This window comes from Myxine glutinosa, chromosome 3 (assembly GCF_964187855.1).
Source record: "Myxine glutinosa chromosome 3, kmMyxGlut1.1, whole genome shotgun sequence".
NCBI lineage: Eukaryota > Metazoa > Chordata > Myxini > Myxiniformes > Myxinidae > Myxine > Myxine glutinosa.
In genome coordinates, this window is record NC_136263.1 from 142,960,624 (window position 1) to 143,104,802 (window position 144,179).

At 45.1% G+C, this 144,179-nt stretch overlaps 2 protein-coding genes across 2 annotated transcripts; one reads left to right on the forward strand and one right to left on the reverse strand.

The window, feature by feature from the left end:
• Positions 1-5,680: 5,680 nt before the first annotated feature.
• LOC137423150 (carboxy-terminal kinesin 2) lies at positions 5,681-96,720 on the reverse strand. Its single transcript, XM_068109987.2, has 18 exons — positions 96,622-96,720; positions 84,142-84,280; positions 78,202-78,394; positions 77,946-78,068; positions 55,500-55,580; positions 55,212-55,332; positions 48,842-48,965; positions 48,603-48,728; positions 47,213-47,380; positions 27,646-27,756; positions 20,926-21,042; positions 16,901-17,086; positions 16,637-16,807; positions 16,394-16,541; positions 10,716-10,855; positions 10,563-10,636; positions 9,285-9,360; positions 5,681-5,862 (listed from the first exon to the last, which is right to left on the reverse strand). The coding sequence occupies exons 2-18, from the start codon at positions 84,274-84,276 to the stop codon at positions 5,818-5,820; spliced, it is 2,139 nt and encodes a 712-aa protein (XP_067966088.2). The 5' UTR covers positions 84,277-84,280; positions 96,622-96,720; the 3' UTR covers positions 5,681-5,817.
• LOC144891363 (uncharacterized) lies at positions 87,266-94,688 on the forward strand. The gene is made up of 2 exons (XM_078774659.1): positions 87,266-87,402; positions 92,128-94,688. The coding sequence occupies exon 2, from the start codon at positions 92,901-92,903 to the stop codon at positions 94,494-94,496; it is 1,596 nt and encodes a 531-aa protein (XP_078630785.1). The 5' UTR covers positions 87,266-87,402; positions 92,128-92,900; the 3' UTR covers positions 94,497-94,688.
• Positions 96,721-144,179: the final 47,459 nt, after the last annotated feature.

Genomic DNA, 144,179 nt, shown 5'->3' on the forward strand with positions numbered 1-144,179 from the left:
ACCACAGAACCCCCCCCCCCCCCCTCTATTTACATGAATGGTTTGGTCCATTCGCAACGACCACAGAACCCCCCCCCTCTATTTACATGCAATGGTTTGGTCCATTCGCAACGCCAAAGCGAACGGCGAACGGCTAAATCGCCATAGCTCGGTAAGTACTTGTCCGATTAATTTCAAACCTTGAAAAGGCACATCCTCGGGTCCCCAGCAATATACCTGGCAAGTTGCAAGTATATCGGACCCGTGGTTGTCGAGAAACAGCGGTCACAGACAAACAAACGTACAAACGTACAAACGTACAAACGTACAAACAAACACACAGAGATTACTGGAATTATAGATAGATAAAGTTATGTTAAAATTTTTATGACAAAACTCAAACTCTTACGATGTCTCCCCGAAAAGACCGACTGGACAACCCTCCCATCCACTTTCTGAATAATCCTCTCCAAGAAGTTCTGTCACTCAAGCTTTTGGGTCTCACTATCTGCCATGATCTTTCCTGGGAAAACCACATTTCAAATCTGGCCTCCAAAGCCAGTCGCCGACTGGGCATCCTCCGTCGTGCGAAGTCCTTCCTTGGCACACCTGAGCTCCTCACCACATACAAGGCTTTCATCCGCAGCTCAATGGAATACTGCTCTCCCCTCTGGGCTGGTGCTCCTGCCTCACACCTAGCTCGTCTTCACGCTGTTGAAACCAAAGCGTTCAGAATCATTGGAATCTCCCGCGATGAAGCTAACTCCAAGGGCCTTTCACTCACTCACCGCAGGCAGGTTTGTGGTCTTTCCGTCTTCCACCGACTCCTCTCTGGCCTTGCCCCTAGTTAGGTCCAAAACTTCAATTCCGTGACCATTTTCTGGCTAGTAAGGTTTGACGATTGATTTGACTTCTATTGACATTTTATAACAAAAATAGCTTCTATGTCCCTCCCAAAAATCCCGGCATTTTTCGCCAGAGGCCCGAATCCAAGATGACCGCCGGCACTATCTTGAAAAATTAAGTTTTGAACTAGAACACCTAGAATCACGTACAAAGACACTTTTTTGGGTAATTTGACCACGAGGATTCCGAATTTGATATTAGTTTGACGTTATGACATTACTTTGACCCAGAAATCCAAGATGACCACCAACCAGTAGAGCAAAAATGCAACTTTTGTACTTAAACATGTTAAAGAAACTACCTCCATAAGGATATCTTGCAGTAAAGTAATTGATGATTGCATGACAAGTAAACTCATTACACTTCAAAATAAGCTATTTTTAATAGCTGTGACCTGAACAGTTTTCAAATGAAGTAATTAATCAATATGACCTTTAATTATATGATTAGTCCGAATCAGAGCATTCTGCTTCACTAGAATCTGAATCATCAGATTCCGATGAATCTCCCCGCCTTTGTACATCATCATCTCGCTCCTCATTCCCCTCCTGGCTCTCATCTTCCTCACTCTCTTCAGCTGGCCCTGGTGCAGGTAGATGTGTCGGGAGAGCAGGTTGCGTGTGGCGGACAGGGCGACAGCGACCACCCACCAGCTCCCAGCCATGTCCGAGTGGCGAGGGGTGGTGTTTCTTGGAGGGATGACGCACAAGATATGCCAAGTAGTTTGCTCGGAGGCAGTGTTGGCGTAGGCTGTCTGCATCTGGAGGGAGACGGATAAATGATTTGTTTTTCAGTGTCTTCCACTTTGCTGCACGGGCCTCAGCCATGGTGCTACTCTTTTCGTCGCCATAGATGACATGTCGTGTGAACTGGAAGAGCTCCTCTAGCACCTCCTCCTCAAGGTCAAGGCTATCTCCACACAGCGAGAGCTGCCGTCGAGCCACAGGGCTCTTCGCCACCCGGTCATACACCAACTTCTTACCCTTGCCATAGAAGCCTGAGTTGGCATCACAGCCTGTCATACAGTGCAGCTGCACAATACAGTCTGCCATCTCGTCATTAACCAGGCCATGACATAAGATAGTCTCCTTCTTCCTCTTGATACAGAGATTTCCGGGCAGCTGCTGCGAGATGACTGCTGCCGTGACATAGGCATCGGTATCAGCGGTATCAATGACAACAGGGCCACTGTAGCCCGATTCACGCAGAACTGCGTAAGCAGAAAAGAGGACAGTATCAGCCTCAGACTGGTCAAAGCTGTAGTTCTCCATTGGTTGCTGGGTTGACAAATTGGTGCAGTGGGAGCCAACAGAGTAGACAATCTCTGCATCAACACTCTCTGCAAGGTCTGTCAGGTAGGTGCATATCAGCTTTTGCATCCGCCCCTTGTTGCTGACGCTACATAGAAGTGTTTTGAATGCTTGGGCAGAAGGGAAGGGGTCATTCAATTTCATGTAGGTGTTGGGTATATGTGCCTTACCCTGTACCCGCAGGTCTCGCTCGTCATCTTTAGTAGAGTATGGTGTGTCATATGGGTCATTCACACAGAAGATACGTTCAGCATCACCATGGCGGGCAAGGATGATGGAAGACACCTTGTGGACATAGTCTGACCACTTGTATGGGGTGCCATGTTGCGTCTGTCGATCGTGTCATAGACTAGGTCGCTCTGGTTTCTCTGAGGGCGGGAGTGGAAGCCGATCTTGCCCTCAAACTCCCGGGTCAGGATATCTTTGATAAAGGATGACTTGATGCTGGATGTTGAGAAGCCATACCGAGATATGATAGAGCTGTAGTCTTTGAGGAGGCTCTGTAGTGACCTTAGCTCACGTTCCTCAAAGATAACTGTTCTGATGTGGTCAAAGAAGATAGTCTGAGCCTCACGGAGATTGACATTGTGCATGCGTGGGAGTTTGTCATCTTCACTCATTTTCTGGTAACTACGCACATATTTCAACCAGCATTTGTTGTGATATCTGATCTCAATCGCATATGGGTCATCAGCTGCATAATCGATCACACAGTTGATTCTGTCTCGCATGCTCTGATCTTCGAGGACCACCGTGTGACTCTTGAACGTTGCCCATGCATTATCATACGAAATCAGGGACAGCTTTGATTCTGGGTGCTTTGCCGACTCCGGTTTACAGCACCAGACACATTTTGTTTTTTCATGTATCAGCCCTTCTACACTTGATCGCAGCCGCTTGGCAGGTGGAGAAGCAGCCGGGGGGAAAGCCTCAGACATGGACGAAGACTGAGATTGGCATTCCTTGACTTCTCGTTTTTTCTGTCTTGTCTTGGCCTGCTACAGTTTATTAGCATTCCATAAGGTCAGCCTACATGATTTATGGACACATTGTCTGCCGGGACCATTATCCCAATTGACTGTTGCATAAACGTCTCCGAACTTGTCAAGCCCGCTCCATAACAGGGCTTTTTTTCTTGAGATTTTCCCAACTCTCAACGGAGGTAACGACATCAGTGGCTTCATTGCAAAGCCCGCCACACTGGAGGACACACGGAACGGTGGACATTCTCTTGACAGCTATCTTCTGAATACTGTGCTTCTCAGTGCCGTCTCATTCGCTCGTATACTCCCTGGAAAGACAGAAATAAGTATATGACATTACACACACAGACAAATAAAAAACAAGAAAATAGCAATTCACTAATCAGGACCTCAATTCCTTGGCCAGTATAGATTTACCCAAAATAATGTGTTAATTCATGATCATATGTTCTCCCATTTAAAAGTTGCATTTTCGCTCAACTGGATGGTGGCCATCTTGGATTTCTGGGTCAAAATAATGTCATAACGTCAAACTAATGTCAGATTCGGAATCCTCGTGGTCAAATTACCCAAAAAAGTGTCTTTGTACGTGATTGTAGGTGTTCTGGTTCAAAACTTAATTTTTCAAGATAGTGCCGGCGGTCATCTTGGATTCGGGCCTCTGGCGAAAAATGCCGGGATTTTTGGGAGGGACATAGAGGCTATTTTTGTTATAAAATGTCAATAGAAGTCAAATCGATCGTCAAACCTTACTAGCCAGAAAATGGTCACGGAATTGAAGTTTTGGACCTAACTACCCCCCAGCTCTCTATGGGCTCTGTCCCCCAAATATTCCTACAGGTCGCACAAGATCTGCCTGCAACCCTCTTATGGTTAAACTGCCAAAATCAAGACTCTGCTCACCTTCACTCCTCTTTTCTCCCACCTCTGGAACAAACTCCCTCACTCTCTTCAATCCCACTCCTCCCTCCAGGTCTTTAAAACAGCTGTTGACCACCATCTCTCATCTTCCCCCATCCAAAACCTTGATCTTTTCTACCCCCCGCTAATTTCACCCCAAATCCACTTTTTTGAAATACCAACTTCTTTCCTGGAAGTCCATGCAGTGTCCTTGTTTTTACTTCTCCCCCCCCCCCCCCCCTCCCTTCCCACACCTCCTTCCCCCAAGCTCTCTCCCTCCCACAGATCTTCCGATGTCCCTGCTCTCAAATGTTGTGTTTGTGTGCTTCCCCTTCTCTCCCCATCTTCTCTCCTTTGTTTGTCCGTTTGATTTGTTTGTGTGATAAATGTTAGCTCTTTCACGAGCCTAGATTCTGTAAACAAAAAAAAACAAAACAAAAAAACAGGCACATCCATCGAATTAGAAAGGCAAGACTATTGATATTAAAATATGAATCGTGTCCTTTGATTTTGAGAACAACAACAACAAAAAAGTATATCAAGTGGTCCGCCGAGACTCAGCAATTTTCAAGTCTTCCGCAAAAAAAAGTTGAGAACTACAGTTCTCGGCTATCTAGAGGGCAATATCATTCCAAATAGACAAACTTTAGTGGAGTTATGGTGAAAGATGTTAAAATGTCTACAACTGAATGTCAAAAAAAAAACCATGCATACTCTATTCTTTTTTTATGTTGGACTATATAGCTCCAGTCACAGACTAGATAGCCCTCATCAACAACAACAACACACAACAACATGCATTTTAAGGCCATTTTCCCTGCTAGAGCGGGGGTTAGCCTTGCGGTCCCCATGGCAATCTTCTCCATTTTGCCCTATTTTCTGCATCTCTCCTTGTTAACCCCCTTGCCCACATTTTTTCTTCCACCATCTTTAGCCAAGTCTTTCTCGGTCTTCCCCGTCCTTTACTTCCTTCTACATTCATTTCCATCACTATTCTCAACCAGTCACTTTCATCCTTCCTCAACACATGACCAAACCATCTCAACCTGTTCCCTCATCGAGGCCGATAAATAAAAGAGAAGAAAAGTCGATGATGAAAAGTGTGTGGTGTTTGTTTTTTTGAGAAAGAGGTTGAAGCCAGCCTGGTAGCTCTAGTTTGAATGAGACAAAAGAAAGACCAGCAATCCTGATATGGAGAGTGTAAGATGGTTCCGGGCACCACTTTAACGCTCCCAAGTCAGGACGGTAGTACCACCCAGGGTGTTTGCTGTCTACAACCTACTACCAAAAGATGTAGTACCACCTTCAGATAATTCACATTATTGATGCAAAATTTCATTCCAAAAAGTCCCAGCTGGCTCCGAGATCCAGTTCGGAAATTGATAACTTGGGAATTGGGAGTGTACGAAGATAAATTTTCCTAAATGGTGGTTTTGTACTTGTATGGATCTGATAAACTCTGAGGTACCATTATAATTGGGGGAGCTAATTGTATAAACAAGCTTCTACAACAGCGATAAGATAAGCCTTTCCCTATCCTCCAGGGGGTGGCTGAATTAATACAGAACAGCTAAATGCCACAACATACTTAAAATTCATGAGTCTAAGGTGGTCTATTGCAGACCTCTGTCCTTTATTACAATAAGGTCTAAATGATTAAAAAATCAGGACTAACTGAAAAAAGTCCAAGCAAATGAAAAGAACCAAAGCAGTAAACAGATGAGCGGGAAAAAAAAAAATCATTTCCTGTTTGCCTGTGCCGTTCCAATAACACAGTTATTCACCTGCAGACGACAAGAACAATAATAATAAATCAATAAGGTGAAAACAAGTGCATATGTAACAGGATTGATATTTTCTTGGTACTTAAAGTTACAAAAAGTAACTCAAGGACCCTGAAATCGAGTCATTTCATAACAAGCAATAATTGCGAGAGGAATAACAGCGCTTCAGTTTTCAAAAACAACAAAATAGAAAACATAAAAACAGGAAATTGAGGAAATCGTGAAAGCTCAAGACAAGAAACTATAAAATCTGCATGTTTAACAGGTCAAGTTATTTGGATGTATACTAAAGGATGATGGGACAAAGGGGTTCACATCTTCTCAGCACAATAATCAAGTCTTAAATTGATGGGAATATTTTGACAACGTGCAATTTCATTTCTGAACAGACCAAAATCAAATGAATGGATTAGGTACATGAAAGTTGGTAATTTTTTAAGCCAATCGTTTTTCAGGGCTCATTTTTGCATTTTGGTATCCTAAATTAGTTAGTAATTATAGTTTTCAATAGGTACTGCACTAAGTGTGTGTGGGTGTGTGTGTGGGTATGTGTGTGAATGAGAGACAGCAAGAGCAAACGGGAACAAGAGAGACAGCGAAAGCAAACGGGAACAAGAGAGACAGCGAGAGCAAACGGAAACAAGAGAGACAGCGAGGGCAAACGGGAACAAGAGAGACAGCGAGAGCAAACGGGAACAAGAGAGACAGCGAGAGCAAACGGGAACAAGAGAGACAGCGAGAGCAAACGGGAACAAGAGAGACAGAGAGAGCAAACGGGAACAAGAGACAGCGAGAGCAAACCGGAACAAGAGAGACAGCGAAAGCAAACGGGAACAAGAGAGACAGCGAGAGCAAACGGGAACAAGAGAGACAGCGAGAGCAAACGGGAACAAGAGAGACAGCGAGAGCAAACGGGAACAAGAGAGACAGCGAAAGCAAACGGGAACAAGAGAGACAGCGAAAGCAAACGGGAACAAGAGACAGCGAGAGCAAACAGGAACAAGAGAGACAGCGAGAGCAAACGGGAACAAGAGAGACAGCGAGAGCAAACGGGAACAAGAGAGACAGCGAGAGCAAACGGGAACAAGAGAGACAGCGAGAGCAAACGGGAACAAGAGAGACAGCGAGAGCAAACGGGAACAAGAGAGACAGCGAGAGCAAACGGGAACAAGAGAGACAGCGAGAGCAAACGGGAACAAGAGAGACAGCGAGAGCAAACGGGAACAAGAGACAGCGAGAGCAAACGGGAACAAGAGAGCGAGAGCAAACGGGAACAAGAGAGTGAGAGCAAACGGGAACAAGAGAGACAGCGAGAGCAAACAGGAACAAGAGAGACAGCGAGAGCAAACGGGAACAAGAGAGACAGCGAGAGCAAACGGGAACAAGAGAGACAGCGAGAGCAAACGGGAACAAGAGAGACAGCGAGAGCAAACAGGAACAAGAGAGACAGCGAGAGCAAACGGTAACAAGATAGACAGCGAGAGCAAACGGGAACAAGATAGACAGCGAGAGCAAACGGGAACAAGATAGACAGCGAGAGCAAACGGGAACAAGAGAGACAGCGTGAGCAAACGGGAACAAGAGAGACAGCGAGAGCAAGCGGGAACAAGAGACAGCGAGAGCAAACGGGAACCAGAGAGACAGCGAGAGCAAACGGGAACCAGAGAGACAGCGAGAGCAAACGGGAACCAGAGAGACAGCGAGAGCCTGAGAGCAGAATTGCTGATCTCTGCAAGGCTGAAAAATTGCCTTCAAATTAACTTTAAGCCACCCTCAAATTGACTCCTCCAGTAATTTACAGCCCCTCAACAGATGTGTATTTAGCAGTCATGGTGTGGGCGATGAAACGCGGCAATATTTTAAAGTATATCATTATCTATACGATATGAGAGCTGTTGGTCTGTCTGTCTGTGTCGGTGTGTCACCATCTTTCTCAGAGATGGCTGAACGGATCTTCGTCAAACTTTAAGAGGTACATCAGTGAGTGCCAGGAAGTGTTTTAGGCAAAAAACCCCACCCCCCCCAAAAAAAACTCTGCAGTGCCTCAGCCTTTTTGATTAATGACAGTTATAATTATATACAAGTACACATTCCCATAAATAAATACAAAACAATTCGCAAACATTTCAACACAAATAAATCAAACAATTCCGGAAGTGTGCGAAGTTGGATGTAAGGCTTCTTCTTCTTCCTGAACATCATCATTCTTAACTCAGAAACGTGATGAATGGCACAGTCACCAGCATATATTCAACCAGGGAACCTGAACTCAACTGGTCTCTATCAATATGGTTAGAATATGCATCATAGAACCACAAAATATATAGTATATATGTGCTAAAAATATGACAAAAATTGATTTTCAATATGGCCGCCCTGCCACGCCCATTTTTGGGCGTGCAACACCCAAATGCAATCCCAAACTAGTTTATGTCTTAAAGATGCTACATAACAAGTTTCATCAAATTTTATCAATATTTGTGACTTTCAGAGCGCAGACGTCGAATTGTTTACAGACAGACGAGAGACGGACCATGGACACTGGGTATCGACAAAATCTCAGCTGGACATAGTCCAGTTGAGTTAAAAAGGTAAAATGATGATTTGACATTTGTGATCGATTCTGATTTGGATGAAATTGATTTTCCATTATATTTTCCCTCATTGCAAATATGTTAATGTTTCTTTTTCGCTTGATCAATGACGGGTACTCCAGATATAAATGCTGATATACTTTACTCGGCGTACAAATACAAATACAACTTTGTCTGGGGTGACATCGGCTATGTGGGCGCAGCCTCATGCGGGGGCGTGGGGGCCGGGGGAGGGGTGTAAGTTATCTGTGTAAATGTGTACCAACACCTGGTGTTGGTGGCAGAGGATATTGCAATTTTCTTTTTTACCTGGGCAAACACTGAGGTTGAAGCACTCTTTGCACGGGTAATTTTTTCTCCTTCTCATTCCCCTCCCCCAAAAGGGAGGGGCCTGTCAAAGCCACACCACCCCCCCCCCCCCCCACAAAAGATGTATATGTAGTATATCTTTTCCCTCCCTCCCCTCACCTCTCGCACCCTCCCCCCACTCCCTTCCTCGCCCCTCCCTCTCCTCCCTCCCCTTCCCCCTCCCCCTCCCCAGCAACACCGGGTACTCCTGCTCGTAGTTGATAAAAGAAAATGCCATGCAACAATGACGGATGTTTGCATCAGGATTGATATTCTGGCCAAAGCTATTCTGTGAACAAAGTCGAAAAAAAAAAAAATCCTCCATCTTAAACAAACTGTGCTGCAAAATGTTATGTTGCACTATCATCAGCAGCAAGCACAAAGTTAGCAATACAAGACAATCAAACCTTAAAATAAATCATTTTACTATTCTCCTATAACAAAATCCAAGTGTAAATTTTCATTCAAAAAATGACCCACCGTGGCGGCAAACCGTAGAGAATTCAGCGTTTCGTTTAGGTTATTGTAGGAGGGATTCAAGTTGACAAACATCAACCTAAAATGCAAATAAAGGAAAGTGAGAAACTACATCCTCAACAAAACAGCAGAAAAATGATTTGATGTGCAAAATAAATAAAAGCCTCCATGAAAAACACAAACATAGGGGCAATACCCCTGGCACTCACCTGGTAGAGTAAACAGTATACTGCACTGACTAAAGGTATTTTAAACCAATTTCAATGGTTGCGAGAAGACAGGGCAGCATGAAGAATCATACCAACATAATCATAAGACTTTAAACAAACATAAAAAAAACAAATTTTGGGGGCCAATCCCTACTCCCTCCCCACCCCCCTCCCCCCCCGTTTCCCTCCTCAGACCCCAATGTTTCTGATGCCTTGAACAAACATTGGTACATCATGGGTGGTGAAGGTTGTGGTGAAGTTTCATCGAAATAGTGTGTGTAGTTACAGCGGAATAATCAAATGCCTATTTTGGGTGGTCAAGCCTGGATCCACTTTGACCCCGCAAAACCCCCTTAAACCCCGATTTTTTTTTTTATGCCATGAACAAACTTTAGTCACAACACAGCAAATATCATTTGTGCCAAGTTTGGTCACAATCAATTCAGTGGTTTCAGAGAGGAAGTTGCAAGTGTTTACGGAAGGACAGACTGACGGACGACGCGCCATCGCATAAGCCCCCCAGAACTTCGTTCCAGACGAGCCAAAATTATACAAAACATCACAATCGTCTGCCATTTCCTGAATGATAATTATAAATTAAAAGCATTTTCTGATTCGTTTTCCGAATCAGGTCTGCTCAGCATGTTGTGAAAGAATTGGGGTAATCTGCAGCAGAACCGACGATAAGTTGGGGGTAGTAGACTTTCCTTTCAAATGCAGCAAATGGCTGCGGGTAACAAGTTTGCTGGGGGCGTGGGAGTGCCACTGATGCAATATCCCCTAGTAGGTTAGACCAGGAATTTGTAATTTGTTCACGGTACAGGCGATGGCTCACCTACACTTCGAGGACACTGTGGGATATTTAACATCCACCAACTCATGCTGGCAGTGGGATGCCCAGTTTAACACACATCTGAGGGGTGGTGCACACATTGATGCATCATGCTGTTTGTAACAAACAGTTTACAGTTGGGTCAGGATTATAACCCAGGCGTCGTAGTGGTAGTAGTGTTATTGACAAGAGTCAGCAACAGATGCATTAAAAGGCAAGAAGGATTTTTTTTCAACTCACGTCTTTGAGTTCCCAGCGAGGCAGTCCTGTAAGAGATAGGTGAGCTTCGAGTTCCTGAATGGAACATGTTGGTCCTGGAAAGGACAAAAGTTATTCAGTATTTTTTCTGCACATCTTATGAACAACCATGACAATTGCACAACATGAACATACCTTATGTCCGAGTGCTGTGATAACCTGAGCCAGACAACTCAGGCTGAGGTTAATTGCCTGTGCTTCTTTGAGGCGTTCACCACACGACTGGGATTTGTTTAGACGCTCACTTCCTGCCAGGTCCACCAGGGTGAGCATTGCTAGAGATAAAATAAAATGCACATTACGCACACACCAATAAAAAGAAAGATTTGCGCTCGAGAACACCCACTCAGGATCAAACAAAGAAAAAGTACGAGTTGGAGTTGAAATTTAGAAGTGCGAGCTAACTCCGGGTGGGGATGAGGATGGGGGAGGGCATGGGAGGAGAGGAGGGGGGTACTTATCCAACCAAGATGTTCTACTTGTGCATTTTTAATTTTCTGGAATTCGTAGGATTTGTCACTTCAAAGTTGTGGTTTACGATGTGTAAATAAAGGTGGAAAAAGCCTGATATAATGCAATTTTATTCCAGGCTTCAAGGCAACAAAATGTGAAAATTTTGAAAGGAGGTGTAGACTTTCTGTAGGCACTGTAAGTATTGAACCGCCTGAGTCAATACTTTGAAGAAGCTCCTTTGGCAGTGATTACAGCTTCAAATCTTCTTGGGCATTTATGTATCAGCTTTGCACATCTGGATTTGGGGAGTTTCTCCCATTATTCCTTGCAGATTTGCTCAAGCTCCGTCAAGTTGGATGGAGAGTGTCGGTGAACAGCAATCGTCAAATCTTTCCACAGATTCTCAATGGGATTCAAGTCTGGGCTTTGATTGGGCCACTCAAGGACTTTCATGTTCTCGTTCTGAAGCCATTCCAGTGTTTCTTTGGCTGTATGCTTGGGGTCATTGTTCTGTTGGAATGTAAATCAGCACCACAGTCTAAGGTGTTTTGCACTCTGAAGCAGATACTCCACAAGGATTTGGCTCCAGTCATTGTTTCGTCTATTCATCCTTAAAAGTCTCCCAGTCCCCGCCACTGAAAAGGATCCCCATAGCATGATGCTGCCACCACCATGCTTCACGGTAGGGATGGTGTTACATGGGTGATGAGCTGTGCTCTGTTTCCGCCAGACGTGGCACTTTGCATTCAAGGGAAAATTTTAATTTTCAAGAATCTTTTGCCTCATGCTCTGTCTTTCCCGTACCGTTTTGCAAACTTCAAATTTGAAGTCATGTGCCTTTTTCTCAGTATTGGCTTCCCTCTTGCCAATATTCCATAAAGCCAAGATTTGTGAAGGGCTGCATCTGAGACTCGTGTCCTTCTGTCAGGTTCTCCCATCTCAGCCAAGGAACTCTATAGTTGTCAGAGTTGTCTTTGGGTTCTTAGTCACCTCCCTGACAGAGATCCTTCTTGCCCAGTTGCTCAGTTTGGTTGGACGACCAGCTCCAGGAAGAGTCTGAGTTGTTCCATGTTCTTTCCATTACCTAATTATGGAGCTCAGTGTGCTTTGTCAACACAAGACATCGTTTTGTACCCTTCCCCAGATCTCTGCCTCACAATTATATCTCAGAGTTATACGGACAGTCTCAGAGTTATAGTGACAGTCTCAGAGTTATACTTTGGACTTCATGGTGGAGTTTCTGTTCTGACATGCATTGTCTACTGTGCGACCTTATATAGAAAGGTGTTTCTTTCTAAATAATGTCCAATCAATTGAATTGGCCACAGGTGGACTCTAATCAAGTTGTAGAGACATCGCACGGATGATGAGGAAATTGGATGCACCCGAGCTCATTTGGTCACAGCAAAGGGGTTGAATACTTATTGACTCGACATTTCAGCTTTTCATTTCTAATGATTTTGTAAAATTTCGAAAATAAAAATTCCACTTCGACATTATGGGGTATTATGTGTGGATTAGTGTCCCGGTGTGTACCCTGGATAAGAATAGGTACACCGTATCCCTGCGTGTCGTAAGAGACGACTAAGAGGGTTGGCGTCAGGAAGGGCATCCGGCCATAAAAACATTGCCTCAAAAAGAGAACCATGACAATTACAACTACATATGGGCAGGGTACAGCCCGAAGTGGAGATCGGTTTCTGAGGTTTGGGACATGGAATGTAGGGACAATGACAGGGAGATCAGGAGAAGTGGTGGAAGTATTGGTCAGAAGAAGAGTGGACATATGTTGTGTGCAAGAGACGAGATGGAAGGGAAGTGGTGTGAGAATGGTGAAGGGTAGGCAGGGACAGAAATACAAGTTTGTGTGGCAAGGCTGCCCGGAGGGCGTGAATGGTGTTGGTGTCCTGTTTTCTGAGGAGTTTGTAGACAGTGTGGTGAGTGTGACTAGAGTGAGTGATAGGTTGATGATGGTGAAAATGATGATTGGAAAGCTCTTGGTGAACGTCATCTCGGGATATGCTCCGCAGGTTGGTCGAAGCGATGAAGAAAAGGACAAGTTCTGGTGTGCGATAGAGAAGCTGATGGAAAACGTGAAAGATGAGGAAGTTGTTGTGGTAGGAGGAGACCTAAATGGACATGTGGGAAGGAGTATGGATGGTTTTGACGGAGTTCATGGGGGTTACGGATATGGTGTGAGAAATGGAGAAGGTGAAAGGATTTTGGAGTTTGCTGATGGTGCTGATTTGTAATACTCAGTTCCAGAAAGAGGATAATAAGCTTGTTACATACACGTCAGGTGGGTCGACGACAACCGTTGACTACCTGATGGTGCGTAGGCGAGATAGGGGGCACCTCCGGGACACAAAGGTGATCCCGGGGGAGGAGGCTGTTTCACAGCACCACTTGGTTGTCTGCGACGTAAGGGTGAAAGGTGCGAGGAGAGCTCGGCGGGTGAAGTACCAACCGAGAATGAAGGTGTGGAGGTTGAAAGAGGTGACAGTAAGGGAGGCATTAAAAGAGAGGCTGAGTAGGGTCGAGGATGATGTGGTTGAGCTTGAAAGTGGTTGGATGTCAATGAAAGCTTGTCTGTTGGGAGCCGTTGGTGAGGTATGTGGATGGACAAAAGGACCACCGAGGCACTCGGAAACATGGTGGTGGGATGATGAAGTTGGAAAGAGGATTGACGAGAAGAGGAAGAAGTTCAAGGAGTGGCAGAAGGCGAAGGGTACGGGAGCAGAAACAGCAGAGCATGAAAGTTATAAGGCAGCCAGGAAGGCTGCAAAGAAAGAGGTAGCAAAGGCGCAGGAGGCATGTAGGAAAATGTTCGGAGAACGCTTGGATTCGGAAGAGGGTCAGAAAGCAGTATTCAGGATTGCAAAGCAGATAGCGAAAGAGAGGTGTGATGTGATGGGGGTGAGTTCCTTGAAGGATGAAGTGGGACAAATCGTTGTCGACCCAGATGGAATTAAAGGAAGATGGAAAAGATATATGGAAATGCTGTTGAATACAGAGAATGAATGGGATGGCAACATAGAGAGTAACCCTGTTTTAGGACCGGCAGAGAAGATAACTGAGAAGGAAGTTGAGGAAGCGATAAAAGCAATGAAGGGTAGAAAAGCGGGAGGGCCGACGGGAGTTGTGGGAGATATGTTGAAGGCAGCAGGAAGTTGGGGTGTGAAGAGAATGACAGAGAACTGTAATCTGGTGGTGAAAGAAGGTCGCATTCCAGTGGATTGGGAACTGAGTACCCTCATCCCTCTATACAAGGGGAAAGGTGACCCTCTGGAGTGTGGCTCGTACCGAGCGATAAAGTTATTGGAGCATGGAATGAAGGTATTGGAAAGGGTGTTGGAGAGGAGGATAAGGAAGAAAGTGAAGATCGACGAAATGCAGTTTGGATTCATGCCAGGAAGAGGAACGACAGACGCGCTTTTCATTGTGAGGCAGTTGCAGGAGAAGTACATGGAGAAGAGGAAGAAGTTGTTTCTTGGGTTTGTTGATCTGGAAAAAGCATTCGATAGGGTACCACGCAAAGTATTGACATGGGCATTGAGGAAGTTAGGAGTGGAGGAATGGTTGATCAGAGTAGTGATGGCAATGTACAAAAGAGCGTGCACAGCTGTACGGACGAAGGACGGGAACAGTGGTGAGTTTGAGGTGAAGGTGGGAGTGCATCAGGGGTCGGTACTAAGTCCATTACTATTTGTAGCTGTGATGGAGGTGCTGGCTCAGAACGTAAAGGAGGGTTTACCGTGGGAGTTGTTGTATACAGATGATCTGGTGTTGATTGCGGAAAGTATGGATGGACTGAAGGAAAAGATGAACACGTGGAAGGAATGTATGGAGACAAAAGGTCTGAAGGTGAATATCGGAAAGACGAAGGTGATGGCAAGTGGTAAAGCATGTGGTGAGGTGGAAAGAACTGGGAAGTGGCCCTGTGCTGTGTGTAGGAAGGGTGTCGGAGTGAACTCCATTCAATGTACAATGTGCGCTGAGTGGGTTCATCAAAAATGTAGTGGTCTGAGAGGGTCATTAACCAGTGTGGCAGCTACATTCAAATGTAAGGTGTGCACAGAGGGAGCTGCAGATGGAGGAAATGTTGAGTTGGATCTTGGAGATGGCGTGAAGCTGGAAGGTGTGAAAACATTTTGCTACCTCGGAGACATGCTGAATGGAGAAGGTGGATCAGACTCGGCAACGGTTGCTCGAGTGAGATGTGCATGGAAGAAGTTTCGGGAACTGGGTGGCGTGCTGATGATGAGGGGAGTGTCGTTGAAGCTGAAGGGAAAGGTGTATGCTGCATGTGTGAGAAGTGTTATGATTTATGGGAGCGAGACATGGGTAATAAACGTAGAGCAGCAACGAAGGTTGGAAAGGGTGGAAATGCGAATGGTTCGGTGGATGTGTGGAGTATCGTTGAGAGAGAGGAAGACAAATGATGAATTGCGAAAGATGATGGGAATAGAGCCTGTGATTGATGCTGTGAAGAGGAACAGGTTGAGATGGTTTGGTCATGTGTTGAGGAAGGATGAAAGTGACTGGTTGAGAAGAGTGATGGAAATGAATGTAGAAGGAAGCAGAGGACGGGGTAGACTGAAAAAGACTTGGCTAAAGATGGTGGAAGAAGAAATGCGGGCAAGGGGGTTAACAAGGAGAGATGCAGAAAATAGGGCAAAATGGAGAAGATTGTCATGGGGACCGCAAGGCTAACCCCCGCTCTAGCAGGGAAAATGGCCTTTAAAATGCATGTTGTGTGTTGTTGTTGTATGTGTGGATTAGTGACAAAAAATCTCAATGAATTAAATTTTAATAAATTTTATTCATTTAATGATTAAAATTAGAAAAAATTAAATTCAGGTTGAAACTCAACAAAATGTGAAAAAACATCGAGGAGTACGAATACTTTCTGAAGGCACTGTATTTACTGGACACACCAGTAAATTATGATAATATACGTACAACTGTACTGTCACCTGAATATTTTGCTTAAACCGCGACAAGGTGGATGCCAGAACCTTCAGGGTGACACTCAAATGCCCATAGCGATACACATTGGCATTCCGAAATCCAAACTGTTTACACCACCATACTACAGAATAGAGTCTTTCAACCATCAAGACGTGGCCAAATGATCAAATCGCCTGCCAACCAAGTCGAGGAATTCCATCATCTTACTATGATCATTAGTTCGGCAAAGACAAGTCAATAATCTAAGAAAAATAGTGCCTTGGCCACATGGCCAATTGTACACCAGTGCAGCAACCATGACATATGAACTCAGTACACAGACATTCCCTCTCTCCTTCACATACAGATAATTAACTACAACAACCACAACCACCCAAACTGCAACCCACTTAATATACCAAAACAGGCCTGTCCTGTGCATTCATTTGACCCTTCAATGTGGAGTTGAAAGATGCTGTGACTGCGAGACGATCGGTCATTCACTGCCGTTGCTGCCACAGATCGATTTTCACTGGCCTTGCGAAGCAACATCTCCACCTGTCAAGTCGTGGAGCATAATGTCAACGACATGATTACTACACCATAAAGCATTTGGTTGGATAGCAAAAGCATTCTGCTCTTGGTCTGCTTACCTCCTCCTCAGAAATCACAGGCTCATATTTTAAGTTCGTAACATAGAATTCGTGGGATCTGGACGATTTGGGTTTGCGCTTTATCTCGTAATCATGTCGGGATGCACCAGATACAAGCAAGTCTTGGATCGTATCGTTGTATATTTCCAGGAAGCTCGCCACAAAGGAGTACTGAACACACCAAGATTTGTGTTAATACACTAATGAACGAGCAGGGATTCATCAAGCAATATTGTGTGGATAAGGAAGCAACCACATTCCTACCTTCCAGCCTTGAACCTGAAGTTGCTCTGCCGTCGAGAAGACCTGGCTCACAGCACGAGGAATTATGCCTCGTGACTCCGGCTTCCTAGCTGCAGGGCCTTTTGTTGGCCCTTCCATGGTATATGTCTTTCCACCTCCGGTCTGACCATATGCAAAAATGGTCACGTTGTAGCCATCTAATGCCGACTATCAACAGAGGGAAGAAAACAGGTCAATAAAGGTTAAATTTGAAACAACATCTCAGACAAAATCATTGCTGCTGGTGTTGTGGCGTCGTTGAAGTTTCCAGTCTCAGGCATAGAATTTGCTCATCAAGATAAAATCAAAGCACATATAAAATTGGATGATAGAGGCTCCAGAAAAAAATAAAATTAATCGAAAAGACATCCTGATCATGAAGCCTAAGAGGGTGAGAAAGGGGGTGGGTGGGGAAGGCAGGGGAGGAGAGGGAGGGAGTAAAGAGAGGGGAGCACAAGGTTTTACAGACCAATCAGCCTTCTCCCAATTATCAGCAAAGTTATGGAATCCATCATTGCTTCGGATATCAAATCTTTCCTCTGCTCCAATGGCTTGATCTCCGATCATCAATTTGGTTTCAGACAAGGCCACTCTACTCTGGACATGCTGCTTCTGCTGTCTCAACAATGGATGGAGGTCCTCAATGCCAAACAGGAAATTAGAGCTGTCACCCTTGACATATCACGTGCCTTCGATACGGTCTGGCACCCCGCTCTGCTCACTAAACTCTCCTACTATGGTATCCATGGAAATCTCCACGCATGGCTTATGGACTTCCTCTCTAGTCGGAGTCAACGTGTGGCCCTGAATGGGTTACTCTCATCTCCTCTTCCTGTTCAGGCTGGAGTTTCCCAAGGCAATGTTCTGGGCCCTGTGCTTTTTCTGGTCTTCATCAATGATCTCTCTGACTCTCTGGAAAATCCTCTCTATCTCTTTGCTGATGGCTCCACTCTATGCCGCTCCATTCCTCATCCCTCAGATCGGCAGTCTGCAGCCTCCTCACTCTCTGCAGACCTGGACAAAATCACAGATTGGTCAAACAAGTGGAACACATCTTTCAATCCTGACAAATCTCACACTCTTACTATGTTTCTCCGAAAGGACCGACTGGACAACCCTCCCATCGACTTTCTGAACAATCCTCTCCAAGAAGTTCTGTCACTGAAGCTTTTGGGTCTCACTATCTGCCATGATCTTTCTGGGAAAACCACATTTCAAATCTGGCCTCCAAAGCCAGTCGCCGACTGGGCATCCTCTGTCGTGCAAAGTCCTTCCTTGGCACACCTGAGCTCCTCACCACATACAAGGCTTTCATCCGCAGCTCAATGGAACACTGTTCTGCCCTCTGGGCTGGTGCTCCTGCCTCACACCGAGCTCGTCTTCACGCTGTTGAAATCAAAGCTTTCAGAATCATCGGAATCTTCCGCGATGAAGCCAACTCCGAGGGCCTTTCACTCACTCACCGCAGGCAGGTAGGTGGTCCTTCTGTCTTCTTCCGACTCCTATCTGGCCGAGCTCCCTCAGCTCTATCTGTACTCTGTCCCACAAATATTCCTCCAGGTCACACAAGATCTGCCAGTAACCCTCTTCTGGTGACATTGCCAAAATCAAGACTCTCTGCTCACCTTCACTCTTTCATTCCTCTTTACTCCCACCTCTGGAACAAACTCTCTCTCACTCTCCTCAATCCCACTCCTTCCTCCAGGTCTTTAAAACAGCTGTTCACCACCAGCTCTTGTCTGCCCCCATCCAAAACCTTGATCTCTTCTTCCCCCATTAATTCAACCCAGATCCACTTTTTTTGAAATCCAGACTTCTTTCTTTCCTGGAAGTTCTGCAGTGTCCATGTGTTTTGTACCATTATTACACCCCCCTCCCCCACACCTTCCCATGCCTTCCCCCCCCCCCCCAAGCCCTCTCCTCCCATGGATCTACTGTCCCTGTTCTCTGCTGTTGTACTTGTGTGCTTCCTTCTCTCCCCCATCTCGTCTCCCACTCCCTTTATTGTATGTTTTGTGTGTCCGTTTTTTTTTTTTTGTGATTGATGTTGGCCCTTACACGAGCCTCGATCTTGTATACAAAAAAAAATTAAAAAAGGGGGAGGAGGGAGGAGAAAGTGTGAAGGGGGAAGGAGAAGGAGAGTGTCAAAGGGGTAAGTGGGAGGTGGGGGGGGGAAATAATAAATATAGGGGCAATACCCTCACCTGGTAGAACAAACAGCATACTAAAAGTATTGTTGAGGTTTTAGAACCCACACTTTTGTAAATAAATAACTCTTGTAAATATGACAGTAAAGGTTAAAGGTAGCACCCTTAGTCAGTCCACAAGCAACACGTAGGCCACCATAGGAACTCAGTTATTTCATTATTATGTGTTTTAGATAAGGCCGTGTTTCCAATAGTTGAATCTGCGTTGCGTCAATCAAATAAGGAGTAGGCCCTTTCGTCCATTTTGCGACCTCCCTCTCCAAGCGTCGCCATTACGCGCCTTGCCAGCAGCGTTCGCTGACTTAGCGCTCGTTCAAACGACACCATTAGCCATGCGGTCGGCCCGAGGAAAAAGGGGGCAGAACGCCAAGAACAAGGTGTGGCCTGTCAACTAGCCGTCAAAGGCGTGGCCGGTAAGCCTTCACCAGCCAACCAAGGCTGAGGAAAGATCACCGACGGGCGTGGCTCTTTGGCTGGCGGAGTGATCTGGGCTCACGTAATATAAGCGCGAACGAAAAGCCCTTTCACAGGACTTATTCAGCGGCGCTCATTTAAGAGGACTGCGCGGAGACGTCCGATTGTAACGGACGTGCACGGACTTCTTCCTTTGGTGGACTTGATGAAAAAGCGCCGAGTGCATTGCGAAAGCCTAAACGGAGCGCACATTGGCAAAGGAGGACTCACTCGCTGGCGCTGAATAGAGACCTAGAGAGAGAGAGAGCGTTTGAAAAGACCATACGTTTATTACGTACAAAGGACACGAGTCTCCCCACCCCGCCATATGTAAGGTCCGGTCGCGTTCCAACTACGCGCGGAGCTGCCTGCCGGGTTTCGCCCGCGGGACCGGAGCCTGGACCCCATCGCCTGGACCATCTACATGGACCTTCCACCCTACCAGCTACAATCCCCGTGTGAGTGTGTCTGTTTGTCTGGGGTCGTAGAATAAGACTGTCATAAGACTGCCGTGTCCTGCTTCTTCTTCTTCTTCTTCTTCTTGTACATTCTTTCCTTTCCTCTTCGTTTTGGTTTGTAAATAAATTACCTTCTTTCTTGGTTTTCCCTAATCCGATCGCCTCCGTCCCTTCTATCAATTGAGTACTTGTGGCACGATTAGGAACCGCTCAGAATCGGGTTTAGTCTTTGTTAATAGTTCGGATCGCGGATTGCAAACCGCTCGGCATTATCCATCATATCCGTGGTTCGAGTGGGAGTTATTCCCTCGTTTCCGGCGGGCGTCAGTACTTAGGTAGCAGCGAACCCCGAGGCCTAGCAAACCCTACCTAACGCCGCGCCGGGAAGGACGTTATATAACTTCCAGGACTCGGGACGGCCAACTAAAAAGACAACGGGATTAACCCCCCCCCCCCCCTTAATAAGGGGAGAGCCGACCACCGAGATCCGCAACAATATTTTAAACCTATTTCAATGGTTGCTGGAAGACAGGGCAGCATGTAGAATCATACCAATATCATCACAAGACTAAACAAAAAAAATGCACACAACCCATGCCCACAGCCTTCTGCTATAATCGGCATGAAAGTGCATTCCAAGTATTTCCAAACAAAGATGGTACCCTCAGGTTCCTGATATACATCACAATAACCAAATCCATGCTGCAAAGAAAAACATTTTGTTTTGGATGATCAGTCTGAAATTTGCAAAACATTCACAAGCTGAAATTTTTCCTCAACAATTCAAGTTCTGAATGCCAAGTTTGTCAATGCTCATGGACAATACTTTGCTTTGCATATTGTACAAAAGACAAGGCAAAGACAACACCGAATTATCCTCAGCAGTTACCTGCACCAAATGCGATATCTCCTCAAAGACAGTGCTCTGTTTAGCCGACGGAGAGAAGACTTGGTCAAATGTAAAGCTGAAACGAGTTGCCTCTTTCTTGTCACGTCCAGTTCGAGACTACAAGGGAGGGGTTGAAGGAAATAAATAAGCTAACAATTTCATCTTGTAACCTATATTTCCACGACCCCTGGGTGCTCGTAGAATAAAGCAGTATACTACACAGAGGTATAAAGCAGTATACTACACAGAGGTATAAAGCAGTATACTACACAGAGGCCTGGTGTTGGCTTAGCGGTTAGGGTGCCGGCTTGGGATCCTAGGATCCTGGGTTCGAATCCCGGTCGATCGCTGAATTAATGCCAGGGGGGTTGACTCAGCCTGTCATCCTTCCGAGGTCGGCAAATTGAGTACCAGCTTGCTGGGATGAATGATCCCGGTGTGTACCCCGGTTTAGAATAGGTACACGGTATCCCTGCGCATCTTAAGAGCGTGACCAAGGGTTGGTGTCAGGAAGGGCATCCGGCCATAAAAACATTGCCTCAAACAGGGAACCATGATTGTCATGGGGCCCGCAAGGCTAACCCCCGCTCTAGCGGGGAAAATGGCCTCAAAACGATCATTCATTCATTCACGACACAGACTAAAGGTATTTAAATAGCATCACGGTATTTTAAACTAATTTCAATGGTTGCTCGGAGACAAGGCAGCACGGAGAATCATACCAAAATAATCACAAGACTACAACAACAACAACAGCAACAACAACAGGCATTTTAAGGCCATTTTCCCTGCAAAAGCGGGGGTTAGCCTTGCGGTTCCCTTGACAATGTTCTCCATTTTGCCCTATTTTCTGCATCTCCCCTTAACACCCTTGCCCGCATTTCTTCTTCGACCATCTTTAGCCAAGTCTTTCTCGGTCTTCCCCGCCCTCTACTTCCTTCTACATTCATTTCCATCACTCTTCTCAACCAGTCACTTTCATCCTTCCTCAACACATGACCAAACCATCTCAACATGTTCCTCTTCACAGCATCAATCACAGGCTCCATTCCCATCATCTTTCGCAATTCATTATTTGTCTTCCTCTCTCTCAACGATACTCCACACATCCACCGAACCATTCGCACTTTCACCCTTTCCAGCCTTCGTTGTTGCTCTACGTTCATTACCCATGTCTCGCTCCCATAAATCATAACACTTCTCACACGTGCAGCATACACCTTTCCCTTCAGTTTCAACGACACTCCCCTCCTCGTCAGCACGCCACTCAGTTCCCAAAACTTCTTCAATGCACATCTCACTCGAGCAACCGTTGCCGAGTCTGATCCACCTTCTCCATTCAGCATGTCTCCTAGGTAACAAAATGTTTTCACACCTTCCAGCTTCACGCCGTCTCCAAGATCCAACTCAACATTTCCTCCATCTGCAGCTCCCTCTGTGCACACCTTATACTTGAATGTAGCTGCCACACTGGTTAATGACCCTCAAACCACTACATTTTTTATGAACCCACTAAGCGCACATTGGACATTGAATGGAATTCACTCCGACACCCTTCCTGCACACAGCACACGGCCACTTCGCAGTTCTTTACACCTCACCACATGCTTTACCACTTGCCATCACCTTCGTTTTTCCGATATTCACCTTCAGACCTTTTGTCTCCATACATTCCTTCCACTTATTCATCTTCTCCTTCAGTCCATCCATACTTTCTGCAATCAACACCAGATCATCTGCATACAACAACTCCCACGGTAAACCCTCCTTTACGTTCTGAGCCAGCACCTCCATGACAGCTACAAATAGTAGTGGACTTAGTACCGACCCCTGATGCACTCCCACCTTCACCTCAAATTCACCACTGCTCCCGTCCTTCGTCCTTACAGCTGTGCGCGCTCTTTTGTACATTGCCATTACGACTCTGATCAACCATTCCTCCACTCCTAACTTCCTCAATGCCCATGTCACTACTTCACGTGAAACCCTATCGAATGCTTTCTCCAGATCAACAAACCCAAGAAACAACTTCTTCCTCTTCTCCATATACTTCTCCTGCAACTGTCTCACAATAAAAAGCACGTCTGTCGTTCCTCTTCCTGGCATAAATCCAAACTGCATTTCGTCAATCTTCACTTTCTTCCTTATCCTCCTCTCCAACACCCTTTCCAATACCTTCATTCCATGCTTCGATAACTTTATCGCTCGATACGAGCCACAGTCCAGAGGGTCACCTTTCCCCTTGTATAGAGGGACGAGGGCACTCAGTTCCCAATCCACTGGAATGCGGCCTTCTTTCACCACCAGATTGCAGATCTCTGTCATTCTCTTCACACCCTAATTTCCCGCTACCTTCAACATATCTCCCACAACTCCCGTTGGCCCTCCCGCTTTTCCACTCTTCATTGCTTTTATCGCTTCCTCAACTTCCTTCTCGGTTATCTTCTCTGCCGGTCCTAAAACTGGGTTACTCTCCATGTTGCCATCCCATTCATTCTCTGCATTCAACAGTATTTCCATATATCTTTTCCATCTTCCTTTAATTCCATCTGGGTCCACAACGATTTGTCCCACTTCATCCTTCAAGCAACTCACCCCATTCACATCACACCTCTCTTTCGCTATCTGCTTTGCAATCCTGAATACCGCTCTCTGACCCTCTTCCAAATACAAGCGTTCTCCGAACTTTTTCCTACATGCCTCCTGCGCCTTTGCTTCCTCTTTCGTTGCAGCCTTCTTGGCTGCCTTATAACTTTCATGCTCTGCCTTTTCTGCCCCCATACCCTTCGCCTTCTGCCACTCCTTGAACTTCTTCCTCTTCTCATCAATCTTCATCATCCCGCCACCATGTTTCCGAGTGCCTCGATGGTCCTTTTATCCATCCACATACCTCATACCAACGGCTCCCAACAGACTATCTTTCATTGACAACCAACCACTTTCAAGCTCAACCACATCATGCTCTACCATATTCAGCCTCTGAATATATGACAATATATGGAATATATAATGGCCTCTAAAGGTGGTTTTATATGGAATATATCTGAAAATAATCACAAGACTAAACAAAAAATATACCTATTTTGGGTGCAACCCCTCCCTTCATTCCCCTGATAGACCTACTTAGACCTCAATTTTTTTTTAATGCAGTGCACATTGTGCACAATATAAATGGTGGAAGTATTGGTCAGAATAAGAGTGGATATATGTTGTGTGCAGGAGACGAGATGGAAGGGAAGTGGTGTGAGAATGGTGACGGGTGGGCAAGGACAGAAATACAAGTTTGTGTGGCAAGGGTGCCCAGAAGGCATGCATGGTTTTGGTGTCCTGTTTTCTGAGGAGATTGTAGTGTGGTGAGTGGGACGAGAGTGAGTGAAAGGTTGATGGTGAAAATGATGATTGGAAAGCTCTTGGTGAACGTCATCTCAGGATATGCTCCGCAGTGATGAAGCGATGAAGAGAAGTACAAGTTCTGGTGTGTGATGGAGAAGCTGATGGAAAACGTGAAAGATGAGGAAGTTGTTGTGGTAGGAAGAGACCGAAATAGCCATGTGGGAAGGAGAATGGACAGTTTTGAGGGAGTTCATGGGGGTTATGGATATGATGTGAGAAATGGAGATGGTGAAAGGATTTTGGAGTTTGCTGATGGAGCCGATTTGTAGATTTGTAATACTCAGTTCCAGAAAGAGGATAATAAGCTTGTTACATAAATGTCAGGTGGGTCGACAACCGTTGACGACCTTATGGTGCGTAGGCGAGATATGAGGCACCTCCGGGACACAAAGGTGATCCCGTGGGAGGAGGTTGTTTTACAGCACCACTTGGTTGTCTGCGACATAAGGGTGAAAGGTGCGAGGAGAGCTCGGCGGTGAAGTACCAACCGAGAATGAAGGTGTGGAGGTTGAAAGAGGTGACAGTGAGGGGGGCATTAAAAGAGAGGCTGAGTATGGCAGAGGATGATGTGGTTGAGCTTGAAAATGGTTGGATATCAATGAAAGATAGTCTGATGGGATCCGTTGGTGACGTATGTGGATGGACAAAAGGACCACCGAGGCACTCGGAAACATGGTGGTGGGATGATTAAGTTGGAAAGATGATTGACAAGAAGAGGAAGAAGTTCAAGGAGTGGCAGAAGGCGAAGGGTACGGAGGCAGAAAAGGCAGAGCATGAAAGTTATAAGGCAGCCAAGAAGGCTGCAAAGAAAGAGGTAGCAAAGGCGCAGGAGGCATCGAGGAAAATGTTCGGATAACGCTTGGATTCCGAAGAGGGTCAGTGTGGTATTCAGGATTGCAAAGCAGACAGCGAAAGAGAGGTGTGATGTGATGGGGGGTGAGTTGCTTGAAGGATGAAGTGGGACAAATCGTTGTGGACCCAGATGGAATTAAAGGAAGATGGAAGAGATATATGGAAATGGTGTTGAATGCAGAGAATGAATGGGACGGCAACAAAGAGAGCAACCCAGTTTTACGACCAGCAAATAAGTTAAATGAGAAGGAAGTTGAGGAAGCAATAAAAGCAATGAAGAGTAGAAAAGCGGGAGAGCCAACGGGAGTTGTGCGAGATATGTTGAAGGCAGCAGGAAGTTGGGGTGTGGAGAAAATGACAGAGATCTGTAATCTGGTGGTGAAAGAAGGCCGCATTCCAGTGGATTGGGAAGTGAGTACCCTCGTCCCTCCATACAAGGGGAAAGATGACCCTCTGGACTGTCACTCGTATCGAGCGATAAAGTTATTGGAGCATGGAATGAAGGTATTGGAAAGGGTGTTGGAGAGGAGGATAAGGAAGAAAGTGAAGATTGACGAAATGCAGTTTGGATTTATGCCAGGAAGAGGAACGACACGCTCTTTATTGAAAGGCAGTTGCAGGAGAAGTACATGGAGAAGAGGACGAAGTTGTTTCTTGGGTTTGTTGATATGGAGAAAGTATTCGATAGGGTTCCACGTGAAGTAGTGACATGGACATTGAGGAAGTTGGGAGTGGAGGAATGGTTGATCAGAGTAGTGATGGCAATGTACGAAAGAGCGCACAGCTGTAAGGACGAAGGACGAGAACAGTGGTGAGTTTGGGGTGAAGGTGGGAGTGCAACAGGGGTCGGTACTAAGTCCACTACTATTTGTAGCTGTGATGGAGGTGCTGGCTCGGAACGTAAAGGCGGGTTTGCCGTGGGAGTTGTTGTATGCAGATTATCTGGTGTTGATTGCAGAAAGTATGGATGGACTGTAGGAGAAGATGAACAAGTGGAAGGAATGTATGGAGACAAAAGGTCTGAAGGTGAATATCGGAAAGCGAAGGTGATGGCTAGTGGTAAAGCATGTGGTGAGGTGGAAAGAACTGGAAAGTGGCCGTGTGCTGTGTGCAGGAAGGGTGTCGGAGTGAACTCCATTCAATGAACAATGTGCACTGAGTGGGTTCCTCAAAAATGTAGTGGTTTGAGAGGGTCATTAACCAGTCTGGCAGCTACATTCAAGTGTAAGGTGTGCACAGAGGGAGCTGCAGATGGAGGAAATGTTGAGTTGGATATTGGAGACGGCGTGAAGCTGAAGGCTGAATGGAGAAGGTGGATCAGACTCGGCAACGGTTGCTGGAGAGATGTGCAAGGAAGAAGTTTTGGGAACTGAGTGGCATGCTCACGAGGAGGGGAGTGTCGTTGAAGCTGAAGGGAAAGGTGTATGCTGCATGTGTGAGAAGTGTTATGATTTTCGGAGCGAGACACGGGTAATGAACGTAGAGCAACAACGAAGGCTGGAAAGGGTGGAAATGCGAATGGTTCGGTGGATGTGTGGAGTATCGTTGAGAGAGAGGAAGACAAATGATGAATTGCGAAAGATGATGGGAATAGAGCCTGTGATGGATAATGTGAAGAGAAACAGGTTGAGATGGTTTGTCATGTGTTGAGGAAGGATGAAAGTGACTGGTTGAGAAGAGTGATGGAAATGAATGGAGAAGGAAGTAGAGGACGGGGAAGACCGAGAAAGACTTGGCTGAAGATGGTGGAAGAAGAAATGCGGGCAAGGGGGTTAACAAGGGGAGATGCAGAAAATAGGGCAAAATGGAGAAGATTGTCATGGGGACCACAAGGTTTACCCCCGCTCTAGCAGGGAAAATGGCCTTAAAATGCCTGTTGTTGTTGTTGTAGTGCACAAACCTTCGTACGTCATGGGTGATGAACGGAACGTTGTGGTCAAGTTTCATCACAATTGTGTGTGTAGTTTCTGAGAAGAAAGCAAATACCTACTTTGGGTGGCTCAAACACCCTGTACACCTTCTTCGGGCTCGATTTTTCCAATGCCATGAACAAACATGGGTACATCAGGGTGATAAAGGTTGTGTTCAAGTTTCATCGAAATCGTGTGTGTATTTAGAGGAAAAAGCAAATTCCTATTGGGGGGGGTCAGATCTGGATCCACTGAGACCTCGATTTTCAATGCCGTGAACAAACCCGAGTCGCAACATCACAAATATAATTTTTTGCCAAATTTGGTCACAATCCCATTTGCAGTTTTGGAGAAGTTGCATGTATTTACAGGAGCACACTAGAATTACGTTCCAGGTGAGCAAAAAGGGACTTCAAGAAACATTAAAAAGTTGAACTTGGGTAACTTGAACTACAGAATTTGCAGTTTGGTGGTTTCAACAATTTAAATCCCCATCACCACCCCCCCCTCCCCCCTCCCCAACCAACGATACTTTATCGACTCAGCATTAGGGTGCAACATTTACCTCTGTGGTCTTTTCCAGGGTAATACTGTTTGCTGTGAGCTCAATGTGCTCAAAAGAATTTTCTTCACTTCTCATGAAGGGTCGCACACGGCAAAATACTCTGATATTCCCCTGCAGAAGATGCACAGAAAGTTTCCATCATAATCACACCAACGTGTCATATAAAAGAAAAGATTTCAATGCAAGGCAATGCTTAAACCAATGTGATAAGCAAGAGATGGTTAAGCTTTTAGCAAACACTACAAAATAAAATACTTTCACAAAACTGTATATTTTTCTTGCATCAGTTTATCCTATCAGGTCATTATCTGACCCAACCTCCAGGGCCAGTGTTTCCCAAACTTTTTTGACCACCACCCAACATTGTAAATCCCATTCGCCTCGAGAACCAAATGGTACTGGTACCTACGATAAAGATTGTCAGAGGAAACACTTGCGACGTGACAGCCCCCTCAAAAAGTTTTTTTTCATAAAAAAATGTTTTTTGCTTGGAAATCAGCCAATCTGTACCGCTTTACAGAAGAAAGGGGCAAAACCAGATCCTTGCAACTACAGACCAATTAGACTGCTCCCAATAATCAAAGGTAATGGGATCGATCATCGCTTCTGACATCAAATCCTTCCTCTTCTCCAATGGCTTGATCTCGGATTACCAATTTGGATTCAGCCCAGGTCATTCCACTCAGGACATGCTGCTGCTGATGTTGTCTCAACAATGGATGGAGGACCTCAATGCCAAACAGAAAATCAGAGCTGTCTCCCTTGACATATCTTGTGCCTTCGATATGGGCTGGGACCCCGCCCTGCTCACCAAACTCTCCTCGTATGGTATACATGGAAACCTCCACACATGGCTTGCAGACTTCCTTTCTGGTCACAGTCAATGTGTGGCCCTGAATAGAATACTGTCTTCTCCCATTCCTGTTCAGGCTGGAGTTCCTCAAGGCAGTGTTCTGGGCCCTGTGCTTTTTCTGGTCTTCATCAATGATCTCGAGCTCTCTGGAAAATCCTCCATCTCTTTGTTGATGACAACTCTCTGCCGCTCCATATCCCAACCCTCAGATAGGCAGGCAGCAGCCGTCTCCACTCTCTGCAGACCTGGACAATATCACAAGCTGGTCAAAAAGTGGAACATTTTCCTCAATCCTGATAAATCTCACACTCTCACTTTGTCTCTCCGAAAAGACTGTCTGGACAACCCTCCCATCTACTTTCTGAACAATCCTCTTGAAGAAGTTCTGTCACTCAAGCTTTTGGGTCTCAATATCTGCCATGATCTTTCCTGGGAAAACCCCATTTCCAGGCTGGCCTCCAAAGCCAGTCGCCGACTGGGCATCCTCCGTCATGCGAAGTACTTTCTGGGCTCCTCACCACGTACAAAGCTTTCATCCGCAGCACAATGGAATACTGTTCTCCCCTCTCGGCTGGTGCTCCTGCCTCACCTAGCTCGGCTTCACGCGGTTGAAACCAAAGCGTTCAGAATCATTGGAATCTCCCGCGATGAAGCCTATTCTGAGGGCCTCTCTCACCTCAGGCAGGTAGGTGGTCTTTCTGTCTTCTACCAACTCCTCTCCGGCCTTGCTCCCCCACCTCTGTCTGTGCTCTGTCCCCCAAATATTCCTGCAGGACACACAAGATCTGCCAGCAACCCTCTTCTGGTGGAACTCCCAAAATCAAGACTCTGCTCACCTTCACTCCTTCATTCCTCTTTTCTCCCACCTCTGGAACAAACTCCCTCACTCTCTTCAATCCCACTCCTCCCTCCAGGTCTTTAAAACAGCTGTTCACCACCATCTCTTATCTTCCCCCATCCAAAACCTTGATCTTTTCTACCCCCATTAAAACGCCCCAAATCCACCTCTTTGAATCCCCAGCTTCTTTCCTGGAGTTCCTAGAAGTGTTCATTCGCTTTGTACCGTGTACCCCTCCTGCCTCCTCCAGCCCTCCCCCTTCCACAGATCTACCGGCATCCCGGTTCTCTTCTGTTGTTGTGCTTGTGTGCTTGTGTGCTTCCCTCTCCCCCCTCGTCGCCCGCTCACTTCATTGCATGTTTTGTTTGTCTGTGCATGTTTTTCATGTCCAATGTGTTAGCTGTTACACGAGCCTCGATTCTGTATACCAATTTATAAACACAAAAAAAAAAAAAAAAAAGATTTCAAAAAAGGGGTTTTCAAGTTCGGGTTACGACCCTGGGTTTGGGAAATCCTGGTCTCGGCCTCAGTACACAGGATTAAATGAGGAGGTGGTCGTCATCAAATAACCCTTGTCAATATAAAAAGCAAACTCAATGGTGACCTTGGGTCACTCCATCAGGCTTAAAACATGTATGTATCCACCCTGAGCCAACCTAAATGTCATTTTGCAAATCTCAAGGCTAAACTCTCCAACCAGTCTCCTTCCTCCATTATAGTGATGCCTTGTCAAGTCCATCTTTGGCGAAAGCTTCCCCTCCACCCTCTGGTCCCTATCACCCAGGAAGGTCGAGAAAGTTCTGTCGTTACCAGGCATTCCATCAATAATGCTCCGAGACAAAAACGAGTACGGTTGCACTCCATAAATATGGAGTCACTGAGCATGACTGCAAAGAGAAAAGTGAGGTCACAAGATGGCGTCGGCAGCACCCAGAGTGCTGCATTTGTCTGATGTTTAAAGTCAAGTGCAGTGTTGTCCAAAGTCTATCTGAATGCAAGATTTGTGCAAGAGGTCCTCAATGAGCCTTAATCGATGTATAATAGGTAAGAAAAATAAAGTATGCACAGAAATAAATAAGTAAATAGTAAACAACAATAAATGAAATCAGTTACGAGTTCAAAGCAAAACTTGTTCGTCCCATTCATTCGTTTTGAGGTAAACATTGCAGCCTACTTTTGGAGGTGTTATTTGACCTTGCTGAAGTAATGAAAGTAGTCAACAGAATATTGCACATCATGAGAATAGTAAGGACATGAATGGGGGGTTGGGAGGAGTGATAGGAGGGATCCAATAAAGGATGGAGGCGGCAGTATTGAAGGTGTGGGAAGGATATTTCAAAGAGCTGTTGAACCGGGAAGGAAGAAACAGGGAGCTGGAGCTACCGAGGTATGTGGAGGGGAAAGTGGAGCTGATGGAGATCACAGGAGGAGGTGTGGACAGCATTGAATAGGATGAAGAAGGCAAAAGCACCAATAATTGATGGTGTGTACAGAAATAATAATTGCAGTGGGAGAAGATGAAGTCCGTTGGACGAAGAGGCTGTTAAATGTAGGATTGAGATCCCCTTAACTACAGGCCGATCAGCATAATTCCCATCATCAGTAAGATCATAAAATCCACATTCACAGGTGATACGAAATCCTTCCTTTTCTACAACTGCCTCATCTCAGATCACCAATTTGGATTTAGATCGGATCACCGCACCATGGGGCATGCTGCTCCTACTCTTCCAACAATGGATGGAGGAGGCCCCTCAATGTCAGAGATGAGAGAAGGGATGTCTCTCAAGACATATTTCAAGCTCTCAATGCACTCTGGCATCCCACCTTGCTGTCCAAACTCCCTGTGGCATCCAAAGTCGACGATACATTTGGGTTACTGACTTCCTCGAGTCTCGTGGCCATGTGGTTCTCAAAAACACAATCCATCACTCCAAACATGGCACACGCATACACAAACACAAACACAATCTCATTAATCTCTCTCAATGTACCTTCCACCCTTCCTTTCAAACTCTGAAGCACCCCACACACCACTCTATCCATCATCTCCAATACCTGGCCATTTCATTTTCCTCACATCCTTTCACTGCTGAAGAACCCCCTCCCCCCACCACCCCCCCGCTCCCTCCCAAGGACATACACAACACTGTGGTTTGCTGCTTCTCCCAGTCATCTTACGTAGCACCTTGCCAAAGGCACTGCGTTGTTGGAAATCCTTATCATCACACACCTTATGCACACAGCCCATCAGTCTCTGATTATGCAACCGTCTGACTCAAACTCTTGCATCCACACCCACACTTCTCTCAAATCTGACATACTGTACACTGCACAACATGACCAAGAGTATGCAGACACCGCTTCTAATTAGTGGATTCGGCCATTTCAGCCACACCCATTTCTGAAAGGTATACAGTCACGTGAAAAAGTAAGTACACCCCATGTAAAGTTTTGACTTTTTCAACATATTTCAACATACAGCTATTTGATCTTCATTTCAACAATATTGACAGATAAAGGTGATATAATACAACAAATATCATGAAACATTTACATTTTGAAGTCCATTGTATAATTTAAATAAACATGAATGCAAATTTCACATGTGGAAAAAGTAAGTACACCCCGACATTTATCACTACTTCAAATACCTAAATTTAGAATCAGGTGCACCAGCTCAGGTGCAAATGATTAGAACATCGTCAGAGAGGATCTTGGAGGAACCTGTCTTATTTAAACCTCAGACATTTAGTTTGGTTTGCTCTTTGTTGTTGAAGTGTGCGGCGTCACCATGCCTAGATCAAAAGAGCTCTCTGAGGCCTTCAGAAAGAAGGTTATAGATGCCTACGAGTCTGGGAAGGGATTTAAAAAGATCTCCAAACAATTTGAAATCAATCATTCGACTGTCCGGAAGATCATCTACAAGTGGAGAAGATTCCAAACAACTGCCAACTTGTTCAGGCCAGGCCGCCCCAGCAAGTTCAGCCCGAGAGCAGACCGCAAGATGCTGAGAGAAGTCTCGAAGAACCCCAGAATGTCATCACGGGACCTACAGGTAGCTATTGCCACTGTTGATGTCAAAGTGCAAGAGTCTACCATTAGAAAAAGGCTGCACAAATTTTATCTGCATGGGAGGTGTGCCAGGAGGAAACCTTTGCTGTCCAGAAAGAACATCAGGGCAGGACTAAAGTTTGGCAATGAACACCTAGGCAAAGACCAGCACTTATGGAACAATGTGCTCTGGACAGATGAGTCAAAGGTAGAACTATTTGGCCACAGTACCAGAAGACATGTTCAGCGAAAACCAAAGACAGCATTTGACCACAAGAACCTGATACCAACTGTAAAGCATGGTGGTGGAAATATTATGGTTTGGGGCAGCTTTGCTGCATCAGGGCCTGGGCAGCTCACCATCAAAGAATCCACTATGAATTCTTCATTGTACCAGAGGGTGCTTGAGGATAATGTGAGGCCAACTGTTGGAAAGTCACCTCCGCTTCCGGTCTTGCCGGCGAGGTTTCGTTTATTCGCAGCTGTCCACGCTATCCATCAAAATCGAAGTTAAGTAATTGTTCCCATTTGTATTTTCGTTATAACTGTATTTATTTTATGGTGTGTGTACGTATATAGTGTGTCCGAAGGAAGATTCTCGGTGAAAATCTTTCATACCTGTATAGAAAATCGTGTTAATTTGTGTCGTGTCTTTTGAGGTCTTGTACAGTGTCCAACCTTGAGGCTTTGTTTTTCTCTCAGCGGTCCGTCGTTTGTGCTCCAATAACTTTCGTTCTCTGTTTTTCCCAGTCTTTTCACCCCATAGCCTACTTCCTTGTTTAAAATCTCAACTCAAAAAAAAAACAAAAAACATTTCCTTCTCTGTTCTTATTCGTTGATCTTATTCGTTTATTCGTTCGTTCGTTCTTCAACCACGTCTTTCTCCCCCATTTCCCCAGATAGTTTTCACTGTTAAACTTTAAAATGTTTAAACCTTCCCCTCAAGTTCTGTATTCTGTCATATATTACAACACCTATTTTTTTCTTCTTCTTTAAAAGGTTGCTTTCGACTTGCTCACCCAAATCTATTCATCCCCCCAAAAAATTCCATCTCTTACAGTGCCTCTTTTCGACATTCCCTAAACTCTCCTGCACTCCATCCTCCCTCCAGCGTCCTTAAACGTATTTTTGACTCGAAGGTCACAAGTAACTCATTTTGCAACAAATGTTCGTTTCCCATTAATCGTACACTTTCTAAAATCCAATCTCACCCCTCCCCTCCAAATCCTCCCCATCACCCCTCCCCTCCAAATCTTCCCCATCACCCATCCCTTTCAAATCTTCCCCCTTGCCCCTCCCCTCCAAATCCTCCCCATCACCCATCCCTTTCAAATCTCCCCCCTTGCCCCTTCCCTCCTAAACTCCCCCCACACCCCTCCCCTCCAAGACTCCACATCGCCCCTCCCCTCCTAGACTCCCCCCGCACCCCTCCCCTCCAAATCTCCCCCATATCCCATCCCTTTCAAATCCCTCCCCTTGTCCCTTCCCTCCTAAACTCCCCCCGAACCCATCCCCACATAAACTCCCCCCTCGCCCCTCCCATTCAAATCTCCCCACCCTCATTTCTTCTCCATTTCCCCCCTCTCACCCCTCCTCCTCAAAGCGTCCTCCCAGCTTCTTCCCCCTTCCAACTCTCACCTCCATCTCCCCCAACCTTCTGCCTCGCTCTTCCCCCTCCTCAAATAACACCTCATTGTGCCTCACCCAATCACCATCAAACCTTTTGTCCGCCCCATCCTTCCCTTTCTCCGAGCTATTCTGAAATCTCTGACACACCTTCAACAGCTCTCCCTACCTCTTCCACCTCTTACCCTACCCCACCTCCCCCCTGTTCTGTATCCGATGCTCCCCCTTCCTCTTCATTCACGGTATGGAACTCAAACATCCGGGGCCTTTGTTCAAACTTAACTGATCTCTCCATACAGGTTGCTTCTGACCAACCAGACGTGATCTGCTTAACAGACACTTTCCTCCTTCATGATGTCTCCGATTCCTGAGTATCTCTCCCGGGTTACTCCCTCCTCCGGTATGATAGACCTGAGCCTCGTCCTGGAGGTGGGGTTGCTATCTTTATCAAAAACTCTCTTCCTCACTCGCCCTGCACTGCACTCTCTCCACCTCACCCCCAGGAATACCTCTGGCTACGGCTTCCCCTTCGCTCCCACCTCTTGTTCATATGTGTTTTGTTCCGTCCACCAAACAGTGATGACTCCATCTACATCTCGCTGTCTGATGATATGGACCAACTTCTATCTACTCATCCCAACTCTCTCTTCCTCATATGTGGTGAATTCAATTGTCACCATGCCAGTTGGCTGGGTGTGGGTACCTCTCTCACCAGCCATGGCTCCTCAGCAAAGGACTTCTGTGACTCACTGGGACTGACGCAATCTGTCAATTTCCCGACCCGGATCTCAGTCAACGGAGCATCTTCTCTTCTGGACTTGGTTATGACTAACCTCCCTGAAAATGTCTGCTGCTCTTCTTCTGCTCCAATCGGCTCCTCTGATCATGTGCTTATTAAAGTGGACATCTCTCTTACCATTCTCAGGGAGCCTGCTCAGCGTCGACGAGTCTGGCATTTCACTCAGGCCAACTGGCACGGTCTTCAAGCAGCCATCAATCATCAGGACTGGTCTCCCATCTCTACCACCTCTGACATCAACTCATCCTGGGAATTCTTCCAAAGTAAATTGCTCTCTCTCATGCACAGATTATCCCATCTCGTCTTCAGTTGTCATACCCTTCCTCCCATCCATGGCACACGGAATCTTGTGATGAGGCTGTTGCCCAGAAACAACTTGCCTTCGTCTCCTGGAAAGCAAATCCAACGGAAGGAAATCTCATTTCCTTTCACAAAGCCCTAAACACGTGTGTCCACCCTCAGGAGAGCCAGGAAACAATATCTCTCCGTTCTCAAGACCGAACTCTCATATCTGTCTCCCTCTTCCAAATCCTGGTGGCGTCTGGTCAAATCTGTTTCTGGTGTTTGTTCCCCCTCCATCCCCTCCCTTACCTCAAATGGCGACACAGCTGACTCCGCACGTGAAAAAGCTGAATGCCTCAACTCTGTGTTTGCCTCTAAATCTTGTGTCCCAAACCCATCCCTCTCTGTACCCACCATACCCAGGCGTAACCAGCTGCTCCTGGACTCTGTGTCCTTTCCTCCTGACAAGGTGGAAAAGTTTCTGTCAACCCTCGACTCTGATTCTGCAACTGAACCTGCGGCATCAGCCCACGGGTCCTAAAATCCTGTTCTTCCGCTCTTTCACTCCCTCTCTCTGTTCTCTTCACCCTCTCTTTTGCTCAAGGTCAACTGCCATCTGCTAGGTAATCAGCCAACATCATCGCTTTACACAAAAAGGTGCAAAAACAGATCCTAGAAACTACAGACCAATCAGCCTTCTCCCAATTATCAGCAAAGTCATGGAATCCATCATTGCTTCGGATATGAAATATTTCCTCTTCTCCAATGGCTTGATCTCTGATCATCAATTTGGTTTCAGACCAGGTCACTCTACTCTGGACATGCTGCTTCTGCTGTCTAAACAATGGATGGAGGTACTCAATGCCAAACAGGAAATTAGAGACGTCTCCCTCGACATATCATGTGCCTTCGATGCGGTCTGGCACCCCGCTCTGCTCACCAAACTCTCCTCCTTTGGTATCCATGGAAATCTCCACGCATGGCTGGCGGACTTCCTCTCTCGTCGTTGTCAACATGTGGCCCTGAATGGGTTTCTCTCATCTCCTCTTCCTGTTCAGGCTGGAGTTCGCCAAGGCAGTGTTCTGGTCCCTGTGCTTTTTCTGGTCTTCATCAATGATCTCTCTGACTCTCTCGAAAATCCTCTCTATCTCTTTGCTGATGACTCCACTCTCTGCAGCTCCATTCCTCATCCCTCAGATCGGCAGTCTGCAGCCTCCTCACTCTCTGCAGACCTGGACAAAATCACAGACTGGGCAAACAAGTGGAACATGTCTTTCAATCCTGACAAATCTCACACTCTTACGATGTCTCTCCGAAAAGACTGACTGGACAACCCTCCCATCTACTTTCTGAATAATCCTCTCCAAGAAGTTCTGTCACTCAAGCTTTTGGGTCTCTATCTGCCATGATCTTTCCTGGGAAAACCACATTTCCAAGCTGGCCTCCAAAGCCAGTCGCCGACTGGGCATCCTCCGTCGTGCGAAGTCCTTCCTTGGCACACCTGAGCTCCTCAGCACATACAAAGCTTTCATCCGCAGCTCAATGGAGTACTCCTCTCCCCTCTGGGCTGGTGCTCCTGCCTCACACCTAGCTCGTCTTCACGCTGTTGAAACCAAAGCGTTCAGAATCATTGGAATCTCCCGCGATGACGCTATCTGCGAGGGCCTTTCACTTACTCACCGCAGGCAGGTTGGTGGTCTTACCGTCTTCTACCGACTCCTCTCCGGCCTAGCCCGCCCAGCCCTGTCTGTGCTCTGTCCCGCAAATATTCCTACAGGTCGCACAAGGTCTGCCTGCAACCCTCTTATGGTTAAACTGCCAAAGTCAAGACTCTGCTCACCTTCACTCCTTTCTCCCACCTCTGGAACAAACTCCCTCACTCTCTTCAATCACACTCCTCCCTCCAGGTCTTTAAAACAGCTGTTCAACACCATCTCTTGTCTTCCCCAATCCAAAACCTTGATCTTTTCTACCCCTGCTAATTTCACCCCAAATCCACTTTTTTGAAATACCAACTGCTTTCCTGGAAGTCCTTGGTGTCCTTGCGTTTTATACCTGTCCTGCCTCCCCCCAAGCCCTCTCCCTCCCACACATCTCCCGATGTCCCTGCTCTCAAATGTTGTGTTTGTGTGCTTCCTCCCCCTTCTCTCCCCATCTTGTCTGCCGCTCCCCTTTTTATATACTTTGTTTGCTTGTTTGTTTGATTTGTTTGTTTGATAAATGTTAGCTCTTTCACGAGCCTCGATTCTGTATACAAAAAAAAAAGAAAAAAAAAGTTGAAGCTCAACCGAGGGTGGACCTTGCAACATGACAATGACCCTAAACATACCAGGAAATCCACCAAGGAATGGCTGAAAAGAAAGAAATGGAGGGTTCTGGAATGGCCAAGTCAAAGCCCGGATCTAAATCCCATCGAGATGTTGTGGGGGGATTTGAAACGAGCTGTGCATGCAAGAAACCCCTCAAACATCACACAGCTGAAATAATTCTGCTTGGAGGAGTGGGCAAAAATTTCTCCCAGTCGATGTCAGAGACTGGTAGACAGTTATAAGAAACACCTACTTGAGGTTGTTTCTGCCAAAGGGGGCAATACCACCTATTGGAGCCAAGGGTGTACTTACTTTTTCCACATGCGAAATTTGCATTTATGTTTATTTAAATTATACAATGGACTACAAAATGTAAATGTTACATGATATTTGTTGTATTATATCACCTTTATCTATCAATATTGTTGAAATGAAGATCAAATACCTGTATGTTGAAATATGTTGAAAAAGTCAAAACTTTACATGGGGTGTACTTACTTTTTCACGTGACTGTATGTAATCAAGCACACAGCCATGCATTCTCCATAGACAAACATTGGCAGTAGAATGGGCCGTACTGAAGAGCTCAGTGACTTTCAATGTGGCACAGTCATCGGATGCTACCTTTCCAACAAGTCAGTTCGTCAAATTTCTGCCCTGCTAGAGTTGCCCCGATCCACTGTAAGTGCTGTTGTTGTGAAGTGGAAACGTATAGGAGCAACAACAGCTCAGCCGTTAAGTGGTAGGCCACACAAGCTCACAGAACGGGAGCACAGAGTGCTGAAGCACATAGCATGTAAAAATAGTATGTCCTCGGTTGCAACACACTACCGAGTTCCAAACTGCCTCTGGAAGCAACGTCAGCACAATAACTGTTAGACGGGAGCTTCATGAAATGGGTTTCCATGGCCGAGCAGCCGCACACAAGCCTCAGATCACCATGCGCAATGCCAAGCGTCAAGTGGAGTGGTGTAAAGTTCACCAGCATTGGACAAACAGTGGAAACGCGATCTCTATCATACTTCACCATCTGGCAGTGGAACGGACGAATCTGGGCTTGGCAGATGCAAGGAGAACGCTACCTGCCCAAATGCATCGTGCCAACTGTAAAGTTTGGTGGAGGAGGAATAATGGTCTGGGGCTGTTTTTCATGGTTCGGGCTAGGCCCCTTAGTTCCAGTGAAGGGAAATCTTAATGCCACAGCATACAATGACATTCTCGATGATTGTGTGCTTCCAACTTTGTGGCAACAGTTTGGGGAAGGCCCTTTCCCGTTTCAGCATGACAATGCCCTGTGCACAAAGCGAGGTCCATATAGAAATGGTTTGTCGAGATCGGTATGGAAGAACTTGACTGGCCTGCACAGAGCTCGGACCTCAACTCCATTGGGATGAATCGGAACGCCGACTGCGAGCCAGGCCTGATCCATACATACATAGAGTGCTTCAAAAAATGTTAACACTTCTGAGATATATAGTCCCATGCAAGTGTTAACATTTTTTGAAGCACCGTGTGTGTGTGTGTGTGTGTATATATATATATATATATATATATATATATATATATATATATATATATATATATATATATATATATATATATATATATATATATATATATATATATATATACATATACACGAGGTGTGTTCAAAAAGTATCCGACCTTTGTTCATAAAAAATACTCGTATCCAGATACAACAAACTTACACTAATCTCCTTCAAAGTAGTCCCCTTGGGCTGCCACACACTTCTCCCAACGGTTCTGCCACTGTCGGAAGCAGTGCTGGAACGCCTCTTTTGGGATGACGCGCAGCTGGTCCGAAACATTCCGCATGATGTCTTCTCTGGACTGAAATCTGGTCCCTTTCAGGGGCATTTTCAGTTTGGAGAAAAGCCAGAAGTCACACGGAGCCATGTCAGGAGAGTAGGGAGCCTGACGAAGCACAGGTGTGTTGTGTTTGGCCAAGAAACTCTATCAAATGTGAAGAATGGGCGGGTGCGTTATCATGATGGAGCTGCCAATTGCCCGCTGCCCACAGGTCCGGCCGTTTGCGTCGCACAGCGTCACGAAGGCGACGCAGAACCTCTTGGTAATACTCCTTGGTGATGGTTGTGCCGTGTGGTGCGTACTCGTGATGAACCACGCCACTGGAGTCGAAGAAGACGGTCAGCATGACTGACATTGCTGCGGACCTGCCTTGCTTTTTTTGGCATCGGGGATGTTGGATGCTTCCATTGTGATGACTGCAACTTGGTTTCTGGGTCGTACCCATAAACCCAGGACTCATCGCCAGTGATCACTGTGTTGAGGAAGCTGGGATCGCTGTTCACAGTCTCCAGCATGTCCTGTGCGATCTCCAAACGGAGTTGCTTCTGCTCAATCGTTAGCAGCTTTGGTACGAACTTCGCTGAGATTCTCCTGAAGCCCAAATCCTCCTTCATAATGGAATTAACGGATCCAATGCTGACGCCCACCTCGTCTGCAAGTTCTCTGATCGTGATTCGACGATCCTGCATCACCAGGGTCCTCAGTTGGTCAATGACGATCTCATTTCGGGATGTTGAGGGCCTACCCGAACGTGCTTCACTCTCCACTGATGTGCGGCCATCTTTGAAGCGGTTGTACCACTCCTTTATCTGTGTGGTGCTCATTGCTTCGTCCCCGAAGGCCTGTTGAATCTTGCGGATCGTTTCCACTTGGGAATCGCCAAGCTTTACACAAAATTTGATGCAGTAGCGTTGTTCAAGTTTTTCCGTCATTTTGTCAAAAACGAAAATCCAACGGCGCTCACTTACACTTCCTCACTCATCGGCGGTCTGCCGTCGAATGACAGCTTCTGCAGGTGGGAAAAAATTCACGCGTGCGCATTAGGATCGCCTACATACGTGCACCAATCAACGCCTCCCTCGCTTCATTTGTTTACGCACGACAAATTAAGGTCGCATACTTTTTGAACACACCTCGTATATGCGGTTTTGAGAACCCACACGGATAACATCATTAAAGGTTAAAGGTTGCACCCCATAGATAGGCCACAAGAAACACGTAGGTCACCATAGGACGTCAGTTATTTCTTAGTATGTGTTTAGATAAGGCCATTCCCAATAATTGCATCTGCGTTGCGTCAATCAAATAAGAGTAGGCCCTTCCGTTCATTTTGGCAGGCTCCCTTCCAAGTGACGCCATTAAGCGCTCCCCAGTCTGTGCCCCATGGCCCTTCCCAATTTGTTACGTGCCTTGCCAGCAGCGTTCGCAACCTCGCTGGGCTTCCGCCCAAACCAGCCCAGAAACCCACGAGGTAAGGCCCTAAAAGGGGGCAGAGCGCCAGGAAGAAGGTGCGGCCACGTCACCCAGCCATCAAGGAGGGGCCGGTAAGCCATAACCAGCCAACCAGGGCTGGAGTGAGATCGCCTGACAGGCGTGGCTTTGGGCTTCGAGAGCGTTCGCTGGCTTGGTTATAAAAGCGCGCACGCAAAGCCCTCGAAAGGACTGATGCGATTACGAAGGACTGACGCAACTGCACCCGTGGAAGGAGGTTGACCTTCAGGTCTGAGCGGCGAGGGAGAGGCGCTTGACCTGGGACGTGTGCGTTACAACAGAACTGAAGCCAAAGAATGGCACTGTAAGGAAGTGCGCTTTACGAGAGGGCTGACCGGGCGAGCGCGCGGCACGCATTGCTAAGAACTGCAGCGTGCAGGACATTGGGGAGGGGGCGCTTGGGGCGAGTAAGACCGGTAGCGCCAGTACAAAAGTGCCGGTACACAAAATATGTATGCCAATAAATAGCCCAAGCTTACCTTCCCCCCGTCATTATAATTGTCCGCTCGCGTTACACTACGAGGAGAGCTGCCTGCCGGGTTTCGTCTGCTGGACCGGAGCCGGACTGGAGCCTGGACACCATCGCCGGACCTTCCACCCTACCATCTGCATCCCCGTGTGAGTCTGGAGTCTGAGACCGAATCAGAGAGCGATCGGGCCCGTGTCCAGGGAATAGAGCAAGCCTGTCGAAGACTGCCCTGTGTACTTTTCCTTCCTCTTTCTTTCTTGTACATTCTTTCGTTTCCTCTTCTTCTTTGTACATAATTAATAAACCAATCTGTTCTTCCTATTTTCCTGGTTTCCTCTCAATCCGATCGTCCTAGTCTTTTCTCCATTGGGTAAACGAGGCACGATTCGGGACCGCTATAATCGGGTTAGTCATTGTTAACAGCTCAGATCGCGGATCGCTATCCGCTCGGCGTTTCCACCTGATATCCGTGATTCGGGCGGGAGTTATTCCCTTGCTTTACGGTCGGTGGTAGTAATTAGGTAAGAGGACTAAAATTCGACCAACAACCCTATTTACCACCGACCGGAAGGAACGTTAGAACTTCCAGGGTCGCGTCGGCCAGATAAGAGGACAAGGGGATTAACCCCCTCTTGATAAGGGGAGAGCCGACATCGGAGATCCGTCACTATATATATATATATATATATATATATATATATATATATATATATATATATATATACAGTGAAACCTTGACTTACGAGTTTAATTCGTTCTGTGACCGAGCTCATAACTCAATTTGCTCGTTTCTCAAATTAAATTTCCCCATTAAAATGCATTGAAATGCTATTAATCCGTTCCAGCCCACCAAAAACCACACCAATTTTTTTTTAAATATACAGTATATATAAAAATATCTCGCGCTTTATATTTCACCTGTATGCAGCATACAAGTTGGCAGGATGGCCTGGACTGGAGGTACGCACACTTGACTCTAAACTGTCCAGCCTGGGTTTGAATCCCGACCCAGCTATAACCTGTCATGGGTGAATCACAGGCAGGGTGATTCATCAATGTGTGTACCGCTAAACTGGGCGCCCCGTTTGCGTCCCATTAGTTGTTGGATGTTAAGGATCTCACCGTGTTTTCCACAAAGAGAAGGCGAGCTATCGCCGGCACTCTGAACAAGTTGTGGCCTGGCATGCTCTTCTCCTCTGCCGTTATATACGTCCTCCTCGGCATCTTTTTCCAGAAGAGCCCTGTCTCGTCACAGTTGAAGATTTGCTGGGGGATGTATCGCTCGGCTTCTATCAGTTCGGCAAAAGTTATAATAAAATCTTCAGCTGCCTTCACATCCGCCTCACCAAGTCGACAACACGCACACCTCGCTCATGTTTTTCGACGATTGCGTGTTTTATATCCAAGCACATCATCCTCTTCTTCTTCTCAGTACTGCCCTTGGCACTCAATTTCTTAGGACCCATGGTTAAAACTAAGAAATTTTCCAAAATAACCAAAATGCGAAAACAAAGCAGCAGCGATATACGGCAGAGATGCTTGCACGGCAAGATAACCACGTGACCGGAACCCACCTGGTGGCGGGTGGCGTAAGCTCGTAACTCAGATCTCGGCTCGCATCTCAAAGCAATAAACCGCCCGAGCGACGGCTCGTATCTCGGAAAACTCGTAAGTTGGTGCACTCGTAAGTCAAGGTTTCACTATATATATATATATATATATATATATATATATATATATATATATATATATATATATATATATATATATATATATAGTCATCCCTCGCTATATCGCGGTTCACTTTTCGCGGCTTCGGTACATCGCGGGTTTTTCTCGCTAGTATATGTAAAATTATATCGCGGATTTTTCGCTATATCGCGGGATTTTGCGGTATAAATGTATTTTTATATACTATTATTTTAAATATTTTTGTGGTAAAATAAGCATTTTCTTGTCTAAAAAATTAAAAAACGTAAAAAAAATAAGAAAAATACAGTGATTAAAACATATTACAAGAAATAAAATACTGTACATAGTGTACAGTAGAAGGGTAGACAAAGCGACAAAGAGTCGTGCGTATGGAAAACGCAGATGCGGCAGCTTCCACTTGCGCTAGTTACCCACGTAATGGGTAACTGTAATGCTCTTTCTGGCTGTGCAGTACATTCATCATCGTCATCACCTTCATCGTCATCAGTACTGCACAGCTAATTCATCATCATCTTCATCACGCAAGTTGTAGTATTGAAGAGCCGGGGCTCTTGCTTGATACGGACGAAATGACGGGCAAGACACAAACTCGTCCGAGAAGATATTTATTCTCAAAACCAACTCGGGAACACTAAAGCCCGTTTATCGGGCTGCATTATAAAGCACAACCAGAAACCGAAAGCCACGCCACGCTTCGGTGGTCACGTGATCAACAGGTGTAGCTGATTATACCCGCACGCGCGCCACACGCTTTGGCGGTCACGTGACCAGCCACTCTGGCGCCGGGATCCCCGCCGGTGACGTCACCGGCTGGAGCAAGGAGATTCTAATGCTGGTCTTGCTTGGGGAACCCATGGGTCGCTACAGTATCTTCAATGGTGAGTACCCATTAGAATTTTATATGTTGTTAAAATTACGTATGTTTAAGAGTGTAAAAAGTGTTTAAGAGTATAGGAAGTGTTTATAAGAGTATGGGAAAGGTTAATAAGAGTATGGGAAAGGTTAATAAGAGTGTGGGAAAGGTTAATAAGAGTGTGGGGAGGGTCATAAAGCTTTAAAATATATATAAATAATAAAAGAAAAATATGGTCGCTACTTCGCGGATTTTCGTCTATCGCGGGGGGTTCTGGAACGTAACCCCCGCGATAAACGAGGGATCACTGTATATATATATATATATATATATATATATATATATATATATATATATATATATATATATATATATATATATATATATATATATATATATATATATATATATATATATATATATATGTATATATATGTATATATATATATATATATATGTATATATATATATGTATATATATATATATATATATATATGTATATATATATATATATATATATATATATATATATATATATATATATATATATATATATATATATATATATATATATATATATATACATATACATAACTGTAAGAAATAGTAGAAACTCCAAAGTACGAGCAGGGCGTCTCATTTGTATTGAATAAATAATCGTTAGATTAAATAAGACGCGGACGTAGCTTCAGGACGTCGATCTTTAATTGTCGACAAGCTTTCGACCAACAAAGGTCTTCTTCTGAGTCTACAAAAACAGCAGGCATGTATATCAGTCAAGTATGTATAGTGATATGTGTGTGAGATGTGTGATGTGTGTAGAAAATGCATACAGAAGGAAGAGCCACGCCAAAGTTCACTCACCGGCCCAAAGTTCAACGGAAGTGACCGTTTGCGTTACAGGTAGGGTGCACGTGCATATACAAATATAGAGATATACATACATAAACACACAAGCATATATTCATATCCCATTTATATTCATATAATATATTTATATAAATGACATATAAAGGTAGAATGAATGAATGAATGAATGATGAATGAATGAATGAATGAATGAATGGGTTACGGTTAACAATTTGATTGGGTTGATGTAGGAACATGCTTTAGTCATCAAAATTTATGCCATGAGGGACTTTTGTCCGAAGTTTGTGTATCCAAAAGGACTCACGTTTCAGAATCGTGGTGTGTGATCGATTTGTGATTGATTCAATGGCAGAGATTTGAATGTCATTTATAGAGTGATCCGGTTGATTAAAGTGTATCGTGTAAGGTAGAGATTTGCCCTGACTGGTGTGGAAGTTAATGATTTCTGACCGGGTGTTATTAAATCGTGTGTAGAGTGTATTTTCAGTTTTTCCAACATATTGTTTGTTGCACTTTTGGCAAGTGATTAGGTATATGACCCATGTAGATTTGCAGTTCATATAGGAGGTGATGGGGAATTTTTGTCCAGTGCTAGAACTACAAAATTTGTTTCCTTCTAGTAAATGCTTGTGAATAATGCATTTGTTTGCTGTGCATTTATAGAAGCCAGGGATCCTAGTTTCTTTGTTGTGGGGCTGTGGGTGCTTTGCTTTTACCAAGAGGTCCCTGAGTCGTGGTCGGACACTCAGGGACCTCTTGGTAAAAGCAAAGCACCCACAGCCCCACAACAAAGAAACTAGGATCCCTGGCTTCTATAAAAGCACAGCAAACAAATGCATTATTCACAAGCATTTACTAGAAGGAAACAAATTCTGTAGTTCTAGCACTGGACAAAAATTCCCCATCACCTCCTATATGAACTGCAAATCTACATGGGTCATATACCTAATCACTTGCCAAAAGTGCAACAAACAATATGTTGGAAAAACTGAAAATACACTCTACACACGATTTAATAACACCCGGTCAGAAATCAATAACTTCCACACCAGTCAGGGCAAATCTCTACCTTACACGATACACTTTAATCAACCGGATCACTCTATAAATGACATTCAAATCTCTGCCATTGAATCAATCACAAATCGATCACACACCACGATTCTGAAACGTGAGTCCTTTTGGATACACAAACTTCGGACAAAAGTCCCTCATGGCATAAATTTTGATGACTAAAGCATGTTCCTACATCAACCCAATCAAATTGTAAACCGTAACCCATTCATTCATTCATTCATTCATCATTCATTCTACCTTTATATGTCATTTATATAAATATATAAATATATTATATGAATATAAATGGGATATGAATATATGCTTGTGTGTTTATGTATGTATATCTCTATATTTGTATATGCACGTGCACCCTAACTGTAACGCAAACGGTCACTTCCGTTGAACTTGGGGCCGGTGAGTGAACTTTGGCGTGGCTCTTCCTTCTGTATGCATTTTCTACACACATCACACATCTCACACACATACCACGATACATACTTGACTGATATACATGCCTGCTGTTTTTGTAGACTCAGAAGAAGACCTTTGTTGGTCGAAAGCTTGTCGACAATTAAAGATCGACGTCCTGAAGCTACGTCCGCGTCTTATTTAATCTAACGATTATTTATTCAATACAAATGAGACGCCCTGCTCGTACTTTGGAGTTTCTACTATTTCTTACAGTTATTTATATATATATATATATATATATATATATATATATATATATATATATATATATATATATATATATATATATATATATATATAGTTTTTGGTTCTATCTCTCGATGGTGAAGATTCACGATAAATTATGGTATCGGCATCTGGATCCAGAACCGGATCTTCACCAAGAGCGAATCAATTAGTTCTTGTCATACACCCTGACCACCAAATTTCATCAGAATCCATCGACAAGTTTTTGAGATATCCTGACAAACAGACAGGGGTGAAAACAACCTTCGTCCACCTCTGGTGGAGGAGGTAATAAAACAGCAAATCATAATGTAACTGGTCTGGGAAAATGAACTTTGATGAACTGGAAGGACGAACTGCCAATCAGATGTCCACGCACAGCAAACCCCAAGAAGTCTTCCCTTCCATCCTCCCATATTCCGCTCATTTGCCCATTTCTGCCTCTCTTCTCCCACCTCCCCCCTCCGACCATCGCACCATTTTATATTTCAGGTCTAAACATCAATACAGCTGTCCCCACATCGGCACATTGCACCCTCATTATACTGCTTTGTGTTTCTGTTCACCCTTTCATCAAACAAGGTACGCTCAGGATCGTTCTGCTTTCCTTTCAAATACACTATGCTTGCTATATTGTTGGTGAAAAGTCATAAAACAAAAGTACACCACAAATGTTAAGAATCTCAAGGGGAAGACTTTGTGGCTTAAGCAAAACATGTTAGAAGCATGGCCTACGATACTAGTGATGGGACAATGCTGCCCTGTTCTACAGTGTGCCCAACACTTTAGGCACACCAACACAAAATGACTTGGACAAGGGTAACCTTTAGTTCTTCAACAATGTTATGCAAACGTCTCCTCTCCATTTCTTGGGACTGGATCTTCTCTGCTTGTGCTGCAACTTCTTTTTTTAATTTGTCAACCAGTTCCTCAAGCTGGATATTTTTCAGGCTGCACTGGAGAAACTCATCCTTCTGCTGATGGAGTTGCACCTGCATCAGGAAGAAATAGACAATAGTTTTATGCCTCCGTCCCCGAAAGTTGTCGGAGGCATTATGTTTTCAGGTGGTCCGCCCGTACGGGCTAAACCTCATTTTTCTCAGCAACTACATGTCCGTTTGATACAAACTTTCAGGGTAGGAGCGACACCCATGTAGAATGTTTCTATGATACTCGTGACATCATAGATCACAAAGTAATGGCAGCCCCCTTATATTAACACAAATAATTAAAAATATATTTCTCAGAAACCTCTGAATGGAAAAATTGTAAACTCAGCACATTGTTGAGTATGCCCAATGGGAAACAAAAGCATGACAATGATGACATCATCAGTGATGAAGTGGTATATCGGTGAAAGTGGCCATAAATGTTTTAATAGAGTGCCTTGTCCTTAAAATCTGAAATTGCATGCACATGATCTTTGACCCATTTGTATTGAATATTAAATTTATGACATCATAAGTCACATGGTTTGACATCCATATTGGATTAAACCTAAAACCTTAAAAAAATAAAAATAATAATAATCTTCTCCCAAACGACCAAAGCGATAGACTCAAAAGTTTACAAGTGTCATCGACTTGGCATGGCGATTAAAAGTTGATCACGAAAACGGCATTCGTGACATGGTGTGGCAGCAGTCATATTGGATTGAAGGAAAATATTAAATAATTTTATCGCAGAAACCGCTTACCGCTTACCCTATCGATGTGAAACTTTACAAATGTCATCTAAAACCATTGCTGCATATAGTTTGAAAATGATGACATCATAAGTCACGTGCTTTGGCAGCCATCTTGGATAGAAAAACGAACCTTATACGATCAACACGAAACTTCACAAACCTGATCCTCTACCCATACATATGCAGAGTGTACATTTTTGATGTCATAAGCCACATGGTTTGGCAGCCATATTAGCTTGAAAACCCAAAAAAACAAACAAACAAAAAAAAACTCCGATCGATGCGAAACCTGTCATATCTGGTAAAAATGTGATACTCGAGAACAGCTGAAGGGATTTAAATCAAACTCGTTTATTTTTAGGACGGTTAACGAGGGCATCCACCTGCTGTCACGGGCAGGGACGACCGCAGAGGCATATTGGTGACGCAGTCACATTGCTCCAGCTTAAATAAATTGTACTGCGTTTATCTACACCTGCAGATTCGCCTTTCAGCTGATCAAGCCGGCCTGAACAATCGAGCTTAACTGTAAGAGAAGATTTGGATTCTGCTTGTTCTGCATTTTCTTTTTTAAATTTGTCAACCACTTCCTCAAGCTGGATGTTTTTCAGGCTGCACTGGAGACACTCATCCTTCTGCAGCTGGAGTTGTATCTGCATCAGGAAGAAACGGACAAGATTTTTAAAATAAATTATATTGTATTTAACGACACCAACAGCTTAGCCCCTCAGCTGATCAAACCAGCATGAGAATAATCGAGCTTAACTGTAAGAGAAGATTTTGCAGCTGCCAGTTCTGCCACTGAATGTTGAAGTTCACCACATTCAACCTCGAAGGGCTGCAGACGCAGCAGTTCATTCTGTTGCAATAGTCGCTCATTATCAGCCTCGCTGTGACAACAGAGGAAAGGTTTAAGCAGATTAAAAAGGATGCACTTGAATGCAGAGATTAATGAACAAGTTACCTCGTGTTGTGCAATTAGGTTCCCCTTTCCCAGTCAGAAGATAACTAAACAGTGAATATTACTTAAATGGTTGTGTGGAAGCGCAAAATTTATGAAGCAAGTAATTTCTATCAGCTACAACCTGCTCACCTCGCGTGCAAGTGTTTTTTGTGATTTCCATGCAGAAGTTGAGATTTCCTTCAGTAGGCGAATTATCTCCGACACTGACCAAATTCGTTTGCTCGAGAAAAGTAAATTCTTAGTAGAGGCAATGGTAGACCACATATTGTCATGGTAAAATCATTTTTATGACTGAGGGTAATATGATTACACATAGGGTGTTTTTTGGAAATAATGTAATATTAGATCGAGTATATCTGGCTGAAGTTCAATAAGCAAATTGTGAGCAAAGATATTGTTTTCTTGGTAAATAATACAAACTAGCAGCTGGTAACAAATCGTCCAACTAGGCTGTCTGAAGTAATTAGCATTCACTGAATTGCTTTACAAATCCCATTGTGTTTGGTAAAACTAATCATTGCCCGGTAAACTTGTTTTCATTGTGACTATGCTGGTCGACTCAGTGCGAAGTCTAAGCTAACATTGTATTGACTAGGGCATGCCCGTACTATATATATATCTAAAATTATATCCCCCCCCCCTCTATTTACATGAAATGGTTTGGTCCAAAGCGAACGGCTTGCGAGTGGTGACAATCCCCCCCCTCTATTTACATGAAATGGTTTGGTCCAAAGCGAACGGCTTGCGAGTACGGTGTTTTTTATCAGACCCGTGGAATTATAGATAGTAGTTTTAATTAGTTTTAAAACATAGTTTAACGGCAACATAGTTTTCCAACGTGAAATAAATGAATACGCTCTCAAATGTGCCGTCCGAGGCAGAGTGTGTTCGCCACGTTCGGCACACGCGATAGCTCGCTGCTCTCTGATTGGTTGAATCGTTTTTTGGACATAGCTCGGTAAGTAATTGTCCGATTAATATGAAACCTTGAAAAGGCACATCCTCGGGTCCCCAGCAATATACCTGGCAAGTTTAAAGTATATCGGACCCGTGGTTGTCGAGAAACAGCGGTCACAGACAAACAAACAAACAAACAAACAAACACACATACAGAGATTAGTGGAATTATAGATAGATAAGTGAATGCAAAATACTTGGTAATTATTTTGCAGAGTTGAACAAAGAGTTCCCGTTGGACAATGGAAGGTGGATGATTTGCGGGGGTTGGGTCCATGCACCTTTCTTTATATCCAAGTTGAGATTGCGTGCAGTATTGAGTTTTAAAACAAAACTACTTTCTCAGTAAATCTTTTGTTATATATTGTTGCGGATCCGGGGGACGGCACTCCCGTTAGCAAGGGGAGGGGTTAATCCCCTTTTCCTGTTAAGGTGGCCGTCCGACCGGTCCTGGGGGTATGACGTCACGCCCGGTCAGCGCTGAATAGAGTAGTAGGCCAATCCTTCCTATGACCTAAGTACAAGCGCCTTCTGGTACGCGAGGAAATACTCCCGCCCGAGCCGCAGCGTAATAGATGAATTGCGCCGAGCTAAGCGAGCTGCAATGCGGGCCGTCAACAGAAGACTAAACCCGATTGTAAGCGGTTCGGCCGAAATCGCGCCACAGGTACTCAATGGGGAAATCACTAAAGCGATCGGACGAGAAAGAAGCCAAAGAATAAGAAGGAACAGGGAATTATTAATTATATTTACACAAAAACCAAAACCAAGAAGGGAACGAAAGTAATTTACAGGGCGAAGAAGAAGATACACAGGGCAATTCTTAAACAGGCTTACTTATACCCAGGGACAAGACAAACAGAACAAACTCACGTACACTAATGGGGTTTTCAGTCAGGAATGGCGGGAAGGATGAGAAGGGCAGACGGTCCACAGGACTGGTGGGCAGGGAGGTTCGGGAATCGCGGCACTCCGTTGGTGTCCCGTGTGCACGCACTCGCTCTTGGTTCAGCAAAAACCCGGTCGTCAGCGCGTCTCTCTTCGCGTCTCTCCAGTGCTCCTTTCTCATGCGTCTTTCAGTGCTCCTCGCTCATCTGCTTCCCGCCGACTCTCTTGAACCTCCTCACGCGTCTCTGGTGGGGGCCTCGCACCAAGGGTTTTATTACCACGCCCTTGGAACCCTCTCAAACTCTCCAGACGTTTCTTGCCACGCCCTATCAAGCCATGCCCACCGAGCCCTGTTTGGTTAAGGGCTCTCTGGCTCCACCTTTGATGACGAGGTGGTGCCACGCCCGTGCTCTGGCGGCTCCTCCCCCCTTCTCGGTCTCGTGCGTAATGGAGTTTGGCGCCAGGCAGCGAATGCTGCTGGGCTAGCAGAGGCGGTGTGATGCCCACGAAAACAGCCCAACTGTTACTGGCACTTTGCAGAGATGATTGGGGAACTGAAAGGGACCTATCTTATTTGATTGATTCAACGTAGAGTCAACAATTGGAAACACAGCCTTACCTGAAACACATACTAATGACATAACTATTGAGATCCGAAAGTGTCCTACGTGTTGTATATGGACTAACTAAGGTGCAATCTTTAATTAACAGCCAATTAAGGGGACATGCACACAGGGGTCATTTATAAGGGAATTTACTACTAAATTTACATGTGAAGGTTCGAAAAACCGTAATATATTATATATATATATATATATATATATATATATATATATATATATATATATATATATATATATATATATATATATATATATATATATATATATATATATATATATATATATATATATATATATATATATATATATATATATACTGAAACGCAAAAGAAACTTACCACCTTTGAAACCTTTAAATATCAACAATAACACTGCGTGTAGTAAATGTGTGAACTTATTTGTGGACAATAGTGTCCTCACTGTCAGACAAAACGGTCACGGATGGTCACTTGAACCTTCAATGGTCACTTCAGCACAGCTGTTGAACAGCGGTTTTGACTGTCAGTGATTAGCCAAGGGGTACAGGATGATTTTAATGAGCTGCACATGATGTCTTGATATTGGCTTTAAAAAGGCCAGTGCAAAATGGGCATTTTGACCGAAAATTTTGACCATTTTGACCAACTTCAAAAAGACCAAAAACACAAAAGAAACTTACCACCTTTGAAACCTTTAAATATCAACAATAACACTGCGTATAGTAAATGTGTGAACTTATTTGTGGACAATAGTGTCCTCACTGTCAGACAAAACGGTCACGGATAGTCACTTGAACATTCAATGGTCACTTCATAGCACAGCTGTTGAACAGCCGTTTTGACTGTCAGTGATTAGCCAAGGGGTACGGGATGATTTTAATGAGCTGCACGTGATGTCTTGATATTGGCTTTAAAAAGGCCAGTGCAAAATGGGCATTTTGACCGAAAAATTTGACCATTTTGACCATTTTGACCAACTTCAAAAAGACCGAAAACGCAAAAGAAATTTACCACTTGTTTGAAATGTAATAAAATTGTAACAGTTCAAAATAAAACAAACCAACAATTGCTAATTGAAACATTGGCATTTTATTGATGACATGTCAAGTTTTTGACCAAGATACACCATCTCATCAGTTTGTTCTACAGTACAGAACAGCACAGGGTGCAATGTCAGTCCCCTTTCAATAGCGTGTATGGCCACCATTGTTTTGGATACAGGCAGTGCATCATCGGCGTATACTGCCTACCAGTCTTTGGATGGATTGCTGCTGGATTCTGTCCCACTCAGTCCTCAATGTCTGAAGCAGCTCTGCCCGTGTCCTGGCCCTGCCAACTACGCGTCTCCCAAGCTCATCCCACAGGTGCTCTATGGGATTCAGGTCAGGAGAGAGCGCAGGCCACTGCATGGTGTTGATGTTCTCGCCTTGGAGAAATGCAGTGGTAAAGCGAGCAGCATAGGGACGAGCGTTGTCATGCTGAAAGGTTCTCAGTTCTGGGTGGTCTAGCAGGAATGGCAGCAGATGAGGTCGCAGGATGTTATCCACATACCGCTGGGCATTAAGATTCCCATCCACAACCACCAGTGGCGTCCTGTACCGGCCTGATATGGCTGCCCACACCATCACACTTGGGCCACCCCACCTGTTGGCTTGACGCACGCAACAATCGGCATATCGCTCGCCAGTTCTTCTCCAGACACACTCACGCCCATCAGGACTGTCCACACAGAACCTTGACTCATCGCTGAAAGCGACCTCGTTCCACTGCGCCAAGGTCCACCGCTGATGCTGCTGGCACCATCTCTGACGGTTGCGGCAATGGGCAACCGTCATCACGGGGCCTCTGTATGGTCTTCTGGCAGTCAGACCATAGTCATGCAGTCGTCTTCGTGCAGTATCATTGGAGATCCGTGGGTTTGCACGCCCCGGAGTTTCTGCCGCAGTGCGGGATGCTGGACGGAATCGATCCCGTAGGTGACTTCAGACCATCTGCCTGTCCTGCCTTGCAGTGGTGACTCTTGGCCTCCCTGATTGAGGTCTGTCATCTGCAGAGTTGTGGAGGGTGTCTCTGTCCACCAGGGCCGATATCGTCTGCTGTGAACAGCCAAGGCGACGTGCCACCTCACGGTAGCTCAGTCCACCTTGCAGCATGCCCAGGGCAGGCTGCCGTTGATCCCTTGACAATCGTGGCATGTTGATTGAAATGCCCATTTTGCACTGGCCTTTGTAAAGCCAATATCAAGACATCACGTGCAGCTCATTAAAATCATCCCATACCCCTCGGCTAATCACTGACAGTCAAAACGGCTGTTCAACAGCTGTGCTATGAAGTGACCATTGAAGGTTCAAGTGACCATCCGTGACCGTTTTGTCTGACAGTGAGGACACTATTGTCCACAAATAAGTTCACACATTTACTATACGCAGTGTTATTGTTGATATTTAAAGGTTTCAAAGGTGGTAAGTTTCTTTTGTGTTTTCGGTCTTTTTGAAGTTGGTCAAAATGGTCAAATTTTTCGGTCAAAATGCCCATTTTGCACTGGCCTTTTTAAAGCCAATATCAAGACATCACGTGCAGCTCATTAAAATCATCCCGTACCTCTTGGCTAATCACTGGCAGTCAAAACGACTGTTCAACAGCTGTGCTATGAAGTGACCATTGAAGGTTCAAGTGACCATCCGTGACCGTTTTGTCTGACAGTGAGGACACTATTGTCCACAAATAAGTTCACACATTTACTACACGCAGTGTTATTGTTGATATTTAAAGGTTTCAAAGGTGGTAAGTTTCTTTTGCGTTTCAGTATATATATATATAGGTTTTGTAATGTAATGTAATGTTATATTATATTCGACTTAATGTTAAAATGAGTTTTGCGGTTGACAAAGATGAATTTGATATGCTTGTTTCTAAGATGATATTTAAAAGTTTGAATTAGTAAATATATATAAAGTTTTTGTAGTTACATTCTTTACATGCAATTGGGAGAATCTTGGCGTTGCAGAGTCTCGAAGAACATATCTTCCTCATTAAGGAGATTTTAATATGCATTCCTGAATCAGCGGGATATCCCTCTGCTCAATATTTCACTCGACCAATCACATTGTATCCCTCGATCCTTGCTCCCTCCCACCTGCACTTTGCCTAACCAATCCTACTGCTCTCCTCCCCCTCCACTTGCTCCTCCCATTCTCAACTTGTATAAAGATCAGGACTGGTGCCCAAATATTTAGGATTATCACTGGGTTTGTAAAATGTTTGTTTGTTGTACTTAGGATTTTCACTAGGTTTGTAATGTTGTAAATGTTGTACTTAGGATACTTCACTTGGCTGATCGATACTGTATGTTTACACTGCATGTTGACTGTATACTGTGCATGCTACTGCATCCTTATGATGTTTCCTTTGATGTACATCTCTACTGTACCAGGATTTTTCACTTGGGACTTTCTGTGAATCTTGCAATGTGCTTTTGTGAATTGTAGTATGCTCTTCTTGGTTGATAAAGGTTATTGTTCCTTGCTGTGTATTCCCTTGTAAACAAAAGTGTTGACCTCCTCAGGAATTAAAATTTGTGATTCGTCTTCTGACAAAAGTTATGGACATTGAATTTCTTGATTCATCTATTACATACTACTGTAGGAAAATATCCCTATCAGTTGACTGAATTCCTCCAACTCTTTTCCTTGAGAAGAGGAAAATGTAGATTTACGTTGAACATACCGTTCAAGGTGACATTTCTGGTCCTCAAGAAAAGCAATCCGACCCTCACAATTCCTCAACGCTTTGTCCTGGTCTTCAAGTTTCCCACGAAGATCCCAGCCAGGACGTCGAGTACCTCTTGCTGCAGTGTCAGAGAGCAAAAAATCAAAACTGAACAAAACAAATGCATTTATATCGACAGGCAAGAGAATGAATGCCTTTTAAAAATCCTCAACCTTTTGACGAAATATGACTCCTTATGCACCTGGTTTTGGTATCGTAGAATGGAACAACATATAGTGTATGCACCTGATGTATGTGTTGTACGAGTTGAGACAAGGCTACGTGCAGAAGTCCCTGGCTGCAAGCCTTCACTGGTATGAAAAGGATCTGAAATATTTCAGATAAAGAGCAGAGTTTAAAAAAAATAATCGACAATAATAGTACCAAGATGTCAAAGCTTTACTATAATAGTTGAAAGCTCATGGAGGAGCGAGGCAATGACAGCAGGTTTACAAACTACTCGAGCATGAACTAAGGGAGATTTTCATCTTGTATCTGAGGCCATTATGTTTGATGGCATTTTCGGATAGGGCTATCAATGGAATTTATAGAAAGCAATTTATTATGGCGATCACCATCTCAGCAGGAGATCCACAACACGGGGTCATCATTCATGTCTGGCACACGTTTAACAAAACCACCATCTTGTGGGATTGGTAAGTATTTGAAATACTTATTACATGTACTTATTGCCATGCCCTCTGCTAACGAAGGTGGGCGGTTATGTTTTCACCCATCTGTCTTGCGAGCAGGATATCTCAAAAAGATGTGTACGGATTCAAATGAAATTTGGTGAACAGGTTGGGCATGTGACGAGGACGAATTTCAGATTATAAAGATATTATTTACCATAATTATTTAAGTGATTCTTCACCATTTAGAGGTGGTGCCAAAAACGATATAGAGCACAATGTCCCAAAAACGTTACGTACAGATTCAGATAAAACTTGGTGAACAGGTTGTGTGTCTTCCAAGGATGAATTGCTTCAATTTTGGTGAAGATGTGGTTGCAGATACGAGCATTTTTAAATTGTTACTTGTCTGGGCTCCACATGGACAAAATGGCTTTATTTTAGGATGGACCAGACACCTCTTCCTATACTTTGCAGGCCTAAATTTTATTTTCATTTAATACCTGTAGATTCAGAACAAACATTCGTCGAATGTTGCATCGCATTTCTATGGCAGTCAATGAATGAATGAGCCACCATCAAGCATACAACACATTTTTGTTTGGTGCAGGCATCTGTTCCTCATCATATATACCAAATTGCATCAACAAGTGAAGGCTTGTTTGCATCTCAAAGGAATCCTTTTAGAACAGATTTTAGAACAGAACAGAACAGGCTGCAGAGCTAAAATTTGAATGTTTCTTCAACATTTACAACAACATTGGCTGCAAGAGTTAACGCTGAAAGATCAACTGGCAATTCACATTTCACATGGATAGACTTGATAACATTTTTCAAAAAACTTGTGGCTCATTGAGACTACCAGATTCTTCTTCTTGAATGTGCAATCCAGAACATTTCTCCCCACCATGGTTTAATAATGTTACCCACTTCCTTTGCGATATGAGTAGCAACAAGCTGTAACACCATGGGAATGATACACAGTACTTTTTTTTTTTTTTTTGTATACAAGATCGAGGCTCGTGTAAGCGGGACACAAACACAAAACACACAAAACGAGCGGGAGACAAGATGGGGAGAGAGAGAGGGAAGCACACGTACAACATTTGAGAGCAGAGCGATCAGGAGATCTGTGGGAGGGAGAGGGCCTGGGGGGAGGAGGCATGGTAAGTGGGGGACGTGGGGGAGGAGGGTGGGGTTTGTGAGAGGTATAAAACACATGGACACTGTTAAGACTTCAGGAAAGAAGTCGGTATTTCAAACTAGAGCTTCCAGGGAAGCAGAACTCAACTGAACTGACTGGACAACTTTAAAGTAGGTCAGTTGTCTGTACTAGATTTGACTTAAATGAAAAACCAACAACCTTGTGTAATAATTTAATCCATAAATATTTGTGGACGTTAAAGTCTTAACGTCGTTTCCGAGCTGCAAACAATATGGCGGCCTATGGCGGCCATTTTGTGACGGATCGGGTTGGAATGCAATAGTAACCTACCTTGTGTGGTAAGGGTTAAACATTCTAAGTTTGATCAAAATCTGTTAATATTTATGGATGCTAGTGTTGACGTCGTTTTCATGACCAAAAACAAAATGGTCGCCTAAGTCCACCATTTTTCAACAGATCGGGCTGAAATGAAATACAAACCTGTTCCTTGGGGTAAGGATGCTGCATGTCAAGTTTGATCAGAATCGGTTCATATTTGTGGACGCTGGAGTGTTAATGTCAAAAAGTTAGACGACAACGACGGACGCCTCATTATGTGATGAACTCAACTGGACAGTTGTCCATTTGAGTTTTTTTTTTTTTTTTTTTTTTTGTATACAAGATCGAGGCTCGTGAAAGAGCGAACATTAATCACACAGAAAGACAAACCGACACATAAAACATATAACATCGGGAGCGGTAGACAAGATGGGGAGAGAGGGGGAAGGACACAAACACAACATTTGAGAGCAGGGACCGAGAGACATGGAGACATCGAGAGATCTGAGTGAGGGCGAGGGCTTTGGGGGGGGGGGGGGGGCATGGGAAGGGGGCGGTGGGAGAGGTATAAAACATATGGACACTGCCAGGACTTCCAGGAAAGAAGTTGGAATTTCAAACAAGGTGGATCTGGGGTGAATTAGCGGGGGTAGAAAAGATCAAGGTTTTGGATGGGGGAAGATAAGAGATGGTGGTGAACAGCTGTTTTAAAGACCTGGAGGGAGGAGTGGGATTGAAGGGAGTGAGGGAGTTTGTTCCAGAGGCGGGAGAAAATAGGAATGAAAGAGTGAAGGTGAGCAGAGAGCCGAGATTTCGGCAGTTTAACCATCAGAGGGTTGCTGGCAGATCTTGTGCGACCTGTAGGAATATTTGGGGGACAGAGCACAGAGAGAGCTGGGGGTGCAAGGCCGGAGAGGAGTCGGTAGAAGACAGAAAGACCACCTACCTGCCTGCGGTGAGTGAGTGAAAGGCCCTCAGAGATAGCTTCATCGCGGGAGATTCCAATAATTCTGAAAGCTTTGGTTTCAACAGCGTGAAGCCGAGCTAGGTGTGAGGCAGGAGCACCGGCCCATAGGGGAGAACAGTATTCCATTGAGCTGCGGATGAAAGCCTTGTATGTGGTGAGGAGCTCAGGTGTGCCGAGGAAGGACTTCGCACGACAGAGGATGCCCAGTCGGCGACTGGCTTTGGAGGCCAGCTTGGAAATGTGGTTTTCCCAAGAAAGATCCTGGCAGATAGTGAGACCCAAAATCTTGAGCGACAGAACTTCTTGGAGAGGATTGTTGAGAAAGTAGATGGGAGGGTTGTCCAGTCGATCTTTTCGGAGAGACATAGTAAGAGTGTGAGATTTGTCAGGATTGAAAGACATGTTCCACTTGTTTGACCAGTCTGTGATTTTGTCCAGGTCTTCAGAGAGTGAGGAGGCAGCAGACTGCCGATCTGAGGGAAGAGGAATGGAGCGGCAGAGAGTGGAGTCATCAGCAAAGAGATAGAGAGGATTTTCGAGAGAGTCAGAGAGATCATTGATGAAGACCAGAAAAAGCACGGGGCCCAGAACACTGCCTTGGGGAACTCCAGCCTGAACAGGAAGAGGAGATGAGAGAAACCCATTCAGGGCCACACGTTGGCGACGACTAGAGAGGAAGTCCGCCAGCCATGCGTGGAGATTTCCATGGATACCAAAGGAGGAGAGTTTGGTGAGCAGAGCTGGGTGCCAGACCGTGTCGAAGGCACGTGATATGTCGAGGGAGACAGCTCTAATTTCCTGTTTGGCATTGAGGACCTCCATCCATTGTTGAGACAGCAGAAGCAGCATGTCCAGAGTAGAGTGACCTGGTCTGAAACCAAATTGATGATCAGAGATCAAGCCATTGAAGAAGAGGAAAGATTTCATATCCGAAGCAATGATGGATTCCATGACTTTGCTGATAATTGGGAGAAGGCTGATTGGTCTGTAGTTGCTAGGATCTGTTTTTGCACCTTTTTTGTGCAAAGCGGTGATGTTGGCTGATTTCCAAGCAGATGGCAGTTGACCTTGAGCAAAAGAGAGGGTGAAGAGAACAGAGAGAGGGTGAGATAGAGCAGCAGAGCAGGATTTTAGGACCCGTGGGCTGATGCCGTCGGGTCCAGTTGCAGAATCAGAGTCGAGGGTTGACAGAAACTTTTCCACCTTGTCAGGAGGAAAGGACACGGAGTCCAGGAGCAGCAGGGTACGACTGGGTATGGTGGGTACAGAGAGGGATGGGTTTGGGACACAAGATTTAGAGGCAAACACAGAGTTGAGGCATTCAGCTTTTTCACGTGCGGAGTCAGCTGTGTAGCCGTTTGAGGTAAGGGAGGGGATGGAGGGGGAACAAACACCAGAAACGGATTTGACCAGACGCCACCAGGATTTGGAAGAGGGAGACAGATAAGAGAGTTCGGTCTTGAGAACGGAGAGATATTGTTTCCTGGCTCTCCTGAGGGTGGACACACACTTGTTTCGGGCTTTGTGAAAGGAAATGAGATTTCCTTCCGTTGGATTTGCTTTCCAGGAGACGAAGGCAAGTTGTTTCTGGGCAACAGCCTCACCACAAGATTCCGTGTACCATGGACGGGAGGAAGGGTATGACAACTGAAGACGAGATGGGATAAATCTGTGCATGAGAGAGAGCAATTTACTTTGGAAGAATTCCCAGGATGAGTTGATGTCAGAGGTGGTAGAGATGGGAGACCAGTCCAGATGATTGATGGCTGCTTGAAGACCGTGCCAGTTGGCCTGAGTGAAATGCCAGACTCGTCGACGCTGAGCAGGCTCCCTGAGGATGGTCAGAGAGATGTCCACTTTAACAAGGACATGATCAGATGATCCGATCGGAGCAGAAGAAGAGCAGCAGACATTTTCAGGGAAGTTAGTCATAACCAAGTCCAGAAGAGAAGATGTTCCGTTGACTGAGATCCGGGTCGGGAAATTGACAGATTGTGTCAGTCCCAGTGAGTCACAGAAGTCCTTTGCTGAGGAGCCATGGCTGGTGAGAGAGGTACCCACACCCAGCCAACTGGCATGATGACAGTTGAAATCACCACATATGAGGAAGAGAGTTGGGATGAGTAGATAGAAGTTGGTCCATATCATCAGACAGCGAGATGTAGATGGAGTCATCACTGTTTGGTGGACGGTACAACACACATATGAACAAGAGGTGGGAGCGAAGGGGAAGCCGTAGCCAGAGGTATTCCTGGGGGTGAGGTGGAGAGAGTGCAGTGCAGGGCGAGTGAGGAAGAGAGTTTTTGATAAAGATAGCAACCCCGCCTCCAGGACGAGGCTCAGGTCTATCATACCGGAGGAGGGAGTAGCCCGGGAGAGATACTATGGAATCAGAGACATCATAAAGGAGGAAAGTTTCTGTTAAGCAGATCACGTCTGGTTTGACAGAAGCAACCTGTATGGAGAGATCAGTTAAGTTTGAACAAAGGCCCCGGATGTTTGAGGTCCATACCGTTAATGAAGAGGAAGGGGGAGCATCAGATACAGAACAGGGGGGAGGAGGGGTAGGGTAAGATGTGGAAGAGGTGGAAGAGGTAGGGAGAGCTGTTGAAGGTGTGTCAGAGATTTCAGAATAGCTCGGAGAAAGGGAAGGATGGGGCGGACAAAAGGTTTGATGGTGATTGGGTGAGCCACAATGAGGTGTTATTTGAGGAGGGGGAAGAGCGAGGCAGAAGGTTGGGGGAGATGGAGGTGAGAGTTTGAAGGGGGAAGAAGCGGGGAGGACGCTTTGAGGAGGGGGAGTGAGAGGGGGGAAATTGAGAAGCAATGAGGGTGGGGAGATTTGAAGGGGAGGGGTGAGGGGGGAGTTTGGGAGGGAAGGGACAAGGGGAGGGATTTGAAAGGGATGGGATATGGGGGAGATTTGGAGGGGAGGGGTGAGGCAGGAGTCTAGGAGGGGAGGGGCGAGGGGGCGTCTTGGCGGGGAGGGGTGAGGGGGTAGTTTAGGAGGGAGGGGGCAAGGGGGAAGATTTGGAGGGGAGGGGTTATGGGGAGGATTTGGAGGGGAGGGGTGAGATTGGATTTTTGAAAGTGTAAGATTTATGGGAAACGAACATTTATTGCAAAATGAGTTTCTTGTGACCTTCGAGTTAAAAATACGTTTAAGGACGCTGGATGGAGGATGGAGTGCAGGAGAGTTTAGGGAATGTAGAAAAAAGGCACTATAGGAGATGGATATTTTTTTTGGGATGAATTGATTTGGTGAGCAAGTCGAAAGCAGCCTTTTAAAGAAGAACAAGAAAAAGGTGTTATAAAATATGACGGAATACATAACTTGAGGGGAAAGTGTAAACATTGAAGGTTAATGAGTGAAAACTATCTGGGGAAATGGGGGAGAAACACATGGTCGAAGAACGAACGAACGAATAAGAATGAATAAACGAATGAGAACAGAGAAGGAAATGTTTTTTTTTTTTTTTTTTTTTTTTTTTGAGTTGAGATTTACACAAGGAAGTAGGCTATGGGTGAAAAGACTGGGAATACAGAGAACGAAAGTTATTGGATCACAAATGACGGACCGCTGAGAGAAAAACAAAGCCTCAAGGTTGTACAGTGCACACTGTACAAGGCCTCAAGACACGACACGAATTAACACGATTTTCAATACAGGTATGAAAGATTTGCACCGAAAAATCTTCGTCGGGACACAATATACGTACAACACCATAAATAAATACAGTTTTAACGAAAATACAAATGGGAACAATCACTTAACTTCGATTTCAAATCGTTCGCGACGCGGCAAAGGCCTTGCTCGCGACACGGCAAACAGACGATCAATTTATGAAAGATAAACACCGAGAAACAACCAAAGTTGCACACAATAACTTCACACACCGAAAGATAAATACAGTTTCGACAAAATACAATTGTGAACAGACTTAACTTCGAAAAACGTGGAGACCGTGTGGAGCTTCGAAAATCCCTCCCACCGTCTCTGAGATCTCGCGAGACTCCCGAGTTGATAAGTGGATCTGGGGTGAATTAACGGGGGTAGAAAAGATCTAGGTTTTGGATAGGGGAAGATAAGAGATTGTGGTGAACTGCTGTTTTAAAGACCTGGAGGGAGGAGTTGAATTGGAGAGTGAGGGAGTTTGTTCCAGAGGCGGGAGAAAAGCGGATTGAAAGAGTGAAGGTGAATAGAGAGTCTTTAGTTTGGCAGTTTAACCATCAGAGGGTTGCAGGCAGATGTTGGGTGACCTGTAGGAATATTTGGGGGACAGAGCACAGACAGAGCTGGGGGAGGTAGGCCGGAGAGGAGTCTGTAGAAGACCACCAACCTGCCTGCGGTGAGAGAGTGAAAGGCTCTCAGAATTAGCTTCATCACGGGAGATTCCAACGATTCTGAAAGCTTTGGTTTCAACAGTGTGAAGCCGAGCAAGATGTGCGGCAGGAGCACCAGCCCAGAGGGGAGAACAGTGTTCCATTGAGCTGTGGATGAAAGCCTTGTATGTGGTGAGGAGCTCACGCGTGCCAACGAAGGACTTCGCACGACGGAGAATGCCCAGTCGGCGACTGGCTTTGGAGGCCAGCTTGGAAATGTGGTTTTCCCAGGAATCATGGCAGATAGTGAGACCCAAAAGCTTGAGTGACAGAAATTCTTGGAGTGGATTGTTCAGAAAGTAGATGGGAGGGTTGTCCAGGTGGTCTTTTCAGAGAGACAGCGAGTGTGAATTTTGTCAGGATTGAAAGACGTGTTCCAATTGTTTGACGAGTTTCTGATTTGGTCCAGGTCGGCAAAAATTTCTGCTGCGTTGAAGGTTCCCAAGACCAGCTCACTGGTAATTCCCTGTGTGTCGCAAGAGGCGACCAACAGGGTTGGCGGCAGGAAGAGCATCCGGCCATAAAACATTGCTTCAAAAAGGGGACCACGGTGCCCAAAACAGGCCAACCACTGCTCTGTGGGGAAAAATGGCCTCCAAAGGTGGCTCATTGAAGGTTCACAAGAGCACAGTGGCCTCCATAATTCTTAAATGGAAGAAGTTTGGAACAACCAGGACTCTTCCTAGAGCTGGCCGCCCGGCCAAACTGAGCAATCGGGGGAGAAGGGCCTTGGTAAATAGAGGTGACCAATAACCCGATGGTCACTCTGGCTGAGCTCCAGAGATCCTCTGTGGAGATGGGAGAAACTTCCAGAAGGACAACCATCATAGCAACTCAACGGTCATGGGCTTTATGGCAGAGTGGCAAGGCAGAAGCCTCTCCTCAGTGAAAGACACATGAAAGCCCACTTGGAGTTTGCAAAAAAGCATGGAAAGGACTCGACTGTGAGAAACAAGATCAGAAATTTTTTTGTAGGCTTCCCCAGATCTGTGCCTTGACAAAATCCTGTCTCTGAGCTCTGCAAGCAGTTCCTTCGTCCTCATGGCTTGGTTTTTGCTATTATATGCATCGTCAGCTGTGAGACCTTATATAGACAGGTGTGTGCCTTTCCAAATCATGTCCAATCAATTGAATTTACCACAGGTTGACTCCAATCAAGGTGTAGAAACATCTCAAAGATGATCAAGAGAAATGGGAGGCACCTGAGCTAAATTTCAAGTGTCATAGCAAAGGGTCTGAATACTTATGTCAATGTGATATTTCAGTTTTTTCTTTTTAATAAATTTGCAAAACTTTCTAAAATACTGTTTTCTCTTTGTCATTATGGGGTATTGAGTGTCAATTGATGAGGGAAAAAATGAATTTAAACGATTTCAGCATAAGGCTGCAACATAACAAAATGTGAAAAAAGTGAAGGGGTCTGAATACTTTCTGAATGCACTGCACCAAACCTCTCCGCCAAATTTCGTCCACAACTTTTTGAGATGGCTTGTTCACAAACAGACAGGGGTGAAAACATAACCTCCATCCACCATAGGTGGTGGAGATAAAAACAGCAGCATTTATTTTGGATCGATTGTAGATGAAGATCAGTTCCATGGCCGTTCTGCTGCGATAAATTGGCAGAACAGACCAACCATTTCCATGGGCTGCAGTCATAAACATGCAGCTTTTTGTTTCTTCAGAACTTTTTGGTGAACACCATCAAGCAGATCGTCTGAACAGACCATCTGCAGAAATTATACTGGCCATACAAGTTTGTCATACAGTTGGAATGTATTCTGGAGGTCCACCAAAATATCAGCATGTGATTCTTTGTTCCGTTTCATCTCGGAAATGTCATTATGGATTGCTGCTTGACTGACATCTTCATCCAGCAATAATATATACAATGCATTCAAAATTTTGTGTGCTCACATTCAAATCACGATAATGCAATATTTATTGAGCTATATTGGGAGAAGATAAGGCACTGTGCTGCCATCTTGGATGATGTCAATTAACAGTTTTTCTACATTTACATTTTTACGGTGCATCCCATAGGCAAAAGCTGTCTAGAACAGTGTTTGTCCGTCTGTATGGATGTCCCCTCGAACGTATACCAATCAGAACTGAGGATCTGGTCACATGACAGGATGATGTGATTACGTCTGATGTCATTACGACGGCTGACTCCACACACCGCCATTTTGATTTATATGCCATTCATGCTGAACATATCGTCAAACCTATAATACTACTGGGGTCACCCGTGGGAATCCCACGGGCATGGACGTGTGACATTTCGACATATTGAGTTAGATGCTGCACCTGTTTCACAATAACACACACACACACACACACACACACACACACACACACACACACACACACACACACACACACACACACACACACACACACACACACACATATATACATACAGACACACATATATACACATACAGACACACACATTAGGGTGCATCAAACGCCCTTAGGTTCTTGGATTTTAATGTCTATTCTCTCAAATGTTACACTTGTTGGTAGAAGTATGTATGCAAAAAATAAATGAAATCAGAGGTGGTCCTGGGTGGCCACCGGCCACTTTTATATATTTAGGGCCATTTTCGGGGCCGCACTATGTAAAAATGTTTGATTTTGTTATTTTACACCCAAACCTAGTCATGTTTGGTATCAAATTGAAGGTCTTGATGAGAGGAATACAAATATAACAATTTTATGCAAAAAACGATGGTTTGATAATTAGTTTGTATTTTTACATGAATGAAATCGGAGGTCTAATCGTGGGTCCCATACTAGTAGTCTAATAATATCCTTTATTTTCTTTCAGATGGCAGATAAGAAGACCAGATTAGCAAGTGCCATTTTTGGTCTTGGCAATGCTTTTACAGAAGCGGATGGTACATTGACAGGAGTCCGCCTCCCAACTTGCCGGCAGGTTCTTCGATGCGTGATGTGGTACATCCAGAAAGAAATATGTGAAGGCAAACAAACTCAGCCACTGAAATGGAAATCTGCCAGCATCGTCCTTATCCAGCTGAAAAAATTCTACACTAAAGCAAATATTCCTATGCTTTCAGACCATCAATGCTGCAAACTAATACTTGACCTTCTTAATGACAATAACAAATTGCGTCAAATACCTGTTTCTCGCGGAGAATCTCCAAGCACTTTGGCTAAGTTGCAAACCATGAATGAACGTCTTGATAAGACCTTTGGTGTATGGACAAAAGATGCAATGACAAACATTAAGAATGAGGAAGATAGAGTATTTTTAGAGTCAATGAAATCTGACAGAGTAGCCTCATTTGGTGGTGTTGACAAGAAGAAAGTTGATAAAGATCATAGAAAAGAAAAACGCCTCTTAGCGGAAGCTTCAAGACGAGAACGTCATGAATCATCCAGTGTACAAGAGATGACAATTAGTTCTGTATGCTCTGATGATAGTGACTCTGCAGATAGCTTGGAAGAAACTGAAGAAGAGGCGATTCCAGAGTTTCAAAGGAAGCGTAGTCACCACAGATCAACATATGCAGGTACATCTGCCTTTATTCCTCATGATATTCTGAAAAGACATTCAGTTGTGTCTGTTGCTACTCGACTAAACATAACTCCTGTTCAACAGGTTGCGCTCACCAAAGCTGTAATTCAAGAGGCAGGAGGTGATCCACGTCGTGTGGCCAAGTCGTACTCAACTGCTGATAAGGCTCGACGATCAATAACAAGTGCTATCGCCAAAGATATTCAAGAAAATTGGATCGCCCCAACAGCTGCAACACTTCACTGGGATGGCAAGCAGATACCAACGCTCACAAACAAGAATGTCAAGGAAGAAAGATTGCCAGTGTTGGTTGGGAATGCCACTGATGTAAAGCTACTGGGGGTGGCTAGATATCCTCCTGGAAGTGATAGGTCATCAGGTGACATCATTGCCGAGCACACTTACACGTATCTACATTCATGGAAGTGCAAACAATCAGTTGTCAACTTATGTTTTGACACAACAGCATCAAACACTGGACACGTTACAGCTGCCTGTGTTACCATTCAATCAAAACTGGACCGTGCTCTTCTGTGGTGTGCATGTCGCCATCATGTTGGAGAGGTAATCCTGGATCATGTGTTTGACGTTCTCAAAATTGAGGCATCAAAGTCTCCAGAAGTATCTTTGTTCCAAAAATTCCAGAAGAATTGGGAACGCATATCGCATGCAAAGAATGAAAGTTTAACCAAAATTGACATTTCCATGTACAATGACTATGCACAACAGCTGCTTTTATCCTGCAAAAACAAGGTTTTAAGCACAATCCGCACAAGCGCTTCATACTGTAGGGAAGACTACAAGGAAATGGCACAACTCTGCCAGGTAGTCCTCGATGATGATGTCACAAAACAAGGAACACTCCACAGACCAGGGGCCATGCATAAAGCAAGGTGGATGTCAAAGATTCTTTATTCCATCAAAATATGCCTACTTGAAGAGCAAATTTCTCTACTACCTCGAGGAACTGTAACAACACAACATCAACAGAAAAAACTGAAGGAGTTTGTTGTTTTTGTTGTTTATATTTATTGTGATTGGTGGCTCATATGTCAGTCTGCTTCAAATGCCCCATGGTTTGATTTGTGCTTTTACAAGACTCTGCTCAACTATAAAGCTGTCAACTCAACCATTTCAGTCAGCGCTGTGAAAGCCTTTGATAGACATTTGTGGTATTTAACCCCAGAACTGGTTGTTTTGGCACTGTTCAGCAATGCAATTCCTCAAAAGGATCGTCGTGCCCTTGCAGATGTGTTACTGGCCATACAACCAGATGAAATGCCAAGCACTCCAAAACACCGCTACGGTTCTGGATATGGCAAACCGTCATTTCCAAAAATTACAGAAGCGACAACCCTGGCTGATCTTGTGAACGAGGACTCGTGGTTTACAGTAAACCTTCTTCACCTAGATATGACCTTCCTAACAGAGGATGTTGACACTTGGCAGAACAATGAGCACTTCAAGGCAGCCAAGTCCATTGTGGATGGGCTTAATGTTGTGAATGACCCTGCGGAGAGAGCAGTAAAGCTCGCAACTGATTTTGTCTCAACTGCAAGAAGAGAAGACCACTTCCAAAATCTTCTTCAAGTGGTTGAATGTGACCGCAAAGCGAGGCCAAATTTGCGGAAACGAGCAAAGTTGGAGTAGTGACATTGGCGTTGTGCTTAATACATTTTCAAACTTTTAATCAATGAAAGTACAATACTACAACACTGTACTACAACTTTGTAATATGAAGAACGATTTTGGTTAATTTTACATTGACATGTAAGGTTGTTTTAACTGTTTGATATTAGGCATTTAGTAAAAGTAGGACTTTACTTTTGTATATAGGTATAATGGTTAATTTTACATTATCTTGTAGTTAATTTTACATTATCTTGTAAAGTAGTTTAGCTGTGGCCCTAAATGGCCCTAAATATATAAAAGTGGCCGGTGGCCACCCAGGACCACCTCTGATTTCATCTATTTTTTGCATACATACTTCTACCAACAAGTGTAACATTTGAGGGAATAGACATTAAAATACAACAACTTTTTGAAAATCATGGGGCGTTTGATGCACCCTAACACACATATATACACATACACACATATATATATATATACACACACATACACACCCGTACACACACATGTACACCGACACACATGCACACCCATATATACACACACACACACACACACACACACACACACACACACACACACACACACACACACACACACACACACACACACACACACACACACACACACACACGTATATATCCCACATCCCACATGTATATACATGTTTAAAGTGTACGTGCCCTTCTCCCCTCCCCCGCCAGGCAACGCTGAGTACTTCTGCTAGTAACTAATGCAATAAAAACGAAGAAATATCTCTGGGTAATTTCCTGAAACTCAGTGAAATTCGCTGAAATTCGCTCGGTGTATCGGTGAAATATTTTATTTGGGCAGTGGAGAATTGCTTCGAACGAAATATCTCTAAGCAATTTCCCGTCTGTGTTTCATGTCCATGCACACGTGAAATGGAGTTTGTTTTTGCACACATGAAATGAACATGTGAACCTTTACTTCCGGATAATAATGTTGAATGAAATAAAAACGAAGAAATATAGTGGGGTCACCCGTGGGACATTTCGACATATTGAGTTAGATGCTGCACATTCATCTATCTATAATTCCAGCAATCTCTGTGTGTGTGTGTGTGTGTGTGTGTGTGTGTGTGTGTGTGTGTGTGTGTGTGTCTGTGTGTGTGTTTGTTTGTCTGTAACCGCTGTTTCTCGACAACCACGGGTCCGATATACTTGCAACTTGCCAGGTATATTGCTGGGGACCCGAGGATGTGCCTTTTCAAGGTTTGAAATTAATCGGACAAGTAGTTACCGAGCTATGTCCAAAAAACGATTCAACCAATCAGAGAGCAGCGAGCTATCACGTGTGCCGAACGTGGCGAACAGACTCTGCCTCGGACGGCACATTTGAGAGCGTATTCATTTATTTCACAACTATGTTGGCGCTATGTTGGCGTTAAACTATGTTTTAAAACTAATAAAAACTAATTTGCGATTCTTTCGCTTTCCTGCGCGTTTGTGCACGCTATGGCGATTTCTTTACCAAACTCCGCAAGCCGTTCGCTTTGGACCAAACCATTTCATGTAAATAGAGGGGGGGGATTGTCACCGTACTCGCAAGCCGTTCGCTTTGGACCAAACCATTTCATGTAAATAGAGGGGGGGGATATAATTTTAGATATAGATATAGTACGGGCATGCCCTAGTTTTTACAAAATGGTTACTGGCAAGTCATCAAATCCAGAAATGGTGTAATGAACACAATTTATTTATTTCACATATGTGACCCCTCACTCCTCTCCACCTGACACTCTCCTCCTTCCACCTGACACTCTCCTCTCTCCACCTAGCACTCCTCTCCTCTCCAATCCCTCACACTCCTCTCCTCTCCAATCCAATCCCTCACACTCCTCTCCTCTCCAATCCAATCCCTCACACTCCTCTCCTCTCCAATCCAATCCCTCACACTCCTCTCCTCTCCAATCCAATCCCTCACACTCCTCTCCTCTCCAATCCAATCCCTCACACTCCTCTCCTCTCCAATCCCTCACACTCCTCTCCTCTCCAATCCAATCCCTCACACTCCTCTCCTCTCCAATCCAATCCCTCACACTCCTCTCCTCTCCAATCCAATCCCTCACACTCCTCTCCTCTCCAATCCAATCCCTCACACTCCTCTCCTCTCCAATCCAATCCCTCACACTCCTCTCCTCTCCAATCCAATCCCTCACACTCCTCTCCTCTCCAATCCCTCACACTCCTCTCCTCTCCAATCCCTCACACTCCTCTCCTCTCCAATCCCTCACACTCCTCTCCTCTCCAATCCCTCACACTCCTCTCCTCTCCAATCCCTCACACTCCTCTCCAATCCCTCACACTCCTCTCCAATCCCTCACACTCCTCTCCAATCCCTCACACTCCTCTCCAATCCCTCACACTCCTCTCCAATCCCTCACACTCCTCTCCAATCCCTCACACTCCTCTCCTCTCCAATCCCTCACACTCCTCTCCTCTCCAATCCCTCACACTCCTCTCCAATCCCTCACACTCCTCTCCTCTCCAATCCCTCACACTCCTCTCCTCTCCAATCCCTCACACTCCTCTCCTCTCCAATCCCTCACACTCCTCTCCTCTCCAATCCCTCACACTCCTCTCCTCTCCAATCCCTAACACTTCTCTCCTCTCCAATCCATCACACTCCTCGCCTCTCCAATCCATCACACTCCTCGCCTCTCCAATCCCTCACTCGCCTCGCCTCTCCAATCCCTCACTCGCCTCGCCTCTCCAATCGCTCCTCACTCGCCTCTCCAATCGCTCCTCACTCGCCTCTCCAATCGCTCCTCACTCGCCTCTCCAATCGCTCCTCACTCGCCTCTCCAATCGCTCCTCACTCGCCTCTCCAATCGCTCCTCACTCGCCTCTCCAATCGCTCCTCACTCGCCTCTCCAATCGCTCCTCACTCGCCTCTCCAATCGCTCCTCACTCGCCTCTCCAATCGCTCCTCACTCGCCTCTCCAATCGCTCCTCACTCGCCTCTCCAATCGCTCCTCACTCGCCTCTCCAATCGCTCCTCACTCGCCTCTCCAATCGCTCCTCACTCGCCTCTCCAATCGCTCCTCACTCGCCTCTCCAATCGCTCCTCACTCGCCTCTCCAATCGCTCCTCACTCACAATCGCTCCTCACTCTCCAATCGCTCCTCACTCAATCGCTCCTCACTCACTTCCGTTTCCGGTCTTGCTGGCGACGGTTCGTTTTTTCGCAGGTCTCCACGCTCTCCATCGAAATCGAAGTTAAGTCATTGTTCCAATTTGTATTTTCGTTATAACTGTATTTCTTTTATGGTGTATGTACGTTTATTGTCCCGTCAAAGATTTTCGGTGCAAATCTTTCATACCTGTATTGAAAATCGCGTTAATTCGTGTCGTCTCGAGGTCTTGTACAGTGTACACTGTACAACCTTGAGGCTTTGTTTTTCTCTCAGCGCCTGTCGTTTGTGATCCAATAACTTTCGTTCTCTGTTTTCGCAGTCTTTCCACCCCAAAGCCTACTTCCTTATGTAAATCTCAAATCAAAAAAAAGAAAAAAAAAAGACTACCTTCTCTGTGCTCATTCGTTTATTCATTCTTATTCGTTCGTTCGTTCTTCGACCACGTGTTTCTCCCCCATTTCCCCAGATAGATTGTCAAATTTCAATTCGTTATTTTATCGTCCATGTGATATTGTTTGATTATAGTTAGTTTTGGTTTGAATTTCCTGTAACTCGTAATTAATTAATCGTTTTCTGCCCTTGTGTGTGGCCTTGTAGTTGTACCCCCGTCGGTGTTTTGTTAACTTAAGTGTGTTTTGCTTGGCTCTTGGTTTTTTCCCTTCTACCCCGAACATAATACTGTCTAACGTTCTAATTCCCCACCCCCCCCCCCCCCCAAAAAAAAAACAAAAAAAAACAAAAACATTTATTTTATTTTCTCCACGTGTACTGTTGTCTCATCCTGTATTTTCTGTCCAGGTGTGCTGTTCGCCCCACCCCCATTATCTCCTTGCCATCCACCGTTTGCCCTGTTCACGTGACTCGTGGTGGTCCCTCTCGGCTCTCCCCCCGTTGGTATTTTTGTGCATATAAGATTGTTCATAGTTCTGTTTAAATATTTTTAAATATGTTTAACCTTTCCCCTTCTGTTTTTTATTCAGTGGTATATTACAACACGCTGTTTTTCTTCCTATTTAAAAGGCTTTTCTCAATTTCCTCTCCAACTCATTCCACTTCAAAAAAAAGAAATTCAATATCTTATACGTCTCCCTCACTACATGGTCTAAATTCACATTCATTCCATCCCTCCTCCATCATCCTGAACCGGATTGCTAACTTGAAAATCACAACAAACCCAATTTGTTATCAATGTTCGTCTTTCATTAATCATCCACTTTCTAAACTCCCCTCTTGCCCCTCCCATCCAAATCCCCCCCCTTGCACCTACACTCCGAAACTTCCCCCTTGCCCCTCCACTCTTAAACTCCCCCCTTGCCCCTCCACTCCTGAACTCCCCCCTTGCCCTTCCCCTCCTAAACTTCCCCTTTGCCCCTCCCCTCCTAATCCCCCCCCTTGCCCCTCCACTCCTGATCTCCCCCCTTTCCCCTTCCCTCCAAAACTCCCCCCTTGCCCCTCCCCTCCTAAACTCCCCCCTCACTCCTCCCCTTCAAAACTCCCCCCCCAATCCCTCCCATTCAATTCTCCCCCCATACCATTCCTCTCCAATTCTCTCTCCTCCCCCCTCCTCCTCCAAGCTGCCTCCTCCCCACTTCGTCTCCCTTCTATCTCATACCTCCACCCCCCCAAACCTTCTACTTTCCTCTGCCCCCCCTCAAACAACCCCTCACTGTGCCGCATCCCTTCACCAGCAAACCTTTCATCCTCCTCATCCTTCCCTTTCTTGGAACTCTTCTGCAACATCTGAAACACTATCAACTGCTCTCCCGACCTCCCCCTCTCATCCTTCATCTTACCCTACTCCTCCCCTCCCCTGTCCTGTACCCGATGCTCCCCCTCTCTCTTCATTAACGGTATGGACCTCAAACATCCGGGGCCTTCGCTCAAACCTGACTGATCTCTCCATACAGGTTGCTTCTGACAATCCAGACTTGATCTGCTTAACAGAGACTTTCCTCCTTCAAGATGTCTCTGATTCCTTAATAACTCTTCCTGGTTACTCCCTCCTCCGGTATGATAGACCTGAGCCTCGGCCTGGTGGTGGGGTGGCTATCTTTGTCAAAAACTCTCTTCCTCACTCTCCTTGCACTGCTCTCTTTCCTCCTCACCCGCAGGAGTACCTCTGGTTACGGCTTCCTCTCCGCTCCCACCTTTTGTTCATATGTGTTCTGTACCGTCCCCCAAACAGTGATGACTCCATCTACATTTCAATGTCTGACAACATGGACCAACTTCTATCCACTCATCCCAACTCTCTCTTCCTCATATGTGGTGACTTCAACTGTCATCATGCCACCTGGTTGGGTGTGGGTTCCTCTCTCACTAGTCATGGCACCTCAGCAAAGGACTTCTGTGACTCACTGGGATTGACACAATCTGTCAATTTCCCGACCCGGATCTCAGCCAATGGAGTATCTTCTCTTCTAGACTTGGTTATGACAAACTTCCCTGCTAATGTCTGCTGCTCTTCTTCTGCTCCAATCGGTTCTTCTGATCATGTGCTTGTCAAAGTGGACATCTCTCTGGCCATTCTCAGAGAGCCTCCTCAGCGTCGACGAGTCTGGCATTTCACTCAGGCCGACTGGGACGGTCTTCAAGCAGCCATCAATCGTCTGGATTGGTCTCCCATCTCCACTGCCTCTGACATCAATTCTTCCTGGGAATTCTTCCAAAGCAAACTGATCTCTCTCATGCACAGATTTATCCCATCTCGCCTTCAATTGTCTTACCCTTCCTCCCGTCCATGGTACACTGAATCTTGTGGTGAGGCAGTTGCCCTGAAACAACTTGCCTTTGCCTCTTGGAAGGCTAATCCAACTGAAGGAAATCTCAGTTCCTTCCACCAAGCTCGGAACAAGTGTGTGTCTACCCTCAGGAGTGCCAGGAAGCACTATCTCTCCTCACTCAAGAATGAACTCTCAAACCTGTCTCCTTCCTCCAAATCCTGGTGGCGTCTGGTCAAATCCGTTTCTGGTGTTTGTTCCCCCTCCATCCCCTCCCTTACCTCAAATGGCCACACAGTTGACATCGCACGTGACAAAGCCGAATGCCTCAACTCTGTGTTCGCCTCGAAATCCTTAGTCCCAAACCCATCTCTCTCTGTTCCCACCTTTCCCAGTCGAACCCAAATGCTCCTGGACTCTGTGTCCTTCTCTCCTGACAAGGTGGAGGAGTTTTTGTCAAACCTCGACTCTGATTCTGCAACTGGACCAGACGGCATCAGCCCACGGGTCCTAAAATCCTGCTCTGCCGCTCTATCTCACCCTCTCTCTGTTCTTTTCACCCTATATTTTGCTCAAGGTCATCTGCCAGCATCCTGGAAATCAGCTAACATTACCGCTTTACACAAAAAAGGTGCAAAAACAGATCCTTGCAACTACAGACCAATCAGCCTGCTCCCAATTATCAGCAAAGTCATGGAATCCATCATTGCTTCGGATATGAAATCTTTCCTCTTCTCCAATGGCTTGATCTCTGATCATCAATTTGGTTTCAGACCAGGTTACTCTACTCTGGACATGCTGCTTCTGCTGTCTCAACAATGGATGGAGGTCCTGAATGCCAAACAGGAAATCAGAGCTGTCTCCCTTGACATATCAAGGGCCTTTGATACGGTCTGGCACCCAGCTCTGCTCACCAAACTCTCCTCCTATGGTATCCATGGAAATCTCCATGCATGGCTTGCGGACTTCCTCTCTGGTCGTAGTCAACGTGTGGCCCTGAATGGATTTCTCTCATCTCCCCTTCCTGTTCAGGCTGGAGTTCCCCAAGGAAGTGTGCTGGGCCCTGTGCTTTTTCTGGTCTTTATCAATGATCTCTCTGACTCTCTGGAAAATCCTCTCTATCTCTTTGCTGATGACTCCACTCTCTGCCGCTCCATTCCTCTTCCCTCAGATAGGCAGTCTGCAGCCTCCTCACTCTCTGAAGACCTGGACAAAATCACAGACTGGTCAAACAAGTGGAACATGTCTTTCAATCCTGCCAAATCTCACTCTCTTACTATGTCTCTCCGAAAAGATCGACTGGACAACCCTCCCATCTACTTTCTCAACAATCCTCTCCAAGAAGTTCTGTCACTCAAGCTTTTGGGTCTCACTATCTGCCATGATCTTTCTTGGGAATACCACATTTCCAAGCTGGCCTCCAAAGCCAGTCGCCGACTGGGCATCCTCCGTCGTGCGAAGTCCTTCCTCGGCACACCTGAGCTCCTCACCACATACAAGGCTTTCATCCGCAGCTCAATGGAATACTGTTCTCCCCTATGGGCTGGTGCTCCTGCCTCACACCTGGCTCGGCTTCACGCTGTTGAATCCAAAGCTTTCAAAATCATTGGAATCTCCCGCGATGAAGCTATCTCTGAGGGCCTTTCACTCACTCACCGCAGGCAGGTAGGTGGTCTTTCTGTCTTCTACCGACTCCTCTCCGGCCTTGCTCCCCCAGCTCTCTCCGTGCTCTGTCCCCCAAATATTCCTGCAGGTCGCACAAGATCTGCCAGCAACCCTCTGATGGTTAAACTGCCGAAATCTCGGCTCTCTGCTCACCTTCACTCTTTCATTCCTCTTTTCTCCCGCCTGTGGAACAAACTCCCACACTCCCTTCAATCCCTCTCCTCCCTCCAGGTCTTTAAAACAGCTGTTCACCACCATCTCTTATCTTCCCCCATCCATAACCTTGATCTTTTCTACCCCCACTAATTCACCCCAGATCCACCTTGTTTGAAATTCCAACTTATTTCCTGGAAATCCTGGCAGTGTCCATATGTTTATACCTCTCCCACCCCCCCCCCCCTTCACATGCCTCCCCCCCTTCACATGCCTCCCCCCCAAAGCCCTCTCCCTCCCACAGATCTCTCGATGTCTCCATGTCTCTCGGTCCCTGCTCTCAAATGTTGTGTTTGTGTCCTTCCCCCTCTCTCCCCATCTTGTCTACCGCTCCCGATGTTATTTGTTTTATGTGTCTGTTTGTCTTTCTGTGCGATTAATTTTCGCTCTTTCACGAGCCTCGATCTTGTATACAAAAAAAAAAAAAAAAAAAAAAAAAAAAAAACTCGCCTCTCCAGTCGGCTTTCCCCGTCTCGTTTCTCTCGTTTTTCTCCCGTCTCGTTCTTTTTCTTGCTCCAAATCGGCCCGTCTCGCCCGTCGGAATCGGAAATCGGGCCGTCTTGCTTTCTTGCTTGCGCGTAAATAAAGTGTTCATTACACCATTTCTGGATCTGATGACTTGCCAGTAACCATTTTGTAAAAATGAATGTGCAGCATCTAACTCAATATGTCGAAATGTCACACACATCCATGCCCGTGGGATTCCCACGGGTGACCCCGCAAGTTTGCATTGACGTTCGTCGATGGACTTGTTCGCCCGTCTCATTCGCTTTCTTGCTTCATCCTGTTCAAGTCTGCGTTCTTCATCGATCGTCTCATTCATTTTGGAAATAGAAGTTTCCACGCAGCGCATGAATTGTCGTGATCCTCGAGAGGAATTTGTCTCGTAATCATCAAATGATAAATGGCAAGTAAATTATATTGTGGAAAATTAAAGATTTCAAATAAACCTATTTAAAGTGTATGCGCACATAAATAATAATAAAAACGAAGAAATATCTCTCGGTAATTTCCTGAAACATATTTTACTTCCGGCTAATAATGTTGAATGAAATAAAAACGAAGAAATATATGTCGGCATCATTGTTGACGTTTTTGTGACGACTGTCATCAAACGAAAAAGTAATATATCTTAACGGAAAAGCAAAAGCGAATTTTTTATATATATCGACACGTTGCCGTCGGTGTCATGTTGGGCGGTGTATAATACACCATGACGCGATTTTTAAAAATATATCTGCATTTTCCCGCGTGTGTGGAATGTTCTCAATTATTGCTGACACCGAGTCCAAAACCATCGATAAAAATGAAATCATATGGTGAGTTAGATTGGAGATAAAGGCGTGAGAGAGACTCAATGGCCTTGAGGTTACAGGCGTTTGAGAATTAATTTCGTTCTATAAACGGCAACTTTCATTGGATTTTCTTCCCGTTTTTTTTTCAACCGAGTCTAAAACTATGTTAGCGACTGTGAAAAATGAAATGATATATCGAATTTGATTTGAAATAAAACTGGGAGAGAGAGCAAGACACCACGGGCCTACAAAACGGGCCTCAAAGCTATGCGAGTTAATAAAATGATGGATATTTGTTTATAATTATATGCAGCCACTCCCAGAATGGGTGGAGCTATGGGTGGAGCTACTCTGCAAACCGAGTAAGCCACACCCCGGACAGACGCCCAACAGACAGACAGAATCATCTACGGCTATTATAATATAGATATCACAATCGCCATGCTCTACCTTTACGTTTTTCATTCAGTGTGAAACAAAAACAAACCGATTGTTAAAATGACCATCAAATATCGAAAGCATCGGCATAACGTCTCTCAAAAAAACCAACCAACCCTTGTGGGGTATAATCTAGATTACAGTAGATCTTCCCTCAGTTCTGCAAGTAAAACCTTTCCTCATGGATGTCTGGATTCCTCCAAATTTATTTGTTTAATGTTATGAACAGCATTAGCAACTGTTTAAAAAGCTAATCATGTGTGTTTGTGGTTTATAATATTTTACAAGCCTGGCTACACCGCAGTTAGACTTTCGGTCTTGTTTATATATAACTTGGGAGGGGTTTCGTGGTAATTTGCAACAAATCCAGTTTATTTTGCAATTTGTTCTCGGCTTGGCATTTATTTTCACAAGACTGACTGGACAAATTGAGCTGGTAGCAGGAAGGGTGCAAAAGGTGTTGGAGGAGAATAAAAGACAAGAGAACGAGACAAAGAATTGTGTTGTAGAAGACAAGGCAGACAGTGGGTGAGAGCTACATCCAAGATCATTATATTTACCAGAGGTGCTTGTTCCAGGTGTAACAAAGCCTTTGACCAAACCTCTTATAGGTGGGCGAGCACTGGGTGGACGACGAGAATTACCAGTAGTAGCAGAAAAAACAGACCGTGATGTCCCCATGCCTTGAAACAGCAGCAAAAGGAAGGGTGGGGGAGAGATCCAATCAAATCCTGTTATACCTAAACATTCTTTCTGCCATCGTGGAAACTCAGATGTTCACATGTCCTGTGGTACGCACATTGAATCACTACCCACCATGACGGCCAGGCGCAGCACTTGATCTTAATGGTGAAACCGTCACCATCGGCTTCCTCACTACGGAAGATGCACTTTTGGCTGAGACATGGAAGATGGGCTTTGTTACAGCAACTCCTCTTGACTTCACACCAACCGGCTTCTCCGATATTCCAGAAGCATCTGGATTCTCCGACCTTGACCGTTTTGTGTTCTGCATTGAGGAAATAAAAGGAAAGCTCTTAGTGAACGATTGGTGCGTGATAGATGAGCTGATGGAAAACGTGAAAGATGAGGAAGTTGTTGTGGTAGGAGGAGACTTAAATGGACATGTGGGAAGGAGTACAGACGGTTTTGAGGGAGTCCATGGGAGTTACGGATATGGTGTGAGGAATGGAGAAGGTGAAAGGATTTTGGAGTTTGCTGATTTGTAATACTCAGTTCCAGAAAGCAGAGAATTAGCTCTTTACATACACGTCAGGTGGGTCGACGACAACCTTTGACAACCTGATGGTGCGTACGCGAGAATGGGGGCACTCCCGGGACACAAAGGTGATCCTGGGGGAGGAGGCTGCTTCACAGCACCACTTGGTTGTCTGTGACATAGGGGTGAAAGGTGAGAGGAGAACTGCACGGGTGAAGTCACAACCGAGAATGAAGGTGTGGAGGTTGAAAGAGGTGACAGTGAGGGGGGCATTGAAAGAGGCTGAGTATGATGTGGTTGAGCTTGAAAATGGTTGGATGTCAATGAAAAATAGTCTGTTGGGAGCCGTTGGTGAGGTATGTTGGTGGAGTAAAGGACCACCGAGGCACTCAGAAACATGGTGGTGGGATGATGAAGTTGGAAAGAGGATTGAAGAGAAGAGGAAGAAGTTCAAGGAGTGGCAGAAGGTGAAGGGTACAGAGGCAGAAAAGGCAGAGCATGAAAGTTATAAGGCAGCCAAGAAAGAGGCAGCAAAGACGCAGGAGGCATATCGGAAAATGTTCGGAGAATGCTTTGATTCGGAATAGGATCAGAGAGCGGTATTCAGGATTTCAAAGCAGACTGCGAAAGAGAGGTGTGATGTGATGGGGGTGAGTTGCTTGAAGGATGAAGTGGGACAAATCGTTGTGGACCCAGATGGAATTAAAGGAAGATGGAAGAGAAATATGGAAATGCTGTTGAATGCAGAGAATGAATGGGATGGCAACAAAAAGTAACCCAGTTTAAGGAGCAGCAGAGAAGATAACTGAGAAGGAAGTTGAGGAAGCGATAAAAGCAATAATAATAATTTAAAAAACACCTTTAGAGGCCATTTTTCCCCGCAAAGCGGGGTTGGCCTTTTTCGGGCACCGTGGTTGTTGTTGTTTTTTTGGTCCCCTTTTTGAAGCAATGTTTTACGGCCGGATGCCCTTCCTGCCGCCAACCCTGTTTGTCGCCTTTTACGACAAACAGGGAATTACCAGTGAACTGGTACTCAATTTGCCGACCTCGGAAGGATGACAGGCTGAGTCAACTCCCCTGGCGTTAATTCAGCGATCGACCGGGATTCGAACCCAGGATCCTAGGATCCTAGGATCCTAAGCCGGTACCCTGACCGCTAAGCTAACACCAGGCTAAGCGATAAGCTAAGCAATAAAAGCAATGAAGAATAGAAAAGCGTGAGGGCCAACGGGAGTTGTGTGAGATATGTTGAAGGCAGCGGGAAGTTGGGGTGTGAAGAGATTGACAGAGATCTGTAATCTGATGTTGAAAGAAGGCCGCATTCCAGTAGATTGGGAACCGAGTACCCTCATCCCTCCATATAAGGGGAAGGGTGTCGCTCTGGACTGTGGCTCATATGGAGCGATAAAGTTATTAGAGCATGGAATTAAGGTATTGGAAAGGGTTTGGAGAAGAGGATGAGGAAGAAAGTGAAGATGAACGAAATTCAGTTTGGATTTATGCCAGGAAGTGGAACGACAGACACGCTTTTTATTTTAAGGCAGTTGCAGAAGTACATGGAGAAGAAGAAGAAGTTGTTTTTGGGGTTTGTTGATCTGGAGAAAGCATTCGATAGGGTTCCACGCGAAGTAGTGACATGGGCATTGAGGAAGTTGGGAGTGGAGGAATGGTTGATCAGAGTAGTGATGGCAATGTACAAAAGAGCGCGCACAGCTGTAAGGACGAAGGATGGGAACAGTGGTGAGTTTGAGGTGAAGGTGGGAGTGCATCAGGGGTCGGTACTAAGTCCACTACTATTTGTAGCTGTGATGGAGGTTCTGGCTCGGAAGGTAAAGGAGGGTTTACCGTGGGAGTTGTTGTATGCAGATAATCTGGTGTTGATTGCGGAGAGTATGGATGCACTGAAGGAGAAGATGAACAAGTGGAAGGAATGTATGGAGGCAAAAGGTCTGAAGGTGAATGTCGGAAAGACGAAGGTGATGGCAAGTGGTAAAGCATGTGGTGAGGTGGACAGAACTGGGAAGTGGCCATGTGCTGTGTGCAGGAAGGGTGTCGGAGTGAACTCCATTCAAGGTACAATGTGCGCTGAGTGGGTTCATCAAAAATGTAGTGGTCTGAGAGGGTCATTAGCCAGTCTGGCTCTACGTTCATAGCCTAACCGTGTGAACCTAGGATACATGCTGAATAGAGAAGGCGGGTCACACTCGGCAACGGCTCGAGTGAGATGTGCATCGAAGAAGTTTCGGGAACTGAGTGGCGTGCTAATGAGAAGGGGAGTGTCGTTGAGCTGAAGGGAAGGGTGTATGCTACATGTGTGAGAAGTGTTACGATTTATGGGAGCGAGACATGGGTAATGAACGGAGAGCAGCAACGAAGGCTGGAAATGCGAATGGTTCGATGGATGTGTGGAGTATCGTTGAGAGAGAGGAAGACAAATGATGAATTGTGAAAGATGATGGGAATAGAGCCTGTGATGGATGCTGTGAAGAGAAACAGGTTGAGATGGTTTGGTCATGTGTTGAGGAAGGATGAGTGACTGGTTGAGAAGAGCGATGGAAATGAATGTAGAAGGACGTAGAGGACGGGGAAGACCAAGAAGGACTTGGCTAAAGGTGGTGGAAGAAGAAATGCGGGCAAGGGGGTTAAGAAGGGGAGATGCAGAAAATAGGGCAAAATGGAGATGATCATCATGGGGCCCGCAAGGCTAACCCCCGCTCTAGCAGGGAAAATGGCCTCAAAATGCCTGTTGTTGTTCGTATCGAGGAAACAGCCTTTCATGCACCGAAGGTAGCAAATCAATCAATCATGCAAAAGGTAGGACGACATTTTAAAGGTTGCATTGGACTGAGGGGAAATCATCTGGTTATCACTTCAAAGATAAATGTTTTGGCTAATATAGTGATGGAGGCTCAAATAAGGTTCCTTATATTAATGGTATAAAGACGACTTGGTCAAGTGGACATTGCACCAGAATCAAAAGTTTCAGACTAAAATTAAATTCAACAGACGAAATTACGACATTGATAGAGTTATGCCAACTACTGTGGGAACAAAGTCCTTGACATTTTTGGCGTTAACCCTTCGTCAGTGAAAGAGAATGTCAGAGTATTAACCCTTCAAAGTCAACTTCAGTGACGGAGATAATCTATGTACATTGTACATGTTTTTATTTTATTTTTATGGATTATCGCCCCAGACAAGGCAGACAGCCACTCTAGGTAAGGGGCATAGAGAAAGTTAGAAAAATACAAGGATAAATCAAAACAAAATAAAAATAAATAAATAAATAAATAATAAATAAGAAAACATCCAAGACACCGGAAGTAGCAGAGGTCAGGTAAAATGCGATTAAACCTCAAAGATGTAGTAAGTATGAATTGACATTCCTCTTAAAGCAGAGTAAATCGTAGGATCATGTGAAGCATGTTACAGGTAGTGAATTCCAGAGTGAGACAGCACGAGGGATAAAACTATCTGCATAGTCTTTCATTCTGCACTTTGGATCAGCAATAGTGCATGGGTGAGTGGAGATGGCAAACCGAGCCTTGCGTCAAAACACTCATATGGGAGGAACCAAGATAGAAAGTCCAACAGAACATTTGCCATGAAAATATTTGTAGAACAAACCAAGAGTTGCAATCGACCTATGGCGAGATAGTAGTTAAAGAGTTGAACCCATCTCCACACCAACCAGGTTGACGAGGCGTTTCTGGAGCCCATTAAGTTAAGATAAGTGGCAGGCTGGTGCTCCAGCCCAAATATGAACAGTACTCCATGAGGGGACGTATAGTTGCCTTATGCAGGTACAAAATGGCCTCAGGAGGTAATTACCTATGCACTCGATAAAGACAACCAATTCGCTTGGAAAAATCACTCGTGTGTGTGTGTGTGTGTGTGTGTGTGTGTGTGTGTGTGTGTGTGTGTGTGTGTGTGTGTGTGTGTGTGTGTGTGTGTGTGTGTGTGTGTGTGTGTGTGTGTGGTGTGTTTCAGATTTACAGGCTCAAAATTGCCATGAAAACTGTTCAACACCAACGCCCCACCTCTCCCCTCCCCCCCTCCCCTCCCTCCCAGTGTGGTTTTTGCACTATAAACTTCCACCCCAACCTCTGAACCCCACCATGTGTTTCCATCCTTTTGCCAGGTACACCCAAACCTCCACCCCAGCCTCCCAACCGTCCCACCCCCAACCATGTGTTTCCTTCCTTATACCGGGTACACCCTTTCACACCTGGGCCTCCCTCGCACTAAACATCTAAAACACATCCAAGTTCATCCAACCTCTCACTTGCAGCCAAAACTTCCTCAATGCTTTCAACCAAACATTCTCACCACTACCCCACCAAGGAAGTCTGTCACATGTTATCCAGTCTCGGAATCCTGAAAGCGTCATTTTTTTCAAAGGCTGTACACCTGACAAAAGTTCTCCCTTCACGTCCATTCATGGTGTCAAATCCTTCCATGTCAATACCATCACTCCCATCTACCTCCTCCCTCTTCTCGTCTCCCCTTCTCAACTTCCACCCACTTCTGCCCCCATCGCAGATTCCCCCTGATCCCCCACCAATCTTCCGCCACCCTGGCTTCTCTCCACATCCATACATCCTATCAGCAGCTCCTCTCCCCGGCCCTAACCGTGTGAACCTCAAACATCTGGGGCCTCCGTTCAAACCTGACAGATTTCAATGCAGACCACTGCCGATAAATCCTTCCTCACCCAGGACGTTCCTGGCTCCTTAGTGTTTCTCCCTGGCTATTGTATCCTCCAGTTTGATTGACCCGAATCGCATCCTGGCGGCTGTGTATTGTTTGTTTTGTCCGTCCCTTGTTTGTCAGTCTCAGTCGACTTCCTCCATCTGACTTGCTGCTGTTGTTTCCCCTTTCTCCTGATGTTCCTTTACCATGTTGAGTCCTGATCTGTTCTATGTCCCAGCTCTTCCACAAGCCAAGACCATGTATAGAAAATAGGGGCAATCACCTGGTAGGATAAAGCAGTATACTACACCGACTAAAGGTATTTTAAACAGTACCAGAGTGTATTAAACCAATTGCAATGGTTGATAGGAGACAGGGCAGCACGTAGAATCACACTAACATATCACAAGACTTTAAAGTTTAAACAAACAAAACCTATTTTTGGGAGCAACACCGTTTTCCTATTTTCCCCATTTTCTAATGCTGTGAACAAACTTTGGTACATCACGGGTGATGAAGGTTGTGGTCAGGTTTCATCGAAAGTGTATGTAGTTTCAGAGAAGAAAGCAAATGCTTATTTTTGGGGAGGTCAAACCTGGACCCACTTACAACACCGGAAGACCCCCTAAGACCTCGATTTTTTTAATGCCATGAACAAACTCGAGTTGCAACATACCAAATATCATTTTAGCCAGATTTGGTCACAATCTCATCAGTAGTTTCAGAGAAGAGGTTGCAAGTGTTTATCCCATAAGCTCCGTGGAACTACATTTCAGGTAAGCTTTAAACAATAAAAATCCTAAAACGTAATGACCTCTTTAACACCATTTCTGCCAGTGACAAACCTCAACATGTACGATTGATTCAGCATCTTCCACGAGTTTCCGCTTGCGTTGGACACGAGGAACTGGCAGGCGTGATTTGGTAGACAAGGGTACAGGAGTGCGTTCATCGCCCAGAGGGGGTTGATTTTCAGCCATCACGCTGGGGGAAAAAAGTAATCAGAGGAAAGTTAAAGATACCACACAATCAAATAAATGTGCAGCAAAGCAATATTATATCCAGGTTAAGATAATACTGTTACGGATTTTCCTTCGGGTAGATTGCAAAGTCACTTCTCAAATCCACTTTCCCAATGCCGATCCTGAAGCCACCGGCTCCGCAGATGACCAAATGTGACCGGGTGTTAAACAACCACAGACGCCATCTGAGACGTTCAATTTAGGTGGGGTCCAGCTAGTGCTGTTAGCTAGATTCAAAATCCCGTCTCGGAACCGTCTCGATAAATTTTCAATTTTCATAACGGGATCTCGGCTCGGCTCGGTTCCTGACAAAGTAATACATTATAAAAAAAATAAAAAAATAAAAAATAAAATAAGGCTTCAAAAATAATGGAATTTCATTACAATATATAAACAACAATGAAAAAAATTCATTTCTGATGTTGAGTACTTAAATTCCGACTTCGCTTCCATTTACCGGGATGAAATAAAATACACCGCCTACATGCAGATGATCGGCCACCGCTAACGCTAAGCGTTCAATATAGCGTGCTCACCGACCTGACGCACGTCCCACTACCCGTAAGTTTAGTAACCCATTAATCGTGAATCCCCGATGAAGCCTAATAACAATAACATGTATATTATCTTCCATGAAAGTTTTGTTGAATTATCTCACCGGGACCGGGTTATCTCATTAGTTTGTATTGTCGTGTAATTTCTTGCTCGGAATGTCAGAGAGAGGGAGAAAATGTTTCTGCCCAGGCATATTCGAGTCCCGGTTGGAGTTTCATTATCATTTTGTGAGTTGTGATCGGGTGCCGTTGTAACCCGGATGTTCCTCTGTTTCGCGCACGGAATCAACGGCATCAGAGCAGGTGGGCGCTGATTCGCTCAGAGCGATCACGTGATGACGCTATAACGCTATAAAAAACCACCTTTAGAGGCCATTTTTCCCCGCAAAGCGGGGGTTGGCCTTTTTCGGGAACCGTGGTTGTTGTTGTTTTTCGGTCCCCTTTTTGAAGCAATGTTTTACGGCCGAATGCCCTTCCTGACGCCAACCCTTTTTGCCGCCTTTTTAACGACAAACAGGGAATTACCAGTGAACTGGTACTCAATTAGCCGACCTCGGAAGGATGACAGGCTGAGTCAACCCCCCTGGCGTTAATTCAGCAATCGACCGGGATTCGAACCCAGGATCCTAGGATCCTAAGCTGGCACCCTAGCCACTAGCCCAACACCAGGGATACTAATAACGCTATAACGCTATGAAAAAAAAAAAAAAAAAAAAAAAAAAAAAAAAAAAAAAAAAAAAAAAAAATCGCTCGCTTTGCCAAGGGGCTCGCTCCCCCCCCCACCCCCCCATTCCCCTCCCCCACCCGGCAATGCCGGGTACTTCTGCTAGTAAATTATAAAGCAGGCGGTGTAGTGATCACCCCCCCCCCCCCTCCTTATTTTGACTCTGACTAAAGTAAACATAATCAACTTATCAGGCCTAAAGTGAAGATAAGATAACCAAAATACTTTCACATTCAGACCGTCAAACCCCCCCCCCCCCCCCCCCCCCCGAGGCCCGAGTCCTTATCTTCACAATTGTTATCGCCATGCTGTCTCATCATATTCGTTATCTTAAACGCCAAGATAGAAACAAATTAACTAAAAAAGCCATTGAAAAGTTTGAATGTGAACTCATTCTGGAATCTTGAAGTTAATTCATACAAAACGAACATTAAACTCATTTTTTCAGTCTAACACGATGGATAATGACAACATAAAGCAGAGCGAAAAGCGATGTCAGGAAATAGTGTACTTTATATATTACGTGTACAATCCGAAATGCATTATAGGCTTATAAATATGACTTAAGTTATGTACAGCAATGAAAAACGACAAACTGTAAACATCAAGTCATCAACACATTATGTGTTGGGTCATTGCGATCGCGCAGCGGCATGTTTGCAGTGCATTGTTTGTTGACAAGGGGAAAATCCTGGAACAGTGAGTTTACTTTATCTATCATCGTTTGTGTCAGTTCAGCTGCACTTGCGAAAAATGATGCTTGTGCAGAAGCAGAGTAATGAAAGCAAGGCTCAATAAATGCCTCTATTATGGAAAATATCTGCAAGAAGTTGGAATTTTAACCGGGATTTTTTTACCGAGAAATTGCGTCAATCAATTTATCTCGGGACCGTCCCGAGACCGTCTCGAAAGCCGAAACCGCCGGGATTTCGTCCCGGTCTCGGCTCGGTTGACAGCCCTAGGTCCAGCATCCAAATCCTGCTTTACCTTTCTGGCAAATTAAACCCAAAAGATAGGGTAAACCGATTCAAAGATACGGAAAAAGCATTACCATCGATTACGTGTTGACTTCTGTCTGTACTTGTAACAAATCAGCGAGGGTGAACGCCCTAACACAGCACACTATGTCTAATCAATGGAAACAGACAACCGGACAGTTTGGAAGGGATTATCTATATGTATAAAATAGTTTTTTTGGTTTTGTTTTTGTCTGCATGCGCTAATCTCCTGAACGGTGAAAGATAGGAGGAAACCTCTGAAACAAAAAATGTCGGGACGGGCCCCGGGAAGGTTATAGGCTAGGTGGCGAGGCCGGTTGAGGCCGCCTCGGCCGGGCTGTGCCCATTTCGCAAGAAATCTTCTTCTTCTTTCAAAATTCTCGAAGTACAACTTATGTACTTAATAGGATTATCTGACTGATTGCAACACATGCTTTCAAAATTCTCTCTCGTGGGGCCCGACAGACGAAAGAACAAGGAATCGTTGAGCACTAACTGATACTGGGCTGATACTGATAAGATTAAATTCATTCAAAAAGAACCCGGGCAACACCGGGTGCATTCAGCTAGCAATTCAGTAAAACAAAGGCACGCATGAGTCTTGTATATGCACATAAGGCCCTTTTGAGAATGACTCATCACAAATAACTTAAGCACCACATTCATTCCAGGAAAGGAAAAAGAAGAGCAAGGTTGACAGATGGATGAGTGATGGAGGAAGGGTGCGTGTGATCCCACCCTTACTCAACTGCGAGCCAGCTGGCTCACGTGGTACCGAACTGGGTGAGCGATATAGGTGCATGGAAAGGTGAGGTGTGGGAAGTGGAAAAGTGTCATGTGGGTTCTGAAAAGAACCGTTTGTGACTGTTGATTCTCTGGTGCCCCAATGATTGCAAAAAAAAAAAAAATACAAGATGAAATACCAGCAGATAATATAGTGATAACTGGGAGAAAGACAAAAGAGCAGGGAAATATATAAAAAATATAATTGGACAGAGTGGGGATAGACAAAAGGATCACTGGAATGGCTAAGAAGAGGTCAGCTCAACTGGGACGGAGAACAAACTATTATTCATGCCAAAGATAAAGGACACTACACCAATGGATGTAAAAAAAAATGGCGGGACTGAGCCAGACACACAAATGTAGGTTCTGCAAGAGAAAGAAAGTACTAGTCACCTGCTCTCAGGATGCAAAAAACTATCAGAACAACGTCACACACAACAGCACAACAAAGTATGCAAAGTGATTCCTTGGCATATCTGCAAAAATGTAAATATCACAGTTCTGGAAAACTCATGGAAACACGAACCAAGGGCAAGCATTAATTAAAATACACTGTCCAAATACCTAACATTTGATACCACAACTATGATTCTATGATAATATAAACTGACAAAGTTATGTCAAGTTCAAAAATGGCACTAGTTAATAGAAGAAGGCAAATCCGCAAGCGTACATTCATGGGATTCAATACAACATTTCATGTACCAATTCTATATTTTATGGGTTTATGATGCAACATATTGTCATGAAGATTACGGTTATTATCAGGGTGAATCTTGTCTGACAGAATGTATGCAAATTAACAAATAATGAACAAGCCACCACAGAGCAAGAAATACTGCATTCAAGATAATAAAAGGGGCATGGAGTTCATTCACTGGTGAACATTGTCAATCTTGACCACTGTTAGTGCCGTCTCCACCAAACTGATATGGGATACATAGCAGTTCTGCATCCGACTTATCTGAGTCATCCTCGGAATATCTAGTGGTTCGTCTACGATATCGATGAGCTGTTTTTGCAGAACATTTCCTACATACCATAGTTGCTCAGCACTGCACAGCACTCGTGCGTCTCCACGAGTACACTGGATGTGACATGGGCAGCACCTTCAATGGACAAGGGAAGACCAAGCCCATGAAAACTCTTACAGAAAACCCCAAAGTTTTCAGCTGTATTGTCCAGTTTGGGAGAAACGTGCGATGTGGCAGAAGACCTAATTGATCAGCCAGGTGTTCACTTGTGCCATCTATGGTCGCGCTCGAGTGCAAAAGGTCAATGAACTGTGACACGTCCACATAAATGAGCTAGCTGTGTGCCAAGGAGGGCCAACTCAACCTTTCAAAGAATGTGGATCTGGGAACATTACCACCATGTAGAGGAAGTCTAGAGCAGAACATAAGGCAGGTAAACTCAGATTGGAAACTGGAAGAGGGCCCATATCACGAAACCAGATATTCCAGATGTAACGGTTAGCTATGGGTAAGAGTTGAGGGATGGCAAGCTAGAGCCACTCTGGTACGTAGGAAATGTTCTGCGACAACAACTCATCGGTATAATCGACAAATGGACTCAGATGAGTCGGATGCCGAACTGCCAGATATCCCATATTCCTTTGGTGGAGACAGCACTGATGGTGATCAAGATTGATAATGCTGACATATATCCCATATTAGTTTGTTGGAGACAGCACTGACGGTTTTCAAGATTCACAATTTCACAGATATCCCATATCAGTTTGGTGGAGACAGCACTGACAGTGATCAAGATTGACAATGTTCATCAGTGAATGAACTCTGTGCCCGTTCATCATATTGAATACATTACCCAGTATATCTTGCTCGGTGGTAGTTTGTTCATTATTTGTTAACTAGTGGGGTCACCCGTGGAAATCCCACGGGCATGGACGTGTGTGACATTTCGACATATTGAGTTAGATGCTGCACCTGCACATTCAGTTTCACAAAATGGTTACTGCCAATTTATTAGAGGCACAAATGATGTAATCCACACAATGTATTTACTTCTGATAACATGTGAATGCATGTGCGTGCACACCCACACCTCGTTTTTTTCATTTCTGTCACACACACACACACACACACACACACACACACACACACACACACACACACACACACACACACACACACACACACACACACACACACACACACACACACACACACACACACACACACACACACACACACACACACACACACACACACACACACACACACACTAGAGCAGCAACGAAGGCTGGAAAGGGTGGAAATGCAAATGGTTCGGTGGATGTGTGGAGTATCGTTGAGAGCGAGGAAGACAAATGATGAATTGCGAAAGATGATGGGAATAGAGTCTGTGATGGATGCTGTGAAGAGAAACAAGTTGAAATGGTTTGGTCATGTGTTGAGGAAGGATGAAAGTGACTGGTTGAAAAGAGTGATGGGAATGAATGTAGAAGGAAGTAGAGGACGGGAAGACTGAGAAAGACTTGGCTAAAGATGGTCGAAGAAGAAATGCGGGCAAGGGGGTTAACAAGGGGAGATGCAGAAAATAGGGCAAAATGGAGAACATCGTCACGGGGACTGCAAGGCTAACCCCCGCTCTTGCAGGGAAAATGGCCTTAAAATGCCTGTTGTTGTATATATAAACACACACACACACACACACACACACACACACACACACACACACACACACACACACACACACACACACACACACACACACACACACACACACACACACACGTTTAAAGTGTACGTGCCGTTCCCCCTTCCCCCCTCCCTCCCCCACCTGGCAACGCGGGGTATTTCTGCTGGTAACTCATAAAATAAAAACGAAGAAAAATCTCTCGATAATTTCCCGTCTGTTAATTTATTTATTTTACATATGTGAATTACACGACCATGCACACGTGAAATGGAGCTGGTTTTTTCACACGTGAAATGAACACGTGAACCTTTACTTCTGGATAATAATGTTGAATGAAATAAGAACGAAGAAATATATGTCAGCATCATTGTTGACGTTTTTGTGACGACTGTCATCAAAAGTAAAAGTAATATATCTGAACGGAAAAGAAAAGCGAATTTTTAATATATGTCGACATTTTCCCCGACTGTTATTTTCGGCGGTGTATTATCATGTATCATCGTGGCGCAATTTTTAAAAATACATCTCTGCATTTTCCCATGTGTGCGTGAATGTTCTCATTTATTTCTGACGCCGAATCTAAAACCATCGATAAAAATGAAATCAGATGGTGAATTCGAGATAAAATCATGAGGGTGACTCAATGAATGGGCTTTATTTTACAGGCCTTTGAGAAATAATTTCGTTCCATAAACGGAAACTTTCATGGGATTCTCTTCCCGTTCTTTTTCAACCGAGTCTAAAACTATGTTAGCGACTGTTAAAAATGAAATTAAAAATAGAATTAGAGTTGAAATAAACCTGTGTGAGAGAGAACGACAGCATGGGCCTAACTAAACAGGCCTCAAAGCTATGCGAGTTAATAAAATGGTGGATATTTGTTTACATGAAGCCTCTCCAAGAATGGGTGGAGCTACTCTGTAAACGGAGTAAGCCACACCCCCGGACAGACAGACAGAATCACTGTAGCCTATTATAATATAGATGTGCATACATTGTCAGACGAGTTTCACCCTTATCATATGCGTAATCTTCATGACCTTATGTTACATCACAGAAGCATAAAATGTAGAATTGATGCACGAGTTGTTGATGTATTGAATACCATCAATGTACGCTTGTGGCTTTGCTTTCTTCTATTAACGAGTGACATTTCTGAACTTGCCATAACTTTGTGAGTTTATGTCATGAACCATAGTTGTGGTATCGAATGTTAGATTTATGGACACAGTTTATTATGCCTCCACCGACAAAGTCGCCTGAGGCATTACGTTTTCACGTTGTCCGTCCGTTCGTCTGTCCGGGCTAAATCTCGTTTTTCTCAGCAACCATATGTCCGATTGAGACGAAACTTTCAGGGTAAGAATGACACCCATGCAGAATGTTTTTATGACAATTGTGACGTCATAGGTCACTTGGTTTGGCAGCCATTTTGGATAGAAAACGAACCTTATCCGATCAACACGAAACTTCACAAACGTGATCCCCTCTACCCATACATATGCAGAGTAGGGTGCATCAAACGCCCAACTATTTTTAAAAAGATGCTGGATTGATCTGTCCCAAATTTTATTTTGTTCCAATCATAAAATAAAGTTGCAATGCAAAATTTGGTAAGGTTTGGACATCATCTTCTGGGTCCACCTCACCATTTCATATTTTGAGTCGGTGGTATCAGAGTTGGAAATTTGACCCGCAGCTGTTTTGAGGCCCATAAATAAAAATGAAAGGATTGACTGATTGCTACATATAATAACTCTTTGTAAAGGTATTATTGTGCTCTGAAGCAATATATCATCATCATAGGGATAGGGATACAATTCATTTATATACAAATAGTCAAAATAATGATTTTTTTCAAAATATGGATATAAAGCTAAATGAAGAGTATTTTAAAAATATTATATATAAATTAAAGAATATCCTGAATGTTGTAGTCATCTTGTCTTTACAGAGATCTTTTAACTAGACAAGATGATTAAAACAATTATTAGGCTATACTCTAATAAAATTGGATAATTGATTTATTTGTTGTACATAATTATGAAATGACATTATTGTTACTAATACTACCTTTTTCTTTCAGATAAAACAATGGATGGCACAGTAAAGAAAGCATCTGTTGCAACAAGAGAGTCCACCAAGGTGTTTGGTCTTGGAAGTGCCATAACTGAACAAGATTCCCAGATCAATGGCACCAGACTTCCAACTTGTTTACAAGTACTACATTGTTTCATGTGGCACACGGAAGATGGCAAACTTGAACGACGCTCTCGGTGGGAATCAGCAAAGCTTGTACTGCAGAAAGTGACACCATTTTATGGCAAGGCTAATATTCCTATCATCTCTGAATGCAAGGCTATTGAGAAAATTAGCAAACTTGCAGATGTTAATTCCAAGCTTAGATCAATCCCTATCAACCGAAGAACAACTCCAGCAAGCATCACAAAGGTGAATCAAATGGAGATGAAATTTATGGAGACATTTCCCTTGTGGCCCAATGATGCTAGTTCTCACATCAAGAATCCTGAAGACTTAGCATTCCTGGAATCTATGAAGACAGATCGCTGTGCAACATTTGGCTGCCAAGATAAACTGTTGGCATATAAGATGCAGCGTAAAGTGAACCGCGAGGAAAAAGAATCAGAGAGGCGAGCAAGTATGGAGCTGGAGTTCAACATAAATACTACAACCACTGTGTATAATATTAGTGACAGTGATTAAGAAGTAACTCTTGGACCTTCAACAAGCACACCAACAACCTCAAGAAGTCATCATCGTTTAGTTAGACCTGGCACATCAGTTTTCATTCCACATGACATCCTGAAGAGGCCCAGTCTTGTTTCACTGGCAACAAGGATGAAGATGACACCAACCCAACAGGCTGCTTTCACAGAAGCTCTTATTGAAGAAACAGGAGGGGATGTAGCGAAGGTGTCAACATCATATGCTACAGCAGATAAATCAAGACGCAAAATTGGACAGCATATTGCTACTACCTGTAAGGACAAATGGATACCTCCGAAGCTTGCTACGTTGCACTGGGACTCAAAGCTGCTTCCATGCTTAACTAACCAAAACACTTTTGAAGAACGCCTGGCTGTGCTTTTGGGTTCTCAAACTGATATGAAGCTGCTGGGTGTTCCATCCTACAAGCCTGGAACAGACTGTAAATCTGGAGATATAATTGCTCAGCTGACTAATAACCTACTTGAATCATGGAACTGCCAAGAGAATGTTGTCAACTTGACATTTGACACAACTGCATCTAACACCGGCCACATCAGTGCAGCTTGTGTAACAATTCAACAACGGCTTAACAAAGCTCTTCTGTGGTCAGGCTGCAGACACCACATTGGTGAAGTCATTCTTACGCACATTTTTACTGATCTTAAAGTTGAAGCATCTAAGTCACCAGATATCTTCCTCTTCTCAAGGTTTCGCAAGAACTTTGAAATGTTTCCACACACATTCAATGAACCACTTTCACGATTTGATCCATCTCAACTAAATGAAGCAGCAACAAGTTTGACAAGTGACTGGCAAAATAATGTTCTCAGACTCTGTCACACCGAGCAATCTCTAAGACGTGATGATTATTTGGAATTTGTTGATCTGTGTACTGTATTCCTTGATGGTGAAGTAGCTGAACATCAAATAACCTTCAAGCATCCTGGTGCACTGCATAAAGCCAGATGGATGGCGAAGCTCCTCTACTCAATCAAATTATGTCTCTTCGAAAAACAAATCGCTGATCTTCCAGCAGGTACAATTACCACAGAAAAACAAGTGCCAAAGATCAGAGAATTTGTCACGTTTGTCACTCTAGTATACAGCTCCTGGTGGATGACATGTACCTCTGTCACCGATGCCCCATGGAATGACCTGCAGCTCATCTCCAAACTGAAACAGTATGAAGCTGTCAATGCTGTAATCTCAAGAAGTGCCCTGAAAGCCTTCAAACGACATCTCTGGTACCTCACAGAAGAGATTGACCCACTTGCCCTCTTCAGCTCAGTTGTTCCTCATGACCATCGCCGTGCTCTGGCAGACAGACTTCTGGAGGTTCAGCCAGATTTTCCAGTAACCAACCCACAAGGACGGTTTGGTACTGGGTTTGGAAAGCCCAGATTTCCTGATGACTTGACTGAGAAGACCACTCTGGCTGATTTTGTTGGACCAGATTCATGGTACCTATTTCATCATCTGAAGCTTGACTGGGCATTTCTAGTTACGGATGTTCAAGAATGGACTAACTCTGCAGCCTACCAGACATCATGGACTAATGTTGAAGCCTTGAATGTGGTGAATGACTCTGCAGAAAGGGGAGTTAAGCTTAGCTCTGACTTCCTTTCAGCAGCCAGAAGTGAAGACCACTACCAAAATGTGCTTCAAGTTGTTGAGCACAACCGCAAGGAGCAACCGAATCTTCGAAAGCGAGCAGCTCAAGACTAAACTGTCAGAAATATAAATGAAAACTACAGTATCTTTGTTTTGTTTCTATTTTCATGTTCATCCATAGTCAGATGTACTCGTATTAAGATGATAAATGCTAAGATTGTGTATATATGATTCTACTGTAATAAAAATTATATCATTCTGGTATCTATAATACATATGATTATACCAATAAAATCATGATTTTGACTATTTGTGTATAAGTGAATTATATCCCTATCCCTATGATGATTATATATTGCTACAGAGCACAATAATACCTTTCCAAAGAGCTATTGTATGTAGCAATCGGTCAATCCTTTCATTTTTATTTATGGGCCTCAAAACAGCTGCATGTCAAATTTCTGACTCTGATACTACCGACTCAAAATCTAATTTGCTGAGGTGGACCCAGAAGATGATATCAAAACCTTACCAAATTTTGCATAGGAACTTTATTTTATGACTGGAACAAAATAAAATTGGGGACAGATTGTTTTCTTGACATAGGGGCGTTTGATGCACCCTAGTGCAGAGTGATGGCATTTACCGGTTGTGGGACTATGCCGAGGAAAATTGGCGACACCGTCACATTGTTCTAGTTTTGGATGAATCCACACTTGGATGAATAAAGTCTCACATATGCACTTCAAACAAAAGTAAATGTAGAAATTTGATCATTTTTGTGACGAGTCAGGAATGTACGTGAGGTACGGGCATATACCATATGTAGTCCAACAACTCACATGCACTATTTCTGTAACATGATAATATCGATTTCATAAGAACCAGCAGAAGCTGAGCTTTCATTTGGTACTCCATTGGTATGTAATACTGCTATAATAACCGCACAAATTACCAAAGTATAAAACCTGGAAATTTAGTTCGATGTGAATCGACCACGGTCATGTTTTGAGGGTACCTCGAGAGTCGAGATATTGATTTAAAATGACAAGTTCGTCCCAACTTATGTATTGTTAACATTTGATTTCATATTCAGGATACTTTATGCCTCTGAGGCATCAGAAAAATATAGCGTCAGAGATTTGAGGAGGGCGTACAGGAGCAGCCAACATAGCCCATGGCCTAGAATGATAAAGAACCTCACTCAGATTTTAAAGCCCATCCCGAGGAATACTGAATTACAACTGGAGGCAATCAAATTAAAGATAAATGAACCACAACTGGAGGCAATCCGGGGTTCGGTGACGATCCTGAAAAGAGCCGTTGGAACAAAACTCTGAAAAAGTTGAACAGTTTGGTCAATGAACCGTGATCCTTTACCGAAGAGGAGATGGATACTTTGGGTCCTGGGGAGACTGTTCCACCAAATGAAACAGGCAAATGGAGATAACAACCCATGACACACATGACTGACACACTGACTGACACACTGACTGACACACTGACTGACACACTGACTGACACACTGACTGACACACTGACTGACACACTGACTGACACACTGACTGACACACACACACACACACACACACACACACACACACACACACACACACACACACACACACACACACACACACACACACACACACACACACACACACACACACACACACACACACACACACACACACACACACACACACCCCCGTCCATGATTTACAGTAAGGATTCTTCCGAGTCACATTTGACATACCCAACCTCTCCACAAAATTTTGTCCGAATCCATCCACAACTTTTTCAGATATCATGTTCACAATCAGACAGGGGTGAAAACACAACCGTCGTTCCACTTCGATGGCGGAAGCAATAATATTTAATCTTTGTTAAAATAATAAAAAAGTTAATTCCATAAGCAAAATAAAAAATTCCATCAGCAAAAACAATTATTTAAAAAAAAATTTTTTTTAATCTTCCTCGCAGGCCGCACCCGTATGAAAAGGAGCAGACACCTCCAGGCCCAACTCGAAACAACTTGTGCACAGTATTTCAGATGGTTCACAGATCTTGTGCAACGAAACAACTTGTGCAACAACAATGGTTCACAGACCCGATCATAATATTAATAACACAGCTCCTCGACATCTCATACCCAATAGATCCGATAAACGCAAACGTCACTTCACGAAACAACTCGCAACAAATATCAAAGGCGATTGGGAAATCCGCACGAACAAACCTGGGAATAAAACGAAAACTGATATCTTCCAACTCAAAATGCTCCTGAAAAAAGCGCTGGCAATTTGAATTCTTCTCGATGCAATCCAATCCAATCCAATCGTTAATTGGTCAATGGCAGGTCACGTGGAAAAAAAGGAGTTGAAATATGAGGAACCGTTTATAAAAAAAATCTGAACCGGATGGTCGATACCATAAACTCACAACAAACTTCTTCATAGAGCTTCCTGTACGCATGCGCAGACGTTTAAATTTGAGAAACCGAGTTTGGCCAATCAGCGCGTATTTAACTGGAGCCACGCCCAACATATACAGGGAAGTAAGGTTGTGAGAGTTTGAGGCGCGAGTTCGCATTTTTAAGCGCTATATAAAATAAATGTATTATTATTATTATTATTAGCCCAGTTGGAGCAAAAATTGTTAAGGTGAGGTATTGGCGGCGTACGGTGTGCGTTATTGAGTAAGTAAGTAAGTAAGTGAGTGAGCCAGTCAGGTTGTATTGTAAGGATTCGTATGTGAAGACCGGGAAACGGTGGGATTCAAACAGGACGCAGCTGAATTCATCAGCTTTGGGTTTAATCACCAGCATACGTCAGATCCAGATGTTCCAACATCCCCTTACGCTTACAGTATAGCACTTAGAACTTCTCAAACTGCACACACGATTTCGATGAAACTTGACCACAACATTCATTACCTGTGATGCACCAAAGTTTGTTCACGGCATTTACAACAACAGAGGCAATACCCCTGAGCACACCTGGTAGAATAAAGCAGTATACGACACCAACAGTATACCACAAAATAGTAAATGTATTTTAAACCAATTTTAATGGTTGCTAGAACTAGAAGACTGGGCAGCATATAGAATCACACTGACGTAATCATAACACTTTAAACAAATAAATACAATACATATTTTGGGGGGGGGCAACCCCCTCTCCCCTCCCCACCCTGCCCCTAGACCCCTCAACCCCCATCATTCGAATGTGAACAACCTTTTGTGCATCACGAGTAATGAAGGTTGTGATCAAGTTTCATCAAAATGTCAAGTGTTTCATCAAGTCTACCCTCAGGAGTGCCAGGAATCATCATCTACCCTCAGGAGTGCCAGGAATCACTATCTCTCCACACTCAAGAATGAACGCTCAAACCTGTCTCCTTCCTCCAAATCCTGGTGGCGTCTGGTCAAATCCGTTTCTGGTGTTTGTTCCCCCTCCATCAACTCCCTTACCTCAAATGGCTACACAGTTGAACTCTTGTCCACCCACAAGGCTTTCACCCACAGCTTGATGGAGTACTGCTCTCCCCTCTGGGCTGGCTCCCCTGTCTCACATCTTGCTCAGCTTGACGCTGTGGAAACCAAGGCTTTCAAGATCATTGGAATATCTCGCGACGAAGCTGTCTATAGGCCTATCACTTCGCCATCGCCAACAGGTCAGTGGTCTCTGTCTTCTCCCACCTCATTTCTGTGGTCTTGCACCCTCTGCTGTTTCCATGCATTGTCCCCCACCCACCACCAGGTTTCTGCACACATTGCACATCACCTTCAAACACAACACGACACAAATGCACTGACGCATAAGCCAAGCTCCAACTTCTCCCCACCAATCGGCCAGCGCACTTGCTTTACATCTATTTTCATTAAGAATTGCAATTTCTTTTTATTTGATATTGACCTAACACATGTTACAATAGTGTGGCAGAGCAAATTTCAGGGCATTTGACAAGGGGTATGCAATTGGATAAAAATCAAAGAAAATGTTACACACAGGAACAAATCTCTCCTATATATATACATACATATTTTCAGGATTTTACAAATATAATATAACATTTTGGAATATATATGCATCCCAAGATACCATATGCTGTTGCAATAACTGCAACTATTTTTGCAGCTTCGGCTAGTTTTCCCTGAGTGCTGTTGTAGGCAGGTATGAAGTCCAAGTATACCAGGAAACAAAACAAGATACTGAAGGTTATGAACTTTGGTTCACTGGAAGATGGGAGAAGTTTACGTGCCTTCAGAGCCACATACAAGCTGAGAAACGTTATCAGGCCCAGGTAGGACAAGGAACAAGATACCCAAATGTTGGACATTCTTGCACATTCCAGAATGACAGAACCTGGGCTGGAAATTTCATCTTTAGCAGGTTTTGTGCTCCCAAACAAAACCCAAGCCACACACAAAACCACCTGTGGTAATGCACAGGTGTAACACAATACCTTTGGCTGCTTCATAATAATGGATGCCATCATTTGACCAGACAATATATCTGGAACAATCGAAGGAAATGATAAAACCTTTTGCACACTGTCCGACTTGTATATCATTTTCAAATTGAACACACACATATACAGGGGGTCCTCGCCATACGTCCAAGATGTGTTCCATCAAAGTTGGACTTACAACGAAACGACAGATACTGGGGAATTTTTCCCCATAAGAATTACAAAAATTAATGGGGTATGCGTTCCATAACTTAGTTTACATATTTTTATAACACAACTCAACAGGCCGAGCAGATTAATAGTGGATTGTTAGTGTTCACTTTTTGGGATTTTTTATTTTTATATTTGTGTACAAAATCGAGGCCCTTGTGTAAGAACTTTAAAAAAAAAAATTCTCCGAAATAAGCTCATATCGTTGGTCCGGCCTTCGTTCGTTAACATTTGGCTAAAACATAATCTCCTCACAAACTACCCGAACGATATGAACCAAATTTGGTATAATGGATCAGGACAGCAATGTCCAACAGGGTTGTTCTCCTCATCTGAATGCACCGGTGCACCCCCTATAGCAGGAGTTAAAAGGGGGTTTTTTGGTTATTTTTGTTGTTTAGTTTTTCTCGTGTTGTTTCGTTTTTTTTTTGTTATTTAGTTTTTCTTGTGTTTTAAATGTATTTTTTTGTGTGTTGTTTTTTTTTGTTATTGTTTAGTTTCCATCAGGGTAGTAAGGTCACCCTACCTGATGGGGGGAATAACCATCAGTCCCCCACGGGGCTACTTTTTTATTATTATTATCCGTTCTTCACTTGGTTTAATTCAGAATGTTAACCCTTTGAGTACAGGATTTTTTTTATTTAGAAAAAATACCCCCGGTAGGGTATTAATTTGGCATTTTGGTACGGGAATGCAACCACGTACTGACGATCTATTTATAGGTATATTCGATGACGTGTAGTAACGTCATCCGTACACAAAAGTTTTTCGCGGGTTGCAGCAGTGGACGTCATCCGTACTCAAAGGGTTAAGGAGTTAGTTGGCTGTGTGCACATGCAGATGCTGAACATGATGGGGGGAGGGGAGAGCAGCAGGTCATTGCACATAACCATCCGAGTGCACACCCCATGCCAAACTTAACCCTGGGTCAAAGGGTGTGCTCTGTAAATTAAAACAAACACACACACAAACAGGCAGAGCACATACACATATATACAGTCATGTTAAAAAGTAAGTACACCCCATGTAAAGTTTTGACTTTTTCAACAAATTTCAACATACAGCTATTTGATCTTCATTTCAACAATATTGAAAGATAAAGGTGATATAATATAACAAATATCATGAAACATTTACATTTTTTTGTCACCGGTGTGTACCCCGGTTTAGAATAGGTACACCGTATCCCTGCATGTCGTAAGAGGCGACTCAAAGGATTGGTGTCAGGAAGGGCATTCGGCCATAAAAACATTGCCTCAAAAATAGAACCATGACAATTTGGAGAAGATTGTCATGGGGACCGCAAGGCTAACCCCCGCTCTTGCAGGGAAAATGGCCTTAAAATGCCTGTTGTTGTGTTGTTGTATTTACATTTTGTAGTCCATTGTATAATTTAAATAAACATAAATGCAAATTTCGCATGTGGAAAAAGGAAGTACACCCCTACATTTATCACTACTTCAAATACCTAAAATTAGAATCAGGTGCACCAGCTCAGGTGCAAATGATTAGAACATCGTTAGAGAGGATCTTGGAGGAACCTGTCTTATTTAAACCTCAGACATTTAGGTTGGTTTGCTCTTTGTTGTTGAAGTGTGCGGCGTCACCATGCATAGATCAAAAGAGCTCTCAGAGGCCTTCAGAAAGAAGGTTATAGATGCCTATGAGTCTGGGAAGGGTTTTAAAAATATCTCCAAACAATTTGAAATCAATCATTCGACTGTCCGGAAGATCATCTACAAGTGGAGAAGATTCCAAACAACTGCCAACTTGTTCAGGCCAGGCCGCCCCAGCAAGTTCAGCCCGAGAGCAGACCGAAAGATACTGAAAGAAGTCTCTGAGAACCCCAAAATGTCATCACGGGACCTCCAGGTAGCTCTTGCCACTGTTGATGTCAAAGTGCACGAATCTACCATTAGAAAGAGGCTGCACAAATTTGATCTACATTGGAGGTGGACCAGGAGCAAACCTTTGCTGTCCAGAAAGAACATCAGGGTATGACTAAAGTTTGCCAATGAACACCTAGGTAAAGGTGGGCGCGATTCGGAAAATTTTAAGGCCGCTTACCGCTTATCCGCTCCGCCAGCCCGTGTAGTCCGATTCGCTTATCCGCTTCAGCGGCCGAAAATCTTAGTCCGCTTACCGGTTATCCGCTTATCCGCTTCGATTCGATTTTTTTAAAGCGCTTCGACGTTTTTAAAGCGATTTTTGACGTTTCTAAAGGGAATTTAATGCTTTTTAAGCCTAAATAGCCATTTCTAACTACTACAAAGACAAACAAAGCTTTTAAGATCAAAAATATACATTTTTATTTAAATAAAATTTATTCAAAATTTATTGAAATAAAGTTTTCCACTCGACTCTACTCTACTCTACAGTTAATTTAAATATAATTTTAATATATGCAAGTTACTTTAAAGAAAAATCAATTTGCCCGTCCTTTCTTTGACAAGAGAGTCTACTAGTCAACAGACTAGCAGTCTGTTGACTAGTCCTCGTCTTCCTCCTCCACCTCGTGGGCCTTCTTGAGGATTTGGAAACTTGATCCGGGCTGGGCTTTGAGTGTCTTTGAGCACTTGGTGCACGTGGCCTTGCTGTCCACGACCTTGAAGAAGGGGGCGATGTGCCTCCACTTCTGGCTGAGGCTGGAATTGTCTGTGTCCATTGTCACGTTGATCTCAGCCGACTCGATTGAGTCCAGCGACATCCTGCTCTCGCTGCACGTGAGCTGAGGGGTCAGGGTGCAGATCTACTGACTGTCCTCCACGTCCCCCATCATGTTGACCGCCGGGTTGTGGATGTCGCTGTGCTGGGACTGCTGGTTTGCGTCGCTCATGTGCCTGTCCCTGGCACTGCCGCTGGGCTGGAGAGTCAGAAATCTCTCCATCTTGACGTTATTGCCGCTCTAGCGTCCAATAAAATATTCAGTTTTCACTTATTATTCACTTAAATAAATATTCACAATTCTAGAGTAACGGCTCAGGCTAACAGCTGATTTGGCGAATCGCGATGCGCTTTAATTTGTCGGTAGTCTGCTTACGCTTATCCGCTTCGGTTTCCGGGGGTTGTTCCGATTCGCTTATCCGCTTCGAAAACGTTAGTCCGCTGCAGCGGATAAGCGGATAAGCGGACTTTCGAAGCGGACTGCCCACCTTTGCACCTAGGCAAAGACCAGCACTTCTGGAACAATGTGCTCGACAGATGAGTCAAAGGTAGAGCTATTTGGCCACAGAACAAGAAGACATGTTTGGCGAAAACCAAAGACAGCATTTGACCACAAGAACCTGATACCAACTGTAAAGCATGGTGGTGGAAATATTATGGTTTGGGGCAGCTTTGCTGCATCAGGGGCTGGGCAGCTCACCATCATAGACTCCACGATGAATTCTTCATTCTTCATTGAATTCTTCATTGTACCAGAGGGTGCTTGAGGATAATGTGAGGCCATCTGTCAGAAAGTTGAAGCTCAACCGAAGGTGGACCTTGCAACATGACAATGACCCTAAACATACCAGTAAATCCACCAAGGAATGGCTGAAAAGAAAGAAATGGAGGGTTCTGGAATGGCCAAGTCAAAGCCCGGATTTAAATTCCATCGAGATGTTGTGGGGGGATTTGAAACGAGCTGTGCATGCAAGAAACCCCTCAAACATCGCACAGCTGAAAGAATTGAGCATGGAGGAGTGGGAAAACATTTCTCCCAGTCGATGTCAAAGACTGGTAGACAGTTATAAGAAACGCCTACTTGAGTTTTTTTTTGTGTTTTTTTTTGTATATTGAATCAAGGCTCGTGAAAGAGCTAACATTTATTTCACAAACAAATCAACCAGACAAACAAAACATACAAAAAGAGGGAGCGGAAGACAAGATGGGGAGAGGAGGGGAAGCACACAAACACAACACCTGAGAGCAGGGAGAAGCACGGGAGGGAGAGGGCCTGGGGGGAGGAGGCGTGGAAAGGGGGGTGGGGAGAGGTCTAAAACACAAGGAGGCCAAGGACTTCCAGGACAGAAGTTGGTATTTCAAAAAAGTGTAGGATTTGGGGTGAAATTAGCGGGGGTAGAAAAGATCAAGGTTTTGGATGGGGGAAGATAAGAGATGGTGGTGAACAGCTGTTTTAAAGACCTGGAGGGTGGAGTGGGATTGAAGAGAGTGAGGGAGTTTGGTCCAGAGGCGGGAGAAAAGAGGAATGAAGGAGTGAAGGTGAGCAGCAAGTCTTGATTTTGGCAGTTTAACCATAAGAGGGTTGCAGGCAGATCTTTTGCGACCTGTAGGAATATTTGTGGGACAGAGCCCAGAGAGAGCTGGGGGGGCAAGGCCAGAGAGGAGTCGGTAGAAGACGGAAAGACCACCAACCTCTTCTCTGGCCTTGCCCCCCCAGGCGTCTTCTACCGACTCCTCTCTGGCCTTGCCCCCCCCAGCTCTCTCTGAGCTCTGTCCCGCAAATATTCCTACAGGTCGCACAAGATCTGCCTGCAACCCTCTTATGGTTAAACTGCCAAAATCAAGACTCTCTGCTCACCTTCACTCCTTCATTCCTCTTTTCTCCCGCCTCTGGAAGAAAGTCCCTCACTCTCTTCAATCCCACTCCACCCTCCAGGTCTTTAAAACAGCTGTTCACCACCATCTCTTATCTTCCCCCATCCAAAACCTTGATCTTTTCTACCCCCGCTAATTTCACCCCAATTCCACTTTTTTGAAATACCAACTTCTGTCCTGGAAGTCCTTGGTGTCCTTGTGTTTTATACTTCTCCCACCCCGCCCCCCCCCCCTTCCCACGCCTCCTCCCCCCAAGCCCTCTCCCTCCCACACATCTCCCTGCTCTCAAATGTTGTGTGCTCTCAAGTGTTTGTGTGCTTCCCCTTCTCTCCCCATCTTGTCTTCCGCTCCCTCTTTTTATATATTTTATTTGTCTGGTTTATTTGTTTGTGAAGTAAATGTCAGCTCTTTCACGAGCCTCGATTCAGTATACAAAAAAAACAAAAAAAAAACTGCCTGCGGTGAGTGAGTGAAAGGCCCTTGGAGTTAGCTTCATCGCGGGAGATTCCAATGATTCTGCACGCTTCTGCCAAAGGGGGCAATACCACCTATTAGAGCCAAGGGTGTACTTACTTTTTCCACATACGCAAATTGCATTTATGTTTATTTAAATCATACAATGGACTACAAAATGTAAATGTTTCATGATATTTGTTATATTATATCACCTTGATCTATCATTATTGTTGAAATGAAGATCAAATAGCTGTATGTTGAAATATGTTGAAAAAGTCAAAACTTTACATGGGGTGTACTTACTTTTTCACGTGACTGTATATATATATATATATATATATATATATATATATATATATATATATATATATATATATATATATATATATACATACATACATACATACATACATACATACATACATACAACAACAACAACAACATGCAGCCTACTCCTTACGAGTTGTCGGGGGGTGGAGTCTATTCCCTGTTCGGGAATGTTCGGATGATGTCGGCGGTCGTGAGGCGGTACTTGGTTGGCACGATTGGCAAATGTGCCGGGTTTGTCGGACCTGGTGGCATGGTGAGCAAATGAGCCCATGTATTATAGTTGTTGTTTGGCGGATTTTTAATTGTAATAAAACGGAGGGAAGATCACAGGGGCAAATTACACACTGGGGAATTCATTGTTAAGCCCTAGAATTAATTATCACAAAGCCATGCCCCTTATGGCGACACTCTTACCCAGACAGACAGGCAAACACTCTTACCCAGACAGACGGCCTACTTATGTACATCGAGATGGGTTCTTCGTGGCATACGGAGCATTCTAATCGACACAATTCTATCTCGACTAAGGGATTTCATCCCCCTGCGCCCACAAACATAAAAATTTATTTACTGGTGGCAATGCTTTGGTGCCAGTAATGAATTGCAGAAGGCATTAATCTCAGTAATACACAAGTTACATGCATATGTTTTATGGACATAGTTACATTCAAATACTGATCCTATTTTGAACAAAGGGCTATGTGGAGGATCAAATTGACATTTGTTCAAACTGAATGGGATTGGAGACAGATAAATCAGGCATTTACCTGCACCACAACAGAAACACAATTTTTAAGAGGTTTATTGAGTCTAGTTTGAGGCTTTTCATTTGCTATTTAATTTGTTTTCAAATGATAATGTAAAAAAGCAACATGCTTACCTTGTGATTTATTTATTAAATGCAGAGTCAGGTTCATAACACAAACAATCATTAATGTGAGGCAGGCACAGGCTGGAGCCTCATGAACCCTGCAAGAAACTTCACTAGGTCTGCCAATAAAAGCCAAGCTGCTGGCAAAGCTGGCAGATATTGATAATAACAGTGGCAAGGTCACGTGAAAACTTGTGCCATTCAGCAAAGGTAGGTTACGATGCAGAAACATTTGCACTCCCATTGCCATTGTTAGTACATTTCCCAACAAAGCACAAGCCATAAGTGCAAGAGCCAAAGGGTCATAGAAGGCCAAAAAAACCTCTGGCATTGGGACGCAACCATCATGCATCTCTGTAGACCAATAGTACTGCACACATTTGTGGCATTCAGTGGAATCTGCAGCAGATACATTAGATCACGTGATCATTCCATCATTGGCTTTTTTTATATTAACTAGTACACCCGTTCCTTACGTGAGCAGCAGGAAGTGTCATTCCTCTCTGGGGTATGTACATTACAGTAGATCTAGGGTCAGGCCTAAAGAACATGGGGTGTGTTTATTTACCAAGTTTCTTGAAGAGTGCTCGCCAAGTGGTTTAAGCATTCAAGCAAGCACTTCATTCAAAACCTTTGATAAGGAACAACTGGCTTGGAAAGCACTAGCTAGCTGCTTGGTAACTGAACATACCCTAAGTTTCTTCCCTTTCAGTTTCATTTTAAACAGCAGTCGTGACTGTTTCAAAAGGTAATCAAACATGTTCAAGGTTTATAATATTTCGACTTCTGGTAGGGGCCGTTGCCCCCATGAAACGGCACAATAAGCTGTTTATACACGTTAACACGCCGTTTGTTCAAGGAGGAGAAACCCCTTGGGGAGGGGATCTTATTAGTATAAATATTGTTTTGTAATAACATTAATATTATGCTTTTATCATTAGCGTTATTGCTTTTGTTATCAGAAGCATCTTCTGGAGTTCGTCAGGGCTGCGTCCTTGCTCCCTCCCTCTTCTGCTGCTCCATTGACTAGATAATGTCAAGGTGTACAGATCAGCTTGGAATCAATGTCGGTAGAGAAGTCATCACCGATCTACTCTATGCAGATGATGCTGCCCTCTTTCTGAGAGACCCTGTCCACTGGCCAGCCGTGTTCAACCGCTTTGAATCGGTTGCTAAAAGCCTAGGCCTTAAAAGCCCTCATGGCAAAAAACCAAGGTACAGAATGCTGCCATTGATCCCTCTCCCCTACCAGTAAATCTCTCCGGCATAGTTGTAGAGTCAGTGTACCACTTACCCAACTGGGCTCTGTGGTTAAATTTAATTTTATCTATTGATCAAAACTTGTGTTCAGCTCGGTTGTAGATAAAACCGAGCTTAAAAGTCATTTGCCGCCAGTTTAATAAAAGCCAACATGCTGCAGGAAGTCTGTGAGGGTCATAAATAACAACTAAAGGTGTTTCCCCTTCAAGGAAATCTTTTAAAATGTGATTGGGAATACTTTAACAATAAAAAAAATAACATCATGCATGATAGCTACCTAATGAAATATATTTAATTCTACACTCTGAAGTCAGATGCCCTCATGCCAGGCAGCAATAAGTCTGGCATCTCAATGCTGTCTTTCTTTGATGTCAGGCAGCTTGGGGGGGGGCCTACAGAGGGAGGACTGCATGTTTACAGCTATTATCTGGGAAATTCGGCCCTTGGGGAATGTTGTTGTCTCAGTAACCTACTGGGATCTCCTTATTGGCTGGATCACCACAAGGGCCCAACTTTGTGATGTCAATGTTGACATCTCCTCAGGGTGCCCCCCCCCCCCCCCGCCACCTTATCCACCCCCCAACCTTCTGCCTCGGCACTTTCAAGCTCACACAACCACCTTCTCTTAAATAAACAGCTGAACACTATATAAATGTTTTTTGTACAAGAACTCGGGGAGAAATATGAGATGGAAGACTTCGTCCTGTAATTGTTGATGTTCATGTATTTGAGTATCCGTGTAGTTCTACTGTAATTAAAGGTCATACCATGCCTCTCCCTCTCCTGAAGGTAATAAATGGTCTTGTAAACCACGACAAAAGGAGGACAATTAATGTACTCTTCCACTACTTGGCGACGAGGATGGGATACTAACACCCGTGGTGCTCGGGGGGGGTGGGGGGGGGGGGACCACAGTGATACCGAGTGACTCCTCTGGCACCTCCAGGTAACGTAAGTAGTAGGGAAATGGGGTTTCTAAAACACACCCAATTTTACATGTAGGTGAATGAGGAAAATGCTAAGGAACTTATGGGCCACCCACCAAAAACCCAAAAAACATCCGTCTATTTCTCCCTTTCCCATCTAAACCATTAACAAAGGTTAAATCCTCAATAGACCCCCAAACCCTTTTTTGTTTCTAAAACACACCCAATTTTACATTGAAGTGAATGGGAAAAATGGAAAAACTATTTCTAAAACACCCCCTTAACCCTTTAAAATTCCTCCTATTTCTCCCTCCCCTTGCATACCAATGAATATTTATTCACAAGCCACGCCCACTTTTTCCATTATTCCATTGATCATACCCTATAAAATCCATCTATTTCTTCCACTTTCAAATAAACCTGTTATTAAATATGAAATCCTCAATAGACCAATTATTAGAAACCACACCCACTTTTTGATTAACCACGCCCACTATTTCCAAAACATGCATAACTCTAAAAAAAATTGTCTATTTCTCCCTTTCTCATCTAAGCCATTAACAAAGGTTAAATCCTCAATAGACCCCCATATTTTCTTTGAACTCAAATAGAGAGCCAATTAATAGATGACTAAGTTCTATTTTAGAGAAAAAATGTATTTTATTATCACACTCATCACCATCCAATATATTGATAAATTGTATGTTAGGAATTGGTTCCTGTGTTAGGTATCTTGGTTGGGCAGAGATGAAATGATAAACCTCTCTCAATGCTCTGGTTTGAGCCCCTCCTGAACCACATATCATTTTTAGATTATAGTACACATTGTCTTGACAACCATCAAAGTTTTCTGTCCATTCAATGATGTTTATTTTCTTTACATCATCTAATTTACTCGTATTTAGATTTATTCGCTTATTTATATTACCTACTTTTGCTTTACTTATTTCTTCAATTCGACTTATAGGATATTTTTCACATTCGTGATGTTTTCCATTTAATTACCAAGGTTGTTTTTTTTATTACTAATTAAATAATTGAGCTGTATGTGGGGAATTAATTAACTAATCTGGGTGAGGGGAAGTATGGATTTGTTATGGTATAGATGTGGGTGTGGTGTGTGGGTTGAGACATAAAGGGATGGGTGATGTTTTTAATTATTTAATTTTTGATTTAGCATCTTTGTCTTTTGTAATTCCTGTGAATAAAATGAACCTAAAATCTCTTCTCCTTTTAAATCATATAATTTGTAAGTCCAAGGAATTGTATTCATTACATCAACAATTTAAAAGAGTTCATTAGTCCATCTCTTTGTAAAGCCTTTCTCAAAATGGCTTTTCCATATATATATTTTTTACAATATCACCAACTTTGAACTTTGGCTTTCTCAAATTAATCTCCTTTTCATATCCTAATTTTGTAAATGTTTCCGAAATGTTTTTGGGTCTTCATATTCTAAAATTTTCTTTTTTGTAAAAGTGTACAACACATTTTCTGCCATCTCTTAATGAGGATATTTTCTACTGATGCAACTGCTTTGACTTGGATTTCTTGATGATTTATTTTGGTAATATTGCTGGCTCCCTGTTCAACTTAGGTGGCCTTGGTTTTTGAGGCATCTCAATTTTCCAGAAAAAAACAAACATCAACCATCACCCTAGCTAACAATACCCACGACCAAACCACACTCACCTCTTCCCCCCTCTTCCCACTCCACCATCTCCTCAAAATCCCTCTTCAACCGTCACCCTAGCTACCAATACCCACGACCAAACCACACTCACCTCTTCCCCCCTCTTCCCCACTCCACCATCTCCTCAAAATCCCTCTTCAACCGTCGCCCTAGCTAACAATACCCACGACCACCCCACACCATCCCCCCACAATCCCCCTTCAAACGTCACCCTAGCTAACAATACCCACGACAACCCCACACCCCCCCTCCCACCCTCCCCTCCACCATCTCCTCAAAATCCCCCTTAAACCATCACCCTAGCTAACAATACCCACGACAATCCCACACCACCCTCTTTCCTCCGCTCCACCATCTCTTCACAAACCACAAACTCCCATCAACCGTCACCCTAGCTAACAATACCCACAACAACCCCACACCTCCCCCCACACCCTCCCCTCCACCATCTCTTCAAAATCCCCCTTCAACCATCACCCGAGCTAGCAATACCCACAACAAGCCCACATCTCCCCCCCCACCCTCACCTCCACTATCTCCTCAAAGTCTCCCTTCAATCATCACCCTCACTAACAATACCCACGACAACCCCACAACACTCTCTTTCCTCCCCTCCACCATCCTCTCACAATCCCCTATCAACCATCACCCTAGCTAACAATACTCATGACCACCCCACACCACCACACACCATCTCTATGTTCAACTTAGGTGGCCTTGGTTTTTGAGGCATCCTAATTTACCAAAAAAAACAAACAAAAAACCATCAACCATCACCCTAGCTAACAGTACCCACTACCAACCTACACCACCCCCAACAACCATCACGCTAGCTAACAATACCCACGACAAACCCACACACCCCACCCCCTCCAACATCCCCAATCATTATCGGAATCCGAGCTCGGAATGTACTGCCTATATGTACTGTTGCCAGGAGGATCACAGTGAGTTCACAATGTGATGTCACTGGCAAACTCGAAAATCGACAATCTATAGCTTTTTTCGGCCCTTTGTGATTCATAAATAAAATAAAATAAATTATATTCCCTTCAAATTAGACTGTGATTAATGATTCTCAATGGTTTTCAGAAGAACAAAAAATTGCATTTGGGTTCCCCTTCAAGTGTCTTTTGGGTCTTCAGGGTGTCTGTCTTTGGTCTTTTGGGTCTTTGATGTCTTTTCAGTCTTTGGTGTCTTTTTGGTCTTTTGGGTGTTTTGGTCTCAGGGTAAAGGTATTTGGGGTATTTTGGGTCTTTGGAGTCCATTGGGTCACCAGGGTATTTTCAGTGTTCGGGTTTTTTTGGGGTCTTCAGGACATTTTGGGTCTTCGTGGTCTTTTCAATAGGTTAGGTCTTTGGGGTCTTTTGGGTCTTTGGGTCTTTTTGGTGTTCGGGGTATTTAGGATCTTCGGGGTCTTTTGGGGCCTTTTGGGTCTCCCGGGTCTTTTGGGTGTTCGGTTTGTTTTTAGGGTCTTCAGGATATTTTGGGTCTTCGGAGTCCTTTCAATATTTTTGGTCTTTGGGGTCTTTTCGGTGTTCGGGTCTTTTGGGTCTTTGGGGTATTTTAGGTCTGTTGGGTCTTCGGGGTCTTTTCAGTGTTCAGGTCTTTTGGGTCTTCAGGGTATTTTCAGTCTTTGGGGTCTTTTCAGTCTTCTAGGTAATTTGGGCCTTTGTTGTCTTTTCAGTCTTCGGTGTCTTTTTGGTATTTTGGGTGTTTTGGTCTTCATGGTCTTTAAGGCTATTTTGGGTATTTGGAGTCCATTGGGTCTCTGGGGTCTTTTTGGTGTTCGGGGTCCTTTGGGTCTTTGGCATATTTTGGGTCGTCGGGGTCTTTTCAATATTGTAGGTCTTCGGTGTTCGGGGTCTTTTTGGTGTTAGGGGTTTTTGGGGTCTTCAGGGTCTTTTGGGTCTTTGGGACCTTCTGGGTCTTTGGGGTATTTTGGTGTTTGGGTTTTTTTGGGGTCTTTGGGTTTTTTTAAGGTCTTCAGAATATTTTGAGTCTTTGGGGTCCTTTCAATATTTGGGTCTTTGGGGTATTTTTAGTCTTTGGAGACTTTTGGGTCTTCAGGGCCTTTTGGGTATTTGGGGTCTTTTCAGTCTTTTAGGTATTTTGGGCCTTTGGTGTCTTTTTCAGTCTTGTGTCGTTTTGGTATTTTTGGTGTTTTGGTCTTCAGGGTATTTTAGGGTATTTGGGGTATTTTAGGTCTTCGGGCTATTTTGGGTATTTGGAGTCCATTGGGTCTCCGGGGTCATTTCAGAGTCTTCCAAGAGGAAGCAATTTCATTTTAAGAGTGAGTTAATGGTGTGTGTGTGGCTGAGTGCTTGTCAATTCAGCGGTTTGAAGAGTGTTTTCATGAGTGTGAGTGTGAAGAGTGTTTTTCAGGGCTCTATGTATGAGAATGTGTGGCATTTACATTTCAAAATAAAAAGCTCAGAGAAGCAGTGAGCTGGCACGAGAGTGCTGTTCAAGATCTATTCATGAAGAATTTGGTGAAATTATTTTTGTAGTCAAGTTCCATTTTCCTGTCTCCTTCCTCCAAATCCTGGTGGCGTCTGGTCATATCTGTTTCTGGTGTTTGTTCCCCTTCCATCCCCTCCCTCACCTCAAATGGCTACATTGACTCCGCACATGAAAAAGCTGAATGCCTAAACTCTGTGTTTGCCTCAAAACTTGTGTCCCAAACCCGTCTTTCTATCTGTACCCACCTTACCCAGTCATATGCAGCTGCTCCTGGACTCTGTGTCCTTCTCTCATGACAAGGTGGAGAAGTTTTTGTCAAACCTCGACTCTGATTCTGCAACTGGACCAGACGGTATCAGCCCACGGGTCCTAAAATCTTGTTCTGCCGCTCTATCTCGCCCTCTCTATGTTCTCTTCATGCTCTCTTTTGCTCAAGGTCATTTTCCATCATCTTGGAAATCAGCAAACATTACCGCTTTATACAAAAGAGGTGCAAAAACAGATCCTTGCAACTACAGACCAATCAGCCTTCTCCCAATTATCAGCAAAGTCATGGAATCCATCATTGCTTCGGATATCAAATCCTTCCTCTTCTTCAATAGCTTGATCTCCGATCGTCAATTTGGATTCAGACCAGGTCATTCTACTCTAGACATGCTGCATCTGCTGTCTCAATAATGGATGGAGGTCCTCAATGCCCAGGAAATCAGAGCTGTCTCCCTTTACATATCACGTGCCATCAATACGGTCTGGCACCCAGCTCTGCTCACCAAATTCTCCTCCTATGGTATCCATGGAAATCTCCATGCATGGCTTGCAGACTTCCTCTCTAGTCATAGTCAACGTGTGGCCCTAAATGGATTTCTCTCATCTCCCCTCCCTGTTCAGGCTGGAGTTCCCCAAGGCAGTGTTCTGGGCCCTGTGCTTTTTGTGGTCTTCATCAATGATCTCTCCGACTCTCTGGAAAATCCTCTCTGTCTCTTTGCTGATGACTCCACTCTCTGCCGCTCCATCCCGCATCCCTCAGATCGGCAGTCTGCAGCCTCCTCACTCTCTGCAGACCTGGACAAAATCACAGACTGGTCAAACAAGTGGAACATGTCTTTCAATCCTGACAAATCTCACACTCTTACTTTGTCTCTCCGAAAAGACCGACTGGACAACCCTCCCATAGACTTTCTCAACAATTCTCTCCAAGAAGTTCTGTCTCTCAAGCTTTTGGGTCTCACTATCTGCCATGATCTTTCCTGGGAAAACCACATTTCCAAGCTGGCCACCAAAGCCAGTCACCGACTGGGCATCCTCCGTCGTGCGAAGTCCTTCCTTGGCACACCTGAGCTCCTCACCACATACAAGGCTTTCATTCACAGCTTAATGGAATACTGTTCTCCCCTCTGTGCCTGTGCTCCTGCATCAAAGCTACAGTCACGTGAAAAAGTAAGTACACCCCATGTAAAGTTTTGACTTTTTCAACATATTTCAACATACAGCTATTTGATGTTCATTTCAACAATACTGATAGATAAAGGTGATATAATATAACAAATATCATGAAACATTTACATTTTGTAGTCCATTGTATAATTTAAATAAACATAAATGCAAATTTCGCATGTGCAAAAAGTAAGTACACCCCTATATTTATTACTACTTAAAATACCAGCTCAGGTGCAAATGATTAGAACATCGTTAGAGATAATCTTGGAGGAACCTGTCTTATTTAAACCTCAGACATTTAGTTTGGTTTGCTCTTTGTTGTTGAAGTGTACGGCGTCACCATGCCTAGATCAAAAGAGCTATCTGATGCCTTCAGAAAGAAGGTTATATATGCCTACGAGTCTGGGAAGGGATTTAAAAAGATCTCCAAACAATTTGAAATCAATCATTCGACTGTCCGGAGATCATCTACAAGTGGAGAAGATTCCAAACAACTGCCAACTTGTTCAGGCCAGGCGGCCCCAGCAAGTTCAACCCGAGAGCAGACCCAAAGATGCTGAAAGAAGTCTCTAATAACCCTAGAATGTCATCACGGGACCTACAGGTAGCTCTTGCTACTGTTGATGTCAAAGTGCATGAGTCTACCATTAGAAAGAGGCTGCACAAATTTGATCTACATGGGATGTGTGCCAGGAGGAAACCTTTGCTGTCCAGAAAGAACACCAGGGCAAGACTAAAGTTTGCCAATGAACACCTAGGCAAAGACCAGCACTTCTGGAACAATGTGATCTGGACAGATGAGTCAAAGGTGGAGCTATTTGGCCACAGTTCCAGAAGACATTTTGGCGAAAACCAAAGACAGCATTTGACCACAAGAACCTGATACCAACTGTAAAGCATGGTGGTGGAAATATTATGGTTTGGGGCAGCTTTGCTGCATCAGGGCCTGGGCAGCTCACCATCATAGAATCCACTATGAATTCTTCATTGTACCAAAGGGTGCTTGAGTTTAATGTGAGGCCATCTGTCGGAAAGTTGAAGCTCAACCGAAGGTGGACCTTGCAACATGGCAATGACCCTAAACATACCAGTAAATCCACCAAGGAATGGCTGAAAAGAAAGAAATGGAGTATTCTGGAATGGCCAAGTCAAAGCCCGGATCTAAATCCAATGGAGATGTTGGGGGGGGGGGGGGGGGTTTGAAACGAGCTGTGCATGCAAGAAACCCCTCAAACATCGCACAGCTGAAAGAATTCTGCATGGCGGAGTGGGCAAAAATTTCTCCCAGTCGATGTCAGAGACTGGTAGACAGTTATAAGAAACACCTACTTGAGGTTGTTTCTGCCAAAGGGGGCAATACCACCTATTAGAGCCAAGGGTGTACTTACTTTTTCCACATGCGAAATTTGCAATTATGTTTGTGGTATTGCCCCCTTTGGCAGAAACAACCTCAAGTAGGCGTTTCTTATAACTGTCTACGAGTCTCTGACATCGACTGGGAGAAATTTTTTCCCACTCCTCCATGCAGAATTCTTTCAGCTGTGCGATGTTTGAGGGCTTTCTTGCATGCACAGGTCGTTTCAAATCCCCCCCGCAACATCTCGATGGGATTTAGATTCGGGCTTTGACTTGGCCATTCCAGAACCCTCCATTTCTTTCTTTTCAGCCATTCCTTGGTGGATTTACTGGTATGTTTAGGGTCATTGTCATGTTGCAAGGTCCACCTTCGGTTGAGCTTCAACTTTCCGACAGATGGCCTCACATTTGCCACAAAATGTAAATGTTTCATGATATTTGTTATATTATATCACCTTTATCTATCAATATTGTTGAAATGAAGATCAAACGCTGTATGTTGAAATATGTTGAAAAAGTCAAAACTTTACATGAGGTGTATTTACTTTTTCACGTGACTGTAGCTCGGCTTCACGCTGTTGAAACCAAAGCTTTCAGAATCATTGGCATCTCCTGCGATGAAGCTAACTCCGAGGGCCTTTCACTCACTCACAGCAGGCAGGTTGGTGGTCTTTCTGTCTTCTACCGACTCCTCTCCGGCCTTGCTCCCCCAGCTCTCTCTGTGCTCTGTCCCCCAAATATACCTACAAGTCGCACAAGATCTGCCAGCAACCCTCTTATGGGTAAACTGCCAAAATCAAGACTCCCTGCTTACCTTCACTCTTTCATTCCTATTTTCTCCCGCCTCTGGAACAAACTCGCCCACTCTTTTCAATCCCATTTCTCCCTCCAGGTCTTTAAAACATCTGTTCACCACCATCTCTTATCTTCCCCCATCCAAAACCTTGATCTTTTCTACCCCCGCTACTTCACCCTAGATCCACTTTTTTGAAATTCCAACTTCTTTCCTGGAAGTCCTTGCAGTGTCGATGTGTTTTATACCTCTCCCACCTCCTCCCAAGCCCTCTCCCTCCCACAGATCTCTCGATGTCTCTGCTCTCAAATGTTGTGTTTGTGCCCTTCCCTCTCTCTCCCCCATCTTGTCTCCCGCTCTCCTTATTATATGTTTTATGTGTCGGTTTGACTTTTTGTGTGATGAATGTTAGCTCTTTCACGAGCCTCGATCTTGTCGAAAAAAAAGAAAAAAAAGTTTCAAGTTCCATTGAATTTGTGTCACAATGTTCCAGAACTGTTAAAAGGTAAATTCTGCAATGCAGGTTTTGTATGCATGTCTAAGATTCGGGAGTGAAATTTGATATAAATTAAGTTATTTGATAAAAGGAGTCTCCTGAGTGTTAAATTGAGCTCCTGACCGTACTGCTAAATTGAGCCATTCGAACGGTCCTCACTGGTAAAACGCATTAATCCTGCTTTATCGTGCGTGGCAAACAACTCCCCCTGCGTGCCCTTTAGGCAAACACAGGGAGGGTGTGCGGCAAACAGCCATATCACACTTTATATTGCAAGGAGACACTATTCCCTGTTTGGACACATCTGCGCTTAAGTGAACATATACCGGCTCATATCTCCCTGGAATTTTCCATATATCTCTACCATTGTCACTGACCCGATCCAACCTGGTGACATCCTCGAGGACGCCTACAACTCTCTTGGTTAGGCCAGTGTGCCAATGTGATTTGCCTTAGCCCACGTGAATGTTGGCAGAAGACGGAAGACCAACATTTATGGGTGTCGCTATGCCCCTTAGTCAGGCATGTGGATTAGTAGTAGTTATTGTTGTAGTACTTCTTCAGAAAACTTTCGAATTTTTCTTATCATCTGAAAACTAGATTGAAAATTAGAATTAATCAGTTCACAGTATGAATCAAAGTCGCACAGATTATTTCATAACTTGCAAAGTTATGAGGAATTGCCGGGAAATGCGGAGTCGCTTGGTGACGTGTACATGAGGGTGAGGGGTGAGGGGCCAGATGAGGGAGAGGGAGGTGAGTGGGGGTGATTGGGGGGATGGAAATGAAAGGGGGGGGAGGGTTTAGGGGTAGGAGAAGTGGGATGGGAGGTGGAGGGGGGTGGGAGAATGGGGTGGGAGGTGGAGGGAGGGGATGGGAGCAGAGGGGTGGGGTGGGAAGAGGTGAGGGAGAGACCGGTGGGGGAAAGACAGAGAGGGGGGAAGAGAAGAGGGGAGGAAGGGGGGAGGGAGAGGGGAGACAGAGTGGAGGGGGAAGAGAGAGAGGAGTCGAGTAGAGGGAAGATGATGAGGGGAGATGGAGAGGAAGGCAATGTAATGAAATCGTATTCGTACTGAACCCGGGGTGATGCTCGCTGCTCGCTGACACCGCTAGGGGCGCGGCTATAAGACCCGCTGCTGCGGACGGTGCTCCGAGACTTCTCCTGTGACTTGTTACATCTAGTAGACTTGCTAACGGTACGCCAGCATAGAATATTAAGCTTGCTTGCATTGAATGTTATGAATGGTCCCATGTGATGCCAAATCTTATTCCTATTGCATTTCCTGTATTACAGAATGATGTCATGGTCTAAATGGGATTAAACCACCAGTTGGACTAAAGTTGTGTGGACCTGATTGGTTTTTCACAACACTTAATCCCATTTAAGATCTACCGACATGGCGGACAACAAGACGCTGGGGGTTGCAACATTCTGTGCCGACCCGCAAGCCCCAGATGGTGGATTGCAACTGAAGCACTGGCTCAGAACGTTGGAGCATCATTTCGCGGAGCCTGAGACCGAGCCGACGGCTGCCACGACGCTAGCAACGCTTCATTCAAAAATCGACTACAAGGTGTACAATTCCATCGCACAATGCGTGACGTACGACCTCTCGATCGCGGAGCTCAAACGGTTGTACATAAAGGAAAAGAGCCCGGTGTATGCTCGGTATTTGCTGCTAACGCGACGTCAGCAACCCAACGAGCCGATGGACCACTACGCCCAGGAGCTCCGGCAGCTCTTGCTGGACAGCACCAGGGAGCCACGGACTCACGCGCAGTCTCAGGATGATCTTCTTTTAGACGCCTATATTGCTGGGGTCTCCTCCCAGGAACTAAGGCTCAAGCTCCTGGAGAAGACCGACCTGACCTTCGCTACGGCACTCGAGCAAGGAAAGGTATACACCGAAGCGCGGTTGCAATCGAACACCTATGATCGCACGCGCCTCTTGGCGGGAACTTCGCTACACGCACGGCCGGAGAGTGCTACCGCCGAGGACGCGGACCTGCTCACGGAACTCCGGGATGCTCTGGAGGAGGACCCGGTCCTGACGGCTGCCGCTACGGCCAGACCCAAGGCCTTACGCGGGGCCACCTGCTATTTCTGTGGGGGACCACGTCATCCCCGACCCGTTTGTCTGGCTCGGGACGCAATATGACATTTGTGCTCGCAAAAGGGGCATTACACAAAAGTGTGCCGGAAAACCGCACGCGGCTCGCGGCCGCACGCGACCTTGAATGGGCTCATTGCGGAGCCTACGAGCCGAGCCCGGAACCCGGCACCTTACCCGGCTTCGAAGGGCATGGCCCCTCTCTGCGGGCCCCTGGGCGCTCAGACGACCTTGGCGGGCGTCACCGGACAGCCACCACAGTCGCATCCACAATCGGGCACGGCGTATGCGTCCTTGACCGGACTCCGGGCCACGCGAGGGGCTTTGGAGCCTCGCCAAGCCCCAGCGGTACGTCCTTGTCGTGCCGCTCATGAGCAAACGGCGTCCACCAGTGGCGACACGGGTTCGGTCCCAACTACGGTGGCCCTCACCCGTAATAAGGCGATTACAAATACTACGGAGGCCTTTTCCCGTCAAAATTGTCAGATTTTGAATCGCAAAACACCGGAATGCATGGGAAAGCTCTCTGATGGCTTTAACGGATTCCCCATGGACAACGAAGACTCCGGCAACGACCGCAAAACTGCAGCTGGCATTGGATCTGCCCGCGGGGCTCGTCCGACCCACTCGGGGGGTTCATTCCCACTCCCAGCAGGCTCGTCCGGCCTGGCTCAAGCCCTTATCCCCCTCATGGTCGAAGGCCATTGTGTGCGGGCCTTGGTGGATACAGGGTCTACGGATAGTTTTATCGACCAGCGACTGGTGCACAGGCATGGTTGGCAGGTCTTGAGGTCTACAAGACGGATCTTCATGGCTTCCCAGGGGCTTCAACTCAGCACGAAGGGGGAATGCCGATTGAAACTCGTGATAAAGGGACGGGTTTTTCCAGATGTACACCTTATGGTTTTACCTGCTTTATGTGCTGATATTCTGTTAGGGCACGATTTTCTTAAGCGGCATGGTCGTCTGGAAATGGAGGTTGGTGGGCCTGACACACTTGTTGTGGGGGCGAACGCGCTTGCTGTGTGTGCCCTAGCGAAAATGGAAATCCAGCCGCTTTCGCTGTTCGCCAATCTAACCTCCGACTGTACCCCTGTCGCGGTAAAATCACGGCGCTACTCTCGCACAGACATGCAATTCATTGCGGTCGAAACGGCTCAGCTCTTGAAAGACGGTATCATAGAACCTAGCCGGTCGCCATGGCGAGCCCAGGTCTTGGTGGTGCGAAGCGAGGCCCACCGCAGACGCATGGTAATCGACTATTCCCAAACGATTAACCACTTTACACAGCTGGATGCCTACCCCCTTCCGGGGATGGACGCGCTGGTGCGACAGGTGACCCAGTATTCGGTCTACAGCACTCTCGATCTCCGTAGTGCGTACCATCAGATCCCTATCTCTAGGGCGGAGCGTATCTATACCGCTTTTGAGTCGGGGCAGCGGTTGTACCAGTTTACCCGATTGCCTTTTGCGGTAACGAACGGGGTCTCCTGTTTCCAGAGGGCCATGGATGACCTCCTTGCGAGGGAGCATTTAACCGATGTTTTCGTCTACCTAGACAATCTTACGGTTTGTGGGTATGACCAAGGGCACCATGATGCTAATCTGAAGCGCTTCCTCGAGGTCGCGCAGAGGTATCACTTAACCATGAACGAGGATAAGTGCCAATACTCTCTGCGCAAGATAGATCTTCTGGGGTACACCGTGACCCATGGTTCTGTCGCTCCGGATAAGGAGCGTCTGCGACCTTTGCTCGACATGGCCCCTCCCTGCGATCAGGCGTCCCTGAAGCGCGACCTCGGGCTATTCACCCATTACTCCAAATGAGTACAAAATTTCTCCGTGAAACTTCGCCCCCTCGTGGCCTGTGACACCTTCCCACTGCGTCCGGCCGCGTTGGCGGCCTTTGGAGGCCTTAAGGCCGACAACGCCAGCGCCGCCGTGGCGATGATCGACGAGAGCAGATCTTTCGTCCTCGAAAGTGATGCCTCGGATCAGGCCATCGCGGCGACCCTCTCCCAAGGAGGGCGTCCGGTGGCTTTCTTTTCACGGACTCTTACCACCGCTGAGCGGAGACACTCGTCTGTCGAAAAGGAAGCGTATGCGATCGTCGAGTCCATTCGGCGATGGCGCCCGTACTTACTCGGGCGGTGCTTCCAAATTATCACGGACCAGCAAAGTGTTGCGTTCATGTACGACACCTTACACGCCCAGCGCATTAAGAATGAGAAAATCACTCGCTGGCGTATCGAACTCGCCGACTTCTGTTACACCATCAAATACCGCCCGGGGAAGGATAACCGGGCCGCCGACGCCTTATCGAGACCGGCTGCATGCGCGGGTATCACCTCTTTGGAGGGCCTATGTGTGCTGCATGCCACTGCGGGCCATCCGGGCATAACGCGTTTCGCTCATTTTGTGCGGCGTGGCAATCTCCCATACTCGATTGACGATATCCGCCGTATCTGTCGCAACTGCGCTATATGCGCGGAAATCAAACCGCGTTTCTATAACCCACCCATGTGGACTCTGGTTAGGGCTACGAGGCCATGGGAACGCTTGGCGATGGATTTCAAGGGCCCATTGCCGGTTTCGAGTAGCTCTCGCTATCTGCTCACTATCGTCGATGAGTACTCGCGATTCCCCTTCGCTTATACGTGCGTGGACATGACTGCTGCCACGGTAATGCGATGCTTACAGAACTTGTTCTCTATGTTCGGGTACCCGGCCTATGTGCATACCGACCGGGGTGCGGTCTTCTTGTCTCAGGAGGTGCGCGGCTATCTGCTCCAAAATAACATCGCTTCTAGTTACACCATGCCGTACAGACCCCAGGCAAATGGGCAGATCGAACGTTTCAATGGGATTATTTGGAGGGCCGTCATGCTCAACCTCCGGACTCTCGGCCGGGGCCTCGATAAATGGGCTTGGTCGCTACCTGCGGCGTTGAACTCGATCAGGGCTCTCCTGTGTACGGCAACCAACCAGACTCCACACGAGCGACTTTTCCACCACCCCAGGAGCACGGGGTGTATACGGTCTTTACCCAGTTGGCTCGCTGGGCCCGGGCCGGCCTACCTTAAACGGGCGGTTCGCACGAGCAAGTACGACCCCCTAGTGGACAAAGTGCAGATTCTCCAGGCTAATCCTGAGCATGCTCGTGTGATGACGGCTGATGGACGTAAGACTACTGTCTCCGTACGTCATCTCGCCCCATGCGGGATCGCCGACTCGAGTAGGGAATCGGACGAACCGATCAAACCCATCTATGAGACTATGGACTCACCCGACGCTCCCATCGCCGAACGTCTACCGACCCTCCCCCCGCCGCGTCTACCCAGGCCCGACAGCTTGGCGGTACCCCCTTCGTCGCCTGACCCTGGCGGCGCCTCCGACGCCGGGGACACTGGGATACGGGATGCCGTACCCGGGGAATTTCGGACGCGTGCTGGCAGAGAAATTCGCCGCCCGGACCGGTACGGATGGGTCGACTGATACCCTGTTCCGCACCCTGTTCGTGCTGACGCTCGCTCGCTTCTAGCCGCTCTGCAGTATCACTTAACCATGAATGAGGATAAGTGCCAATACTCTCTGCGCAAGATAGATCTTCTGGGGTACACCGTGACCCATGGCTCTGTCGCTCCGGATAAGTTCTTCTTTTTCACAACAGGCAGCATGAAGGGAAGGGAAGGCAGAGCCATAGAATATTGTTACAGACGCGGCTTAGATGTTATTTACCGAGCGGTTTGGTATGACCACGTCTGCACAAGTTACCCGATTATACCCGAACGTTGACTAATCGCGCTACGCCAGATCAATGAAGGAAAAGGACACACGACTGGGATTAAAATGACACGACACCAGGGATACGGTTCTCAAGACCTCCGGAGGAGATTATATTCGTTCGGAAGGTTAGATTACAACTACAAGAGGGACAGCAAAGGAAGATAGGCACTTAGACACAATCTTATATTATTCCCGACAGACCACAGAGAAACAGGACAAAAACTGACTCACACGGGGATTGATGGCAAGGAAAGCGGGTATTCGATGGCCAGCACAAGGTGCACCTTGTGCTCAGGGACAGGATAGCGTGGCCCAAAAGATGCAGGAGGTCTCTCAGCGCTCGGAGGTGGCTCTCTTGTCTTCTCAAGCTCGGGGCGCATCTCTCGTCACGTCCGGCAAGTCGCTGCGTATATCCGGCGGGGAGTGACACGCCCTCGGCTCGTTAGCTCCGCCCCAGATGGAATCGGCTCGTTGCTTCTCATTGGGTGCATGCGGGGGGGTTACCGGCTCCGCCCTTGACGAGGGGCTGACAGGGAGCCCCTTCGTGGTAACCCCGTGGAGCGCATGGTCATGGCGGCTAACCGAGCTGGTGGGAGGACGCACACTCCCCCCGCGCGCCGTGGTTGTAGTTGTTGTTGTAGCTGTAGTTGTTGTTGTTGTTGTTGTTTGGGGAAGAAGATGGAAGGAGGTATGGGAAGGTCCTAAACTCACTACTGGTGCCATATAATCACATTCTGGTGCAACGAAGAGTCAGAATTAATGGAAACGAGTCCTTAACTGACATAGACTAAGAATAACTAGCAAGATGTCCGAAAGTTGTCTACGTGAGATGCGGTGGACCTGGGCACGACATTTAATGGGGGAAAAAGGGGAAGGTCGGTTCTACAGAGTGTTGTTTACAGACAATGGGACTAGGGAATGGGGGATTGGGGATAGTTGGGGAGTATTGGGGAAATAGGGGAATATTTACAAGCGGATATGGAGGCCAAATTCCATATTCGCAACATTGCACCCTTCTCTACCCTCGGGGCATCCCAACCCGATAAATTTTTACCTACTTTAGTGTGGCACGCAATGTAGTTCCCTCTACTATTAACTCTACCCTGAGTGCGACAGTTTTACAGATATTCACAAATGAATAAATATGTCCCCCTGCGACGTTGCACCCTTCTCCTCACAGAAACACACCCACAGGATAACCGAATCCGGAAAGAATCCTCAAACTAAACATACAGCCGGTAGGGAGCATTATTTACAAGACTACGCTGATATTTACACTACGATCCAGGACCTGTTTTTGGAGGGACACATGCAGATGTTATGCATAGAGAGCGCACGCATGCCAGCATCGATACACCAACCCACGAGTGCTCTGTGGCCTACGGCCTTTAATAATGTGCAGAGCACCCCTTCCAAGCATCAAAAGCACCACCCCTTCACACAGTCAGCACCATCCGGTGCACCAATAAAGTGTTTATAATCACCGGTGGTGTCGCAGCCGGCCGATGTTCTGCCGCTGGTCTTGCCTTCGTGTGGTGCACTTGGCCTTCTTACTTCTTTCAAAAATAAAGAAAGGCGCCAACCGCGTCCATTTCTATATTGTGGCCGTCAGGGCGCCAACTATTAGTGGTTCACCTGTTTGGCATAGGTGCCACGTTGACCCATAGGTCCATCCATGGGTGGTGATTGGCCGCAAAAGAACTGCGGTCCATTGTGGGTGGCCACAAACATTGCGGTCCATATGGTGTATCGATCCCAGCAGCAAGCAGCGAAAGTGCAGGCCCACAACTGCGAAGCCAGCACCTCTCTCTCCTCTCTCTCTCTGCCCCAAAGCCAGATCCTCGGAGGTGGGAGACAAAAGAAGCAGACAAGTGAGTAAGGTGGTAAGGGCGCAAAAGTGCACGCAATACAAGATGATGCACACTGGGGGCACATGGGAACCAGGTGAGACAGGTACGTTCCTACCGTACGCCCCCCCCACCAGGTAACCTACATGGCCCCTCCCTTACCCCTTACTGTATCCACAAAACACAACACTACCCATAAACATCTACTTTACAAATCAACAAACATCCCTACTGTCTTCCCCGTTCCTCCCATATACCAAATTCGTCTTCTCTCCCTCCTAACCAATCAAATTTGCCATTTTCAACTCTCATCAAAATTTGCCATCTCCAACTGAACATCACAATTTGCCATTACCAATTCATCATCAGTCCCTCCTAAGGAGGGAGAGATGGAATCACCCCAATGTCTCATCCACGTCGTGATGCGTCTCACAAATCCAACAGCAGTGCTTACTTCCTGCAACACAAAACAAAGAAAACACAGGTGTGGAGTCATCATCATCACCACAGGTAAGTGGCTGCGTATGGTGCGACAGGTTCATCAATCCTAACTATCTCCTAAATGACTTTAACAACTTTACACTACCCGGGGTCTTTCTCCGGCCAAACCATTGGCCCTCTTACACTATGGGTTCTAAAAACCAATTCCCATTGGCCAGACTGTGGTGCTTTTCAATTTGGGGTCTCACTCCCCCGATTCATCTCCCGGTGCCCTCGCACAATTTCTGGGCTGTGGCGTGTACCTCTCCCAGTGGGTCTACCCACCTGCACACCTCCACCACTGCAGTTGCCTCCGAGCTTACCTGCTCCTTACCCTAACCTAACTACCTGGGGAAGGCCCTCTGGCGCTCTCCCCACTCGGTGCCCTCTCTGGCACGGGGCTGCCCGATCCACACCCGGGATCCTCAGGCACCCACTCACAACTACCGGCTCCCAGAGCCCACCTGCGGCCTCACCTGGCCGACATCCTCACAGTGGTGGAGTGCCCAACCAACTACACACACTAACAGGCTACACGCCCAGCCATTTCCACAACACTAATGCACCCATTCACAATACCATTCTGTCACCCGCACCACAGATGCCAATATCCAACCACAATTTACCTGTACCCTCTACCTAACACTTACACTACCCGCCCCGGGTACTCGTGAAAAGGGTCCACTCTTCCCCCATCCACACCTTCGCACCATGCACACCACTCCGTACCACTTACTCCAACTCTCTCCACACACCTGTACTTGCACACCTGTGCTCTCACACCTGGTGCCACCTGCACCCTTCTCTCCCCAAGCGCATTCGCGCTGATCCACAACACTCACTACTCATACACTGCTCCATACACCTGTTCAGTTGCACACCTGTGCAATCACACCTGCTCAATTCTCACACACACGGCATCATCTCAGCTAACTACTCCCTTCTGAAACTTGCGCTTCTCAGTCGTCCCTTTAAACTATTGCGCTCCCTCGTCATTATCAACCACCCTAAACTACCTGCGTCCCCACTACAGGTATCAGTCACTAACTAAACTTAACGTTACCTAATGTCATCTTCTAGGGCCCTATCAATATAACCTAACCCACCCGGGCTAGTTTTCACTGCCATACACCCCATAAGCTATTGCTCCTTTGCCCCCACCATGGGAAGGATGGTGGATTTGCCATCCCACCACATCGGGGGTCTCTCACTACCAATTTTGCACATCAAATTTCAACAAATCAAAAATTTGGCCAATCACTACCCATCATCTGCCAATCACTACTGCCAATCCCTTGCCAATCATCAAATTTTGTTTTTCTCTAATTTTGGGTCCAAAACACTAACCTCATCACCCAGTCTACTCACTAATGCCTCTCGGTGCGCCAATTCCTGTCCAAAGCCCGGCTTCGTAAAGCCGAGCAATGAATGTGGGTTGTTTGGTGCCAGCGGCTGGATACGTCCCGCATTCGGTGCAGGGAAGGAGGTTTACCCGGGCCGAGATCCCACGCACCATCTCGGCGTGGAGCCATCCAATGTCCCGATCTCGACCTGCCGGACTGCCTCAACAAAAAGTGGTCGCCATGACGACCCTTTCTATCGGGCTGCCCGCTCCGCCTAGTGGAGCACGGACGCGGCCGTTCAGAGCGAGGCCCAGCACGCACCGAGGGCCCGATTCGGCTAAAAGTCGCTCTAACCTCGAACCCGTCTAACGTCGATGCTTCACCTGGACGCTTACACCCCACAGCCCATTCCTTGCTCACACATCCAGCCGTTTCCATGCTACCTTTCCTTACACACCCAGGTACTCCCATTCCACTCACAGCCTTGGTCACACACCTGACCACCGAACACTTTGGCACACATTCGTTGCTCGCACACCTCACCAATACACCGCTTCGCGCCCCCTCCTCGGTCACCTCCTCTGTGACAATCACAGGTGTGCCCTCATTCGCACACCCAACCACGTGCCTCACCACCAACTCCAGCGTGCATTCCCACTCACGCTCTACCATTCCAGGTGTGCATCCTTCCATCCCAGGTGTACATCCTCGCTCACCTGTCACAGCCAACTCACTCTCCTTGTCACTCTCACTACTCTCACCTCCATTCTTGACAGCGCACTCACCCTTACTCTTGACAGCGCACTCTTTCCTCATGCACCTGTCCGTCACACACCTTTCTCGCGCACACTCTCCCGTTACACACCTTTCTCGCGCACACTCTCCCGTTACACCCTCTGTAACACTCACCACAGGCATGCATTCTTCCTTGCCTTTGACAGCGCACTCTTTCCCCATGCACCTGTCCGTCACACACCTTTCTCACGCACACTCCTGCGCACACTCTCTCGTCACACCCTCTGTAACACTTACCACACCGCGCTTCCATGTGCTCCCTCGCACACACGCTACGACCGACTCACTCTCGCCAGCACCCTCACTCCTTGGCACGCACTTTTTCCTCACACACCCCAGAGTCGGACTTCCTCGCACACCTCCTTTTTCGCACACCAGACCTTTCGCACACTTCACCCACGGCCTCTCACGAACACCCGGGTCCATCTCGACCCCCAAGCTTCTTAAATCCCCTGGCGCATCATACGCACGACCATATTGGTCACCACTTACACCGGGTTCTCTTCCTCTTCGCTTCTCCTCCATCACCTGCGAATCCCTCATCCGGTTAATGAGCACATCATCACGATCCAAACACAGACTTTGGACCAATTCTTTTATCTCCTCTTTTATCTCTTTCTTATCCCCTTTAAGTTCTTCCTCTAACTCCACTTTATTTTTTTCTATGTGCTCCCGCACCTCCCGCTCTTTAACCTCCATCACCTCTACCACCTTGTCCATTTTCCTCGTCAGGTCCTCATGTACCGTCTGACACTCTTTTTTAATTACCCCTACGTCCTTTTTCATCTCCTTCTGTGTCGATTTTAAACCCTCTATTACCGCTGTGTTCTTCTTTACCTGGTCCCCCAACTCCTTTTGTCCCACTGTCAGTTGTTCTACTCCCAGCGTCAACTCCTCTATACCACTTTGCAATTTTACAGTCCCCTTTCTCACCTCCTTCTCCATGCGCTCCTTACAGTGCCTCACCTCCTCGCGCACTCCTCCGACCTCCTCACTCACTCCTCTTCTGATCTCCTCTCCCATCACTTGCATCTCCTGCCCAGATGCCACCCTCATCTGCTCCATTTCCTCCCTGTGAGCATCCAGTTTGGTTTCTACTCCCATTCTGACCCCCTCTATCTGCTGCCCCATTTGGTTAACTTCCCTTTCCACTTGGTCCCTCATGTCCCTCAATTTGCCTTCCATCCTGTTTTCTAACCCCTCTAACCCATTTTTCACTCCCTCTATCTGATTCTCCTGGGCAGCCATTCTATTTTCTACCCCCTCTAACCCCTTTTTCATCCCTTCCATTTGATTCTCTTGAGCGGCCATTCTGTTTTCTACCCCCATTAACCCATTTCTCACCTCTTTTATCCCGTTGTCTTAGCCCTCACCGGTACCCCTCGCTTCGTCCCTCATTACCCCCATTTGGTTTCCCATTACCCCCAATTGCTCACTCTGAGCATCCATCCGGTTCCCCATTACCCCCATTTGGTTTCCCAACCGCTCACTATCAGCCCTCAATCCCACCATTTGTTCCATAAGGGCCCTCATTTGCAGGAGGAAAAGGTTCGAATCCACCAGGGGCGCTGCCGCGGGCGTGGACGCCGTGGCCACCTCGTGCGTGACAACGCTATTTTGCGACCCTGCCGCCCTCACTGCTTCGCTCTCCTCGCGTCCCTCAATTTGGTCCTGGACCGACCCTGCCTCACTCTCCACTACCGGACCCCAGCTGTCTTGGTCTGCCATAGCGCGACTTTCAAAATTCGGGTTTTTATTTTCGTATAACAAATTCAAATTTCGCCGTTATAATTTCGCGCGGGAAACGCGCTCCGAATCGTCGATTCTACTACAAATTTGGGCCTAATAAATTTAGTCCCGGGTCCGAATTCCACTCCTCGACACCAATTGTTACAGACGCGGCTTAGATGTTATTTACCGAGTGGTTTGGTATGACCACGTCTGCACAAGTTACCCGATTATACCCGAACGTTGACTAATCGCGCTACGCCAGATCAATGAAGGAAAAGGACACACGGCTGGGATTAAAATGACACGACACCAGGGATACGGTTCTCAAGACCTCCGGAGGAGATTATATTCGTTCGGAAGGTTAGATTACAACTACAAGAGGGACAGCAAAGGAAGATAGGCACTTAGACACAATCTTATATTATTCCCGACAGACCACAGAGAAACAGGACAAAAACTGACTCACACGGGGATTGATGGCAAGGAAAGCGGGTATTCGATGGCCAGCACAAGGTGCACCTTGTGCTCAGGGACAGGATAGCGCGGCCCAAAAGATGCAGGAGGTCTCTCAGCGCTCGGAGGTGGCTCTCTTGTCTTCTCAAGCTCGGGGCGCATCTCTCGTCACGTCCGGCAAGTCGCTGCGTATATCCGGCGGGGAGTGACACGCCCTCGGCTCGTTAGCTCTGCCCCAGATGGAATCGGCTCGTTGCTTCTCATTGGGTGCATGCGGGGGGGTTACCGGCTCCGCCCTTGACGAGGGGCTGACAGGGAGCCCCTTCGTGGTAACCCCGTGGAGCGCATGGTCATGGCGGCTAACCGAGCTGGTGGGAGGACGCACACTCCCCCCGCGCGCCGTGGTTGTAGTTGTTGTTGTAGCTGTAGTTGTTGTTGTTGTTGTTGTTTGGGGAAGAAGATGGAAGGAGGTATGGGAAGGTCCTAAACTCACTACTGGTGCCATATAATCACATTCTGGTGCAACGAAGAGTCAGAATTAATGGAAACGAGTCCTTAACTGACATAGACTAAGAATAACTAGCAAGATGTCCGAAAGTTGTCTACGTGAGATGCGGTGGACCTGGGCACGACATTTAATGGGGGAAAAAGGGGAAGGTCGGTTCTACAGAGTGTTGTTTACAGACAATGGGACTAGGGAATGGGGGATTGGGGATAGTTGGGGAGTATTGGGGAAATAGGGGAATATTTACAAGCGGATATGGAGGCCAAATTCCATATTCGCAACAATATGTTATATTAGGGTTTGGCTAACTTAACAACAAGTGCAAAAGAACAAAACAAGAAGACGTCATATGGAGCACAATACTTGCAAAATCCACCCCCCACCTCCAAGAAAAAAAATTCCATTGATACAGCAAATTGTCCATTTCATCAAGATTAAAATTGACAATCTTGATCAAAGCTCGGGTCAACAGAAAGACAAGTGACGATTTTTCAGATGAAAAATGATGATTTTGGAAGGTTGATCTTGAGTTGACCTTTCCCCTTTTGACCTCAAAAAATAGTTAGTTTCCCTATTTAGTGACTCAATGTGCAAATGCTGTTCAATTTTCAAATCAATCAGATGAAAATGGAGGATTTTTAAAACTTGGCCTATGTTGACCTTTTGGCCGATGTTGACCTCAAAAATAGTTGGTGGTTGAATTCAGTGACCATATATGTAAATTCTCTTTAAAATTTTAAGTCAATCAAATGAAAATTGGTGATTTTAGAATTTCGGCCTATGTTGACCTTTTGGCCTATGTTTACCTAAAATATAATTTGTGGTTGAATTCATTGACCAGATATGCAAGTCCTCTTCAAATTTCAAGTCAATCGGCTGACAATTGAGGATTTTAGAAATTTGGCCTATGTTGACCTTTTGGCCTATGTTGACCTCAAAAATACTTCGTGCTTGAATTAATTGACCAGATGTGCAAGTCCTCTTCAAATTTCAAGTCAATCGGATGAAAATTGAGGATTTTAGAAATTTGGCAAAGTTGGTGAACTTTGGCCAATGTTGACCTTTTAACCTTTTTACCCCCAAAACAAGAGGCTCCTCAATTGGGACGACCTATACAGCTTGGTGAAGTTTCGTGACGATCGTTTTAGAATTGTGATCTGTAGGCCGGTGACAAACAGACAGACAGACAGACAAACAAACAGACAGAACCACAAACACCTCACCAAGCCGCTTCCGGTCTTGCCGGCGAGGTTTTCGTTTATTTGCAGCTGTGCACACTCTCCATCGAAATCGGAGTTAAGTAATTGTTCCCATTTGTATTTTCATTATAACTGTATTTATTTTATGGTGTTGTACGTATCGTGTGTCCCGAGGAAGATTTTCGGTGCAAATCTTTCGTACCTGTATAGAAAATCGTGTTAAATCGTGCCATGTCTTTTGAGGCCTTGTACAGTGTACAACCTTGAGGCTTCGTTTTCCTCTCAGCGGTCCGTCTTTTGTGCTCCAATAACTTTCGTTATCTGCTTTTCCCAGTCTTTTCACCCCATAGCCGACCTCCTTGTTTAAAATCAACTCAAAAAAAAAAAATACATTTCCTTCTCTGTTCTTATTCTTTGTTCTCATTCATTTATTCGTTCTTATTCGTTCATTCATTCTTCGAACGACGTTCACTGTTATTACTGTTACTGTAATAACAGTTATTACTGTTCACTGTTAACGTTCACTGTTATTAACCTTATAATGTTTACACTTTCTCCTCAAGTTCTGTATTCCGTCATATATTATAACACCTTTTTCTTCTTCTTCTTTAAAAGGCTGCTTTCGACTTGCTCACCAAATCTATCCATCCCAAAAAAAAATTCCATCTCTTTCAGTGCCTCTTTTCTACATTCCCTAAACTCTCCTGCACTCCATCCTCCCTCCAGCGTCCTTAAACATATTTTTGACTCGAAGGACAGAAGAAACTCATTTTGCAATAAATGTTCGTTTCCCATTAATCGTACACTTTCTAAAATCCAATCTCACCCCTCCCCTCCAAATCTTCCCCATAAACCCTCCCATCCAAATCTTCCCCATCACCCCTCCCCTCCAAATCTTCCCCCTTGCCACTCCCCTCCTGATCCTCCCCATCACCCATCCCTTTCAAATCTCCCCCCTTTCCCCTTCTCTCCTAAACTCCCCCCACACCCCTCCCCTCCAAGACTCCCCCTCGCCCCTCCCCTCCTTGACTCCCCCCTCACCCCTCCCCTCCAAATCTCCCCCATATCCCATCCCTTTCAAATCCCTCCCCTTGTCCCTTCCCTCCTAAACTCCCCCCTCGCCCCTCCCCTTCAAATCTCCCCACCCTCATTTCTTCTCAATTTCCCCCCTCTCACTCCCCCTCCTCAAAGCGTCCCCACTTCTTCCCTCTTCCAACTCTCACCTCCATCTCCCCCAACCTTCTGCCTCGCTCTTCCCCCTCCTCAAATAACACATCATTGTGCCTCACCCAATCACCATCAAACCTTTTGTATGCCCCATCCTTCCCTTTCTCCGAGCCATTCTGAAATCTCTGACACACCTTCAACAGCTCTCCCTACCTCTTCCACCTCTTCCACATCTTACCCTACCCCTCCTTCCCCCTCTTCTGTATCCGATGCTCCCCCTTCCTCTTCATTAACGGTATGGACCTCAAACATCCGGGGCCTTCGTTCAAACTCAACTGATCTCTCCATACAGGTTGCTTCTGTCAAACCAGACGTGATCTGCTTAACAGAAACTTTCCTCCTTCATGATGTCTCTGATTCCTTAGTATCTCTCCCGGGTTACTCCCTCCTCCGGTATGATAGACCTGAGCCTCGTCCTGGAGGTGGGGTTGCTATCTTTATCAAAAACTCTCTTCCTCACTCGCCCTGCACTGCACTCTCTCCACCTCACCCCCAGGAATACCTCTGGCTACGGCTTCCCCTTCGCTCCCACCTCTTGTTCATATGTGTGTTGTACCGTCCACCAAACAGTGATGACTCCGTCTACATCTCGCTGTCTGATAATATGGACCAACTTCTGTCTACTCATCCTAACTCTCTTTTCCTCATATGTGGTGATTTCAATTGTCACCATGCCAGTTGGCTGGGTGTGGGTACCTCTCTCACCAGCCATGGCGCCTCAGCAAAGGACTTCTGCGACTCACTGGGATTGACACAATCTGTCAATTTCCCGACCCGGATCTCAGTCAACGGAGCATCTTCTCTTCTGGACTTGGTTATGACTAACCTCCCTGAAAATGTCTGCTGCTCTTCTTCTGCTCCAATCGGCTCATCTGATCATGTGCTTGTTAAAGTGGACATCTCTCTGACCATTCTCAGGGAGCCCTCCACAGCGTCGACCAGTCTGGCATTTCACTCAGGCCAACTGGCACGGTCTTCAAGCAGCCATCAATCATCTGGACTGGTCTCCCATCTCTACCACCTATGACATCAACTCATCCTGGGAATTCTTCCAAAGTAAATTGCTCTCTCTCATGCACAGATTTATCCCATCTCGTCTTCAGTTGTCATACCCTTCCTCCCATGCATGGTACACGGAATCTTGTGGTGAGGCTGTTGCCCAGAAACAACTTGCCTTCGTCTCCTGGAAAGCAAATCCAACGGAAGGAAATCTCATTTCCTTTAACAAAGCCCGAAACAAGTGTGTGTCCACCCTCAGGAGAGCCAGGAAACAATATCTCTCCGTTCTCAAGACCGAACTCTCTTATCTGTCTCCCTCTTCCAAATCCTGGTGGCATCTGGTAAAATCTGTTTCTGGTGTTTGTTCCCCCTCCATCCCCTCCCTTACCTCAAACGGCTACACAGCTGACTCCGCACGTGAAAAAGCTGAATGCCTCAACTCTGTGTTTGCCTCTAAATCTTGTGTCCCAAACCCATCCCTCTCTGTACCCACCGTACCCAGTCGTACCCAGCTGCTCCTGGACTCCGTGTCCTTTCCTCCTGACAAGGTGGAAAAGTTTCTGTCAACCCTCGACTCTGATTCTGCAACTGGTCCTGACGGCATCAGCCCACGGGTCCTAAAATCCTGTTCTCCCGCTCTTTCACTCCCTCTCTCTGTTCTCTTCACCCTCTCTTTTGCTCAAGGTCAACTGCCATCTGCTTGGAAATCAGCCAACATCACCGCTTTGCACAAAAAAGGTGCAAAAACAGATCCTAGCAACTACAGACCAATCAGCCTTCTCCCAATTATCAGCAAAGTCATGGAATCCATCATTGCTTCGGATATGAAATCTTTCCTCTTCTCCAATGGCTTGATCTCTGATCATCAATTTGGTTTCAGACCAGGTCACTCAACTCTGGACATGCTGGTTCTGCTGTCTCAACAATGGATGGAGGTCCTCAATGCCAAACAGGAAATTAGAGCTGTCTCCCTCGACATATCATGTGCCTTCGATACGGTCTGGCACCCCGCTCTGCTCAACAAACTCTCCTCCTTTGGTATCCATGGAAATCTCCACGCATGGCTGGCGGACTTCCTCTCTCGTCGTAGTCAACGTGTGGCCCTGAATGGGTTTCTCTCATCTCCTCTTCCTGTTCAGGCTGGAGTTCCCCAAGGCAGTGTTCTGGGCCCTCTGCTTTTTCTGGTCTTCATCAATGATCTCTCTGACTCTCTTGAAAATCCTCTCTATCTCTTTGCTGATGACTCCACTCTCTGCCGCTCCATTCCTCATCCCTCAGATCGGCAGTCTGCAGCCTCCTCACTCTCTGCAGACCTGGACAAAATCACAGACTGGGCAAACAAGTGGAACATGTCTTTCAATCCTGACAAATCTCACACTCTTACGATGTCTCTCCGAAAAGACAGACTGGACAACCCTCCCATCTACTTTCTGAATAATCCTCTCTAAGAAGTTCTGTCACTCAAGCTTTTGGGTCTCACTATCTGCCATGATCTTTCCTGGGAAAACCACATTTCCAAGCTGGCCTCCAAAGCCAGTCGCCGACTGGGCATCCTCCGTCGTGCGAAGTCCTTCCTTGGCACACCTGAGCTCCTCACCACATACAAGGCTTTCATCCGCAGCTCAATGGAATACTGCTCTCCCCTCTGGGCTGGTGCTCCTGCCTCACACCTAGCTCGTCTTCGCGCTGTTGAAACCAAAGCGTTCAGAATCATTGGAATCTCCTGCGATGACGCTATCTCCGAGGGCCTTTCACTTACTCACCGCAGGCAGGTTGGTGGTCTTTCCGTCTTCTACCGACTCCTCTCCGGCCTTGCTCCCCCAGCTCTCTCTGGGCTCTGTCCCCCAAATATTCCTGCAGGTCGCACAAGATGTGCCAGCAACCCTCTTATGGTTAAACTGCCAAAATCAAGACACTCTGCTCACCTTCACTCCTTCATTCCTCTTTTCTCCCGCCTCTGGAACAAACTCCCTCACTCTCTTCAATTCCACTCCTCCCTCCAGGTCTTTAAAACGGCTGTTCACCACCATCTCTTATCTTCCCCAATCCAAAACCTTGATCTTTTCTACCCCCGCTAATTTCACCCCAAATCCACTTTTTTGAGGTGACTTTTGTCTTCTTTCCTGGAAGTCCTTGGTGTCCTTGCGTTTTATACCTATCCTGCCTCCCGCCAGGCCCTCTGCCTCCCACACATCTCCCGATGTCCCTGCCCTCAAATGTTGTGTTTGTGTACTTCCTCCCCTTCTCTCCCCATCTTGTCGACCGCTCCCACTTTTATGTGCTTTGTTTACCTGTTTGTTTGTTTGTTTGTTTGATAAATGTTAGCTCTTTCACGAGCCTCGACTCTGTATCCAAAAAAAAACAACAAAAAAAACACAAAAGACCAATATACTTGAAAAATCTTCGATTTTGCAAGTAACAAGAAGACGTCATGCAGAGCACGATACTTGCAAAATCCGCCCCCCACCCTCAAGAAAAAAAAATTCCATTGATACAGCAAATTGTCCATTTCATCAAGATTAAAATTGACAGTCTTGATGAAAGCTCGGGTCGACAGGAAGAAAAGTGATGATTTTTCAGATGAAAAATGATGATTTTGTAAGGATGACCTTGAGTTGACCTTTGACCGTTTGACCTCAAAAATAGTTAGTTTCACTATTTAGTGACTCAATGTGCAAATGCCTTTCAATTTTTAAGTAAATCGGATGAAAATTGAGGATTTTAAAGACTTGGCCTATGTTGATTTTTTGGTCTATGTTGACTTCAAAAATACTTGGTGCTTGAATTCATTGACCAGATGTGCAAGTCCTCTTCAAATTTCAAGTCAATCGGATGAAAATTGAGGATTTTAGAATTTGGCAAAGTTGGTGAACTTTGGCCTATGTTGACCTTTTGACCCCCAAAACAATAGTCTTCTCAATTCGGACGCCCTATACAACTTGGTGAAGTTTTGTGACAATCGGTTTAGAATTGTGACCTGTAGGTCGGTGACAAACAAACAGACAGACAAACAGACAGAAAGACAGAACCACAAACGCAACCGACCAATATACTTGAAAAATCTTCGACTTTGCAAGTAACAAACAAAAAAGAAGACGTCATGCATAGCACGATACTTGCAAAATCCGCCCCCTTCCCCAAAAAGTTTTCCATTGATACAGCAGATTGTCCATTTTATGAAGATTATTATTTACGATCTTGATCGAAGCTCGGGTCAACAGGATGAAAAGTGACGATTTTTCAGATGAAAAATTATGATTTTAGAAGTTTGACCTTGAGTTGACCTTTGACCTTTTGACCTCATAAATAGGTGGTTTCCCAATTCAGTGAGGCAATACACAAATGCTGTTCTATTTTCAAGTCAATTGGATGAAAATTGATGGGTTTTCAGATGAAAATTGATGATTTGGGAAGTTTGACCTAGAGTTGACCTTTGACCTTTTGACCTCAAAATTAGTTGGTTTCCTAATTCAGTGAGGCAATATACAAATGCTGTTCAATTTTCAAGTCAGTCGGATGAAAATTGATGATTTTTCAGATGAAAAATGATGATTTGGAAGGTTGACCTTGAGTTGACCTTTAACATTTTGACCTCAAAAATAGTTAGTTTCCATATTTAGTGACTCAATGTGCAAATGCTGTTCAATTTTCAAGTCAATCGGATGAAAATTGAGGATTTTTGAAATTTGGCCTATGTTGACCTTTTGGCCTATGTTGACCTCAAAAATACTTGGTGGTTGAGTTCAATGACCAGATGTGCAAGTCCTCTTCAAATTTCAAGTCAATTGGATGAAAATTGAGGATTTTAGAAATTTAGCGAAGTTGGTGACCTTCGGCCGATATTGACCTTTTGACCTTTTGACCCCAAAAACAATAGGCTTCTTGCTTTTGACCAACACTACCATTTTTTGAAGTTTCGTGAAGATCGGTTGAAAATTGTGACCTGTAGGCCAGTGACAAACAAACAGACAGACAAACAGGCAGACAGACAGAACCACAAACGCAACCGACCAATATACTTGAAAAATCTTCGATTTTGCAAGTAATAATTCGTAAAAGATAAAATTATTTCTAAATGTGTAACTGTCTCCAGTCGTCTCCGGACATCCCATTCAAGCAGAATAGCAAACTACCCGTTATTTTCAAACAGCATGTACCATTTTAAAATAGATTATAACATGGACTTCCCTTAAAGCCCCTGTCACACATAGGCGGATTTGTCGGCGACTACTGGCGACTGAAAAAATCGCCACCACCCGCCGACAATCGTAATGAAACCGTAATGGACGGTCGCCTGTAGTCGTGGTTATCCTCCCCAGGTCGCCTGCAGTCGGCAAGAGCCGCAAAGGGGCCAAATCTTTTTTTAAATGTTTAAAAACGGCGCGCTCAGTCGTCCTCAAAAAGAATCCGCCATGCTGTCGTGATGATGGAACCGCCATGCTGTCGTCGGTATCCGTAATAAGACCGTAAAGCGGCCGCAACCCAGTCGCTCATAGTCTTCCGCAATCGCCCCAGCATCGCCCCACCAGCTAGCACGGCAGATATGCGAATGCCATACGGCCTTCCTGCGGAATCTTGCCGACTACGGGCCGACACTGTTTCGGCTGCATATCGAGTACAGAAGAACTGTCACGTCTCCCCTGCGGCTATGGGAGACTGACAACGACAGCAGTAGGACTAGTGGCGGCCGAGTTACGGCCATTGGCGATAGAGCTACGACTGCCTGGCGACTGCATTACGACATACCACGATTTTCTGGCCAGGTATAAATAGGGGTGGACATTTCAGCTCACTGCAGTATGGTCTATGGTCAAGGTCTACCAAGGGTCTCTCTGCCAACATCTATCATGGATGATGAACATAGGATGAAGCTGGTCCTTCTGAATGACTTGGCAGCACTGGACCAAGATATTGCTGCGAATACCACCAGGAAAGGATCTTCAACTACCGCTTGTCTAGAGCAAGGCGCATCGTGGAAAACGCTTTTGGGATCCTATCCAACCGGTTCCGCTGTCTACTCACAACCATGGCCCAGACACCAGAGACAATCGATAGTATCATCCTGGCCACCGTTTGTCTCCACAACCTTATGCGTCTGCATTATGTAGCTCAGCAGAACGAGGTGATGGACCATGAAGACAATGACCACAATGTCATCCCAGGCTCCTGGAGGGAAGGTACGCAGCTGGTCGACATGGAAGAACGGGGGGTTAGAGGGAACGTGCACACCCGTGTAGCCAAGGACCAGAGGAACTACCTCAAGACCTACTACAACTCCCCTGCCGGCTCCATTCCATGGCAAGACAGGATGGTGTGAGGGTCTCCGTGGAGTGAGGTCCTGTGGTGCCGACAAGGATATGGCTTTATTGTTTGGATTTGGGACTTTTGGGAACTTTATTTTTGGGACTTTGGTCCTTTGGAAACTTTATTTATGGGACTTGGGACCAGTGGAAATAATTTGTTGGACTTTATTTCCATTCTCTCTCCCTGCAGAAAAGTTTGATTATTACATTACAATGATACATCTTTATTAACTTTCTTATTGTACATCAAACATCTTTATGCTTCATGTCATACATCATTGAAATTAATAAAGTGAAATGTAAAATAGAGAAATAAAGATTTTTTTTTTAAATGCAAAATAGAAACACTGTAACGGTAGCTTTAGCCGTTTGATGAGTGCCTGTAGCGAGGACGAAACAGTGATTTTTGAAATTTATATTTAATACAAACAAATTCATTTGTTCATATTAAATACAAATTTGTTCATAGCACAAGTACCCAATAATGAATCACAATGTTCATAGCACAAGTATCCAAAAGCACAGCACAAGTATCCAATAGCACAAATATCCACAAGTAATCACTAATGTGTCAATAATCCTGACTGCCAGAGTCATCGTCATCGTCAGCTGGTGGCAGGTTCGGTGTCGACATCGTCTCTTGATGTGTGAATCATGTGTGAATGATTGTGTGTGATCACACAATCATCATGTGTGAATCGTCTCCAATCGCCGGCGGTCTTATTGCAGTCTTGCGGACGTCGGAGTAAACCGCCATCCGGGCCCAATGCAGTCGCCACGATCCGCCATCAGTCATAATCTAGCCGCCAGACTGTCGCCACGCTTCCGCCGTGCATCCGCAATGCAGTCGTCGTCGATCTTCAACAGTCGCCATCCCACTCAGGGCGAGGTCATTGCTTCGTCACAATGCAGTCGCAATGTGGCTGCCTGCAGTCGCCATACTGCCGCCTGACCATATTTGACCGCCCAAAATCGCCAGTAGTCGCCGAAAAATCTTGATCGCCGGCAGTCGCCAGTAGTCGCCAAAATATCCGCCTATGTGTGACAAGGGCCTAAGGGATGTAACTCGACAGTTGACCTGCAGCTGGCACCACAGCCCCAACCCATTCCCTTCCCTCATCCCACCACTCCCAGACTCCCAACCCAACTCCTTCCTGTGCATACAAACATTGAAGAATATCACTCAAAGTTGAGCAAAAAAGTCATCTATTATCTAGTCATCTATAATCTATAATGTAATTTTAATTTCAAAAACGATGTCCACTGTGATAAAAGTCAATCATGCTGCTTGCGACTGTATCGCCATGGCTTACAAACATTGGTTGATAAGGAACGGCTTGTTTTTATGGCATTATTTTGTGAGGTTCTATATATGCCATGTGGCCAGACATAACAGCAGTGAATGAAGGAGCCTTTATCATATGTAATTCGTAATACTATGTACATTTCCCGCTCTCTTTTAACAATATCAGAACTTTGATCGTATACTTTAATTTGTCCGCAAGAGGGCATTGCAGAAAATCGCATCATATAATACATAAAATCGCTTGGTGACAAGAATATGAAGAGGCAGGCGGAGAGGAGGGAGAGGAGTGGAGATGGGAGGGGATGGAAATGGGAGTGGGAAAGGGAGAAACAGGGGTGTGGGAGAGGCATGGGTGGGGAAAGACAGAGAGGGTAGGGAGAGAGCAGAGAGTGGGCGGAGGGGAGGGGAGGGGGAGAAGAGTGGCGAGAGAGAGGAGAGGAGTGCAGAAACCATTGGGGCCTGTTCCAAGGCGTCTTTTTTGAGCAGGGCGAAAAAGCACAGAACCACTGCGAGGGATAGAGGACTGACTATGGATAAAGCCTGTTTTGTTTTAATTAAATAAGGCTGTCAATTATCTACAAAAAGTGTGTTTTAACACACCCAAACACCCAGTTTTCATTCATGCACTCCCCTGAAGTCCGATAAGGATGCATGCAACGTTTGGGGCCATTCGGCTTCATGGTTTTGGAGTTATGGAGAAGACTGACTGACAGACAGACTGACGGACACACACTCTCTTTTATTATTATAAGTGTTATTTTAATTTTCTATTTACCTTTAATGTAGAATGGTTTCACAAGTGAATTGCTGGTCCAAGGGAAGATTGATCATGTTTTGCACGACTTGCAACCAAAATGCAATCAGATTAATGTGACTACAATCAGAAGTTTACTTACCAGTGCTATTTGAATACTCTTTGAATGCGCAGCGTATACAATCAAAGCAACAAAATGGTTCTCCTTTTCTTTCCATCTTGCGTGTTCCCGGCTGACACAACTCGCTGCAATCCGACTGTGGGTGCTGCGATATCGTTCATTAGTCATTTAGCTTCATGCATATACTCTGTTGTGACGTTATCATTAAATAATTTCGAAATAAAAGACTAACTTTAAAAGTTATGACTGATTACTATTCACTTTTTTATAAAATCTTTTTTGTTTCTATTTCTTCAAAATTGCGAAGTATTTATGGGTTATTTACATGAACAACAAGGACATTTTGAGAAAATGCACAAATTAACAAAGTACATGGGATTTACTCTTGGGTCACAACACCACACTCTGGGTCAGATGCCTAGATAAGAACATTAAGCATAATCTTTCTTCATTAAATTTGGCAAAAATATAATATGGATTTCAGGGTATCGAGGTGCATTGCTAGTAAGTTTGATTGAATAACAGGTTTTAATTCTTGCAATATAATTTTTTTAAATATCATTTTGTGACGAGCAGCAGCAAAGTTAGACAAAAAAAACAACACAATATCGAGTCAGAAATTTCCATATTTCCATGTTGTCAAAAGCAGAACTATGCTAGAAATCAGACATTTTCATTAACACACATAAGACAGACTGATCTGACGACCTGTGAGTCAAGAGACATACACCTATGCAAATGCATTTTATATCGGAGTTAACAACTTTAACCACTAAATCGATGCAGGTTGTCATTATTCTTCCAGTCGAATTGAAGCAGTAAAAGTTTATAATAATTGAAGTAAAAGCTTCTTCACTTCAAAATCTGCCGTGACTGTCGGCTGTGAAGGTGTCAACTTACACAATAAATTAATGAACAAACCAATAGGGTCATTTTAATGCGACTCAATGAAGCTATTTAAAAGTAAAAGCATTTCTAAAAGATGATAAATGTGCAAAAATGTAATTTCTGTGTTAAATACTGATGATTACACATGTTGCTGTTGAATCTTCTTGTGGAGTCCTGTTTGAATCTGTTTTTTAGGTAGTGGGTTGTAGACAGCAACCGCCCAGGGTAGTACAACCGTTCTGACTTAGGAGCGTTAAAGTGGTGCCGGGAACCATCTCACACTCTCCGTGTCAGGATGTTGGTCTTACTTTCTGTCTCACTCAAATGAAAGCTACCGGGCTAGTTTTAACCTCTCTTTATTACAACTAAACATCATACACTTTCCTTCTCTTTTATTTAAGGCCTGGTCTCGATGAGGACAATATAGTCCGTGCCTGGAGCCTTCAAAATTAAAAAATAAATCTCTGGAATAAAGGATGGCTTTGGAGATTTGTCATTGCCACACCGGTAATAGTCAGGAAAGCAATTTGGAACTTGGCGAGAACACCCAAACTGCTGCCTACAGTACTCTTTATAAAGGTCGCATGGGTTATACATCAACAAGGGAGAGCAGGCAAAAGGGAAAGTCAGCTGAGCAAATCTCTTCAAAAGGATAGAGGCATACCGTATGATGCAATACCCTGGCAGTGAAGAAAATAGGATGAAAGCCTCTTATCGTATCTTAGTCCAGAACACATTAAGCTCAATGGAAAGTATGAGCTTTAGATATTTCAAAGGCCAGTAATGAGCCAATGGAGTAAAGGGATATTTAGTCCAATGTACACTGAAGCCCTTATTAGTCCCCTACCCAAAGGGACTATAGGTTTGTTTTCTGTCAGTCTGTCTGTCCGTTCGTCCCACTTGTGGTTTTCTGGACTTTTTCCATACCCTTTAACATATTCAACTGAAATTTTGTATATGGCTTTATTATGATACGCTGCAGAACATGTTTGAGGAGTTTCACCTATTTTTCACGGAGTTATGCCCTTTTTGCTTGGAGCGAGAATATTAATTGGCACCTGTAGCAGACATGTATTGCAAAGCAATTCTCCCTTTTGTTAAATTTTCATTTGTGCTTTCTAGTCTGCAGCATTAATAGTGTCTGTCCATCAGTTTCTTTGCTCCATTAGAATGCGGAAAATAATACAAAGATAGTTGTTCTGTATGAAGTTCAATTGAAATATCATTAAAACAAGCATTCTGAGTATTGCGCTGCAATACATGTCCCCTACCGGCAGTCTGTCGTCCGGAAAACTGTTGGGGAAATTACCAAAGTTCAAAGTGCCATAACTTTGTCAAAAATGATCGAAACGTCGTGAAGTTCGAACTTGATCTGTAACTCATCATGAGGAAACCATGTACCAAGTTTGAAATCATTAGCATTAAGAGTTTAGAAAAATGTCCGGAAAACCTTTCTTTGCGTGACGGACTGACAGACGGAGGGACGGAGTGTAAACCTATAGTCCCCTCCGGTGTACACCGGTAGGGGACTAATAACTATTTTAAGTTATAGTGCCTTCCTTATGAAGTGGTGTTCATCGGTTACCAAATGGCAGAAATACTGTAAAGGACCATTTACTTATTTTGGAAACAAATCTGGTGGAATTATTATTCTTTCTTATAAAGGGGACCTTTGGGTCTTTTGGATCTTCGGGGACTTTTGGGGTCATCAAGGACTTTTTGGGTCATTAGTTACTTTTGGAGTCTTTTGGGTCATTAAGGACTTTTGGGTCATCTGGGTCTTTGGGTCCTTGTGGCCTTTTGGGGCATCAAGGACTTTTTGGGTCCTTGGGAAAGTTTGGGGCCTCTGGGACATTTGGGTCATCTGGGTCTTTTGGGTTCTTGTGGACTTTTGGGTCCTCAGGAACTTTTTGGTCAAGGACTTTTGGGTTATCTGGGTCTTTTTGGCCCTCAGGGACTCTTTGGTCTTTTTGGTCTTCGGGGTTTTTGGGTCATCAAGGACTTTTGGGTCATTAAGGACTTTTTGGGTCATTAAGGACTATTCAGTCATCTGGATCTTTTTTGCCCTCAGGGACTCTCAGGTCTTTTGGGTCCTCAGGGACTTTTGGGTCATCAAGCACTTTTTGGGTACTTGGGGACTTTTGGGTCATTAAGGACTTTTGGGTATTTTGTGTCCTTGGTGACTTTTGGGTCCTCAAGGACTTTTTGGGTCCTTGGAGACTTTTGGGATATCAATAACCTTTTGGGTCCTCAGGGACTTTTGGGTCATCAAGGACATTTGGGTATTTTGGGTCCTGGGGAACTTTAGAGTCATCAAGGACTTTTAGGTCATCTGGGTCTTTTGGGTCCTCAGGGAATTTGGGTCATCAATAACTTTTTGGGTCCTTGGAGACTTTTGGGTCATCTGGGTCTTTTGCATCCTATGTGACTCTAGGGTCTTTTGGGTTCTGTGGGACTTTTGGGTCATTAAAAACGTTTTGGGTCCTTATGGTCTTTTGGGTCTTTTGGGTCATTAAGGATTTTCGATCGTCTGGGTCTTCTCGGGTTTTGGGGACTTTTGCGTGCTCAGGTACATTTAGGTCATCAAGGACTTTTGGGTCCTCAGGTACATTTGGGTCATCAAGGACTTTTGCGTCCTTGGAGACATTTCGGTCTTCTGAGTATTTTGGGTCCCAGGTGACTCTTGGGTCTTCTGGGGGACTTTTGGGTCATTATGAACTTCTTGGATCCTTGGGGTCTTTTGGGTCATCTGGGTCTTTTGGGTCCTTGGGCACTTTTGGGTCATCAATAACTTTTTGGTTCCACAGGTCCTTTTGGGTCATCAAGTACATTTGGGTCTTTTGTGTCCTGGGGAACTTTAGGGTCATCAAGGACTTTGGATCCTTGGGGACTTTTGGGTGCTCAGGTACATTCGGGTTATCTCTGGGTCCTCAGGGACTTTTGGGTCTTTTGGGGTCCTTGTGGGCTTTTGGGTCATTTAGGACTTCTGAGTCATCTGGGTCTTTTGGGACCTTGGGGACTCTTGGAACTTTTGGGTCCTCAGGGACTTTTGGGTATTCAATAACTTTTTGGGTCCTTGGGGACATCTGGGTCTTTTGGGTCATCAAGGACTTATTGGGTCCTTGGGGCTGTTTGGGTCTTTTGGGTCCTTGGGGACTTTTGGGTCATGAAGGACTTTTTGGGCCATTAATGACTTTTGAATCATCTTTTTTTTTTGTGCATACAAGATCGAGGCTCGTGAAAGCTAAAATTAATCACACAAAAAATCAAAGCGACACATAAAACACAAAATAAGGGGAGCGGTAGACAAGATGGGGATAGAGGGGGAAGGACACAAAACAACATTTGAGAGCAGGGACATCGAGAGAACTGTGGGAGGGAGAGGGCTTGGGGGGAGGTGGGAGAGGTATAAAACATATGGACACTGCAAGGACTTCCACGAAAGAAGTTCGAATTTCAAAAAAGTGTATCTGGGGTGAATTAGCGGGGGTAGAAAAGATCAAGGTTTTGGATGGGGGAAGATAAGAGATGGTGGTGAACAGCTGTTTTAAAGACCTGGAGGGAGGAGTGGGATTGAAGGGAGTGGGGGAGTTTGTTCCAGAGGCGGAGGAAATAGTCAGGTTCACTATGTTTTTTCGTTCAAAAT

Bases quoted from the DNA above. Each gene is read 5' to 3' on its own strand.
- LOC137423150 (XM_068109987.2), bottom strand. From the start codon at position 84,276: ATGGCTGAAAATCAACCCCCTCTGGGCGATGAACGCACTCCTGTACCC. The intron at 78,069-78,201 runs GTGGGTAGTGAT...TGCTGTTTCAAG, and splicing joins TGCTGCGCCTGGCCGTCATG to GCATGGGGACATCACGGTCT. The intron at 16,808-16,900 runs GTAGGAATGTGG...TGGTGTGTTCAG, and splicing joins TTCAGGTTCAAGGCTGGAAG to TACTCCTTTGTGGCGAGCTT.
- LOC144891363 (XM_078774659.1), top strand. From the start codon at position 92,901: ATGAAGATGACACCAACCCAACAGGCTGCTTTCACAGAAGCTCTTATT.